Here is a 144,179-nt window from a genome sequence, read left to right on the forward strand (position 1 = left end):
AGAATTTTCCACGGTGCGGAGCCGAGTCTCCAATTCGCCCAGCCTGGCCTCCAAAGCTACAAATAAGATACACTTATTACAAGTACCGTTACTGCTAAAGGAGGCCGAGGAATAACTAAACATTTCACACCCAGAGCAGAAAAATGCGGGAGAGACAGAAGAAGCCGCCATGCTAAATCGGCTAAGAGCTAGTAGCTACGCTAACCTAGCGGATTCCTAAAAACACGCAAAGTGAATAATGTGTAAATAATTTAGAGGTGATTCAGCAGAAGGAGTGCTTTAGTTAAGGCACGTAAAGATTACACTGGGAAACAAATCGTAATCTAGATAACTAGATCAATCTAACTGCGCAGATTAAACAGCTAACAGATACAGAAAAACACCGCTGTGCTCCGGAACAGGAAGTGATACAATACCGCAGTGAGAGCCAACCACCAGTAGAGGCAAGCAAGGGAACAAACTATACGTCCCACCAGAAGCTAGGGCTGCAGTCCTGGACTTCTGTCACGGCTCCAAGCTCTCCTGTCATCCAGGGGTGCGAAGAACCATGGCAGTTGTCCGGCAGCGCTTCTGGTGGGCGTCCCTAGAGGCCGACGTCCGGGATTATATCCAGGCCTGCACCACCTGCGCCAGGGGCAAGGCTGACCATCGCAGGGCATCAGGACTACTCCAGCCGCTGCCTGTGCCTCATCGCCCCTGGTCCCACATCGGCCTGGATTTTGTCACGGGCCTCCTGCCGTCCCAGGGTCACACCACCATCCTCACGATAGTAGACCGATTCTCCAAGGCGGCCCACTTCGTGGCCCTCCCGAAGCTCCCAACAGCCCAGGAGACAGCGGACCTCCTGGTCCACCACGTCGTCCGGCTGCATGGGATTCCAACAGACATCGTCTCCGATCGCGGTCCCCAGTTCTCCTCGCAAGTCTGGAGGAGCTTCTGCCGGGAACTGGGGGCCACGGTGAGTCTCTCGTCCGGGTACCACCCTCAGACCAACGGGCAAGCAGAACGGGTAAACCAGGAGGTGGAACAGGCCTTGCGCTGCGTGACTGCCGCGCACCCGGCGGCCTGGAGTACCCATTTGGCCTGGATCGAGTATGCCCATAACAGCCAGGTGTCTTCAGCCACCGGCCTCTCCCCTTTTGAGGTGTGTCTGGGGTATCAGCCCCCGTTGTTTCTGGTGGTTGAGGGAGAGGTCGGTGTGCCCTCGGTCCAGGCCCACCTACGGAAGTGCCGTCGGGTGTGGCGTGCCGCCCGTTCTGCTTTGCTAAAGGACCGGACGAGGGCAAAAGCCCATGCAGACCGCCGGCGGACCCCGGCCCCTGCGTATCGGCCAGGGCAGGAGGTGTGGTTATCCACAAAGGACATTCCCCTCAAAGTGGACTCCCCCAAGCTACAGTACCGTTATATCGGCCCATTCAAGATCCTTAAGGTCATCAGTCCAGCCGCAGTGAGGCTTCAGCTTCCGGCCTCACTGCGGATCCATCCTGTGTTTCATGTATCCCGTGTCAAACCGCATCACACCTCACCCCTCTGTACTCCGGGTCCGGCACCGCCTCCTGCCCGGATCATTGATGGCGAGCCGGCTTGGACTGTATGCCGGCTCTTGGATGTCCGTAGGATGGGCCGGGGCTTCCAGTATTTGGTGGACTGGGAGGGGTACGGTCCCGAAGAACGCTCCTGGGTGAAGAGGAGCTTCATCCTGGACCCGGCCCTCCTGGCCGATTTCTACCGCCGCCAACCGGACAAGCCTGGTCGGGCGCCAGGAGGCGCCCGTTGAGGGGGGGGTCCTGTTGTGTGGGCCGCCAGAAGAGGAGGTACTGCTGGCCCACCACCAGAGGGCGCCCTGTCTGGAGTGCGGGCTCCAGGCACCAGAGGGCGCAGCCGCCTCACAGGAGCAGCCAGGGTGACAGCTGTCACGCATCACCTGCAACAGCTGTTACCAATCACCTGATCAGCAGGGGTACATCAGCAGGACGACGTCTCCACCTCTTTGCCGAGATATCGTTCTACCTGGAAGGTAACGTTCTCAGCTGACCATGAGATCTTTTCAGTAACCTTTTGTGACTTTTGTGCATTATATAGCAGACTCTTTCCAACGAGAGGTGGAGGTAGTTTTCCTGCCGTGTGGATTGCTGGGTGTAAACGCGCCCACATTTAATTGTTTTTTTTTGTTCCTCGCCAGCAGTACCAGGTCCGACACGCGGAGGCAGTGGCCACCTGGGAGTTCGGGACTTGGCGGCTCCAGTATTCCCGGGGTCTGGTGGCGGAGGAAATCGTGTGGTTCCGGTTCTGCTTTGGACAGACGTCTTCTATCTTCAAGCCTGCCCACACGACACCTTCTGTGATTTGACTTGTTGTCTATTGTTGTAATCTGTTGTGTTTGTTGTGCCCATTCACAACAGTAAAGTGTTGTTATTTGACTTCCTCCATTGTCCGTTCATTTGCGCCCCCTGTTGTGGGTCCGTGTACCTACACTTTCCCAACAGTGGGTGTGACTTGTTTATGAGAAACCCGTATTTATCTGTTTATCTAGCTTTGATTTAGGCTAGAAGCTGATATGTTAGAGGAAATTTACAAACCTGAATGTACTCCAGACAGATTTATCATCCACTATCACACTTGTTTGTATTTGTTAATGATCGTTGAAGCCCAAGACATATTCAGTCAACTGATCATTCCAATGAAGAGTGACGGGCGTGGATGAGGAAGGGTAGGGGATGTTCTGGCACAAGCTGGGGTCCACCCTGGGCAGGACGCCAGTCTATTGCAGAGACAGATAAACAATGCCACGCCCTCACTCGCTTTAAAAGTTTCCAGTTCACTTGACCTGCATGTCTTTGCAAGTGGGAGGAATCCAGAGGACCCTGAGGGAACCCATGTGAAAATGCGGAGAACATTCAAACTCCATATATAGAAAGTTTTCTGACGACCTTGTTGTGAGGCAACAGTAGGGTGACCAGATGTCCCACTTTGCGCCCCAAATTGAGATGGTTTCCAGCATTGTTATTGACAGTCAGGCTTCAGTTTTGAAATGCGTGTCACCGGAAACCATCTCAGTTTGGGACACAAGTTGGGACATCTGGTCACCCTGAGGCAACAATGCTAACCTGTTCTGTGGGCCGCCAGAAGAGGAGGTACTGCTGGCCCACCACCAGAGGGCGCCCTGCCTGAAGTGCGGGCTTCAGGCACGAGAGGGCGTTGCCGCCACGGACACAGCCGGGAGTGACAGCTGTCACTCATTAATTCCTGACAGCTGTCACTCATTCTTCATCATCTCACTCCATAAAACCCAGACGTCATCTCCACCTCATCGCTGAGATATCGTACTTCTTTGGAGGTAATATTCTCAGCCTTAAAACTAACTGTGTCTTAGTCTGAACTCGTTTTACAGCTGTTTTCCTGTGGAGTGCCTTATCTGGGAGATTGGCGTAATCAGCGACGGCTTCGCTTCACACCCTAGCCAGATAAGTGTTTGAGACAGGAGCTGCACGAGTGTGTGTGAGAGGTGGAGGTGGCATTCCCACCGTTGTTGTTACGGGGTGTACACACACCCACACTTGACTGTCTTTGTTCTTCGCCAGCAGTACCAGATCCGACAGTCGGGGACGGTGATCACCTGGGAATTCGGGACTTGGCGGCTCCAGTATTCACCAGGTTCGGTGGCGGCGGAAATCGTGTGGTTCCGGCTCTTCTCAGGACAGACGTCTTCTATCCTCGAGCCTGCCCACACGTCACCTTTGTGGATTGACTGTAATCATCTTCTGAGATTGTCTGTGTATTCGTTGTGCCCCTTCACAACATTAAATTGTTACTTTTTGGCTCATCTATTGACCGTTCATTTGCGCCCCCTGTTGTGGGTCCGTGTCACTACACTTTCACAACATAACCACTATGCTACCAAAACTATTCAAAGGCCTGGAAATGTCCATGTGTCCATCCCCTGACTTGTCTAAAGAAAACTGACTGGAAAAGTGATGATGTGATTGTTATATTTACAATTATGTTCATTTGTCCGATTACAGTGAGGCAAATAAGTATTTGATCCACTGTCCATTTTGCAAGTTTTCCCACCTACAAAGAATGGAGCGGTCTGTAGGTTTTATCATAGGTACACTTCAACTGTGAGAGACAGAATCTAAAAAAAAAAAAAAAAAAAAATCAGAAAATCAAATTGTATGATTTTTAAATTATTCATCTCCATTTTATTGCATGAAATAAGTATTTGATCCACTAGAAAAACAGACCTTAATATTTGGTCCAGAAAGCTTTGTTTGCAATTACAGAGCTCAGATGTTTCCTGTAGTTCTTGACCAAGTTTGCACACTGCAGCAGGGATTTTGGTCCACTCCTTCATACAGATCTTCTCCAGATCTTTCACGTTTGGAGTTTCGGCTCTCTCCCAAGATTTTCTTTGAGTTCAGGTCTGGAGACTGGCTCAGCCACTCCAGGACCTTGAAATGCTTCTTATGGAGCCCCTCCTTAGTTGCCCTCGCTGATGTGTTTGGGGTCACTGTCATGCTGGAAGACCCAGCCATGAGCCATCTTCAATGCTCTTACTGAGGGAAAGAGGTTGTTTGCCAAAATTTGACGATGCATGACCCTATCCATCCTACCTTCAATACGGTGCAGTCGTCCTGTCCCCTTTGCAGAAAAGCACCCCCAAAAACGATGTTTCCACCACGGTGTTCTTGGGGTTGTTTTCATCCTCCAAACACTTCGAGTGGACTTGATGCCAAAAAGATTTATTTTGGTCTCATCTGACCACATGACCTTCTCCCATGTCTCTTCTGTATCATCCAGATGGCCACTGGTGAACTTCAAACGGGCCTGGACATGTCCTGGCGTGAGCAGGGAGACCTTGCTGCCCTGCAGTATTTTAAACCATGACGGCATCGTGTATTACAAATGTAATCTTTGTGACTGTGGTCCCAGCTCTCTTCGGGTCATTGACCAGGTCCTCCTGTGTTGTTCTGGACTTTCTCACAATCATCCTTACCCCACAAAGTGAGATCTTGTATGGAGCACAAAACCTGGGAAGACTGACAGTCATCATGTGTTTCTTCCATTTTCTAAGAATTGCCAGACGAAAAGCGCAGAAACAAAACTCAAGGATGGTGGCTGGGATGGGGTTGGAGCCCATCTCAGCCTTGTGCAGGTCTACAGTTTTGTCCCTGGTGTCCTTAGACAGCTCTTTGGTCTTGGCCATGGTACACAGGTTGGAGTGTGATTAATTGTGTGAACAGGTGTCTTTTTTACAGGTAACGAGTTTAAACAGGTGTCATTAAAACAGGTAAACAGTGCAGAATAGGAGGGCTTCTTAAAGAAAAACTAATAGGTCTGTGAGAGACAGAATTCTTGCTGGTTGGTAGGTGATCAAATACTTATTTCATGCAATGAAATGCAAATTAATTAATTAAAAATTATACAATGTGATTTTCTGAATATTTTTTCTTAGATTCAGTCTCCCATAGTTGAAGTGTACTGACGATAAAAATTACAAACCTCTCCATTCTTTGTAGGTGGGAAAACGTGCAAAATCAACAGTGGATCAAATACTTATTTGCCTCACTGTACTTATGGGCTTTGAAAATGGAAAGACTACATATAAAATTGTCTGTAATTCCTTAATGATAAAAGTGATTTTTTTTGTTAAACCCACTGAATTAAGGCTGAAAGTCTGGACTACAAGAATATCTTATCTGTTTCATATCAGCTCCACTGCAAAAAAAAGTCGCTGTCCAAATACCTATAGACATGACTGTAATAGAGGAAGCTTTTGTTTATTTAAATTTTACACTTATCCCTGTTCAGATTGTGGTAGAATGATGCTGGAGTTGGTAAAAGTTTTGTGTCACATTTAAATAACTTTAAAGGACTTATGGGACTCACAGTCACATACACAGACAATCATCCAGTGTCCATCTTTTGGTTCTAAAAGGTCAACAGTTATTAATTACAAACTCACCTGCTAAAGTTAGCCACAATGGGAAACCTCTGTGTCGCTGAAGGGGATTCTGGTGAGATGGCAGCACACGCCAGAACGTCGGTTCTGTTTTTCAGCAACACATACTTGAGCACAACTGAAAATTTGGACAAATTAATTATTTTAACGTTAAAACAATGACCAAAATTTATTTGTGCCAATATAAAACCATGAACCTATAACTGAAATACTTAGCCTGTGTGTTTCATGTAAGTATACAAAATATTTAAATAGAATTAAATAAAGAAACATACTGTTAAGGCCACATGTTTGCATACAATTTGGCTTTTAAACTTTTACCCAATTCCACACATTCAATTTAAACAATGTCCCAACTTCATTGAAATTGGGATTGTAGCAAAATTGAGTTGATGACTGAATTGCTAATTTTATGATGCCATGAAAGAAAACATAAGCTCAGTAATCTGGCTTTGAAAGTTGATCCATTATTTTGGGGTGCCAAATATTTATGCCTTTATGCCTCCATTCAGAGCTGATATATTGCTTTCTGAATATGCAAATAAAGGTTCAAAACTGGTTCACCCCATGTTATGGTACCCTACTTTGCAATTTTTTTTCCACTATGAAGGCATTTGAGCTTGATAAAAAAAATAAAAAAAATTCTCATAAAGCTGGTATATCAAAATGCTCTCCACAAAAAAAATTCTGAAGTGGCTGAGCACTTCATAATGACAGACTGGAGGCCTATTTTTGACATTCTACAATCATGTTTGATTTCAAGAGTCAATAATTCAAAAACCCTTCAAGTTATGGCCATAATGTTTTACACACATATAACTAGAATCCCAGATCTGTGTATTCTACAATATGAAGATTATCCATTGAATCCCTTCTTTGGTACAGCTCTTTGAAATTTTGTAATTTTTGTGAGAATGGACAAACTGCCAATTTTGTGATCTACAGAATGAAAAATTAGCTTGTTTTTGAAATTTACTGCTGTATCTGGGGTGCCCAAATAGGGTGTATTCCAAATCAGAGCTTTATATCTGCATTTTTATCTGAGATAATGCCTTTTAAAAATGAAAAAAAGCTCAAAATGCGTTTGCGAGTGAAAAATATGATTGTAGATACCCTTATTAAAAAAAGTTATATCACAAAAACTACTTGCGATTAAGCAGAAATATTTTGCATGTGTTCATCAGACATATGTAGGTACTTGCAAAAAAAAAAAAAAAAAATCAAGAGAATTTGAGTCGGTGACCTGGGAGACACCAGATGATTTCACACGGAATGACCCATACTTCATATTAGAATAAAGATTAGATATTACATGACATTTTACACACACACACACACACACACACACACACACACACACACACACACACACACACACACACACACACACACACACACACACACACATTCAAAAACATTGTTGAAGATAATCATGACATATTTTATTAACAAGTTTCCAGGAAGAAGTACTCAGATTACTGTCATCTACTCCTCCCTCTCATACATTTCAGCTTCCATTTTTTGTGAACAGTTTCTGGAAACTTGGGTGCTCCGGTTTCCTCCCACATCCAAAGACATGGAGGTGGATTAGGTGGATTGGACTCTTTAAAATTGTCCGTACGTGTGTGTGTGGGTGTGTCTGTGTTTGTTTGTCTATTTGTGGCCCTGCAACAGACTGGTGTCCTGTCCTGGGTGTACCCCACCTCAGCTCTATGACTGCTGGGATAGGCTGCAGACCCCCATGACCCTTAATTGGACTAAGCGGCAGAAGATGAATGAATGAATATATATATATATATATATATATATATATATATATATATATATATATATATATATATATATATATATATATATATATATATATATATATATATATATATATATATATAGTGTGATTGTTTTGTTGAGAGGGTTTTACATGGTTGTAATTACACTACATTATATTACATATTACATTACATACAACATATTTGAATAAAGATTAGGTATTACATGACAGTTTACACACACATATTCAATAACATTGCTGAAGATAATCATAACATTCATTATTGACAATTTCCAGGAAGAAGAAATCAGATTACTGTCATCTACTCCTCCCTCTCATACCTTTCAGATTCCATTTTTTTGTGAACAGTTTCTGGAAACTTTCAACATGTGTTAGTTACTGAAAAGGTGCGGTTTAATGGCACTTCGCACACAGCTACTGTCAATGTGACTGGCACTGGATCCTGCTCTTCCCTGAATGCTTCCGTCAGTGTGTCATGTACGGTCATTTTCCTCATACCTATTCTGAAGCAGATATCAGCTCTAGTATTCACACCTTCACAGTTAACCCAACCTCAAACGCTGCCATCAGTGTGTCCAGTTTGTTTAACCAAAGGTCAAACCTGACTGACTTGGTCCTGACTATATACACTTGTAATAGCATCTAACTTTCTCCTCTCCATCATATCAGCCAGCTCTCTCCCTTTACCAGTCATACTACCAACGTTCAAAGCCCTCACTCTCACTTCCACCCTTCTAGTTTTCCTCTTCTCTTGTTGTCTGTGGACACGTTCTCCTACTCTTCTTCTTTTTCACCCAGCAGTAGCCCAATTTCCATTGGCACCCTGTTGGGTAACAGCACGGGTGATAGTCATTGGTAACCTGGGCCTCAATCGATCCAGTATGGAAATTCGATTTTTAGTCTGAGATCAGATTTCAAGGTCGTGCTACTGGCATATAAAGTTGTTCATGGACTGGCACCACCCGACTTGGTGGATCTACTTAAGCCCTACGTACTGACCCAGGCTCTGCGCTCGCAGGACGTGCTCTGTGTCCCGAGGGTGAATAAAAAGTCTGTGGGACATAGAGCTTTTTCCTGTCATGCCCGAGTCCTGTGGAATGTATGATCAATATATTGTTCACTATGCTTTTATTCTTTGATTTTTTTTTTTACCTTTTAAATTTTTTTATCATGTTTTTAACCTTTTCATCATGCTCTTTGATTTTTTGTTTTAATTTGTTTTGGTTTTTAGTTGTTTTATGTGAAGCACATTGAGATGACGCTGTTGTGATTTGGCACTCTATAAGTTTAATAAATTGAAATCATTCTTCAAATAATCGCTGACACACCCATGCCTGGCTCATTATTCATGGCTTATTATTCGAGGCTTCCACACTCATTTCCACCCTACTATTTTTCCTCTTCTCTTGCTGTCTCTGGGCACCTTCTCCACCTCTTCTTCACCCAGCAGTAGCCCCATTTCCACTAGCATCCCGTTGGGCAACAGCACCTGTGGCAGACGTTGTTAACCTGGGCCTCAACCGATCCGGTATAGAAATTTGATTCTTCGTCTGCATGGTTGGGTTGGCGTGTTTTACGCCGGATGCCCTTCCTGACACAACCCTCCTCATTTATCCAGGTTTGGGACCAGTACTCAGAATGTACTGGCTGCACACCCCATGTGGCTGAGTTTTACATGGTTGTGATTACTCTACATTATCTATATACATAAAGGGCTACGTCTGTCTGTCTGTCTGTCCGGGATAAACTCCTATACTATAATATGTAGCCCTAAAAACTATATATATTCTGAATCATGACATGGGGAACAGACTGGTACCATTTTTTAAAAAAGTTAAACTGAAAATTACCCCCAAAATAGCCATTTATGTAAGACTATACAGTGTTGTACCATGTGCGATAAACTCCCAAACTATAATATGTAGCCCTAAAAACTATATATAATCTGAATCCTCATGACATGGGGAACAAACTGGTACCATTTTTTTAAAACGTTGAACTGAAAATTACCCCCAAAATTGCCATTTATGTAAGACCATACAGTGTTGTACCATGTGCTTTTCATGCTTCTTCTTCTGTCTGTCTGGGATAAACTCTTTTATTGTGGGCAGTCTAAGGCACACCTGTGCACTAATAATGGTGTCTAATCAGCATCTTGGTACGGCACACCTGTGAGGTGGAATGGATTATCTCAGCAAAGGAGAAGTGCTCACTATCACAGATTTACACTGGTTTATGAACAATATTTGAGGGAAATGGTGATATTGTGTATGTGGAAAAAGTTTTAGATCTTTGAGTTCATCTCATACAAAATGGGAGCAAAACCAAAAGTGTTGCGTTTATATTTTTGTTGAGTGTATATTCTGAATCTTCATGACATGGGGAACAAATTGGTACCTGAAACTGAAACTGAAAATTACCCCAAAATAGCCAGCTGTGGGTATGACAGATTCAAATTTCCAGCTCTGTATATGTGTTGGCCATCTCTTTATTTAAACCCTTCCTTCAGCTACTTTATGTTCTCAACTGTTAAGCACCTGACTGTCCTGTACAACCCAGTTTGCGTTTGGGTCTGAATACATTCAATTTATGTTTGTAAAATTGCAATGTAAAAACAGTGAAATACACCACTTGTTAAGGTTGGGGGTTATGGCTGCTAACTGGAGTTTTTCCTTCCCACTGTAGCCAAGTGCTTGCTCACAGGGGGTCGTTTTGACCATTGGGGTTTTACGTAATTATTGTATGGCCTTGCCTTACAATATAAAGCGCCTTGGGGCAACTGTTTGTTGTGATTTGGCGCTATACAAATAAAATTGATTGATTGATTGATTGATTAACTATTATATTTATAAGACATCAGCATTACAAAAACAAATGTTGGGCAATTGTTTTGATTAAAATGATTGGCATTTGCCTTATGTCTAAAACAGGTTAACCCGGGCAGCGCCAGGTACCCCAGCTAGTATTACATATTACATTACATACAATATGTTAGTATTGCAATAGATATTCTATTCAATTCAATTAAATTTTTTTTTTATATAGCGCCAAATCACAACAGTTGCCCCAAGGTGCTTTATATTGTAAGGCAAGGCCATACAATAATTATGTAAAACCCCAACGGTCAAAACGACCCCCTGTGAGCAAGCACTTGGCTACAGTGGGAAGGAAAAACTCCCTTTTAACAGGAAGAAACCTCCAGCAGAACCAGGCTCAGGGAGGGGCAGTCTTCTGCTGGGACTGGTTGGGGCTGAGGGAGAGAACCAGGAAAAAGACATGCTGTGGAGGGGAGCAGAGATCGATCACTAATGATTAAATGCAGAGTGGTGCATACAGAGCAAAAAGAGAAAGAAACAGTGCATCATGGGAACCCCCCAGCAGTCTACGTCTATAGCAGCATAACTAAGGGATGGTTCAGGGTCACCTGATCCAGCCCTAACTATAAGCTTTAGCAAAAAGGAAAGTTTTAAGCCTAATCTTAAAAGTAGAGAGGGTGTCTGTCTCCCTGATCTGAATTGGGAGCTGGTTCCACAGGAGAGGAGCCTGAAAGCTGAAGGCTCTGCCTCCCATTCTACTCTTACAAACCCTAGGAACTACAAGTAAGCCTGCAGTCTGAGAGCGAAGCGCTCTATTGGGGTGATATGGTACTACGAGGTCCCTAAGATAAGATGGGACCTGATTATTCAAAACCTTATAAGTAAGAAGAAGAATTTTAAATTCTATTCTAGAATTAACAGGAAGCCAATGAAGAGAGGCCAATATGGGTGAGATATGCTCTCTCCTTCTAGTCCCCATTAGCACTCTAGCTGCAGCATTTTGAATTAACTGAAGGCTTTTTAGGGAACTTTTAGGACAACCTGATAATAATGAATTACAATAGTCCAGCCTAGAGGAAATAAATGCATGAATTAGTTTTTCAGCATCACTCTGAGACAAGACCTTTCTAATTTTAGAGATATTGCGTAAATGCAAAAAAGCAGTCATACATATTTGTTTAATATGCGCTTTGAATGACATATGCTGATCAAAAATGACTCCAAGATTTCTCACAGTATTACTAGAGGTCAGGGTAATGCCATCCAGAGTAAGGATCTGGTTAGACACTATGTTTCTAAGATTTGTGGGGCCAAGTACAATAACTTCAGTTTTATCTGAGTTTAAAAGCAGGAAATTAGAGGTCATCCATGTCTTTATGTCTGTAAGACAATCCTGCAGTTTAGCTAATTGGTGTGTGTCCTCTGGCTTCATGGATAGATAAAGCTGGGTATCATCTGCGTAACAATGAAAATTTAAGCAATACCGTCTAATAATACTGCCTAAGGGAAGCATGTATAAAGTGAATAAAATTGGTCCTAGCACAGAACCTTGTGGAACTCCATAATTAACTTTAGTCTGTGAAGAAGATTCCCCATTTACATGAACAAATTGTAATCTATTAGACAAATATGATTCAAACCACCGCAGCACAGTGCCTTTAATACCTATGGCATGCTCTAATTGTTATGTGTCGGACGCAGCCCGGAGAACCGACCAGCGTTTGAAGGACCCAGTATGAAATAAGCAGAGCACGGTACAAAGGATAACTAAATTTAATTACATAACAGTGAAGTGGAAAATACAACAAAAGAGTGCGCGGTCTGGCGTGGTGGTGACACGGTGTGCTCCCAGCAGCACTAACAGTCCGGAGCCAGAAACTGTTCGGACCCAAGGACCCCGCCGACACCCCCCAGGTGGCCGCGACAAACCGAGTCTGTGAAAGAAGAAATCATCATGTGAGTCCACACTCCACACACAGAGAGACCACTCAAAGGTGTTCACAAACAGCAAACACTTCCTGGCTTAATTACTAATCAGCTTCCCACCCTGCAGGCATGGAACACCCTGTTCACAACTCAACTGCAGTGGAAGCTGATTAAACGACTAACATAACAGCTCAATACAATAAGGTGTGAGGGACACCACATTTACTGACTGTATAAATGTTAGTCACAAAACCTAACGTACCTCAGGAAGTGTGCTGACGAGCGTGAGACCTCACCCCCTCCTCTTTCACAGACCATGCATCAAACCTGGACGTTCTCTGCATCCACTGATGATGAGATGGCTCTTGAGATGACGATCTCACCTGTCTGGTCACAAGGTCGAGTCTCTGGCAAATACACACTGTGTACTCCAGACTTAAATGCCACCATGTTCCAATCCGTGTAGATGCACCACAGCTGTGAGTCCTGAACGAGCTGCACTTGATCAGCCTCACGTGATCAGGGTGAGGTCCTGGTAACTCAGCCACACAGCCACTCAGTCCCAAATGCGCACCACCTGGAAGGAAAACCAAAAGACAGAAACAGAAGACAAACAAAAGCCAGCCAGGCACGCCAGCCACAACACTAATCTCTGTAATAAAATTTTATGGTCAACAGTATCAAAAGCAGCACTGAGGTCTAACAGAACAAGCACAGAGATGAGTCCACTGTCCGAGGCCATAAGAAGATCATTTGTAACCTTCACTAATGCTGTTTCTGTACTATGATGAATTCTAAAACCTGACTGAAACTCTTCAAATAGACCATTCCTCTGCAGATGATCAGTTAGCTGTTTTACAACTACCCTTTCAAGAATTTTTGAGAGAAAAGGAAGGTTGGAGATTGGCCTATAATTAGCTAAGATAGCTGGGTCAAGTGATGGCTTTTTAAGTAATGGTTTAATTACTGCCACCTTAAAAGCCTGTGGTACATAGCCAACTAACAAAGATAGATTGATCATATTTAAGATCGAAGCATTAAATAATGGTAGGCTTCCTTGAGCAGCCTGGTAGGAATGGGGTCTAATAAACATGTTGATGGTTTGGATGAAGTAACTAATGAAAATAACTCAGACAGAACAATCGGAGAGAAAGAGTCTAACCAAATACCGGCATCACTGAAAGCAGCCAAAGATAACAATACGTCTTTGGGATGGTTATGAGTAATTTTTTCTCTAATAGTTAAAATTTTGTTAGCAAAGAAAGTCATGAAGTCATTACTAGTTAAAGTTAATGGAATACTCAGCTCAATAGAGCTCTGACTCTTTGTCAGCCTGGCTACAGTGCTGAAAAGAAACCTGGGGTTGTTCTTATTTTCTTCAATTAGTGATGAGTAGAAAGATGTCCTAGCTTTACGGAGGGCTTTTTTATAGAGCAACAGACTCTTTTTCCAGGCTAAGTGAAGATCTTCTAAATTAGTGAGACGCCATTTCCTCTCCAACTTACGGGTTATCTGCTTTAAGCTACGAGTTTGTGAGTTATACCACGGAGTCAGGCACTTCTGATTTAAAGCTCTCTTTTTCAGAGGAGCTACAGCATCCAAAGTTGTCTTCAATGAGGATGTAAAACTATTGACGAGATACTCTATCTCACTTACAGAGTTTAGGTAGCTACTCTGCACTGTGTTGGTATATGGCATTAGAGAACATAAAGAAGGAATCATATCCTTAAACCTAGTTACAGCGCTTTCTGAAAGACTTCTAGTGTAATGAAACTTATTCCCCACTGCTGGGTAGTCCATCAGAGTAAATGTAAATGTTATTAAGAAATGATCAGACAGAAGGGAGTTTTCAGGGAATACTGTTAAGTCTTCAATTTCCATACCATAAGTCAGAACAAGATCTAAGATATGATTAAAGTGGTGGGTGGACTCATTTACATTTTGAGCAAAGCCAATAGAGTCTAATAATAGATTAAATGCAGTGTTGAGGCTGTCATTCTCAGCATCTGTGTGGATGTTAAAATCGCCCACTATAATTATCTTATCTGAGATAAGCACTAAGTCAGACAAAAGGTCTGAAAATTCACAGAGAAACTCACAGTAACGACCAGGTGGACGATAGATAATAACAAATAAAACTGGTTTTTGGGACTTCCAATTTGGATGGACAAGACTAAGAGTCAAACTTTCAAATGAATTAAAGCTCTGTCTGGGTTTTTGATTAATTAATAAGCTGGAATGGAAGATTGCTGCTAATCCTCCACCTCAGCCCGTGCTATGAGCATTCTGACAGTTAGTGTGACTCGGGGGTGTTGACTCATTTAAACTAACATATTCATCCTGCTGTAACCAGGTTTCTGTAAGGCAGAATAAATCAATATGTTGATCAATTATTATATCATTTACCAACAGGGACTTAGAAGAGAGAGACCTAATGTTTAATAGACCACATTTAACTGTTTTAGTCTGTGGTGCAGTTGAAGGTGCTATATTATTTTTTCTTTTTGAATTTTTATGCTTAAATAGATTTTTGCTGGTTATTGGTGGTCTGGGAGCAGACACCGTCTCTACGGGGATGGGGTAATGAGGGGATGGCAGGGGGAGAGAAGCTGCAGAGAGGTGTGTAAGACTACAACTCTGCTTCCTGGTCCCAACCCTGGATAGTCACGGTTTGGAGGATTTAAGAAAATTGGCCAGATTTGTAGAAATGAGAGCTGCTCCATCCAAAGTGGGATGGATGCCGTCTCTCCTAACAAGACCAGGTTTTCCCCAGAAGCTTTGCCAATTATCTATGAAGCCCACCTCATTTTTTGGACACCACTCAGACAGCCAGCAATTCAAGGAGAACATGCGGCTAAACATGTCACTCCCGGTCCGATTGGGGAGGGGCCCAGAGAAAACTACAGAGTCCGACATTGTTTTTGCAAAGTTACACACCGATTCAATGTTAATTTTAGTGACCTCCGATTGGCGTAACCGGGTGTCATTACTGCCGATGTGAATTACAATCTTACCAAATTTACGCTTAGCCTTAGCCAGCAGTTTCAAATTTCCTTCAATGTCGCCTGCTCTGGCCCCCGGAAGACAATTGACTATGGTTGCTGGTGTCGCTAACTTCACATTTCTCAAAACAGAGTCGCCAATAACCAGAGTTTGATCCTCGGCGGGTGTGTCGTCGAGTGGGGAAAAACGGTTAGAAATGTGAACGGGTTGGCGGTGTACACGGGGCTTCTGTTTAGGGCTACGCTTCCTCCTCACAGTCACATAGGCGGCCTGCTTTCCCGGCAGCTCGGGATCTGCCAGAGGGGAACTAATGGCGGCTAAGCTACCTTGGTCCGCACCAACTACAAGGGCCTGGCTAGCTGTAGAATTTTCCACGGTGCGGAGCCGAGTCTCCAATTCGCCCTGCCTGGCCTCCAAAGCTATGAATAAGCTACACTTATTACAAGTACCGTTACTGCTAAAGGAGGCCGAGGAATAACTAAACATTTCACACCCAGAGCAGAAAAGTGCGGGAGAGACAGGAGAAGCCGCCATGCTAAATCGGCTAAGAGCTAGTAGCTGCGCTAAGCTAGCGGATTCCTAAAAACACGCAAAGTGAATAATGTGTAAATAATTTAGAGGTGATTCAGCAGAAGGAGTGCTTTAGTTAAGGCACATGAAGATTACACTGGGAAACAAATCGTTATCTAGATAACTAGATCAATCTAACTGCGCAGATTAAACAGCTAACAGATACAGCAAAACACCGCTGTGCTCCGGAACAGGAAGTGATACAATACCGCAGTGAGAGCCAACCACCAGTAGAGGCTATTACAAACAATTTATTAGTATTACACACATATTACATTACATACTACAGAGTGTTGCAATATGCATTATATTACAATGTATTAGTGTGTATATATATATATATATATATATATATATATATATATGGCAGTGCGGTGGCTTAGTGGTTATCACTGTTGCCTTACAGCGAGAAGGTCGTGGGTTCAATTCCCGTGGCCTTTCTGTGTGGAGTTTGCATGTTCTCCCCATGTTTGCATGGGTTTCCTCCGGGTGCTCCAGTTTACTCCCACATCCAAGACATGGACGTGGATTAGGTGGATTGGACTCTTTAAAATTGTCCGTAGGTGTGTGTGTGGGTGTGTCTGTGTTTGTTTGTCTATTTGTGGCCCTGCAACAGAGTGGCGTCCTGTCCTGGGTGTACCCCACCTCGCGCTCTATGACTGCTGGGATAGGCTGCAGCCCCCCGCGACCCTTAATTGGACTAAGCGGTAGAAGATGAATGAATATATATATATATATATATATATATATATATATATATATATATATATATAGTGTGATTGTTTTGTTGAGAGGGTTTTACATGGTTGTAATTACACTACATTATATTACATATTACATTACATACAACATATTTGAATAAAGATTAGATATTACATGACATTTTACACACACATATTCAATAACATTGCTGAAGATAATCATAACATTCATTATTGACAATTTCCAGGAAGAAGAAATCAGATTACTGTCATCTACTCCTCCCTCTCATACCTTTCAGATTCCATTTTTTGTGAACAGTTTCTGGAAACTTTCAACATGTGTGAGTTACTGGAAAGGTGCGGTTTAATGGCACTTCGCACACAGCTACTGTCAATGTGACTGGCACTGGATCCTGCTCTTCCCTGAATGCTTCCCTCAGTGTGTTCCTTCATTTTCCTGATCACTGTTCTGAAGCAAATATTGGCTCCAGTATTCACACCTTCAAAGTTGACCCAACCTCAAACGCTGCCATCACTGTGTGCAGTTTGTTTACCCAAAGGTCAAACCTGACTGACTTGGTCCTGACTATATACACTTGTAATGGCATCTATGTTTCTCCTCTCCATCATATCAGCCAGCTCTCTCCCTTTACCAGTCATACTACCAACATTCAAAGCCCTCACTCTCACTTCCACCCTTCTAGTTTTCCTCTTCTCTTGTTGTCTGTGGACACGTTCTCCTCCTCTTCTTCTTTTTCACCCAGCAGTAGCCCAGTTTCCATTGGCACCCTGTTGGGTAACAGCACAGGTGGTAGTGATTGGTAACCTGGGCCTCGACTGATCCAGTATGGAAATTCGATTCTTAGTCTGAATTGTTGGGTTGGCTTGTTTTACACCAGATGCTCTTCCTGACCCAGCTCTCCTCATTTATCTGGGCTTGGGACCCACACACAGAGTGTAATGACTGCACACACCATGTGGCTAAGTTCCTGTAGAGCTACTGTACATCACAAAAAACAAGACATCTTATAAACCACAGTTGTTTTTTAAATATGAATTTTGTTCTGTATATCTATCTATCTATCTATCTATCTATCTATCTATCTATCTATATATATATATATCTATCTATCTATATATATATATATATATATATATATATATATATATATATATATATATATATATATATATATATATATATATATATATATATATATACATACATAGCACCCCATTGGGTAACAGCACCAGTGGAGGATGTTGTTAACCCAGGCCTCGACCGATCCGCTATGGAAATTCGACTCTTATATCTCCATCACACATACACCGTTTAAGGCCGAATGGCATCAGAATGACACATCCAGCCACAGTTGGGAAGTCTTGAGGTGCAGTCTGAAGATGGACGGACAGTGGTGTTCGAGCAGTCTGCATATTTGGTCCTATTTGTTCGACTGTCCCGAGTGTGTTACACATGTTCAAAACCCCTTTTTTGCAATGCCAATTGCACCAACTCATCATCAAAGCCTGGACTCAAGAAGTAATTCCAGCAGACCTCAAAGACTCAATGATTGTCACCATCTACAAGCAAAGAGGTGACACGTCTGACAGTGGAAACCATAACAAAATCTCGTTCCTGTCTTCCCAACAAAGGTTCTTGCATGGATTGAAAACAACATTTTGAGATTACTAGCAGAAAACATGCTTTCTGGAACAGAGAGTAGTTTCCGACTATCAAAAGGGACCACAGACAATATCTTCACTTTTGTTGTGAAAGTGTAGGAACACGGACCCACAACAGGGGGCGTAAAAGAACGGGCAATGGATAAGCCAAACAGTAACAATTTAATGTTGTAAATTGTGCACAACGGAATACAGACAACAACCAGTTTGGAATTACAGTCAATTACACGTTGGGTGACGTGTGGGCAGGCTTGAGGATAGGAGACGCCCGTCCAGAACCGAGCCGGATCCCACACGGCCCTCACCGCCAACGGATCTGAAGAACACCGGAGCCGCCAAGTCCTGAGTCCCCAGGTGGTCACCGTCTTCAGCTGTCAGACCTGGCACTGCTGGCAGAGAACAGAAACAGCACAGGTGAGTGTGAGTACGCACACTCAGTAATCCCACAGTCTGTGTTCTTTTGGGAGGGAGCACCTCCACCTCCAGTCACACACTCGTGCAGCTCCTGTCTAACCACTTATCTGGTTGGCGTGTGAAGCGAAGCCGTCGCTGATCACACCAAACGCCAATCCCTCAGATAAGGCACACCACAGGAAAACGGCTGCAAAGAAGTTCAGACTCTAAGTCAGAGTTAAGTGTAGCAGAGAAATTACCTCCAAGGTAGCTGATTTCTCGGCGGGGAGGTGGAGTTGCAGTCCGGCCTTTAAGGTGGTGGTGATGTGGATGAGTGACAGCTGGTGCTGATGATGAGTGACAGCTGTCACTCCCGGTTGCTATGACGCCCTCTCGTGCTTGAAGCCCGCACTTCAAGCAGGGCGCCATCTGGTGGTGGTGGGCCAGCAGTACCTCCTCTTCAGCGGCCCACACAACAACTTTCTTCACTTTGAAAGAAAAGTGTCAAGAGCAACACCAACCATTGTACTTCACCTTCACTGACTTGACAAATGCATTCGACAGCATGCAAGGCCCACTTCTGTGGAAAATTCTGAGCAAAAACGGGCTTTCTGGAGAAATGCATCGAGATTACGAGGCTTCTCTGTAATGACATGTGAGCCAAAGGTGTAGTAAATTGCACAAAAACTAAAACCTTCACTGTTCGATCAGGAATTACCCCTGATTATGCATTATTGCCCACACATTTGTTTTCATCTTTGTGGCAACAATCATACACCTGATCAAGGACAACATGCCGCCATAAATTAACATCATGTGCAGAATGGATGAAAATCTCTTCAACCTGAGCTGACTGAGAACCAAGAAGAAAACCATAACCACTTCACTCCTAGACTTCCAGTTTGCCAACAACAGCAGCATTTGAAGAATATAACTGCATTATCTGCTTGTTAGGATGGATGACAGCTGACTTCCCAAGCAAATCAAGAAGAAACATTGCAAGGACCTCTTGAAGCACAACTACAAGAGCTGCTCCATTGACTGGAAGACCTGAGAAGAACAAGTGAGACGTCCAAGCCAGCTGGTGAGCAATGATCCACACAGGAGTAGAAGTCTTTGAAAAAAAACCTGAGAGATGGTTGCATATGAAAATCCTAGTCAATCATTAGTTTCTGAAATACTCAGACTAGCCCATCTGGCACCACCAACTGTGCCACATTCAAGGTCATTTAAATCCCCTTTGTTCCTCATTCTGCTGCTCAGTTTGAACCTCTGCAAGTTGTCTTTACCACGTCTGGATCATAGACTGTATGCATGTATGTATGTATGTATGTATGCATGGTTCTAGCTACGGTGGGCGGCACGGGGCAGTACCACCCAGCAATGCAAATTTCCTCCAGGTTCTTGGGTTCAAATTTCCTCTCCCGCCCAGCACAGATTTTCAAAAAAATGAACTGAAATGTTGCTGAAAAATTGGCCAGTTTGATCGTATTTCAAGGTTATAGTGTCATACTTTTGTTTGAGTTTGCAATTTTAACCAAATAATTAAATAAGAAATATCAGGGTGCCAATAGATGGCAGTGTTCTATGTATTTTGATCCCGGTTATATCACACGGTTGTCGACCTTAATCACAACTTAACAGACTTTTCAGTTTTGCAAATGTCTTTTTTTTTACAAATGAAAAAATGACATATTTCACAAAAGCACACTTATTTGTAAACACCAACACACATGTTACATTCAGTTGTGTTGGTTTTTACATAGAATGAATTAGTCAACCAATCAGTATGAGCGGAGGCTAAATTTACCCATAATCCCTTCGGGCATCTGTGTGTTAATGTTCAAATCTTCAGAATTAGTACATTATTTTAAAATTAACAGATATGTGTTATATATTCACTTTGTACATTTTTAGAGTTGACAATGTAGTTATTCTGTAGAGATTAATTTGATTTATAAATCAGAACCATTAGTCAAACCTGCTTTCCTTCTCAAGACATCTGCCTCGCGGCCAGGCCACTGTATGCTATCAAGGATAATGACTTTTGTGTTTTTTGTGGCAGTCTGGTGGCCAGGCCCCTTCTGCTGGGGTAGAGTTGAGCTCAGCTCCTCTCAGCTACCTCACTGCTGCAAAATACATAGCAGACAGGAGTCAGCAGGGGTTATAAATGTTTTTCACCATTACTAACTATGTAGAAAAAAGTTAGCGGTCTAAAAGTTATTGGAACTAAATTTACCGGAAGCTCATTAGTTCGTTGATGGTTTTTGAAGTTAGCTGAAAAGCTAATCTCCTCACAAAAATAGCTTTTCTACTTAGCGGTTAGCTGAACTGTGCCCACCACTGATCAAAAGTATAAAATATATCTAAACATTCCTAAGGAATCCCTGAGCACAGCATGAACATGTGATAGGTTTAGCAACAAAGTGAGATCAGTTAATGTAGACCCTAATCGTAGACCCTATTCTTTCTGTATCAGGTGGAAGGACGTGACTCCTGCCAGGTATCCCAACTCACCAAGTACTCACCAAGTAGAGTTTTAACTTTGCATATTTTATATGGGGGCGGTTTGAGGGAATCTTATTTCGCAATAGCGGTATCAATAAATCTGAGACACAGGGCATTATGTCAGTATTTGCATGTAAATAAGATGGACATTCTTTAACAACTGTCTGCCCATTGCCAATCTAATTTAATGTCTTTAACATGGGTTTCAGCCATGTATTCATAAATGAAAAAAGAAACTCCATTAAAATGGAGGACGAGGTGATGGTCTAGTGGTTAAAGACCAGAGGATCATTGGTTCAAATCTCAGCCTGACCGGAAAATCACTAGGGCCCTTGGGCAAGGTCCTTAATCCCATAGTTGCTCCCAGTGTGTAGTGAATACCTTGCATGGCAGCAGCCTGACATCGGGGTGAATGTGAGGCATTGATGTTTAAAGCGCTTTGAGTGCCTGATGCAGATGGAAAAGCGCGATATAATTGCAGTCCATTTACCACAATATTTGAGTATTTATCTATTGTCATCATTACTTATATATGAAAAAAACATAAAATCTCTTACAAGATCTCATAATGTCAGTTAATTTGTCCTTGAATGTCTGATATTGTCTTTCAGTATCAATCATAAATGTAACAAACCGCTTACACAAGCAATTTTTCTTTCTATGTGTGTACAGAACCCCACTGCGATTCATGGTCCATCAATACACAAATGGGCAACATGTATTTTATATATATAGAAAATGAAACAAATAAAATATTCATATATATCTATAATGTCAATATAAATGTCAAACCAGTTGTGACACATTAAGGTCATCCTAAGAAACCTAAATACTATTCTACATAATAAGACTTCCATGAATTATATTCATTATATTAATGTTAATAATAATCAGTAAGTGCATTCTCATGATAGCTGAAACTCTCTTACCAAAATACATACTTACTTACCAATTACTTACTCTTTCTGGGGATAGCTGAACCTTCAGGCTGTTTGTGTTGCTTCCTTAACACCCAGTCTCCTACCTCCACAGGTTCTGGTTGCACATCAATTAGATCCTGCAACAGAAACTGCACAGCCACAGGGTCGGTTCCATCGTATAAAGTTTTATTAAATGATACGCAGTTTTTAATGATATTAGATAGAAACGGACTCTTTTTTTTGGTGAAAAGTACACTCTGCAGACTTTCGATCCAGCGCTCCTCCATCAGTGTTTGCGCCTTTTGGGGGAAGCAAGATGGCCGACAATGGAGCGGCTTGGCTTCGCTCGCTCAGTCGTGACGCTCATTCCACGTAGTGTAGAGTTCAGTGCTCCAATGTGCCAAACACCCTTACGCATATGAATGGAAGTGATCAGCGTAAGAGGGCCTCATACAATCTCACATGGTGGAACAAAGAGTGTCATGAGAAGAGATAATTCACTACTTGGCCCGTGAATATTGTTGAATAAGCCTCTCTCGCTCTTACGCATATAGTACCATTTATGCATATAAATGGAAGGAGGGGGAAGGGGTGTGAGCAGATCCTCAAACTGTGAAGATAGGTTGTTTACAGTGCAGGAACACATTCCAAGAAGAAAAGTTAACTCAGTGGAAGTGTAAAGTTTGTTATGTGGGCCTTTGTGTAATAGCAGACAGAAATTGCTTTGAGATGTGGCATGAAGACCACCAAAACGCATAGACCATTTTCAATCAATCAATCAATCAATTTTTTTATATAGCGCCAAATCACAACAAACAGTTGCCCCAAGGCGCTTTATATTGTAAGGCAAGGCCATACAATAATTATGTAAAACCCCAACGGTCAAAACGACCCCCTGTGAGCAAGCACTTGGCTACAGTGGGAAGGAAAAACTCCCTTTTAACAGGAAGAAACCTCCAGCAGAACCAGGCTCAGGGAGGGGCAGTCTTCTGCTGGGACTGGTTGGGGCTGAGGGAGAGAACCAGGAAAAAGACATGCTGTGGAGGGGAGCAGAGATCGATCACTAATGATTAAATGCAGAGTGGTGCATACAGAGGAGAAAGAAACAGTGCATCATGGGAACCCCCCAGCAGTCTACGTCTATAGCAGCATAACTAAGGGATGGTTCAGGGTCACCTGATCCAGCCCTAACTATAAGCTTTAGCAAAAAGGAAAGTTTTAAGCCTAATCTTAAAAGTAGAGAGGGTGTCTGTCTCCCTGATCTGAATTGGGAGCTGGTTCCACAGGAGAGGAGCCTGAAAGCTGAAGGCTCTGCCTCCCATGTGCATTTGTGTTTATTATTAGAACATTTATTTTGTACATTCTTTTGTTCTGGACTCCAAACTACGTTTATAAAGTGTTTGCTGTGTGTTTTGAATATACGTATGTGAAAATTATTTTCAGCTTTATTTTTTCTTTTTTTATTTCTTTTTTCCCCCTGTCTGCATATATAGTAATGGTAAATGCCACACTGGCAGAACCATTTGTGAACAATACACATATATGCAATTTATTCTTGCAGGACAGAAGGTATGTAGTGCGTGAGTGAATGTGGTGTGCATATGTGACTCCCATCCGCCCTTCCCGATCACCCTACAAAATCCTACTCAAAGCCGACTGACAACTTCTATCAGGAGGGACCGACCACCAAAACAACACGAAGACAGACAAAAATGAAAGACAAGTGGTGAAAGCAATAACTGTGAAGTGAGACACCGAGGAGACGGTGCCCCAGCATAAAACATACCGGAACAAACCACCTCACATGAACAAGCAGTGACAGCGGCAGTCTGTTGTCTAGTTAGTGAGCATTCATTCCCTAATCTAGGACACCAGAGTCTTGATCCCCTTGAGAGCACCCAAAACCGAATTGCGGTGTCGGCCACGAACACGTGACCAGCCACTTTTTCTTATTTCTGATTGTAAACCTTTATTACACTTATAAAACACCACTATAGCATATATATTCTGAAAGAAAAGGTTGTCCTGAAAAAAGAGACATACTAGTTGATTGTGGGATACATCACCCAGATGTCAAGGTGCTGCCATACAAGGCGCTCACTACACCGGGAGCAATAGGGGATTAAGGACCTTGCCCAAGGGCCCTTAGAGATTTTCCAGTCAGGTGGGGATTTGAACCGAGGATCTTCTGGTCTCAAACAACACCTTAACCACTAGGCCATCACCTCCCCTAAGATCATAAGATCACTGTCTTCAAAATCAATGTTGATTAATAATGTAATTATGGAACATCACTTAGATATGATTGGGTTATGTGAAACCTGGCTTAAAGATACAGCTGTCCTTCGCTTAAATGAGGCCTGCCCACCGGCGTATACATTTAGTCACCTCCCTCGGGGTGTTGCTTTTATTTATAAATCTAGGCTTAGTTTATTAGCTGTTGGGGTCACAAAAATAACGCATTCGACCATCTGACTCTCCGCTCTGCCCATGATGCTATGTATTGCCAAGGTCAGAAGAATAAAAATCAGCCATATTACTTTGTCACTGTAAAGCGTATAGGCTGTTGTGTGGGCCGCTGAAGAGGAGGTACTGCTGGCCCACCACCACAAGATGGCGCCCTGCTTGAAGTGCGGGCTTCAAGCACGAGAGGGCGTCGGAGTGACCGGGAGTGACAGCTGTCAATCATCATCAGTACCAGCTGTCACTCATCCACTATTCATCACCATCACCATAAAGGCCGGACTGCAAAATCAGCTACCCTAAAGGTAATTTCTCTGCTGAAGTTAAACTGAACAAGAGTCTGATCTCATTTACAGCCGTTTTCCTGTGACGTGTCCTTATCTACTGTATTGGCGTTTGGTGTGGACTGCGACGGCTTCACCTCACATCCCAACCAGATAAGTGGTTTCACAGGAGCTGTACGAGTGTGTTATTGGAGGTGGAGGTTCTCCCTCCTTACGGTACACAGACTGAAGGATTACTGAGTGTGCGAACTCACACTCACCTGCACTGTTTCTGTTCTCTCTGCCAGCAGTACCAGGTCTGACAGCTGGAGATGGTGGCCACCTGGGGACCCAGGACTTGGCGGCTCCAGTGTTCTTCAGATCCGTTGGTGGTGGAAGCCGTGTGGGATCCGGCTCATTTCTGGACGGACGTCTCCTATCCTCGAGCCTGCCCACACGTCACTCAACGTATAATTGACTGTTTTTCCAAACCTGTTTTGTCTGTATTCCGTTGTGCACATCATAACATTCAATTGTTACTGTTTTGGCTTATCCATTGTCCGTTCATTTACGCCCCCTGTTGTGGGTCCGTGTTCCTACACTTTCACAACAGGATTTCTCGGCCAGCGTCAAGGATCCCGAGGGGCGTCAACCATCGCTTGAACAGCCAATGGAAGAGCGAGGTGCACAGGCGCCAGCAGGAGGCGTGTTAGGTGAGCTGCAGCAAATCTTAACCACTTTTACTGCTCGGTTGGACTTAGTTACCGAGCAAAACGTTATTCTCAATCGGAGGATGGAGGCTCTCACCGCCCAGGTGGGAGCGCATGCTCAGGGCGCTGCTGCAGCACCTCCTCCTGCTGACCGAGTGCCAGAGACAGACATTCTGCTGGTCATTCAACGAACCCCCCCACCATCCCCAGAAGCATACATAAGCCCTCCGGAGCCATACGGAGGCTGTGTCGAGACGTACGCGGACTTCTTGATGCAGTGCTCGCTCGTCTTTTCACAGCGTCCCGTCATGTACGCGTCAGACGCTAGCCGGGTGGCTTATGTAATAAATTTGCTTCGAGGAGAGGCACGTGCCTGGGCTACGGTGCTCTGGGAGCAAAATTCACAGCTTCTAACGACATATACTGGGTTTGTGAGGGAGTTCAAACAGGTTTATGATCACCCCAATAGAGGCGAGACTGCTTCGAACGTGCTGCTGTCAATGAGGCAGGGGCGTCGGAGTGCAGCGGAGTATGCTGTCGACTTCCCCATCGCGGCTGCGAGGTCCGGCTGGAATAACGTTGCACTCCGCGCTGCCTTCGTAAACGGACTGTCTCCGGTCCTGAAGGAGCACCTGCTGGCTAAGGACGACCCGCGTGATTTTTGATGGGCTTGTTGATCTGGTTATATGATTAGATAACCGATTAGAGGAACATCGTCGGGAGTAGGGCGGGGGGCGTGGCCGGGCACGAGCCGTCCCTCTCTCTTCCGGGTCCGAAAGGGTGTCGCCGTCCCCACGGTCCACAGCCAGAGACTCCCGTGTGGCAACAGCTCCCCCTGCTGACGAAGCTATGGACACGAGCAGGGCCAAAGTCAAATCAAATAACAGACAACGGAGGCTGGCCCGCGGGGAGTGTTTTTTCTGTGGCTCGAGTGAGCACCTACAGAGGAACTGCCCCAAGCGGTTAAACAACAACGCACGCCCTTAGAAACTGGGCTAAGGGTGGGCTATAACACGCACGCGGGGAAACCCCGTAAATCCGCACGCATCCCAGTTACGATCCCGAGTGGGGATCTGACCCTTCACGCCCCAGCACTGGTAGACCCGGGGTCGGAAGGGAATCTGCTGGACAGCAGATGGGCAAGGGAGGTCAGGCTCCCTCTAGTGGCTCTACCTTCACCTTTGAAGGTACGGGCACTAGAAGGCACCCTTCTTCCACTAATCACACACCAGACACAGCCCGTGACGTTGGTTGTGTCTGGTAATCACAGGGAGGAAATTGTGTTTTTTGTAACACCGTCCACCTCCCGTGTGATTTTGGGTTATCCTTGGATGATAAAGCACAATCCCCGGATTGATTGGCCGTCTGGGGTTGTGGCTCAGTGGAGCGAAACCTGCCACCGGGAATGTTTAGGATCCTCGGCTGCGCCTGGTGTGACAGCTAATGAGGAGGTCAAAGTCCCCCCCAATCTGACGGCGGTGCCGGAGGAGTACCATGATCTTGCTGACGTCTTCAGCAAAGATCTGGCACTCACTCTTCCCCCGCACCAACCGTACAATTGCGCCATTGATTTGATCCCGGGCGTTGAGTACCCATCCAGTAGGCTGTACAACCTCTCACGTCCGGAACGCGAATCAATGGAGACCTACATCCGGGACTCATTGGCTGCCGGGTTGATCCGGAACTCCACCTCCCCGATGGGAGCAGGTTTCTTTTTTGTGTGTAAGAAGGACGGCAGACTCCGTCCATGCATCGATTACAGAGGGCTGAACGAAATAACGGTTCGCAATCTATACCCATTGCCCCTGTTGGATTCGGTGTTCACGACCCTGCATGGAGCCCAAATATTCACCAAACTCGATCTTAGGAATGCGTACCACCTGGTTCGGATCCGGAAGGGAGATGAATGGAAGACGGCATTTAACACCCCGTTAGGTCACTTTGAGTACCTGGTCATGCCGTTCGGCCTCACCAATGCGCCCGCGACGTTCCAGGCCTTGGTTAATGACGTCTTGCGGGACTTCCTGCATCGGTTTGTCTTCGTATATCTGGATGATATACTCATCTTTTCTCCGGATCCTGAGACCCATGTCCAGCATGTACATCAGGTCCTACAGCGGTTGTTGGAGAACCAGCTGTTTGTGAAGGGCGAGAAGTGCAAGTTCCACCGCTCTTCTTTGTCCTTCCTGGGGTTCATAATCTCCTCCAACTCCGTCGCCCCTGATCCGGCCAAGGTTGCGGCGGTGAGAGACTGGCCCCAACCAACAAACCGTAGGAAACAGCAACAACAGTTCACAACATGCCCCATGGCCCATACTCTGAATTCTTAGCTGAATTTTGTATGTTCATCTCTACTTGTCGATGAGTGCAGATAACATTCTGATTATTGGTGACTTTAACATTCAGCCTTCTGATCCCTTCTGCAAATCATTTATGGAAATTGTGGATGCATTAGGAATTCAGCAATGCATTCGGGATTTGACGCACATTAGTGGAAATACCCTGGATTTGATTCTTGCACGTGGTATTGCTGTCACAAATATGACATCATGCCTCTTGAATCGGTGGTCTCTGATGACTCACTTATTAGGTTTATAGTTTTGCTGCCGTGTTAAATGAAACAACAACCTTATTTATCACTGCAGCGATGCATCAACTGCTCAACTATGACTGAACTAGAAGCTAGACTGCCTGATATCTTAATTTACTTTTGGAAACTGCCTAATCAGTAGACAGTCTTGTGGATAGTTTAAACTCGGTACTCAAAACTACACTAAACATGATTCCGCCACCTTTATTTAAACCACACACCCCCAAAACACAGTCACCTTGGTTCAATGATTACTTGCGTGACCTCAAGCATAAGGCTAGAAGTCTAGAACGGAAATGGCATAGTTCAAAATTAGAAGTATTCCACCTTGCATGGCGTCATGCTATCTTACTAGACTACAAGCATGCACTACTGGCTACAAAGTGGACTTATTACTCTGATTTGATCAATAAAAACAAGCATAACTCAAAGTTCTTGTTCGACATGGTGGCAACACTTATTCATGGACGACCACCTGTAAGTCCCTCTCCTTTTACAGAAGTAAATAGAAGACATTAGGTTGAGCATATCATAGCATTTCTTAACCCAGCCATGACACCCTGCTATTGAGGTGGGTACCATTACTGAGGTATTCCCTAGATTTATAGAATTTGAATAGTATTTCACTGGGAGTGCTGACAAAACACGTAACGTCTACAAAAAGCACAACCTGCTTATTTGATCCCAGCTGCTGCTGCTATTTTTCAGCAAGTGCAGCTCCTAAAACCATTACGGAACATTTATATAAATATTATATTTTTACACAATTATCCTTTATTGACCGAGTTTCATTCATGAAGTCAGTGGTGTGTGTGCACATCTCTGTGTGTGAGTGGTGTGTGTAAGTATCGTCCGTGTCCTCGGATGACACAGGCATGGGCAGGAAACATACACCTGTTTATCAACCAAATGTCACAGATAAAGTGACAAGAATAACCAAAACCACTTACATATGGAAGGAAATATTGTCTCCCTTGTTCCTCCGTTTGTGGCTGTGCCAACATGCGCAGCTTTCCGGCATATTCCACCTGTTTCTTGACATGACAAGTAAAACTTCAATTAGCAAGCTCAATAAACTGCACTTGTCCACAGCAGAGGAGACCCCAATCAGTGACGTCAACCGGAAGTGCCCTCCACTGACTTCAGCCAATGGTGATTTACATGTCAATTTAGTGGCAAATTTGATTCAAATAATATTATCTACACTGCACTCATACACTGCAAGTGTTTGAATAACACTTAATTTTTACCAAGGAATGCACAAACAAATTCTCAAAAAGCGTTTCTGTTCCCCTTTAATATAGATGCGTGCTATTTGTAATTAGTAATATACTTTGTTGTTGTAACTTCCCTACTAATCACATTGGAATGTGTATGAATTGTGCAAATAATATGTAAATGAGGTTCTCATCAGGCACATTCACTGGTTTTCTTCATAGGTCCCCATTCAGCATGATGAAAATCATTACTTCATCAATTCAGACATTTAAGGGGTGTATAATTTAACAAGCTAATGGTTGGGCGACCTGACTTTGGTCCCCACCAGGAATATTAACCAGTATGCATGTGTGTGTGTGTGTGTGTGTGTGTGTGTGTGTGTGTGTGTGTGTGTGTGTGTGAGTGAGTGAGAGAGAGAGAGATTATTCAAGGAAAAGATACAAATATTATTTTTTTATTCACAAACTTTGACAGATATTGACACAAAAGGTGACAAATTGGTATTGTGAATACAGTACATAACAGGGGAAAAAGACACCTGAAACTCTGAAAATAAAGTTCACCCCTTCATTTAACATATATATATACACACACACACACACACACACACACACACACAGTTATATGCAAAGGTTTGGGCACCCCTGAAAATTTTCAAGATTTTCCTTCAAATATATAATATAGCCAAGGTTGGGTAGGATCACTTTGAAATGTAATCCAAAAGTAATCAGATTACAAGTAATTCAAATGTATGTACATACATACATGTAATCCACACGTATTCTTTCAAAGTAATCCTACCCAACCTTGCATATAGCAGACAAACACAATGATATTTGAGAAGTGAAATGAAGTTTCTAGTATTTACAGAGAGTGTGCAATAATTGTTTAAACAAAATTAGGCAGGTGCATAAATTTGGGCACTCTTGTCATTTTATTAATTTGAATACATTTAGCACTAATTGTTGGAACACAAAATTGGTTTGGTAAGCTCACTGACCCTTGACCTCCTTACACAGGTGAATCCAATCATGAGAAAGGGTATTTAAGGTGGCCATTTGCAAATGCTTCCCCTCTTTGCATCTCTTCTAATGAGTGCCAACATGGGAGTCTCTAAACAACTTTCAAATGACCTGAAAACAAAGACTGTTCAACATCTTGGTTTAGGGGAAGAATACAAAAAGCTATCTCAGAAATTTCAGTTGTCAGTTTCCACTGTGAAGAACATAGTGAGGAAATTAAAGACCACAGGCACAGTACTAGTTTAGGCCTGAAGTGGCAGGCCAAGAAAAATCTCAGATAAGCTGAAGCGAAGGATGGTGAGAACAGTCATAGTCAACCCACAGACCTGCTCCAAAGACCTACAACATGATCTTGCTGCAGATAGTGTCTCTGTGCATTGTTTAACTATACAGTGCACTTTGCACAAAGAGATGCTGTATGACGCTGTAATGCAGAGGAAGCCTTTTGTGTATAAACACCACAAACAGAGTCGCTTGAGGTATGCTAAAGCACATTTGGACAAACCAGCTTAATTTTGGAATAAGGTGCTGTGGACTGATGAAACTAAAGTTGAGTTATTTGGACATTACAAGGGGAGGTATGCATGGCTGAAAAAGAACACAGCATTCCAAGAAAAACATTTGCTACCTTCAGTAAAATTTGGAGGTGATTCCATCATGCTGTGGGGCTGTGTGGCCAGTGCAGGTACTGGGAATCTTGTTAAAGTTGAGGGTCACATGGATTAAAGTGAATATCAGCAGATTCTTGACAACAATGTTCATGAATCAGTGACGAAGTTGAAGTTGTGCCACGGCTAGATCTTTCAATAAGACAACGACCCTAAACACTGCTCAAAATCTACTAAGACATTCATGCAGAGGAACAAGTACAATGTTCTTGAATGGCCATGTCATTCCGCAGACCTGACTATTATTGAAAATCTGTGTTTTGATTTTAAGCAGGTTGTCCATGCTCGGAAACCAACAAACGTGAGATGTTTTGTAAAGAAGAATGGTCCAAAATACCTTCAACCAGAATCCAGACTCTCATTGGAAGGTATAGGAAGCATTAAGAGACTGTTATTTCTGCAATAGGAGGATCTACTAAATATTGATGTATTTTTTTTATGTTAGGGTGCCCAAATTTATGCACCTGCCTAATTTTGTTTAAATAATTATTGCACACTTTCTGTAAAACCTATGAACTTCATTTCACTTCTCAAATATCACTGTGTTTGTCTGCTATATGATATATTTAACTGAAATTGCTGATCCAAACAACCAATGATTTATAAAGGAAAATCATGGAAATCATCAGGGGGCAAAAACATTTCCATACAAACATACATACATACATACATATATATATATATATATATATATATATATATATATATATATATATATATATATATATATATATATATATATATATATATATATATATATATATATATATATATATATATATATATATATAAGAAACACTAAATTATTTGTATTACACTTTCAGGCAAGAGATTGCAAAGTGCTCTCTATAGTAAAACATCAAAAGTACAACAGTGAAAACAAAAATTTCAACTGCCAGAAGAAATATTCAACATCAAATACAAACATGTCACACAAACCAAAAACCATGTACTTCAAATGAGGTAAACTCATACCTTAATTATAAGTAACAGTTTTTTTTCAAGATGAGCCTCAAAAGATTCCAAAAAGTAAACTTTGCAATATCATCTGATAAATTGAACATGATAATCAGCTTGACAAATTCTTCTTTACCTCATGAACACAAAGAAAGCCTACATCCTCAAACCACAGGGCAAAGAAAGCACATAAGGCTGAATACATTGTGTAATATTAAGGGATTATTAACTGAGCTAGAGGTGTGTACAGGAAAATATCAGACAAAAAACTGAGGTCTGATATTCCCGTACAGACCAAGCAAGCAAGGTTAATAATTCATTTATTCAATGGCTGTTCTGAGCTGTGTTTTCATCTTGTTGGTCTTCATTTTGCACGTCCACTTCAAGCTCGTTTGCTGTTAATTCCTTCAGTTCAAACTTGTCAGTGTAATAAAATTCGCTCGGAGAATGGCCCGTTGCTCATCATTTCTTTTTTTGCTATTTGTTTTATTTTGCTTTGAAATTTTTTGTTTAATGAAGGAAAATGTCAAATTTTGTTCCATGACAATTGTAAAAGCCGCAAATCTGTTATGCAATCCAGACCATCTGTCACAATATTAAATTCTAGAGAATTACCAGAATTTTGGCATCTGTCATAGATGTCACGTAATCAGTTGAACGTTACACAAATGAAAAACAAGGCAGGCTTGGCTCTAATGTCCAGGTCAAAAAATAATGTCATGTTCTGTCAAGCTATGCTCCCTATCCAGATGTGCTACTTTGTGGTTTTGCGTATGCACAGACCCATATATTCCTGACATCTGTTCCGACACCCATAAATGCATGCACCTTTGCTGAAGTGTCGTTGCAGAACGGTAAGTGCACTCCCTTTAAAATCATATATAAAAACATAATAGCGTATCAAAACATGCCTCCCATGTTCTAACAGTGCACATGGAGAGAGTGCAGGTGTAAAATAAAATGTATGTTTACTGGGAGCATTACCTGATACGCTCAAAATATCAACATACACTCCCTTTAAAAGCAATCATTGTAATTTAAGTAACTAAAACTTGTAATACATTTCAAATTAAATCTTCATGAGACATGGGCTACAAAGCTGGAAGTGATAGCCAAAATTATAGCTCACAATTTTTAATAAGGCACCATGAATCAATGAACTCTACAATCAGTTGGTGCTAGGATATCATTTTTGGATCAGAAATTTCACTGTCGCTGTGGAATGATGAACTGTCAGCATTGATTGCAAAAGCACAAAATGATAATTCTCTGACAAATGGCAAAAAGTTCTTTGTCAACCAACTTTTCCATCACTAAAAAATGCTAAAATTACTGCAAATATGTGTATAGTTTGACAAACAGCAAAAAGGGTTTAATTGTTGACCAGATATCTTCACATTTAGTACCCAAAGTTGAATTGAAGAGACAGTTGTTTAATCATTCCTTGGACAGATAAATGATATTACAAATTTAACCAAAAAAAAAAAAAAAAAAAATTGAAACGCTCAGAAGAGGGTCACTCAGATCTTCCCATGCTACTTTGTTAAAATCTGAAAATTAAGCCTCGTTTCCACCGAGCGCTCTGGATCGGTACAGCACGGAATGGGACGCTCGTGATGCAGCTTTCTGTAAGTACAGTTTCTCAATTCCTGTTTTAATTTTAAAACATATTTCTTTCTAACTGTTAAATCTTTTAAAATAGTCAGAGATTACTTCCAGGTCAGTAACCTGAAGACAGTTTTCTTTCTTTTGAATTTGAATTTTAAATTTGGAATGTTTTTATTTTAACAGTTTCAATCATCACGGTGTCATGCTTTACAACTTATTTTGCTCTAAAACACTATTGCTTGCATTTATGTGGGGAAAGTACTATGCAAATAAAAGATGTTCTTACAATTTCTTATATTTGCCTCAAATCATTCCTGGAGAAAACAAATCTCCAAAAATACAATGAACTTTATGGGTTGGGGGAAAGTTGCAGAAAAGGAGAATTATTTGCTCAATAATTAATCACTGCGGTCTTATGTGGTGGATTAGATTTCTAAAACCATATTTGCAGTTTCACAATAGAAGATGCATGGCTGTGTTGAATTTCTGAGTTACAGTTGAGTAGATGACAGCCAGGAGGTGGCAACAAACAACAAGCCAATGAGAAAACTTCCAGGCATCAGAGCTGAGTTTCCTGAAGACATCAAATCAAAAGATTCCACAGGTTATTTAAGAAAACAATACAGCTTTCTTATAGTAACCTGTAATACAATAACTGTTGTGTGCATAAAACATGCACATTTTTATAGAATATGTCAAAACATTTGTCTTTGGAAAGTCTGGAAGAAAAAAGTGGGAGATATTATGGAACAGCCCGAATACTAGAACGTGGTGGATGCAAACAGACCTGCTACACACGCTTTACTGATTCACAGTGAGTGAAAGAACAAATCACATGAAAAAGAAAGAAGCATGTAGAAGCTTCTATCGGTAAGTTTAGAATTTCACTGCCTGTGTGATTAGCAGGACATGCACAGGATTAATAGACTTACTCAGTCAAAGAGTCATTGAGTCATTGAGTGTGTGGGTTCACAAATTGCAAAACATGTATCTCCATTAAAAACTACTCTGAAATTCTGTGTACAGATACAGATGAGGACCAGCAAACCTTGTATTTTGGGGCATGTTGCCATTTTTTAACATGCCAAATAAAATAAAGATAGACAGGCCTACCAAGGTGCTTGTGAACCCTTGTTGCTAATCAGAGGGTCATGGTGGCCAATAAGGCCACAGTTCATTGTTATGTCAGCCTATACTGTACTTGATGAATGATTGGTATCTCATTTCTCATGGCTAAACGTATGATTGGAATACCAGTTGAATACTAATACAGGAATATTTTGATTCTAATTGAGATTTTAGATGTTTTAATGCTATGGGGGACCACTCGCATTGTTGTTTTTTTTTGGGGGGGGGGGGGGGGGGGCAGGTGTAGTGCGATTTGAATTTAGTCAGTGTCTTCTAAAATATGTGCAGTTTCATGGCTGGAATACAGTTATCCAGTAAAATGGTGTATTTACTACATGGAGCATCAACAGCATGTATACTTTTACAAACATTTCGAAACGTGTCAAAATCAATAAATATGGGAGGATGTACTCTTTTAAACTCAAGTGCACACATTGTGGGTTTTTTTAATCTACTGGAAATGTATAATGTGTGTGGAAAAATAACACCAGATACATGATGATGTTCTGGGCAAGTGGTTTTCGCTAAGTGCAGCATTTACACTTGCACAGCATTTATATTGTTTGTGATACTATAGGCCAGGGGCGGACAGTGAGCGCCAAGATAGTGTAGGTGTTTCTGCACCCAGGCAGCTCAGTAGGTGGGTCTACTGATGAGCTTCTTCCCAGAACGTAAACACCTGATCATCAATGAAATCACCTGCAATATCTTGACCCTTCTTGGCACACTATTGCCCACCCAACCTATATGCTGATCCTTGATTTTATGCATGTATTTTCACACCGACACACATATAATTACATTACATATAATTACACACTTACCGTTACATGATGGGGTCTCTATGAATTCTCCCATTATGGAATTTGTTTTGACTGAGTCCAGCAGCTTTTGGTTGATCTCCCCTTAAAAAAAAAAATGAAGTGATTCTTAATTCCATGCAGGCATGTGACACTCTCAGTCTTAGATATGATACCTGAAAATGACAGCAGTTGAGTCTGTTGTTCATGGACAAAAAATTCTCAGTATAATTGTATAATTAATAATTGTACCTTATGGGACATACTTCGTTTTATCAAGAATGCACTTCAAGTTTGTGTAGTGTGTGTGTGTGTGTGTATATATATATATATACACACCAAAAGGCACGCATGTCTTTTCCACATTTTTTAACAAGCAGGTGCCTCTATTTTTAGACATGCACAAACAGAGATGTCGCAAAAGACATTAAATGCAATACACTTTTCACTCATGGTAACGGCAACATGATGATGTCTTAGATATGATACCTAAAAATGACAGCAGTTGAGTCTTTTGTTCATGGACAAAAAATTCTCAGTATAATTGTATAATTAATAATTGTACCTTATGGGACATACTTCGTTTTTATCAAGAATGCACTTCAAGTTTGTGTAGTGTGTGTGTATATATATATATATATATATATATATATATATATATATATATATATATATATATATATATATATATATATATATATATATATATATATACCAAAAGGCGCGCATGTCTTTTCCACATTTTGTAACAAGCAGGTGCCTCTATTTTTAGACATGCACAAACAGAGATGTTGCAAAAGACATTAAATGCAATACACTTTTCACTCATGGTAATGGCAACATGACACTTAACTAAACTGAATAAACCAATTTAACGACAAAAACACAATAAATCTATCACACTAACAGCACTGTTAAACTAACATGAACCACAACATTTAAAACCCCAAAATCACAAATTCCCATGGTGCATTACAGCACAATGTCGATTGTTTACTGGTAAGCTAAAATTGCTAATTTCTCCCAAGAAATATTAGTCCTATCAACTTTCCATGTTCACAGCATTCATCCTTGACCCAAAATACACAAGTATACCAAACAGCAATTGCCAGGTCTCCTCAGTTTGTACGTGATCAGAGAAAATGGGTAAGATAAGATAAGATAAGATAAGATAAGATAAGGGGTAAATCTTCCACTGTGTCAGGAAGGACAACCGGTGTAGAAAATGCAAATTCAACACACAGATCCACCTCAGATCTGCTGTGGTGGCCTCGTGTGAAAAAACAAAACAAAAAAAAAACAAGGGGGCATCCAAAGGGACTAATTATATATGGGACTAGCTCATTTATTCATTCCATCACTGCATTTTACAGGTTATTAAGGTGCTACATCCTTACATTTGTTTTGCTTGTTATTGGGGTTGTAACAATAAATCGTGAACTGTGATAATCATGTCATGAAACCTGTATTGAATCACATTGCTTATATATTTGTATCGTGTACTATGAAAACTCAACTACTGCACAGAAGAAATAATGGCCTCTTGCAGAAGACTCATAAATGATTCATAAAACATACAAATAGCAGATAACACCAAGAATTATAATTTATACTTTAAATAATTTGTTTCTTTAAACACTTACTATAAATTGCTTTCTACATAATTAGTGGGAACAGTGATGTAATTGTGTTTCTTGATGTGTATTGACAAGTGATAGCTGAATCGTGCATCATATTATGGAGCTCATGCATCCTTACACCCCTAAAGCAGTTTACTTTTGAGTGTTATTACAATATCCATGCTGTTGGAGATGTTGGAAGGTATAAATGTCCATCCTGTGTGAAAACTCTGCACAGAAATGTCTCTGTTTTCTACAGGGGCAGAGGAAGGCACTAAAAACCAGACCCAGACAGGTACAGCATCAGGTTTCTAATTCTGGAGGTTCTCTAAAGATTTTCAATGCCTGTAACTGTTCATTGTTTTGACGAGTACAGTGTGGGAGCTTGCATGAGAAAAACCACACAGAGGAGAATCAACGTGGGCTCTACAGATGAACTTTGGCCCTGTCTTGCCCCGGTACAAAAAGGAATACAGCCCAATGCAGGTGTTATTGGTGGTGCACAGCTGAGGCAATTGTCATTTTCATGCCCAGGTGTCATATTTTTAAAATCACTAATTTACTTGTGTTTATTCGTGCTCTCGTGGGCGTTTTGGTCTAAAAATGAAGTGTAATCAGGTGCACTGCCCATACACTGCAATCATGTGCGGCAGAAAGTGACTGGCCACAGACCACTTGACCACCGAAAATCCCAGTCTAAAGCTGAGTGCACAATTTTTTGTCAATTTGCAATGCTCAATATTCAGATGTGTTCACACAGGCAGACTCACAATGTGCGCATACTGCATTAGTGCACCACTGTAAAATGAACAATGAGATCCAAGTAAGGACTACAGGGAAAAACTAAACTCTGGTTTTTACCATATTTTGACTCTGGTTTGCTTCTTCTCTAGGCTGGTTTCATATATCAAAAGGAAAATTGGTGCAAAAGGCCTCCCCACTATGATGTTGGACAAGTTCATCATTTTAAGTGTTTTGACTGTAATTGTGACTACCAGGGGGCTAACTCTTCGAAACATGACTTTGTATATCAAATGTGAAACTCTGCATATTTGGTAAGTTGGTGCACAAGATCACCTCACTAAGACCTCAGACAAGTTCAGTCGTGGGTGCATTTCAATTCTAATTGCAGCCACCAGTGGAAGTGTCCTGGAAACCTTGTGTATATGATACATAAGGTCCATCAATGTGAAACTTGGTGTGCAAGGTCGCATCACTAAAACCTTGGAGATGCTCAGTGTTGGACACAGTTTGATTGTAATTTTGAGTTTCTGAGACCTAGTGTATACAAGAACTCCACAAGGATTATGATTAAACAGCCCCCCCACCCCTGACTATGCACCCATATCAGTGGATTTGGTTTGATGGTGTTGTCTTGCCAGCCAGCTTGGGGAGAAAGGAAACCAGTGCAAAAACACTGCACTAGCATTAACTTTTATTTTGTTGTTGATTTTTGTTTTCAATTAAAATACAGCATGTACTTGCATCTGGAACCTGCCTATGTGAGGCTTTGAGAGGCTTCTTGTAAATACTACAGAAAAAGTCTGCACTTGACTTCAGACCAGGTTTGTACGGCTCCATGGTGCAATTGCTTTCTGCTTCCACATGACAGTAAAATACGAGCACTGCACCTATCCATACCTCATTTTTAGACCAACACACCCACGGGCACACAGATGGTTTGAGATTTAAAGAATGACCACTGGGCATGAAAATGACAACCATTGACGACTGCACTGACTGCACACTACCAATAACACTGTGCGTTACTTTCCACCAGATGGAAGATGGGGTCAACGATCTTATTGGATGTGTGAGCTTCCGGAACAGTCAGAACTCCTCTAACCTGTCACTGAGTTTTTGTAAAAAGCATCTAATCCTGCAAAACATTCTGACATAATTGAGTGTGATTAAAATGCATCTGCGTTGGTGCTGCAAAACAACATTCATGGAATTGCACAGCACAACCTTCTGCAATGGCACATAATGTTGAAAAATGTAATTACGTTAGCCATGTGATTTTGTAATTTTTGGAGAAAACCTACTACTATGAAGATTGAATGGAAATTAGAAGTACATCATCAGGATTTAAATCTTGTTGGTGTGGTGATGGGTTTTACACGTTTCCTTTATTCATCAGTTGTAGTGGTTCATTTGTAATTGATGGAAAATTAATTAATTTATGAATTTGTTATGGTTTGATGAAAAAATCCAAATCATTCTCTGCTTCTAGCTTCTGAAATGTGAGGAATCATGGTTTTTACAACCATGTAAATTGAATAGCTTTTGAATCGGTTGGAAAAACATCAATCAAATGTGACAACTGGAATTTCTGGGCATTTTAGTGGTTAAACCTTTAAGTGAGAGCTGGGATACATACCAGATACCATGAACCTGACTTCCTGACATCTTTCCATTGATGTACTGAAGGGAGAGTTCGACAGGATGGTAATTCGTGAGATGTGATTCTTCAAGACTTGCGAAACCCTGTCACGAAATTTATACCTGTGGGAAAAAGTTAAACTCAGTTTCAGTAAGACAGTCAAAATGGGTGTTGATGAATTGTACAACTGATAGGTCAACAGAAAACATGAAGCTAATAAGACAAGGCTCTAGCATCTGTTGCTAGAATGTCTTTTGGTGTGGAGTAGTGAGAACCAAATGGCCACTATTAGCCCCATAATTCTACACTTCACATCTGCATTAAATTCTGTTCTGCACTGGACTTAAACTCATGGGAGGTGGATGCTCTAACAAATAGGCTAAAACCTAGTGTCCCTAGTAGTGCACACTGGAATGACTTTTGGGGTCGGGGAGTGAGGTTTACTGCACAGTACCCACTGGCCACTGCTACAAATGTGGATGAGTGAATGGAAATATAACAATAGCTGTATAATGAAGGCCAAAACTGGAACCAAAAGGCAGATATGAAGCACACGGTTGAATAGTGGCAAACAAAAATAATATCTTACCAGTCCAATGACAAGAAACAGCAGGAATCTTATACTGAAAAACCAAATGGGTGGCAACATGAAAGAAGATATGGGAAAACACAGCAGGATAAATACGACTCATAGAAGGGGATAAGAGCAGGTCTGACAAAACCAGATGAACTGGCAAATGTTGAGCGAAAAACTGAGGGAATAAAGTGCACAGTGATGGAACAATGTGACAGGTGTGGTGATTGCGGACCCCACCCGTTTACCTCTTGAACTCTCACCTCAAACAACTTTCCCTTAAAAACCTAAAAGTCCTAAAAAACAAAAAACGTGTACAACTGCGCTGCTCCAAACTGCCGGCGTTGCAGTTTAAATATGGTGTTGTCCTTATTCTATTTATGAAAGTGCAGTGATGTAAAAGCCATTTTTTAATTTCACATGCAAAACTTATTTCAGGAATAGCTCAGGGCAGAGTGGTACATAATGTGGTAATGAATGCGGTACTTTTGCATGTTGGCTCACAGCTCATGCATCTGAGTTATTTTCCTGTTTATTAAGACGTCATGATACTAATCTGGAGAGGAAGACATGAGTGAAACATATCATTTTGTGCGCAACCCAGTTTCTTTTGTGTACTTTTTATTAATTTATTTTTTGCCTACACCTTTGACTCAGATGTGATGTTGTCAGCCTGTCCAAGAACACCATGTCGCTGTAAATTAATGGAGAGAATTATTCAGCTATGGGGATGTGTTTCTGGGTATCTTCTTCTAAAAGGCCAGCAATTTGTTGAGACAAGTTGTTTCTGTTCAAGATTTAAAGGAGATTAGACTTAATGTCATAGTACTGACATAAATGTGTTTTGAATGACAGGGAGGACCAAACTCTGTCCTCACATTTTTTTCAGCTTTTTTTTAATTACAAGCTTTCATTAGTAAAGAGCCTGAAGGAGCCATTTTACTGTCAGAAGTTGTAAATGAACCAGATGATTTGAACAAAACAAAGCAAAAACATTCATGGACAGAGAGCCAGGAGCATTTTTACAGATATTTGTCACAGCAGCAATTTTTATGTTGCAGAACAAAATCATTACTGGTCCAACAGAACACCTGCGTTCCACGTTTGTGTCCAAGTTGACGTTGTGCTGCTTCAGAAGAATTCAGACATCATTTTACATCATAAATGCTTTTGACTGCTGTCATTAAGTGTCATTCGGTTTTTGTGACTTTTTTGTGAATTTGTCGAGTCAATGCATACGCAAAGTGCTAATAATTATGTATGCCTGATTTTTTTTTCCTTAAAGGTCTGTGGAATATACATCTGTGTAGTTAATAAATTTATCTTTTACAATTGTGCAAACAAATTTGCTCAGTCATTTTCCCGTTCAAACTCAGGATTCCCCATAATGTCAATACCCTTATCCTTAACATTGTTGCCACTTTATGACAAAAATCGGTCCACAATCACTCATAATGTTGCCCGAAATGGTGCAGAATCAGTCAATAATGTGGCTATTGTTAACTTTGGATGATTTATTGTGAAAAGTATTGCAATTATTACATGCGAATCTGCAGACCAAAGGCTTTCAGTCAGATGTATAATAATATCTCTTACTTTTGCTATCTACTGAGTCTGCCATGTCCATGCATGGGTGTGGTTCCACCAAAACACACCCAGGATTAATGAACTAACTAAATACAACGTCCTTTTGAGTTTTGCATAATTAGTCTAAACTCTCAAAAAAAAATTCAACAAATAAAATAGTAGTAAAATGTACAAAAAAGCAATTTAAAAATGTTTATGTATTTTTGAGCTAGAATTCATACACGCTCCACCTCTGAGGCAGATGATGCCACATGGTTGACAGCTCATCAACTGTGTGAAAATAAAATTTGGTACGTTGTCTTTTACTTATTATTAATTTTATTCTAACCCTAAACCTAACCCAAGCTTAACTTTAACTAAAATGCAAATCCACATTGCTGAACATTAAATGCAACATGCACATTGCGCAAGAGCAGGATTTTGTAGAAATACACACAAACTAAGAGGTTTAAGTATTTCTTTTATATCATATTAAGCACATCAGGGGAACGTGTTGTTTTTTTCACTGTAGGCAATATGTCATCATGAGCATATAACTAATGCAGTGCCCATAGGAAATTTGTATTCCAACAGAAAATTGGGAGCTTAAGTGCATTTCTCATGGATGGTCGTATGAGGCTGTGTTTGAAGGTGGGATGTACAAAGAGGTGTACATTATACACTCAACAAAAATATAAACGCAACACTTTTGGTTTTGCTCCCATTTTGTATGAGATGAACTCAAAGATCTAAAACTTTTTCCACATACACAATATCACCATTTCCCTCAAATATTGTTCACAAACCAGTCTAAATCTGTGATAGTGAGCATTTCTTTGCTGAGATAATCCATCCCACCTCACAGGTGTGCCATATCAAGATGCTGATTAGACACCATGATTAGTGCACAGTTGTGCCTTAGACTGCCCACAATAAAAGGCCACTCTGAAAGGTGCAGTTTTATCACACAGCACAATGCCACAGATGTCGCAAGATTTGAGGGACCGTGCAATTGGCATGCTGACAGCAGGAATGTCAACCAGAGCTGTTGCTCGTGTATTGAATGTTCATTTCTCTACCATAAGCCGTCTCCAAAGGCGTTTCAGAGAATTTGGCAGTACATCCAACCAGCCTCACAACCGCAAACCACGTGTAACCACACCAGCCCAGGACCTCCACATCCAGCATGTTCACCTCCAAGATCGTCTGAGACCAGACCAGAATGGGAGCAAAACCAAAAGTGTTGCGTTTATGTTTTTGTTGAGTATATTATTTGAATATAATATTTCATATTGTTTTAAAAATCTGTTTTATTATCAATTATATGAAAATAATAGGATTCCTATTAAACAGGTTATTTGAAGAGAGTCAGACAAAATTAAACAGAACATTTAGAATATTTAAAACAGCAAATCTCAGTACCACATCTCCTGAACATGGTTAATTAAAATTTGAACTACCAGCAAATATAAGATTTTATTCAGCTTATGTACATATTGAAACGTTGTACACATTGTGGGAAAATATAAGATTTTATTCAATTTATGTACTTACTGAAGCATTGTACAAATAGTGGGAAATTTGTTTTTTGTTGTTGTTGTTGTTTGTTTGTTTTTTATTTATTTTTTAATTAAAGTTTAACAATTACACATAGTACAAAGGTATGCCAGGGGTCAACGAATAGAGATAAACATAAAATAAATAAATATAAAACAGATAATCTGTCAGTACTTAAAATAATTTAGAATATCAAGAGTCTTCACAGCTTTAGGGTTTGATGATGACTGAATTGAGACTTTTTAATGTTGTAATTCAAGCAAGTAGAGTTTGAACAGGGGCTTTTTTCCTGAAAATTTACATATATGAATATAAAAGGGAAATTTGTTGTGTTTGCAAAAAACGGATTTTGCTAACGTCTCCTCAATGTTGTCAAGGTAAACTCAGTCGCAAGGAACACTGACAGCATAAGTCTCACAATAAAAGTATTTAATGGGATGCTGCATTAAACGTTTTATTGTGAAATGGTGTGAGCAACGTGAACTATCTGATGTTGTTTGTCCGATTACAGTGAGGCAAATAAGTATTTGATCCACTGTCCATTTTCCAAGTTTTCCCACCTACAAAGAATGGAGCGGTCTGTAGGTTTTATCATAGGTACACTTCAACTGTGAGAGACAGAATCTAAAAAAAAAAAAAAATCAGAGGTCCACTCCTCCATACAGATCTTCTCCAGATCTTTCACGTTTGGAGTTTTAGCTCTCTCCCAAGATTTTCTTTGAGTTCAGGTCTGGAGACTGGCTCAGCCACTCCAGGACCTTGAAATGCTTCTTATGGAGCCCCTCCTTAGTTGCCCTCGCCGATGTGTTTGGGGTCACTGTCATGCTGGAAGACCCAGCCATGAGCCATCTTCAATGCTCTTACTGAAGGAAGGAGGTTGTTTGCCAAAATTTGACGATACATGACCCCATCCATCCTCCCTTCAATACGGTGCAGTCGTCCTGTCCCCTTTGCAGAAAAGCACCCCTGCAGGATTTTAAACCATGAGGGCATCGTGTGTTACAAATGTAATCTTTGTAACTGTGGTCCCAGCTCTCTTCAGGTCATTGTGTTGTGTGGGCCGCTGAAGAGGAGGTACTGCTGGCCCACCACCACTAGAGGGCGCCCTGCCTGGAGTGCGGGCTCCAGGCACCGGAGGGCGCTGCCGCCTTACGGGAGCAGCCAGGATGACAGCTGTCATCTATCACTGGAGACAGCTGATCCCAATCACTGAGGAGGTATATCAGCAGGACGGCATCTCCACCTCATTTGCCGAGATATCGCTCTACCAAGGAGGTAACGAACTCAGCCAGCCCTTCATCATTTGTGAAAGGAACGTATTTGATAAGTATCCTAGTTACTAGACAGTGTTGTTTCTGATTAGAGGTGGAGGTGGTGTTTTCCACCCCACGTGTTGTTGGGTGCAGCCGCACCCACGTCTGACTGTGTCTGTTCCTCGCCAGCAGTACCGGATCCGACGAGCGGAGGCAGAGACCACCTGGGAGTTCGGGACTTGGCGGTTCCAGTATTCCCGGGGTTCGGTGGCAGAGGAAATCGGGTGGTTCCGGTTCGTCTTGGACAGACGTCTCCTATCGTCGAGCCTGCCCACACGACACCGTTGGAATTTAACTTGAGACCGAAATTGTGATTTGTTGTATTTGTTGTGCGTGTTCACAACAGTAAAGCCTTGTTATTTGACTTTCTTCATTGTCCGTTCATTTGCGCCCCCTGTTGTGGGTCCGTGTACTGACACTTTCCCAACACATTGACCAGGTAGCAGGTAGGAGGGCTTCTTAAAGAAAAACGAACAGGTCTGTGAGAGACAGAATTCTTGCTGGTTGGTAGGTAATCAAATACTTATTTCATGCAATGAAATGCAAATTAATTAATTAACAATCATACAATGTGATTTTCTGAATATTTGATCTTAGATTCAGTCTCCCACAGTTGAAGTGTACCTACAATAAAAATTACAAACCTCTCCATTGTTTGTAGGTGGGAAAACTTGCAAAATCAACAGTGGATCAAATACTTATTTGCCTCACTGTACTTATGGGCTTTGAAAATGGAAAGACTACATATAAAATTGTCTGTAATTCCTTAATGATAAAAGTGATTTTTTTGTTAAACCCACTGAATTAAGGCTGAAAGTCTGGACTACAATAATATCTTATCTGTTTCATATCAGTTCCACTGCAAAAAAAGTCACTGTCCAAGTACCTATAGACATGACTGCATTTGTAGATAAATCAAAGTACATCAATGCAATAGAGGAAGTTTTTGTTTATTTAAATTTTACACTTATCCCTGTTCGGATTGTGGTAGAATGATGCTGGAGTTGGTAAAAGTTTTGTGTCACATTTAAATAACTTTAAAGGACTTATGGGACACACAGTCACATACACAGACAATCATCCAGTGTCCATCTTTTGGTTCTAAAAGGTCAACAGTTATTAATTACAAACTCACCTGCTAAAGTTAGCCACAATGGGAAACCTCTGTGTCGCTGAAGGGGATTCTGGTGAGATGGCAGCACACGCCAGAACGTCAGTTCTGTTTTTCAGCAAGACGTACTTGAGCACAACTGAAAATTTGGACAAATTAATTATTTTAAAGGTTAAAACGATGACCAAAATTTATTTGTGCCAATATAAAACCATGAACCTATAACTGAAGTACTTGGCCTGTGTGTTTCATGTAAGTATACAAAATATTTAAATAGAATTATACATACTGTTAAGGCCACATGTTTGCATACAATTTGGCTTTTAAACTTTTACCCAATTCCACACATTCAGTGGTGACAGACAATTCCCATGTTTAATCAATTACAATATATATTTTTTTTCCATTGCCAATTCAATTTTTAAAAAGAAGATAAGAAACATTTATTGATCAAATTATGTTAATGGCTGAAACATTTTGTTGGTATTTGAAGGACTTTGTATTTTTATTACTAAAGATGAATCAAATGGTCAGGACAGTCTTCCACAAGCTTTTATTATTTTTGGCCCATTCCTCTTGACCAAAGTGGTGTTTTAGAGTCTCCTTTGCTCAGACACATTTTTTCTCCAGTTCAGTCCACAAATTTTCTCTGGGGTTCAAGTCAGGGCTGTGGAATAGCAACCCATTCTCACAGCAGTTTGTGAAGGCATCATGAAATGGGATTTAATTTATTAGTTCTGGATAACGTCACAATATGTGTATCACAAAATCTGGGTGATGTGGGGGGATGGGGGTGTTATGATTATGTTTCGGGTTAGGGGTAAGGTTAAAAATACTGAACTGAACATCACGAAAATGTGACGCATTTCATGACAGTATCATGGAAAAAAAAAGCCACTGTATCTCAGTTTAGGAAGTATGTCTGGGACGGTTCCCTTATCATCCTGTGATGTGGGGCAGGTTTGAAACTGAGTGTGAAACTGCTGGGATTAGGATCGGGACCTCTGAATCTGAGACCGCCATCCTCTGTCGGAAAACGTATGATTGTCTTCTCTAGGTCAGGGGAGCTTTATTGCCCAAAGTAGAGGAGTTCCAAGTATCTCGGAGTCTTTTTCATGAGTGGGGGTAAGATGGAGATTGATGTCAACAGATGGATTGGGGCTGCGACTAATATCCTTCAGACAGTATCAGGCCGTCAAGGTGAGGAAAGAGCTAAGTCGGAAAGCTAGGCTCTTGATTTTGCTAGTTGCTTTACGCTCCTATCCTCACCTACGCTCATGAGCTTTGAACAGTGACTGAAAGAACAAGTCTGCAGACACAAGCAGTAGAAAAGAGGTTCCTTATGTGTGTTTACACTCAGGGACAGGGTGGGAAGCTCACATATCCTGGAGCAAGACCCGCTGTTTCTTCACACTGGAAGGAGCCAGCTCAGATGGTTCAGATATCTGGTGAGAATACCCTCTGTTTGTCTCCCTAGGGTGGACTTCCAGGCACATTCAACTTACCTAAGTCACCCAACCAGGTAGAGATAAAGATAAAGGCATTGCAATGCACAGAACTGTCAGTTAAAGTCTACTGGGCTATTGCGGCTATTTGTAATGTGTTGATTTCTTTGTCTGTATGTTGTTTAAATTTGTAACAGACAGCTTATGAAATTAAATTGTTACATGTGCTACAGGTTATATTAGCTATATTATATTTATTAATATGTATTAACAGGTTAGATTATATTATATTAGGTGTTTTGTGATGATACTACTTGTTGCTGAATTAATGCAGGGTTTTGTTTTGTTTTTTTTTGTTTTTTTTGTTTGTTTTTTTGCAAGTGTTTTCTGCATTTGCTCATGTTCCCCCAGTTTGCAATGCAACAAAAAAGGCAAATAATACAAACAGCAAAAGTACAATATTACATTTTTCATATTTCAGTGTTAGGGCTTTTCTCAACCACCGTAATTAGCAGAATAATGAGCACTATAAAATCATTTTGTTTTTTGTTTTGTTAATTACCATTTTATATGTGTTGACCTGCTTCAAACTGATATTTGCATGAGAGGAAACCGAGATTTATTTATTTATGCATTTATAGTCACAGGACCAACATGTGCAGACTGATCTGAGTAATTTTGAAAATGCGGAAATGAGCACTTGTGGTACCTGTGCTGTCGCCTCCCAGCTGGATGATGCTGTCGGTGAATAGCTGCCGCTGTCCCAGGGTCATGTTACCAAACCTATGGCTTACCTCTCCAACCACACAGCTCAGAGGGGTTTGACGTGAACAGCTGGAGCTCTGAAGACAGAACATAAATAAGGAAATTAAATTCACTTGCAACACAAGAGAGCAAATACGTATCTATGATCAGACAATAGTTTTTTTATTGTTCACAAATAAATGCTCTGCAGTCCTACATTAACTCCTGTCTGAGTTAAGAGAAAGTCGATTTTTAAACAAGCAATTTTGTCCTGAAAAAACATAATGGCACAGACGGAGACCAGTTCTAGTGTCATTAAGTGTCATTTTTCTGTCACTATGTTTAGTCAACTCATTAAAATCAAACAACATGCAACACAAAGGAATTTGAGTTTTCTGTAAGATGAGATCATAGAACATGATCATCACCAGACTGGTTTTTCTCATTGTATTAAAGGGTGTAGTGTTATTATTAAAATGTTTTCATCTACCTATGAGTTTGCAACAACGGCCAGTTTGCTGAGAAGGAGAATTGAGAAATGCAGCGATTGTTCACGTCATTATCCTCTGCTGGCTTTAAGACCAGAAGGACGACATAGAATTGAAGGGTTCAGATGAAAAACTCAGTATCTCCAAAACCACAATTTTTTTTTTTTTGTTAAGGCCAATGTGCACTTTGCTACTTACATAATTATCAGTGTCCAAAATAATAAAGAATTTGAAAACACCATTTTCATTTTGTTTGTCGACATCTGTGCATTTAGTTCATGCATTTTTATTTACAGTAAATCTCCATTTTAAATATATTTTTTTTCTCCATTAAAAAAATTACTGAATAGATTTGCATCTGAACCCTTCAACTGCACTCCATCTATGCGTCAGTCAAAGTGGGCATCCTAAATAAGTGTATCTCAGAGAAGTTTGAATTTGTGCATGGTTGGGTTTCACCAAGACTCTCTCAGAATAGAATTATTTATAACTGGCATGGGGGGGTGGAGTTGCCAGTATCAACTGACTCTTTTTCATATTGCTACTGTAACCAGTCACACACCCCCGCCCCCCCAACACACACACACATTCTAAAAAATAAACCGCTGTCTCAAGGAGAAAATGTGATGTAAGAATTTCCATAGATTTTGTAAAAAAGTTGTTTCAACTTAACTAAAGTTATTTCAAATTACTAGAAAAGACTTGTGGCATTAACTCAGTTGAAAGTTGAAATAACTAAGTTAAAGTAACTTAAAAAAGTGGATGCAAATTGTTAACATCAATTTTTCTCATTGAGACAGCAGTTTCTTTTTAGAGTACACTAAAAAAGCACGTAAATATTCAGCATACATAAATGATAAAGCTTTCATTTTAAAATTTTGAATGCAGAATGACCAGTGTTGTAGTTACCCAAATCCAAATGGTGACAGTGTGGTTCAGTCGTCAACTCACCTGTTTGTTTTTATTACTACGTATTACAGAACACAAGAACATTGGATTGTCAGAACACAAAAGATATGCTTCAGTGAACATTTTCTTTTATCTACCAACCAGCTGAACATCACAGTACAAATTCCTAACAAGGATGCCCATAACTTATCATATTATGTGTCAGGAATATTACTCAAAAACAAATTGTGTGTTGCAGAAATAGTCCATTTTTAGGCTCGGTATGGTGGAAGAGACACGTTTTCTTTTGTGAGAGATCACATTTCTGTGCTTGGCAGAGATAGCAACTTTTGTGAGTGTGCTTCAAATTTAGATGAGTTCTTCCTTTCCAGTGAAAGATCAAAATAGGAACTGCACAAAACCTTTACAAAAGTCTTTGAGGAAGCTTATGGTGAAGTTACTTCTTCATTACATTCTCCTTCAATTACTGAAACCAAAAATAAAACAAAAGAGACAGAAGTTTAAGTGAACAAGTGATACCCTGATTGATCAGTCAGAATTGATAAGTGGTAACACTTTAATATTTCCAATGTGAGCTGTTGTACAAACGTTAAATTGTTGATAGCGGGTAAAAGGTGACCTAATGTTCATCTGAAAAAAGATTTGGCCATCAAAACATGCGTATTGTTCTTCCACAGTTCTTGTATAAAGTAACAACAAAACAAAAAAGACAAATAATGCTAACAGCAAAAGTACAATATTAAATTTTGTCATGTCTAGGCTATGCTCAAAATGCTGTGCCATCACGGATCATGTGTGGTAAATAGAAACAACAGTTGCATAATCATTGTGAGTGTAAGTCAAGTCAATTGCAGCATTTTGCCACATCCACACCACCACGGAACCGCCTTGAGCCTTGGTCTTGGTCCAGTCACTTGGTCCTCATTCCTAGATTGGTGTTTATCCTGTTATATCTCTCTAACAGGAGTTTCTCAGTTGCTGCAGCTAAATATGCATCCTCTACTGCCACTCTATCCCATGGTGTGCCCCAAGGTTCTGTTCTGGGACCTATTCTATTTACATTGTACTTGCTTCCACTTAGACACATTTTGAATTATTTTAATGATGTCTCATATCACTGTTATGTAGATGACATACAGCTGTACATCTCCTTTACTCCACAAAATGTTTCTAGGGTATCTGTTCTTCAAAAGTGTATTAATGTAAAAAAAATAAAAAATAAAAAAACTGGATGGCTGTTAACTATTTGTCATTTAATACAGCAAAAACTGAAGTTCTTGTTTGTGCCCCTGAGGAGTTTGTTCCCTCAGTGATTGAGAACCATGGCTCTCTGTTTGCTTTTGTTCACTTAGCAGTCAGAAATCTGGGTGTTACTTTTGACCAGGCTCTCACATTTCATGCACACATTACCCGTCTTGTGCAATCATGCCTGTTTCACTTATGGAACATTGCCCACCTTAGAAACACTGTGTCTCAAGCTGAGATGGAACAGATTATTCATGCCTTTATTTCTTCAAGTCTTGATTACTGTAATTTGCTGTTCCCTAGCCTTAGTAAGTCTTCACTGGACTGCCTACAAATGGTCTAGAATGCGGCTGCAAGGCTCCTTACAAAGTCATCTAAGTGGCGTCATGTAACACCCATTCTGTCCTCTTTGAATTGGCTCCCAATTTGATTCAGACTGCAATTTCAAGTATTGGTGATGACCTAAAAGTCATCACCAATATTTGAAATATACCAATATAAAGGTCAAATGCATTGGTATAAATATACCAATATAAAGGTCAAATGCATTGGTATAAATATACCAATATAAAGGTCAAATACAACTATATTTAGTGGCAAAATTGCATTAGTGTACTTTTGCACCCTTATGTGACAAGCAGGTCTCTGAGGTTCTCGGAGCAGAACCTGTAGGTTGTACCTTGGTCAAGGCTGAAGACCAAAGGAGACTGTGCATTTGAGGTTGTGACTCCTAAACTGTGGAATGCAGTGCCACTGTTCCTACATTTCGTGGACTCTGTTGGAACTTTTAAGGTGAAGCTCAAGACCCATTTGTACAGGCTTGCTTTCAACTAGTTTTATGTTATTGCTGTTTTTAGTTTGTTCATTTTTTTATTTCTGTATTTCTTAAATTATTGTAAAGCACTTTGTGATTTTATCTTGAAAAGTGCTATAACAAATAAATTTTACTTACTTACACTAAAGTGCTATGTGCTGGATCATGCACAGCGAAACACACCACTTGTAAAAATGTCAAAGCCAAAATGTCAAAGCTGGAGTTCCCTCATAATGCAAGTGATACTCCTCACCTTCCTCCTCATATTAGTTTGATATAAAACGTGACTTCTCTTCCACTTTCAAAGTGATTCATGACGCCTACAGCAATATGTTGGCATTCTGATTCTGATTTTACTGTAAATCAGAGCCACTTTTCCCTGTTGGCAATAAAAAGACCTATTTCACAAGCAGTCTAACTCTATATGTCTGCACTGAAAATAAAAAGAGGATGAGTGGACAGTCAGAACAAATGCTGTGTTGACTCACCATCGGTATAATTTTGTAAGGATTGAATGGCGTTTCTGGACAGGTAATGTTGTTGAGGTTTGCAGTGTTGTTTGTGATGAACAGAGATATCTCAGTCGTCTGCAACAAGGAATAAAACACAAATCTAAGAATTTGAGATTTTCCAGACAAGGATTAAAAACACAAAAGAACGGCCATGCTGGAAAACAAACATATCTGGGATCTTTGTTGTGGAAAATATCACTTTTGGGTTTTCAGGTTTTATTTTCAGGTTTTCTGAAGAATTAAGGCTGTTCAGGGAGGATTTCATTTCGCGATGGATTGAATTTTGAGACATGTTATTCAAAATGTTTTATTTTTCATGTATCTTTTCCTTTGAAATCTTTTGCAGGATTTTTGGAACCAGCCTTATGACATCACAAAGCTCTACACAGCTTCACAAAGACAACATACTAAAGGATAAAAACCACTCTCCTGTCAGTTTGTTGGGACAGTCACGGTTGACCATGATTTCCCTGGCAGAGGGGTATGTGCTCTGAGTGCACTTTTTCTTTTTCCATTTAAATATTTTAAATACTCATGAATATATGTGTTTGTGGATGCATCAGCATAGACCTGTATACTTACTCTCTCAGCGGTTTGAACATCAACCTCCAATATGGCATCACGGCTACTCCCATCAGGAAATACCAGCTGATGCTAAAAACAAATGAAAATGTTCATCATTAGTGGACTTTTATTGACTTGAAAGGGGCATTTATGTGCAAAATCTCTTTGTTTGACATTTCAATTACATAAGACTGGAGTTTCGTGTTTAAAATATCTGGAAGGTGATACGTTTCTACCATTGTGCATGTAGAAATTGTAATGCTACAAGTGGAATTTGGGTGTAAAACAGCTTATTTTAGATTTCTGTTACATAAACTCTGGGAGAGAGGCAAATGTTTTTAGGATAAATCAATTAAAATTATTTGTGGGTTATTGTATACAAATAATGAATGTTTATGAGTGCAATGGCATGAATATTTCATGAGATGAAAGACGGAACACTCCATCTTTCGCCTCATGAAATATTCGTACCATTGAACAAAAGAAAAAACATTCATTATTTGTTTTATATAACACTCAATTTATAAACAAGAGGAAAGGGACTCACATTTTGGTGTGTGCCACTGTTCATTTGATGTCAATAGGTTCCAAACAGTCCAACGCAAATTTTAAATCCAATCCAAAATTGTTTTCAGTCAATGCAAAAACAGTCATAATTCAAAAACAATCCTGATGTAGCCAATAGCTGATGCCATGCACTGACTTCTTTGTGTACTCAACTACCATCTGCTTTTCTCAGTCCAGCAAAAATTTGTGACAGAAATTTGTCAAGCTCTTCATTCGACAGCGGTTCTACTTTACCTAGATGCGTCCCAGTGATAAAGCAAATGCGTCCAGATGGCTTACAGCATACTGGATTTGTTTTTCATTTTGTGTTTTGTGTGAAGAATGAGCAGCATCAATCAATCAATCAATCAATTTTTTTTTATATAGCGCCAAATCACAACAAACAGTTGCCCCAAGGCGCTTTATATTGTAAGGCAAGGCCATACAATAATTATGTAAAACCCCAACGGTCAAAACGACCCCCTGTGAGCAAGCACTTGGCTACAGTGGGAAGGAAAAACTCCCTTTTAACAGGAAGAAACCTCCAGCAGAACCAGGCTCAGGGAGGGGCAGTCTTCTGCTGGGACTGGTTGGGGCTGAGGGAGAGAACCAGGAAAAAGACATGCTGTGGAGGGGAGCAGAGATCGATCACTAATGATTAAATGCAGAGTGGTGCATACAGAGCAAAAAGAGAAAGAAACAGTGCATCATGGGAACCCCCCAGAAGTCTACGTCTATAGCAGCATAACTAAGGGATGGTTCAGGGTCACCTGATCCAGCCCTAACTATAAGCTTTAGCAAAAAGGAAAGTTTTAAGCCTAATCTTAAAAGTAGAGAGGGTGTCTGTCTCCCTGATCTGAATTGGGAGCTGGTTCCACAGGAGAGGAGCCTGAAAGCTTAAGGCTCTGCCTCCCATTCTACTCTTACAAACCCTAGGAACTACAAGAAGCCTGCAGTCTGAGAGCAAAGCGCTCTATTGGGGTGATATGGTACTACGAGGTCCCTAAGATAAGATGGGACCTGATTATTCAAAACCATATAAGTAAGAAGAATAATTTTCAATTCTATTCTAGAATTAACAGGAAGCCAATGAAGAGAGGCCAATATGGGTGAGATATGCTCTCTCCTTCTAGTCCCCGTTAGTACTCTAGCTGCAGCATTTTGAATTAACTGAAGGCTTTTTAGGGAACTTTTAGGACAACCTGATAATAATGAATTACAATAGTCCAGCCTAGAGGAAATAAATGCATGAATTAGTTTTTCAGCATCACTCTGAGACAAGACCTTTCTAATTTTAGAGATATTGCGTAAATGCAAAAAAGCAGTCCTACATATTTGTTTAATATGCACTTTGAATGACATATCCTGATCAAAAATGACTCCAAGATTTCTCACAGTATTACTAGAGGTCAGGGTAATGCCATCCAGAGTAAGGATCTGGTTAGACACCATGTTTCTAAGATTTGTGGGGCCAAGTACAATAACTTCAGTTTTATCTGAGTTTAAAAGCAGGAAATTAGAGGTCATCCATGTCTTTATGTCTGTAAGACAATCCTGCAGTTTAGCTAATTGGTGTGTGTCCTCTGGCTTCATGGATAGATAAAGCTGGGTATCATCTGCGTAACAATTAATATTTAAGCAATACCGTCTAATAATACTGCCTAAGGAAAGCATGTATAAAGTGAATAAAATTGGTCCTAGCACAGAACCTTGTGGAACTCCATAATTAATTTTAGTCTGTGAAGAAGATTCCCCATTTACATGAACAAATTGTAATCTATTAGACAAATATGATTCAAACCACCGCAGCGCAGTGCCTTTAATACCTATGGCATGCTCTAATCTCTGTAATAAAATTTTATGGTCAGCAGTATCAAAAGCAGCACTGAGGTCTAACAGAACAAGCACAGAGATGAGTCCACTGTCCAAGGCCATAAGAAGATCATTTGTAACCTTCACTAATGCTGTTTCTGTACTATGATGAATTCTAAAACCTGACTGAAACTCTTCAAATAGACCATTCCTCTGCAGATGATCAGTTAGCTGTTTTACAACTACCCTTTCAAGAATTTTTGAGAGAAAAGGAAGGTTGGAGATTGGCCTATAATTAGCTAAGATAGCTGGGTCAAGTGATGGCTTTTTAAGTAATGGTTTAATTACTGCCACCTTAAAAGCCTGTGGTACATAGCCAACTAACAAAGATAGATTGATCATATTTAAGATCAAAGCATTAAATAATGGTAGGGCATCCTTGAGCAGCCTGGTAGGAATGGGGTCTAATAGACATGTTGATAGTTTGGATAAAGTAACTAATGAAAATAACTCAGACAGAACAATCGGAGAGAAAGAGTCTAACCAAATACCGGCATCACTGAAAGCAGCCAAAGATAACGATACGTCTTTGGGATGGTTATGAGTAATTTTTTCTCTAATAGTTAAAATTTTGTTGGCAAAGAAAGTCATGAAGTCATTACTAGTTAAAGTTAATGGAATACTCAGCTCAATAGAGCTCTGACTCTTTGTCAGCCTGGCTACAGTGCTGAAAAGAAACCTGGGGTTGTTCTTATTTTCTTCAATTAGTGATGAGTAGAAAGATGTCCTAGCTTTACGGAGGGCTTTTTTTATAGAGCAACAGACTCTTTTTCCAGGCTAAGTGAAGATCTTCTAAATTAGTGAGACGCCATTTCCTCTCCAACTTACGGGTTATCTGCTTTAAGCTACGAGTTTGTGAGTTATACCATGGAGTCAGGCACTTCTGATTTAAAGCTCTCTTTTTCAGAGGAGCTACAGCATCCAAAGTTGTCTTCAATGAGGATGTAAAACTATTGACGAGATACTCTATCTCACTTACAGAGTTTAGGTAGCTACTCTGCACTGCGTTGCCATATGGCACTAGAGAACACAAAGAAGGAACCATATCCTTAAACCTAGTTACAGCGCTTTCTGAAAGACTTCTAGTGTAATGAAACTTATTCCCCACTGCTGGGTAGTCCATCAGAGTAAATGTAAATGTTATTAAGAAATGATCAGACAGAAGGGAGTTTTCAGGGAATACTGTTAAGTCTTCTATTTCCATACCATAAGTCAGAACAAGATCTAAGATATGATTAAAGTGGTGGGTGGACTCATTTACATTTTGAGCAAAGCCAATAAAGTCTAATAATAGATTAAATGCAGTGTTGAGGCTGTCATTCTCAGCATCTGTGTGGATGTTAAAATCACCCACTATAATTATCTTATCTGAGCTAAGCACTAAGTCAGACAAAAGGTCTGAAAATTCACAGAGAAACTCACAGTAACGACCAGGTGGACAATAGATAATAACAAATAAAACTGGTTTTTGGGACTTCCAATTTGGATGGACAAGACTAAGAGTCAAGCTTTCAAATGAATTAAAGCTCTGTCTGGGTTTTTGATTAATTAATAAGCTGGAATGGAAGATTGCTGCTAATCCTCCGCCTCGGCCCGTGCTACGAGCATTCTGACAGTTAGTGTGACTCGGGGGTGTTGACTCATTTAAACTAACATATTCATCCTGCTGTAACAGGTTTCTGTAAGGCAGAATAAATCAATATGTTGATCAATTATTATATCATTTACCAACAGGGACTTAGAAGAGAGAGACCTAATGTTTAATAGACCACATTTAACTGTTTTAGTCTGTGGTGCAGTTGAAGGTGCTATATATTTTTTTTTTGAATTTTTATGCTTAAATAGATTTTTGCTGGTTATTGGTGGTCTGGGAGCAGACACCGTCTCTACGGGGATGGGGTAATGAGGGGATGGCAGGGGGAGAGAAGCTGCAGAGAGGTGTGTAAGACTACAACTCTGCTTCCTGGTCCCAACCCTGGATAGTCACGGTTTGGAGGATTTAAGAAAATTGGCCAGATTTCTAGAAATGAGAGCTGCTCCATCCAAAGTGGGATGGATGCCGTCTCTCCTAACAAGACCAGGTTTTCCCCAGAAGCTTTGCCAATTATCTATGAAGCCCACCTCATTTTTTGGACACCACTCAGACAGCCAGCAATTCAAGGAGAACATGCGGCTAAACATGTCACTCCCGGTCCGATTGGGGAGGGGCCCAGAGAAAACTACAGAGTCCGACATTGTTTTTGCAAAGTTACACACCGATTCAATGTTAATTTTAGTGACCTCCGATTGGCGTAACCGGGTGTCATTACTGCCGACGTGAATTACAATCTTACCAAATTTACGCTTAGCCTTAGCCAGCAGTTTCAAATTTCCTTCAATGTCGCCTGCTCTGGCCCCCGGAAGACAATTGACTATGGTTGCTGGTGTCGCTAACTTCACATTTCTCAAAACAGAGTCACCAATAACCAGAGTTTGATCCTCGGCGGGTGTGTCGTCGAGTGGGGAAAAACGGTTAGAAATGTGAACGGGTTGGCGGGGCTTCTGTTTAGAACTACGCTTCCTCCTCACAGTCACCCAGTCGGCCTGCTTTCCCGGCTGCTCGGGATCTGCCAGAGGGGAACTAACGGCGGCTAAGCTACCTTGGTCCGCACCGACTACAGGGGCCTGGCTAGCTGTAGAATTTTCCACGGTGCGGAGCCGAGTCTCCAATTCACCCAGCCTGGCCTCCAAAGCTACGAATATGCTACACTTATTACAAGTACCATTACTGCTAAAGGAGGCCGAGGAATAACTAAACATTTCACACCCAGAGCAGAAAAGTGCGGGAGAGACAGGAGAAGCCGCCATGCTAAATCGGCTAAGAGCTAGTAGCTGCACTAAGCTAGCGGATTCCTAAAAACACGCAAAGTGAATAATGTGTAAATAATTTAGAGGTGAGAAGAAGGAGTGCTTTAGTTAAGGCACGTGAAGATTACACTGGGAAACAAATCGTTATCTAGATAACTAGATCAATCTAACTGTGCAGATTAAACAGCTAACAGATACAGCAAAACACCGCTGTCCTCCGGAACAGGAAGTGATACAATACCGCAGTGAGAGCCAACCACCAGTAGAGACCATCACTAAGCTGCTAAGCGCTGATGCCGCTAGTGTGCGGTGGTCACAGCGTGCAATGGTATAAAACATATGGAACCAAATTTGCATGCTCAATGGGACCAAAATTGCATATAAAATGGAGCACAATGGCAAATGGGATGAATGATCAATATCACGTGACATACAAAGCACCAAGCAAAGGACAAGGATCTATTCCTATAATATAATGTAATATAATATAATATAATATAATATTTAATAGAAACTTTAATATCTATTTTTGGACACTAATGTTAGCTTGATGAAATAGAGCAAAATCAACTTCTATTATTTAATTTCACAGTAAATCAAACAGAGCTGGACAGTAATTCTTGCATAAAGTCAAAATGGATTTGAGTGGAAATAAGTGGCTATTAAACATTTGGACGTTTTTGCTCTGCTAAGTGCTAACTTTGAAGGAAAATGCTTGTTTTTTTTTTTTTTTTTTTGTTTGTTTGTTTGTTTGTTTGCCTTAATAATACTGTCTGCATGCTGCATGAGGAGACAGTGTGAGCGGAGACAGAGCTCGGTATGGGGCCTGTGGACTCAGGCTGACACTGACAGCTGTTGTGGGGGCCCAAAAGTAACTGGACAAACTAAATGTAAGGATTATTGTTAATTAGCAATAATCCTTGGAAAGTCTCTTTTACATATAGTTTTCTTGACAAGTCATTGAACATGTCTTGTGTTGTGTGGGCCGCTGAAGAGGAGGTACTGCTGGCCCACCACCACCAGTGGGCGCCCTGCCTGGAGTGCGGGCTCCAGGCACCAGAGGGCGCCGCCGCCTCACAGGAGCAGCCAAGGTGACAGCTGTCACCCATCACCTGAGACAGCTGACAGCAATCATCAGTGGGGTATATCAGCAGGACGGCATCTCCACCTCATTGCCGAGATATCGTTTCTACCTGAGAGGTAACGTATCAAAGCTGACGGAGTGTATCCTTTTGGATTTGTGCTTAGTTTGTGGATTACTGTTCCAACGAGAGGTGGAGGTAACTTCCCTGCTGTTCGGAGTCTTGGGTGCAAACGCGCCCCCATCTAACTGTTCTTTGTTCCTCGCCAGCAGTACCAGGTCCGACACGCGGAGGCAGTGGCCACCTGGGAGTTCGGGACTTGGCGGCTCCAGTATTCCCGGGGTCCTGTGGCGGAGGAAGCCGTGTGGTTCCGGTCTTACCTTGGAGGGGCGTCTCCTATCTTCGAGCCTGCCCACACGACACTTTTGTGAATTGACTGTTGTCCATTTCCGTGATTGGTTGTATTCGTTGTGCACATTCACAACAGTAAAGCGTTGTTATTTGACTTACTCCATTGTCCGTTCATTTGCGCCCCCTGTTGTGGGTCCGTGTTCCTACACTTTCACAACAGGATATCTCGGCCAGCGTCATGGATCCCGAGGGGCGTCAACCGGCTGTTGAACGGCCAATGGAAGAACAGGGCGCACAGGCGTCCGCAGGAGGGGTAATCGGTGAGTTGCAGCGGATCCTCACCGCTTTCACGACTCGGTTGGATTTGATGACCGAGCAGAACGTCCTCCTGAACCGCAGGGTGGAGGCTCTCGCCGCGCGGGTGGAAGCGCGCCCTCTGGGCGCCGCTGCGGCTCTCCCTCCCATCGACCCTGTGCGTAACAGCTACGTTCCACTGGTCGTTCAACGACCCCTCCCACCTTCCCCTGAAGCATACATAAGCCCCCCAGAGCCGTACGGAGGCTGTGTGGAGACGTGCGCGGATTTTCTTATGCAGTGTTCGCTCGTCTTCGCACAGCGTCCCGTCATGTACGCGACCGACGCTAGCAAAGTAGCTTATGTGATAAATCTGCTTCGTGGTGAGGCACGCGCTTGGGCTACAGCGCTCTGGGAGCAAAGTTCACGGCTCCTTCTGACATATGATGGGTTTGTGAGGGAGCTCAGAACAGTGTTCGATCACCCTAATAGAGGAGAGACAGCTTCAGCCGTGCTGCTGTCAATGAGACAGGGGCGCCGGAGCGCAGCTGCCTATGCAGTTGACTTCCGCATCGCGGCTGCGAGGTCCGGCTGGAATAGCGCTGCCCTCCGCGCCGCCTTCGTAAACGGACTGTCGTTGGTCCTCAAGGAGCACCTGGTGGCTAAGGACGAACCGCGGGATTTAGATGGGCTTATCGATCTGGTTATACGATTAGACAATCGGTTAGATGAGCGCCGTCGGGAACGAGACGAAGGGCGTGGCCGGGCACGCGTCATCCCTCTCCCTTCCGGTTCCGACCGCGTTCCGCCCTCCCCACGCTCCACGGCCTCTGCGCTCCGTGCGGCTACAGCCCCCCCTGCTGACGAAGCTATGGACACGAGTAGGGCAACATTTAGGGCACCGGTTACACAAAGCAGGCTGGCCCGCGGGGCGTGTTTTGTTTGTGGCTCGATTGAGCATCAATTAAGAGACTGCCCCGAGCGGTTAAACACCAACGCCCGCCCCTAGGAACTGGGCTAGGGGTGGGCCGAGACATTCACGTGGGACACACCCACATCGCCACACGACTCCCAGTTACAATCCTTTATGAGGATTTAACCCTGAAGGCCCCAGCACTGGTGGACACGGGCTCAGAAGGGAATTTGCTAGACAGCAAATGGGCCAGGGAGATAGGGTTCCCTCTGGTGGCGCTTACCTCGCCTGTGCAGGTACGGGCACTAGATGGCTCCCTACTCCCTCCAATCACTCACAAGACACCACCAGTAACACTGGTGGTGTCAGGGAATCACCGGGAGGAGATCGAGTTTTTCGTGACTCCGGCCACCTCCCGTGTGATTTTAGGTTTCCCCTGGATGTTGAAACACAATCCCCGGATCGATTGGCCGTCCGGGGTAGTGGTTCAGTGGAGCGAAACCTGCCATCGGGTATGTTTAGGTTCCTCTGTTCCTCCCGGTTCCCAGGCCAGGGAGGAGGTCAGAGCCCCGCCCAATCTAGGGACGGTGCCGATGGAGTACCATGACCTTGCGGAGGTGTTTAGCAAGGATCTGGCGCTCACCCTTCCCCCGCACCGCCTGTATGATTGTGCCATTGATTTGGTTCCAGGCGTTGAGTTCCCGTCCAGTAGGCTGTACAACCTCTCACGACCTGAACGCGAATCAATGGAGACCTACATCTGGGACTCTTTGGCTGCCGGGTTGATCCGGAATTCCACCTCCCCGATGGGTGCGGGTTTCTTTTTTGTGGGGAAAAAGGATGGCGGATTACATCCATGCATTGATTACAGGGGGCTGAATGAAATCACGGTTTGTAACCGATACCCCTTACCCTTGTTGGATTCGGTGTTCACGCCCCTGCATGGAGCCAAGATATTCACCAAGCTTGATCTTAGGAATGCGTATCACCTGGTTCGGATCCGGAAGGGAGACGAGTGGAAGACGGCATTTAACACCCCGTTAGGACATTTTGAGTACCTGGTCATGCCGTTCGGTCTTACAAACGCTCCCGCGACGTTCCAAGCATTGGTTAATGATGTCTTGCGGGACTTCCTGCACCGATTCGTCTTCGTATATCTGGACGATATACTCATCTTTTCTCCGGATCCTGAGACCCATGTCCGACATGTACGTCAGGTCCTGTAGCGGTTATTGGAGAACCGGCTGTTTGTTAAGGGCGAGAAGTGTGAGTTTCACCGCACCTCTTTGTCCTTCCTGGGGTTCATCATCTCCCCCAACTCCGTCGCTCCTGATCCGGCCAAGGTTGCGGCGGTGAGAGACTGGCCCCAACTCACAAGCCGTAGGAAGCTGCAACAGTTCCTCGGCTTTGCGAATTTCTACAGGAGGTTCATTAAGGGCTACAGTCAGGTTGTTAGCCCCCTGACAGCCCTGACCTCACCAAAAGTCCCCTTCACCTGGTCGGATCGTTGCGATGCCGCGTTCAAGGAGTTGAAACGGCGCTTCTCGTCTGCACCCGTTCTGGTGCAGCCCGATCCTAGTCGCCAGTTAGTGGTTGAAGTGGACGCCTCGGACTCAGGGATAGGAGCTGTGCTGTCCCAGAGTGGGAAGACCGATAAGGTCCTTCATCCGTGTGCCTATTTTTCCCGCAGGTTGACCCCGGCTGAACGGAACTATGACGTCGGCAACCGAGAGCTCCTTGCGGTGAAAGAGGCTCTTGAAGAGTGGAGACACCTGTTGGAGGGAACGTCTGTGCCATTCACAGTTTTCACTGACCACCGGAACCTGGAATATATCAGGACCACCAAGCGGCTGAATCCCAGGCAAGCCCGCTGGTCACTGTTCTTCGGCCGTTTTGACTTCCGCATCACCTACCGGCCCGGGACCAAGAACCAGAAATCGGATGCCTTGTCCCGGGTACACGAAGACGAGGTCAAAACGGAGTTGTCGGATCCACCGGAACCCATCATCCCGGAGTCCACTATCGTGGCCACCCTCACCTGGGACGTAGAGAGAACCGTCCGGGAGGCCCTGGCACGAAGCCCGGACCCCGGAACTGGACCGAAGAACAGACTTTACGTCCCACCAGAAGCACGGGCTGCAATCCTGGACTTCTGTCACGGCTCTAAGCTCTCCTGTCATCCAGGGGTGCGAAGAACCGTGGCAGTTGTCCGGCAGCGCTTCTGGTGGGCGTCCCTGGAGGCCGACGTCTGGGACTATATCCAGGCCTGTACCACCTGTGCCAGGGGCAAGGCCGACCATCGCAAGGCTCCGGGACTGCTACAGCCGCTGCCCGTGCCTCATCGCCCCTGGTCCCACATCGGCCTGGATTTTGTCACGGGCCTCCCGCCGTCCCAGGGAAACACCGTCATCCTCACGATAGTGGACCGATTCTCCAAGGCGGCCCACTTCGTGGCCCTCCCGAAGCTCCCAACGGCCCAGGAGACAGCGGACCTCCTGGTCCACCACCTCGTCCGCCTGCATGGGATACCATCAGACATCATCTCCGATCGCGGTCCCCAGTTCTCCTCGCACGTCTGGAGGAGCTTCTGCCGGGAACTGGGGGCCACGGTCAGTCTCTCATCCGGGTATCACCCCCAGACCAACGGGCAAGCAGAGCGGGCTAATCAAGAAATGGAGCAAACACTACGTTGTGTGACAGCCGCGCACCCGGCGGCCTGGAGTACTCATCTGGCCTGGATCGAGTACGCCCACAACAGTCAAGTGTCATCAGCCACCGGCCTCTCCCCCTTTGAGGTGTGTTTGGGGTATCAGCCCCCATTATTCCCGGTGGTTGAGGGAGAGGTCGGTGTGCCCTCGGTCCAGGCCCACCTGCGGAAGTGCCGTCGGGTGTGGCGTGCCGCCCGTTCTGCTTTGTTGAAGGCCCGGATGAGGGCGAAGACCCATGCAGACCGGCGGCGGACCCCGGCCCCTACGTATCGCCCCGGGCAGGAAGTGTGGTTGTCCACCAAGGACATTCCACTGCAAGTGGCCTCCCCAAAACTGCAAGACAGATACATAGGTCAGTTTAAGATTCTCAAGGTCATCAATCCCGCCGCAGTGAGGCTTCGGCTTCCAGCCTCACTGCGGATCCATCCAGTATTTCATGTGTCAAAGATCAAGCCCCATCACACCTCGCCCCTCTGTGCACCCGGTCCGGCACCACCTCCTGCCCGGATCATCGATGGCGAGCCGGCTTGGACAGTGCGCCGGCTGTTGGACGTCCGACGGATGGGCCGGGGCTTTCAATATCTGGTGGACTGGGAGGGGTACGGTCCCGAAGAATGCTCCTGGGTGAAGAGGAGCTTCATCCTGGACCTGGCCCTCCTGGCCGACTTCTACCGTCGCCACCCGGACAAACCCGGTCGGGTGCCAGGAGGCGCCCGTTGGGGGGGGGTCCTGTTGTGTGGGCCGCTGAAGAGGTGGTACTGCTGGCCCACCACCACCAGTGGGCGCCCTGCCTGGAGTGCGGGCTCCAGGCACCAGAGGGCGCCGCCGCCTCACAGGAGCAGCCAAGGTGACAGCTGTCACCCATCACCTGAGACAGCTGACAGCAATCATCAGTGGGGTATATCAGCAGGACGGCATCTCCACCTCATTGCCGAGATATCGTTTCTACCTGAGAGGTAACGTATCAAAGCTGACGGAGTGTATCCTTTTGGATTTGTGCTTAGTTTGTGGATTACTGTTCCAACGAGAGGTGGAGGTAACTTCCCTGCTGTTCGGAGTCTTGGGTGCAAACGCGCCCCCATCTAACTGTTCTTTGTTCCTCGCCAGCAGTACCAGGTCCGACACGCGGAGGCAGTGGCCACCTGGGAGTTCGGGACTTGGTGGCTCCAGTATTCCCGGGGTCCTGTGGCGGAGGAAGCCGTGTGGTTCCGGTCTTACCTTGGAGAGGCGTCTCCTATCTTCGAGCCTGCCCACACGACACTTTTATGAATTGACTGTTGTCCATTTCCGTGATTGGTTGTATTCGTTGTGCACATTCACAACAGTAAAGCGTTGTTATTTGACTTATTCCATTGTCCGTTCATTTGCGCCCCCTGTTGTGGGTCCGTGTTCCTACACTTTCACAACATCTTGGACTTCATTTACACCAATCATATAGAAATACTTGAATACTGTGTGGTAAATGCAAGAAAGAGATGAGGGAAACCACCAAGACATGCATGCTACAGGCTTCTGTGGCTGTGATGAGAAAAACCGGGCAATAACAATATTTGTATATAAGTCAGTAGGCCATGTAGTCTTATTGTGTGTGTGCGTGATACCATAATTGGTTTTAGAAATAAAATTCATGATAATTTGCAAAATATTATTAGAAAAATGCCTAAACATCGTGTTCTTCTCATGGTATTGTCCCAATTTTCTGAAAATTAATTAATTCTGATGGCTATTTCAGTTGATAATATTCATGTACAATGGCTTTTATAAAAGCTGGGCACTTCCCATTTTGACCATTTTGTCCAATCAGGATGCAGCGTTTTCAGGCTCATTCCAAGCACCAGAAAGTGTGCTTGAAATGACATTCTGCATGTGCAAGCAATCAAAGTGCAAGCCAGTGGATACTTTATGGCACATTCATGTATACAGGACAATTTGATTCACCAATCAGATAGAATTCCCATGTAACGTGGCTAGTGTACAGTCCTGTGCCAATGCAAAAACTGTGACAACATGGAATCTATACTAGTAGATGCAGATGAAGATGCAAGAATCTAATTGATGATTATGATAATGAGGAGGCAGGGGAGGAAGATTTTGATGAAGAGGAGAAGTAAATAATGGATTGGGCTTAACTGTGCCTTGCTCAGTGTTTGCATATTCCATTCTAAATCTAAGAAGAGCTACAGGTACATTGTATTGTAGTCTGTTATTACGAATTTGTGTTCTTCCAGATATCAATTGTGTAGCAAAACATGTATGTTAATTGAACTGTATATTTATATCTGTAAATGTGGTGCATGCACAGCTTTGCATACAAAGTATATGAACATAATGCATGCAGTGCCATGCGTGGTCAGTTGATAAACTATACTTATTAAATTAATTTTTTATTTCATACTGGTCAGTACTGCAAGAGCAGAACAGGCTCTGATGACATCTGGCATAGAAGTCTGAAAATTCCAGAAAATACATAGTTTGTATTCCGATCAAAATTTATATTAACATATTAACATCATATGAGATTACTTTAAATATATCACAATATTATAACAACATTTATAACAATTAGACTACAGAAGTATAGACCACCTGGAATAGAAGCACTTCGATTTTCATGACAAAAGGCAATCGTCAGACAACAAATTCCTGTGTCACTTGACGATTGCCTTTTGGCATGAAATGTAGAATAATGGCTTCTCTTCCAGAAGGTCTATACTTGAAATTATACTCAACAAAAATATAAACGCAACACTTTTGGTTTTGCTCCCATTTTGTATGAGATGAACTCAAAGATCTAAAACTTTTTCCACATACACAATATCACCATTTCCCTCAAATATTGTTCACAAACCAGTCTAAATCTGTGATAGTGAGCACTTCTCCTTTGCTGAGATAATCCATCCCACCTCACAGGTGTGCCATACCAAGATGCTGATTAGACACCATGATTAGTGCACAGGTGTGCCTTAGACTGTCCACAATAAAAGGCCACTCTGAAAGGTGCAGTTTTGTTTTATTGGGGGGGGATACCAGTCGGTATCTGGTGTGACCACCATTTGCCTCATGCAGTGCAACACATCTCCTTCGCATAGAGTTGATCAGGTTGTCAATTGTGGCCTGTGGAATGTTGGTCCACTCCTCTTCAATGGCTGTGTGAAGTTGCTGGATATTGGTAGGAACTGGTACACGCTGTCGTATACGCCGGTCCAGAGCATCCCAAACATGCTTAATGGGTGACATGTCCGGTGAGTATGCCGGCCATGCAAGAACTGGGACATTTTCAGCTTCCAAGAATTGTGTACAGATCCTTGCAACATGGGGCCGTGCATTATCCTGCTACAACATGAGGTGATGTTCTTGGATGTTGGCACAACAATGGGCCTCAGGATCTCGTCACGGTATCTCTGTGCATTCAAAATGCCATCAATAAAATGCACCTGTGTTCTTCGTCCATAACAGACGCCTGCCCATACCATAACCCCACCGCCACCATGGGCCACTCGATCCACAACATTAACATCAGAAAACCGCTCACCCACACGACGCCACACACACTGTCTGCCATCTGCCCTGAACAGTGTGAACCGGGATTCATCCGTGAAGAGAACACCTCTCCAACGTGCCAAACGCCAACGAATGTGAGCATTTGCCCACTCAAGTCGGTTACGACGACGAACTGGAGTCAGGTCGAGACCACGATGAGGACGACGAGCATGCAGATGAGCTTCCCTGAGACGGTTTCTGACAGTTTGTGCAGAAATTCTTTGGTTATGCAAACCGATTGTTTCAGCAGCTGTCAGAGTGGCTGGTCTCAGATGATCTTGGAGGTGAACAGGCTGGATGTGGAGGTCCTGGGCTGGTGTGGTTACACGTGGTCTGCGGTTGTGAGGCTGGTTGGATGTACTGCCAAATTCTCTGAAACGCCTTTGGAGACGGCTTATGGTAGAGAAATGAACATTCAATACACGAGCAACAGCTCTGGTTGACATTCCTGCTGTCAGCATGCCAATTGCACGCTCCCTCAAATCTTGCAACATCTGTGGCATTGTGCTGTGTGATAAAACTGCACCTTTCAGAGTGGCCTTTTATTGTGGGCAGTCTAAGGCACACCTGTGCACTAATCATGGTGTCTAATCAGCATCTTGGTATGGCACACCTGTGAGGTGGGATGGATTATCTCAGCAAAGGAGAAGTGCTCACTATCACAGATTTAGACTGGTTTGTGAACAATATTTGAGGGAAATGGTGATATTGTGTATGTGGAAAAAGTTTTAGATCTTTGAGTTCATCTCATACAAAATGGGAGCAAAACCAAAAGTGTTGCGTTTATATTTTTGTTGAGTGTATTATATATTACAATTGTAAAAGGTAATTGTAGAATATGTCACTTAGGAAGTGGCAGTAGTATGTTTAATCAATTGAAGTGACAAATTATATAAATGAAAAGAAAAAAATGTTCAGCTGAAAGGTGTCACAGCATAAACCACATCCATGTGTTCTATTTTGGACATATTAAACATCATATCAATTTGTGTGAACCCTCAGCTTTAATAATTATGGTTGAGTTGATAGTAGATTGATGCACATGGAATGTTTTTTAAGACAAGGTTTCTTATGAAATGCTATCACAGTTTTGCATACTTTCAGGAGTAAAAGCTTACAAATATGAGAATTAGTTCATTTCAGCTGTCTAGTATCAATGAATAAAGGCCCATTAAAGAAAAGTCCAATTTAGAATAACATTAATTGATGCCCCACCCATCCCCAGCATTCGTAAATTTAGGCTTGAAGTTTGAACTGATCTTATGGAACTGATATCTTGCTTGGCTTCTTGGGGGCTTGGGGCTTGACAAATCATGGTGCTATCATTGTTGTGAAAGTGTAGTGACACGGACCCACAACAGGGGGCGCAAATGAACGGCCAATAGATGAGCCAAAAGGTAACAATTTAATGTTGTGAAATGTGCACAACGAACATACAGACAATCTCAGAATATAATTACAGTCAATCCACAAAGGTGACGTGTGGGCAGGCTCGAGGATAGAAGACATCTGTCCTGAGAAGAGCCGGACCACACGATTTCCGCTGCCACAGAACTTGGTGAATACTGGAGCCGCCAAGTCCCGAATTCCCAGGTGATCACCGTCCCCGACTGTCGGATCTGGTACTGCTGGCGAGAACAAAGACAGTCAAGTGTGGGTGTGTGTACACCCAGTAACAACAGCGGTGGGAATGCCACCTCCACCTCTCACTCAATAACTGCAGAGTACTGTAGCTTCCTCAGGGGAAAAGAGTGCCTTCAACGCTCTCTCAGCTTTCACCGACGGAGGTACCAGTACTCCTGCAAACACTCACAATATACAAATACTGCAATCACAAATGGCTGAGGATATTACCTCCAATGATGTATGATATCTCGGCAACGAGGTGGAGATGACGTCTGGTCTTTATGGAGTGAGAGGACGTTGAGTAGATGGGTGACAGCTGTCAAGAGGAAATGAGTGACAGCTGTCACCCCCGGCTGTGTCCATGGCGGCAGCGCCCTCTCGTGCCTGAAGCCCGCACTTCAGGCAGGGCGCCCTCTGATGGTGGGCCAGCAGTACCTCCTCTTCTGGCGGCCCACACACAACAGGACCCCCCCCTCAACGGGCGCCTCCTGGTGCCCGACCCGGCTTGTTGGGGTATCGACGGTAGAAGTCGGCCAGGAGGGCCGGATCCAGGATGAAGCTCCTCTTCACCCAGGAGCGTTCTTCGGGTCCATACCCCTCCCAGTCCACCAAGTACTGGAACCCCCGGCCCATCCGACGGACGTCCAGGAGCCGGCGCACCGTCCAAGCCGGCTCCCCGTCGATGATCCGAGCAGGAGGTGGCGCCGGTCCGGGAGCACAGAGGGGTGAGGTGTGGTGAGGTTTGATGCGTGACACGTGGAAAACCGGATGGATCCGCAGTGAAGCCGGGAGTTGGAGCTTCACTGCGGCAGGACTGAGGACTTTGAGGATCTTGAAGGGGCTAATGTACCTGCCCTGAAGTTTCGGGGAGTCCACCTGGAGGGGGATGTCCTTCGTGGAAAGCCACACCTCCTGCCCGGGCTGGTAAGCAGGGGCCGGGGATCGCCGGCGGTCTGCATGGGTCTTCGCCCTCGTCCGGGCCTTCAACAAGGCAGAACGGGCGGAGCGCCACACCCGACGGCACTTCCGCAGGTGGGCCTGGACCGAGGGCACACCGACCTCTCCCTCCACCACGGGAAACAACGGGGGCTGATACCCCAAACACACCTCAAATGGGGAGAGGCCGGTGGCAGAAGACACCTGGCTGTTATGCGCATACTCGATCCAGGCCAGATGGTTACTCCAGGCCGTCGGGTGTGCAGATGTGACGCAGCGGAGGGTCTGTTCCAGTTCCTGGTTGGCCCACTCTGCCTGTCCGTTCATCTGTGGATGGTACCCGGACGAGAGGCTCACGGTGGCCCCCAGTTCCCTGCAGAAGCTCCTCCAGACGTGTGAGGAGAACTGGGGACCACGATCAGAGACGATGTCGGAGGGTATCCCATGCAGACGGACGACGTGGTGGACCAGGAGGTCTGCTGTCTCCTGGGCTGTTGGGAGCTTCGGGAGGGCCACGAAGTGGGCCGCCTTGGAGAATTGGTCCACTATCGTGAAGATGGTGGTGTTGCCCTGGGACGGCAGGAGGCCCGTGACGAAATCCAGGCCGATGTGGGACCAGGGGCGATGAGGCACCGGCAGCAGCTGGAGGAGTCCTTGGGCCTTCTTATGTACTGCCTTGCCCCTGGCACAGGTGGTGCAGGCCTGGATATATTCCCGGACGTCGGCCTCCATAGACGCCCACCAGAAGTGCTGCCGGACAACTGCCACGGTCCTTCGCACCCCTGGATGACAGGAGAGCTGAGAGCCAAGACTGCAGCTCTGGCCTCTGGTGGGACGTACAGACGGTTCTTCGGACCGGTTCCGGGGTCCGGGCTCCGTGCCAGGGCCTCCCGGACGGTCTTCTCCACGTCCCAGATGAGGGTGGCGGTCCTGATATACTCCAGGTTCCGATGGTCAGTGAAAACCGTGAATGGCACAGACGCTCCCTCCAACAGGTGTCTCCACTCCTCAAAAGCCTCTTTCACCGCAAGGAGTTCTCGATTGCCGACGTCATAGTTCCGTTCAGCCGGGGTCAACCTGCGTGAAAGGTAGGCACACGGGTGAAGAACCTTATTGGTCTCTCCGCTCTGGGATAGCACGGCTCCTATCCCTGAGTCAGAGGCGTCCACTTCAACCACGAACTGGCGGCTAGGGTCGGGCTGCACCAAAACTGGCGCAGTAGTGAACCGTCATTTCAACTCCTTGAACGCGGCTTCGCACCGATCCGACCAGGTGAAGGGGACTTTTGGAGAGGTCAGGGCTGTCAGGGGGCTAACTACCTGACTGTAGCCCTTAATGAACCTCCTATAGAAATTAGCAAAGCCGAGGAACTGTTGCAGCTTTCTACGGCTTGTTGGTTGGGGCCAATCTCTCACCGCCGCAACCTTGGCCGGATCAGGGGCGACGGAGTTAGAGGAGATGATAAACCCCAGGAAGGACAAAGAGGTGCGGTGAAACTCGCACTTCTCGCCCTTCACAAACAGTCAGTTCTCTAATAACCGCTGCAGGACCTGATGTACATGCTGGACATGGGTCTCAGGATCCGGAGAAAAGATGAGAATATCGTCCAGATATACAAAGACGAATTGGTGCAGGAAGTCCCGCAAGACGTCATTAACCAAGGCTTGGAACGTCGCGGGGGCGTTGGTGAGGCCGAACGGCATGACCAGGTACTCAAAGTGACCTAACGGGGTGTTAAATGCCGTCTTCCATTCGTCTCCCTTCCGGATCCGAACCAGGTGATACGCATTTCTAAGATCCAGTTTAGTAAAGATTTTGGCTCCATGCAGGGGGGTGAACACGGAATCCAACAATGGCAACGGGTATCGGTTGCGAACCGCAATCTCATTCAGCCCCCTGTAATCAATGCATGGACGGAGTCCGCCATCTTTCTTGCCCACAAAAAAGAAACCTGCCCCCATCGGGGAGGAGGAGTTCCGGATCAGCCCGGCAGCTAATGAGTCCCGGATGTAGGTCTCCATTGATTCGCGCTCAGGTCGTGAGAGGTTGTACAGCCTGCTGGACGGGAACTCAGCGCCTGGAACCAAATCAATGGCACAATCGTACGAACGGTGCGGCGGAAGGGTGAGTGCCAGATCCTTGCTGAAGACGTCAGCAAGACCGTGGTACTCAACCGGCACTGCCGTCAGATTGGGAGGGACTTTGACCTCCTCCTTAGCCTGTAAACTGGGAGGAACCGAGGATCCTAAACACACCCGATGGCAGGTCTCGCTCCACTGAACCACCACCCCAGACGGCCAATCAATCCGGGGATTGTGCTTCAACATCCATGGGAAGCCCAAAATCACGCGGGAGGTAGAAGGAGTTACAAAAAACTCAATCTCCTCCCGATGGTTTCCAGACACCACCAGAGTTACTGGTTGTGTCTTGTGTGTGATTAAAGGGAGGAGGGTGGCATCTAGTGCCCGCACCTGCAATGGCAAAGGAAGCGCCACCAGAGGGAGCCCTACCTCCCTTGCCCATCTGCTGTCTAGCAGACTCCCTTCTGACCCCGTGTCCACCAGTGCTGGGGCTTGAAGGGTTAAATCCCCGCTCAGGATTGTAACTGGGAGTCGTGTGACAATCTGTGTGTGTCTCACGTGAATGTTTTGACCCCCCCTTAGCCCAGTCTCTGAGGTCGGTTGTTGTTTTGGCCGTTTGGGGCAGTTTTTCTGTGTGTGCTCCTTTGAGCTGCAGAGAAAACACTCCCCGCGGATCAGCCTCCTCATTTTGGCCCTGTGCATTTCCCTAACAACGTCAGCAGGGGGAGCTGTTGCCCCACAGAGCGTTGCGGCTGTGGAGCGTGGGGAGGGCGGCCCCTTTTCGAACCCGGAAGGGAGAGGGGCGGCGCGTATCCGGTCACGTCCTTCGCCTCGCTCCCGACGGCGTTCCTCCAACCGATTGTCTAACCGTATAACAAGATCGATAAGCCCATCTAAATCCCGCGGTTCCTCCTTAGCTACCAGCTGCTCCTTCAGGACCAACGACAGTCCGATTATGAAGGCGGCGCGGAGCGCAAAGTTATTCCAGCCGGACCTCGCAGCCGCGATGCGGAAGTTGACTGCATAAGCGGCTGCGCTCTCGCGTCCCTGTCTCATTGACAGCAGCACAGTTGAAGCGGTCTCTCCTCTGTTAGGGTGATCAAACACTGTTCTGAACTCCCCCACAAACCCAGTGTATGCTGATAACAACCGTGAGTTCTGTTCCCAGAGCGCTGTAGCCCAGGCGCGTGCCTTACCCCGAAGCAGAGCAATCACATAAGCTATTTTACTAGCATCTGACGCGTACATGACGGGACGTTGTGCGAAGACGAGCGAACACTGCATGAGAAAGTCCGCGCACGTCTCCACACAACCTCCGTACGGCTCAGGAGGGCTTATGTATGCTTCAGGGGATGGTGGGAGGGGTTGTTGAACCACCACTGGGACGTTCATATCCTGCACAGGGTCGGCAGGAGGAGGAGCTGCAGCAGCGCCCTGAGTGATCGCCGCCATCTGTGCGGAGAGAGCCTCCACCCTGCGGTTCAGGAGGATGTTTTGCTCGGTCATCTGATCCAACCGAGCCGTAAAGGCGGTGAGAATGTGCTGCAGCTCACCAATCACGCCTCCTGCAGACGCCTGCGCTCCCTGCTCTCCCATTGGTCGTTCAACAGCCGGGTGACGCCCCTCGGAGTCCATGACGCTGGCCGAGATATCCTGTTGTGAAAGTGTAGTGACACGGACCCACAACAGGGGGCGTAAATGAACGGCCAATAGATGAGCCAAAAGGTAACAATTTAATGTTGTGAAATGTGCACAACGAACATACAGACAATCTCAGAATATAATTACAGTCAATCTACAAAGGTGACGTGTGGGCAGGCTCGAGGATAGAAGACGTCTGTCCTGAGAAGAGCCGGAACCACACAATTTCCGCCGCCACAGAACCTGGTGAATACTGGAGCCGCCAAGTCCCGAATTCCCAGGTGATCACCGTCCCCGACTGTCGGATCTGGTACTGCTGGCGAGAACAAAGACAATCAAGTGTGGGTGTGTGTACACCCAGTAACAACAGCGGTGGGAATGCCACCTCCACCTCTCACTCAATAACTGCAGAGTACTGTAGCTTCCTCAGGGGAAAAGAGTGCCTTCAACGCTCTCTCAGCTTTCACCGACGGAGGTACCAGTACTCCTGCAAACACTCACAATATACAAATATTGCAATCACAAATGGCTGAGGATATTACCTCCAATGAAGTATGATATCTCGGCAACGAGGTGGAGATGACGTCTGGTCTTTATGGAGTGAGAGGACGTTGAGTAGATGGGTGACAGCTGTCAAGAGGAAATGAATGACAGCTGTCACCCCCGGCTGTGTCCATGGCGGCAGCGCCCTCTCGTGCCTGAAGCCCGCACTTCAGGCAGGGCGCCCTCTGATGGTGAGCCAGCAGTACCTCCTCTTCTGGCGGCCCACACACAACAATCATGCTGGAACCAAAAGCACAAAGAACTCCAAAGATTATTAAGATCTGAAAAATGTTTTCACCGAGCATATTTCATATTTCCTTGGTCCACTGGAAATGTGTGTGTACAGGTTTTTGAGCATCTGTAGTAAGTGTGTGAAATTAACTTAGTTTTTAAGCAATCATTCATTGGTGTGTGTAAGAAATGGTAGCTATGATTAATGTACAAAACAAATCATAATATCCAATAATATACACTCCATCCAAATTACACAATTATTTGTTTGTGAACAACAATAAACAAGTATTTTCACAACTGGTTATATGAAATTCCTGGTATTTTGAAGTAATGTACATCAAGTACATGTTATAAAATTCAAACAACCCCTCGACAACATGCTTTAGTAAAAACAATTTAATATCATTTTGATATCATTTAATTTAATTTAATATCATTTCAAACTTGTCTGTAGTACACGCTGTTCCTTCCCTTTTAAAGGAATTCTTGTTGAAATGGTATTTTATTCATTACTGGATTATCTCATTAGTGGGACAGAAGATTTTGGAGAACAATGCTGTTTTTTCTTAAGTATTAACCATATGATCAAATAATAATGTTAGTGTGTAAAACCAATCAGAGGACTGCACTATTTTCTAAATGAAGCCAAAACACTTCCATGGCCTGCTGTCTATTTGTAGTTAAACCTTTCACTACAATTCCATTATCATAGCGCACAAAAGCAAAATGGCAAAATAATATCACTGTCCAAATATTTATAGTCCTGGCGGTATATCTTATTTCAGTTTGTTATGTAACAAAGTACCAAAGAAGAAACATTTTTCTACATTATGTCCAGTCTGCTTGGAGTGAATACTTCTTTTGTAACTCTATCTCTTCGACATGAACATGCTGCAACATAATGTACCTCATATAATCATTTTCACATTGAGCTTGTGCAAGAAAAACCAGGGAGCTGAGTTAAAATGACATCAGCCGCTGTTATGAGCTGCTATTTTAATTAAGTGTATCGTGGTGTATGTGATGAAGAACATTTTGTTTCTGAAGGCACAAACTGAGAGTCAGAGTTAAGTGTCTTTGAACATCAGTAATTAAATGGGCCCTCTTCATAACTGCTATCATTTTGAATATATCTCCAGTCACAAACATAATGCTGTGGAGAAAACTAGAAATTGCTTGTGGTGATTTGCACTTGAATAATAAGGAAGTGAGTAAAACACTCAAAAGATATTGGTTTACTTCTCTGATACAGCATATTTCTGCTTGGAAAAGTATCCACTAACCACACAGCAGGGGCAGACATGTACACAGGATGTTACATGGGCAAAACAAAGATTTTTTTAATTAAACTTGTAGATCAAAATTTATCAGATGTGAACTCATTAAATGTCATTTTAATATGTTGACTTACAAGAAAGTATTTATTATTTGTCATTAATCATGTTGACAGCCTGGAGGGGATGGGCCACACCAACAACCTTGACTGCTGAAAACTAAGCCAGTGCAGAAGTGTGAAAACGTGCCATTCCTTTAAGAGCCACTTGAACCTGGCCCATAGAAACCCATGTTAAACTTACTGAATTTACAGCAAATGTTTACAGCCTGCTACAAAAAATGCTGATGGTGTCATCAGCTAGTTTCTCATTAATGGCAGCTGTGGAAAAAAAATTTTAGAACTCAAGTTTAAGCCACTAATGTATGAATATTTAAGAACGTGTGGTATATATATATATATATATATATATATATATATATATATATATATATATATATATATATATATATATATATATATATATATATATATATATATATGTGTGTGTGTGTGTGTGTGTGTGTGTGTGTGTAGGATGGCCTCATTCTTTTACGTATCTGTTCTCTCATTCAGAGTTATACATGCCGGTGATTTTGTAATTTTCAATGCTTATGAGACAATCAGAAAAATCTTATCTCACCAGTCTTACTTCCCCATTTACTGTATCAGTGAAGACAGCCTTCGCTGATATCCACTGACCATCTGTGCCATTGTCAGATGTGATGTTTGCACACCGTATTCTGTAAAGAAAACAAACAGACATGTACACTTGAACAGAACCACAAATACACACACAACATGAATCCTACACAGTAAAATCACCAGTGTAAAACTAACACTGATCATGTTAAATTAACACTGCCAGTGTATATATGGTCATACTCTGGTCAGAGTGGGACCATATGTTCGCTGTCAGTGTTAATTTAACACTGGTGATTTTACTGTGTATCCGACACAGTTTTCATATAGGATTTTTTAATTTACAGTATTTTGTTGAGTCATTCTCTGTGAATGAGTGGATTGTCTAACTTTTATAACACAAAACCTCAAAAGGATTTGTGCCACTAAGACCCAAATTGAACTCAGTGTGTTCGCCAATTCTTTTTTGTGCCAGTGATATTTTTGCATGTTAAGTCCATTTTGTTTGCTGGTGTACATAAAGTGTTAAACTACAGTTTGTGGCTGCAACATAGTATTTACGGTATACATAGTTGGTGTTCTGACTATAAGAAACTGTCACTCTTATGTTTTATGTAACTTTTTTCTACGTATTACATGTCTTACATACATACAAAAATAGTAATTCAGGTACTCACCTGGATCCGTTGGTATGGTGGAGCACCATTGACCTTCCCACTATGCTATATGGCCCTGCCAATGGCAAGTTGGCATCCATGAACACATCCTGAAGCATTGTGAGGTTAGTTAGCAATCCAAACTTCCCACTGATGTCTCCAACCTCATACTCATCCACAGTTCCAGTTCCAGGCAATGGGGAATTTGATATGGCAATGCCCAGTGGGTTGTAGTGGCCCATAATGTTTGCATTGGAGCATGGATCTGAGCTGCTATTCTTGATGGGCAACATGTGAACATGATAGCCACCAGCCTCGTTCAGGTTCATCAGAGACACATCTATCTTAGTGGGACCTTGTAGGACAGATTCAGAAAACTTCAGCTCCCCAGTCACCATCGAAGGACCTAACCAGGAACCTGTATTTGCTTTGGGAAATCGCACCATGGTAATGTTTGCACAATCAATTCTTGGTCCACCTCGTTCCGGTGCATGAATGACTACAGAACGGCCAATCACTCCTGGCTGTAACCAGGAATTAACATCAGTAAAGAAGTATTTTGCTTCCACTCCACCCACATTACTGTTAAGGTTGATGGTGCTGTGTTTTCCGGTGAGGTCTCCCACCTCGCAGGATAGTGGGGTGAATCGGCCACAGTTCATGGCATAGCTGATGTCTGTTGTGTTAATGTTAAATGGGTTCCAGTGACCCCCTGTTGTGCTGCAGCGCCGATCATCATCATCCCTCTCTGAGCTGATAGGGTACATGTGAACATGCCAGTTGTGGTTTTTTGTGGCAGCTGTATTGGGATTTCCATATGCCAAATCCATAAAGATAGATACATCAGACAGAGGGTTGTTCATCAGCTGGGTGAACCAAATTTCACCAACTACAAGGCTCTGAAATCGGGCTCTGGCTGTTACCACTTCACCAGGATAGCCAATGTTGGCGCACACATAATTTGTGCCATTTAAAAGATGAATGATAACTGGTCGGCCTACAATGCTGTTCCATCCAAAGAGAGGAAGGTTGAAGTCAGTGAACATCATGTTTGTCTCATTTTTACCCATAAGGGAAGCATGCTTGGTGCTGAGGTCACCAACCTCATACATGTCATGCGTTGACCCTGGTCCATTTGGATATGTAGAGTCCATCCGATTGAGCATGAATGGATTCCAATGCCCACCAACATTATCCACTGAACAAACCGCAGAACGAGGCAACCAACTGTACTGTATGGGAAAATGGTGGACATGATATGACCCTACTTTTCCCTGTAAGTTGGTCAGATTTATCCTCACTTCTGTCACATCAAGTTGAGAAGCCTGACGGAATTGGAAATATCCTTTGATTCCTCTCATGTTCACAGGTGCACTCACTTGTTTCTCTTTGACAGTATAGACCTGAGCACAACGATAACCTGAGCTTATATTAAGGACAAGGAACAAAGTGGAATTGTTGAATGATGACAGGTCCAGTCGGGATTTTGCAGGTTGCAGAGGTGTGCCAACCCTCACAACACCTAGCACAATCAAAGTTGATGGATTTAAGTTTGCTAGAAGGCTGTCACAGCTCGTGGCAGAGGTTGCAGATCCATGAAGAGTGATATTAGTTTGTGTGGCCTGACTATTTGTAACTAGATCTGTAAGAAGCCTGGTGTTGGTCACTCCTGTGTTAAACCGGATGTAAATGTTTCCTGCAATGAGACCGTTGAATCTGGCCTGACTTGTCATGACAGTTTTTTCTTGACTCACAACTGCACACACTTTGGTGCCATTACAAGTGTATATAGTCAGTGACAAGTCAGCCAGGTTTGACCTTTGGTTAAACAAGCTGGACACATTGATGGCAGCGTTTGAGGTTGGGTCAACTGTGAAGGTGTGGATACTAGAGCCGATATTTGCTTCAGAACAGGGATCAGGAAAATGGCCGTACATGACAGGGAACACACTGAGGGAAGCATTCAGGGAAGAGCAGGATCCGGTGCCAGTCACATTGACAGTAGCTGTCTGCGAAGTGCCATTAAACCACACCTTTCCAGTAACTCCACCCATGTTGAAAGTTGCCAGAAACTGTTCACAAAAAATGGAATCTGAAATTGATGAGAGGGAGGAGCAGATGACAGTAATCTGAGTACTTCTTCCTGGAAACTTGTTAATAAAATATAATTATCTTAAGCAATGTTTTTGAATGTGTGTGTGTGTGTGTGTGTGTGTGTGTGTGTGTGTGTGTGTGTGTGTGTGTGTGTGTGTGTGTGTGTGTGTGTGTGTGTGTGTGAATGTATTGTAATATGTAATGTTCATTCTAATATGTAGTATGTAATGTAATATTGCTGTAATACTAATACATTATTGGGCAGCACGGTAGATTAGTGGTTAGCACTGTTGCCTCACAACAAAAAGGTCATGGGTTCGATTCCCACCTGTCTCCTTTCTGTGTGGAGTTTGCATGTTCTCCCCATGTTTGTGTGGGTTTCCTCCGGGTGCTCCGGCTTCCTCCCACATCCAAAGACATGCAGGTTAGGTGAACTGGAAATTTTAATTGTCCGTAGGTGTGCATGTGGGTGTGAATGTGTTTGTCTACATGTGGCCCTGCGACAGACTGGCATCAGTGTCCAGGGTGTACCGCACCTTGCACTCTATGACTGCTGGAATAGGTTCGTATATATGTGCAATGACAATAAAGGTTCTATTCTATTCTATTCAGTAGTGAGACCAGCTATGTTGTATGGCTTAGAGACGGTGGCACTAATAAAAAGACAGGAGGCAGAGATGGAGGTGGCAGAGCTGAAGATGTTGCGATTGTCTTTGGGAGTGATGAGGACGGACAGGATTAGGAATGAACATATCAGAGGGACAACTCAGGTGGAATGGTTTGGAGACAAAGTCAGACAGGTGAGACTGAGATGGTTTGGACATGTGCAGAGGAGGGACCTAGGTTATATAGGGAGAAGGATGCTGAGGATGGAGCCACCAGGCAGGAGGAGAAGAGGGAGGTTTATGAATGTGTTGAGGGAGGACATGCAGGTGGTTTTTATGACAGATGAAGATACAGAGGACAGGGTGAGAAACATCTAAAAAGCTGTTAACAAAACAGGAACATTAACTTTGTTTGTAACTAACTTTACAAAGTAAAAACAAAATAAACATTCAGAAATGTATCCATTTAAACTTTACTTTTGGCTCACACAAACCTTTATACTAGCACAGAGTATCCACTCAGCTAAAAGCTTTGTCAACATTTGTCTTTTTGCCTTGTCAACTAGTGTTGCTGGGAATGCTGTCGGGTTGTTTCAGTGACATCACGCTAAGAAAATAACAAGGAATGGCTTTGCAATTAATTTAAATGGTTTAACTATGATTATCTTGATCTGATGTTGACATCCTGTGCACGCAATGGGCCTCATTCATCAATATGTGCACACAAATGTTCTTGCTCCATGCATAAAATAAGTGCATCCACAAAATCACCCCCAGATCTATGAAATTTATGTCTACCAGCCAATTTTCTTCTCACCACCATGTGTATATTTGTGAATCAGAATCATTTTAAACTGACATGCAAGATTCAGACTGCATGCTGCATGCCTCTGTGTGTCTGTACGAGGATCTGTCTGTCCTCGTACAGACAAAAAAAAAAGAAGAAGCCTGAAGTGTAATAAGTGACTTTATGAGTGTTGAACACTCTGTCCCCTGAGGCACAAGTGTAAAGACAAATGTTCAATGAATGACAAAGAAAGTGACCCGTCATCCAGAGGTGATTAATTTCATTTCATAATAATTGTGTCATTTGTCCTTTATGAGTAAGACTCAATCAAAACAACATTTCATCTAAAAAAAAAATAGCATATTGCTTGTTGCTTGTTGTAAAAGGAAATTAACTGGGCTTGCTCGGAGGTAAAAAGCAAGCCTAATTAATTTACTTCTACACACACACACACACACACACACACACACACATATATATATATATATATATATATATATATATATATATATATATATATATATATATATATATATACATATAAATACAGTAGTGTTCAGAATAATAGTAGTGCTATGTAACTAAAAAGATTAATCCAGGTTTATATTTATTTACGAGATCTGTTAGAAAACTATCCGACATTATTTTTTTCAAAAACCATATGGATTTGAATCACGTGTGATTGCGTCAGCCAAGCTTGAACCCTCATGCGCATGCATGTGTTGTGTGGGCCACTGAAGAGGAGGTACTGCTGGCCCACCACCACAAGATGGCTCCCTGCTTGAAGTGCGGGCTTCAAGCACGAGAGGGCGTCGGAGCGACCGGGAGTGACAGCTGTCACTCATCATCCGTACCAGCTGTCACTCATCCACTACTCAACACCATCACCATAAAGGCCGGACTGCAACTCCACCTCCCCGCCGAGAAATCAGCTACCTTGGAGGTAATTTCTCTGCTGAACTTAACACTGACTTATAGTCTGAACTTCTTTTGCAGCCGTTTTCCTGTGGTGTTGCCTTATCTGTGGGATTGGCGTTTGGTGTGATCAGCGACGGCTTCGCTTCACACCCCAACCAGATAAGTGGTTAGACAGGAGCTGCACGAGTGTGTGATTGGAGGTGGAGGTGCTCCCTCCTTACTGAACACAGACTGTGGGATTACTGAGTGTGCGTACTCACACTCACCTGTGCTGTTTCTATTCTCTGCCAGCAGTACCAGGTCTGACAGCTGAAGACGGTGACCACCTGGGGACCCAGGACATGGCGGCTCCGGTGTTCTTCAGGTCCGTTGGCGGTGAGGGCCGTGTGGGATCCGGCTCGGTTCTGGATGGGCGTCTCCTATCCTCAAGCCTGCCCACACGTCACCCAACGTGTAATTGACTGTAGTCCCAAACTGATTGTTCTCTGTATTCCGTTGTGCACAATTTACAACATTAAATTGTTACTGTTTGGCTTATCCATTGCCCGTTCTTTTACGCCCCCTGTTGTGGGTCCGTGTTCCTACACTTTCACAACAGTGTGAGTTTTTTCATGCCTGTCAGTTGCTTCATTCACCTGTGAGCAGGCTTTGAGTGAGGTGTGGTCCACCCCTCTCGTCTATTTTTTATTGCGAATAAATGAACGATTTGGATCTTTGCTGCATCAATTTTTTTCCAGAAACTGTAAGAGACCTCCAGGTGGACACTGTTCGAAAAATTAATATGGCTTTCAGGGACAATTTTATGGGGTGTTTAATCACCATAAAATTGTCCCTGAAAGCCATATTAATTTTTAAGGATGGCCCACAACTGCTGAGAGCGCAGCGCGCTCCCAGCGCCGATGGACAGGCTGACACCCCGCACAAACAACCAGATCATTTCCAACGTGAAAGCTTTGTTGATCTGGGATCTTGTCTGACTTTCACAAAAAGGCAGAAGATGTGGACATCAGCACTTTTTCCGGCACATTCCACTGTTACAGGAGTTTTTTTTTCATGGATTAAGAAGCCGAGGGACGCGCCACGGAGCCGTTCATTACGCGGGACAAAACCACCGGTGTTGGTCTTACAGGACGACTTAAAGGTGGATTTCAGACGGATTCCGGTTGCTTTCCAGTCGTGTGAATATCCGATTGTGATTGTGCATGAGCTGAACATGTCAGAACATGTCCTGTGAGGCTTCATCACGGCGTTTCTTTTCGCCATGCAGCTCCGTCGCGACGCGTGGAATTCCTCCGCCTTTGTTCCTCTTTCCATGACAAAAACTCCTGTAACAGTGAAATGTGCCGTTCATTTCTAAACTGGACGCTGTCTTGATCCGGTATGTCCTCTGACTAGCACAGGAATTGTGAAAAGACGTGGACATCAGCACTTTTTCCGGCACATTAAGACAGACGTGCGGAGCAGTTCGGCATGTCGTGGCGCAGCCGGTCGATGCAAAGAAACGCTGTGATGAAGCCTCATGGGACATGTTGGGGCTTGTCCAGCTCAAGCTCAATTTCTCGGATATTCACACGACAGAAAAGCAACTGGAATCCGTCTGAAAGCCGTCCTGAGAGACCAACACCGAGGTGGTTTTGTGCCGCGTCAAGAGCGGCACAGTGGCGCGTCCCTCGGCTTCTTTTTCGATGAAAAAAAAACTCCTGTAATGGTGGAATGTGCCAGGAAAAGTGCTGATGTCCACGTCTTTTCACAATTCCTGTGCTAGTCAGATGACATACCGGATCAAGACAGCGTCCAGAATGCTTGGTCTTGTTGGATTTGTGAGAATCTACCGAATCTACTGGTACCTTGTTTCCCATGTAACAATAGGAAATATACAACCCCTGGCAAAAATTATGGAATCACCGGCCTCGGAGGATGTTCATTCAGTTGTTTAATTTTGTAGAAAAAAAGCAGATCACAGACATGACACAAAACTAAAGTCATTTCAAATGGCAACTTTCTGGCTTTAAGAAACACTATAAGAAATCAAGAAAAAAAGATTGTGGTAGTCAGTAACGGTTACTTTTTTAGACAAAGCAGAGGAAAAAATATGGACTTACTCAATTCTGAGGAATAAATTATGGAATCACCCTGTAAATTTTCATCCCCAAAACTAACACCTGCATCAAATCACATCTGCTTGTTAGTCTGCATCTAAAAAGGAGTGATCACACCTTGGAGAGCTGTTGCACCAAGTGGACTGACATGAATCATGGCTCCAACACGAGAGATGTCAATTGAAACAAAGGAGAGGATTATCAAACTCTTAAAAGAGGGTAAATCATCACGCAATGTTGCAAAAGATGTTGGTTGTTCACAGTCAGCTGTGTCTAAACTCTGGACCAAATACAAACAACATGGGAAGGTTGTTAAAGGCAGACATACTGGTAGACCAAGGAAGACATCAAAGCGTCAAGACAGAAAACTTAAAGCAGTATGTCTCAAAAATCGAAAATGCACAACAAAACAAATGAGGAACGAATGGGAGGAAACTGGAGTCAACGTCTGTGACCGAACTGTAAGAAACCGCCTAAAGGAAATGGGATTTACATACAGAAAAGCTAAATGAAAGCCATCATTAACACCTAAACAGAAAAAAACAAGGTTACAATGGGCTAAGGAAAAGCAATCGTGGACTGTGGATGACTGGATGAAAGTCATATTCAGTGATGAATCTCAAATCTGCATTGGGCAAGGTGATGATGCTGGAACTTTTGTTTGGTGCCATTCCAATGAGATTTATAAAGATGACTGCCTGAAGAGAACATGTAAATTTCCACAGTCATTGATGATATGGGGCTGCATGTCAGGTAAAGGCACTGGGGAGATGGCTGTCATTACATCATCAATAAATGCACAAGTTTACGTTGATATTTTGGACACTTTTCTTATCCCATCAATTGAAAGGATGTTTGAGGATGATGAAATCATTTTTCAAGATGATAATGCATCTTGCCATAGAGCAAAAACTGTGAAAACATTCCTTGCAAAAAGACACATAGGGTCAATGTCATGGCCTGCAAATAGTCCGGATCTTAATCCAATTGAAAATCTTTGGTGGAAGTTGAAGAAAATGGTCCATGACAAGGCTCCAACCTGCAAAGCTGATCTGGCAACAGCAATCAGAGAAAGTTGGAGCCAGATTGATGAAGAGTACTGTTTGTCACTCATTAAGTCCATGTCTCAGAGACTGTAAGCTGTTATAAAAGCCAGAGGTGGTGCAACAAAATACTAGTGATGTGTTGGAGCGTTCTTTTGTTTTTCATGATTCCATAATTTTTTCCTCAGAATTGAGTGATTCCATATTTTTTTCCTCTGCTTGGTCTAAAAAAGTAACCGTTACTACCTGCCACAATTTTTTTTCCTGATTTCTTATAGTGTTTCTTAAAGCCAGAAAGTTGCCATTTGAAATGACTTTAGTCTAGTGTCATGTCTGTGATCTGGTTTTTTTCTACAAAATTAAACAACTGAATGAACATCCTCCGAGGCCGGTGATTCTATAATTTTTGCCGGGGGTTGTATTATTGTGAACACCACCTTTTCTACTTTTCTTTTACTAATAGCCCAATTTTATAGCCTTAAGAGTGTGCATATCATGAATGCTTGGTCTTGTTGGATTTGTGAGAATCTATTGAATCTACTGGTACCTTGTTTCCCATGTAACAATAAGAAATATACTCAAAACCTGGATTAATCTTTTTAGTCACATAGCACTACTATATATATATATATATATATATATATATATATATATATATATATATATATATATATATACATATATATATTTATACATGGCTATTTGTATGCAAGTCAATCATCAGAGGTAGTTTAATTTGACTGTGTGATACTGAATGTTTTTTAAGCAAACTGCACCTGCTTAAGTCTTCAGATTGTGTGTCTGCTTAGCTTCTGTTGGATGTAAAATGCTAAATACGAGGTCGGTTAGAAAAGTATCCAACCTTATTATTTTTTTTTAAAAACCATATGGATTTGAATCACGTGTGATTACATCAGCCAAGCTTGAACCCTCGTGGGCATGCGTGAGTTTTTTCACGCCTGTCGGTGACGTCATTCGCCTGTGAGCACGTCTTGTGGAAGGAGTGGTCCAGCCCCCTCGTCGGAATTCCTTTGTCTGAGAAGTTGCTGAGAGACTGGCGCTGTGCTTGATCAAACTTTTTTCAAAAACTGTGAGGCACATCCGAGTGGACACCATTTGAGAAATTCAGCTGGTTTTCTGTGAAAATTTTAACGGCTGATGAGAGATTTTGGATTGTTTCTATTGCTGTAAGGACTTCCCACAGAGCAAGACGGCGCACAGCGCTCCGAGGCGACGTCGTCATCCTGTTTCAAGCTGAAAACCTCCAAATTTAAGCCTCTGTAGACCCAGGACGTCGTGAGAGAACAGAGAACTTTCAGAAGAGGTCAGAATCAGCAGTTTATCCGGACATTCCACTGTTAAAGGAGATTTTTTTAATGAAAGACGTGCGGACGGATTGGTGCGTCGGCTCGCAGCCGGCGCGGCGCGCCCACCACAGGAAAAACACCTCCGTTGGAAGCCTTAAGGACAAGATGGAACATGCCCTGCTGTTAAACAATTTCTCAGATACTCAACTGAAAGCCACTAAAAGCCGCCTGGATTTTACAAATGGTTATCAACACGGAGGTGTTTTCACAGAGGTGTTTTCAGTGATTCAAATCCATATAGTTTTTTAAAAAATAAAACTGTCGGTTTCTTTTCTAATAGACCTCATATAGTGATCACAACTTTCATTTCTTTAATTTGGTCCCTGTGTGTCTCTGGAATTGAGAGTTCCTCTAAATAATGTTAACTCAAAGTCACTACACCCATTGTATCAAACACATTTTACAACTTAAATTTGCTTTTGGACAATAAAAAAGTAATGTACCTGCTTGTACAACTTTTTCATTCAACGTTTTTTTTTTTCATTTTGTGCTAAGTTTGAACTTTTTTTATGAGAGAAAACACTGCGATCTCAATTCGTTGACTTGTGTTATGTTATGTTTCAACACCAGAGGGTCTAAATCAACTGGAATGTTTCAATAGATTTACTTCAAAACAGTTGGTAACGTACTGATGCCGCACTTAGCGCAGAATGTGATGTGTTCTTTTTGATATGACCTTTGGAACCCAAGACACGGGTTTTGAAGCATTCCGCAACAGTGTTTCAAGTTTGCCAACAATAATTTACAGTACCGACAAAAAGATTGTGGTATCATCCCCAGTGACATGTTCTAAACCAGGGGTGCTCAAGTTTGGTCATCGAGAGCTACCTTCCTGATACTCTTAGTTGTCTCCCTGCTCCAACACACCTGAATCCAATGAAAGACTCATTAAAAGCCTGCTAACGAGTCTTTCATTGGATTCAGGTGTGTTGGAGCAGGGAGACAACTAAGAGTATCAGGAAGATAACTCTCAAGGACCGAACTTGAGCACCCCTGTTCTAAACCATCGTTAATTCGGATTTTACAGAAAAATAACTGCACACATAGTGCATGTCAATTTTTTTCCCCACAGATCATATCACATGAAGACAGGCCCCTTCACTAACCATCCAGCAGGGGGAAGACATGTCTGTGGAATATTACATAGACAAAATAAAATTATTATTATTTAAATATATATATATATAGAGAGAGAGAGAGAGAGAGAGAGAGAGAGAGAGAGAGAGAGAGATCTAGTTAGTTAACCAGTCAGTTAGATCTGGTTAATTGAACCACTTCGTTATGAGCTCTTTTAATTCCATGAGTTACAACATGTTAGCATTTATCGATTTCGAGTTCATGCTTACACAAGCTGGGACGGACAAACCAACCCGCTGACCAACATTTTTCCTGTAAAAGCTTTACGCATTTACCAGGGCAAAGAATATACAAGAAAACTAATTACACAACAATAAGATGAGCTAAAATGTACCAAATTTAATTCATCACTTTAAATTGAGACAATCATGCTTTGATCTCCTTTTCCTTTTTTGTCATAAATATTGATTTGTGGCATAAATCCATTTATACCTAAGAAATGCATTTTGGGATTTGGCACACGTTTTACAGTGAATGCATTTCCTGACATAATTCCATTTTTACATGAACATGAAATTTTCGCATATATATATGTAATTAGTTAATTATTGCAAATCTGAATGCAAGCTGGGTTCCTGTGAAGTCAGAAGGTTGTAACACGAGCTGAGCAGCATTAAAGCTTTCAAATGTATTTGGAGAGGTTACTTTCTGTTCATGTGTAATAACTGAAAAGAGAATGTGTGGATTTTCCAGATTCCCCATTAAGTTCGCAAAATTAGACATGTTTGAGAGATTTGCTCACATTTTTTTTTTTTTTGTTTTCGTGCTCTTGTGACGAAATTAGTCAAATTTTCATGACGGAGCTTTTTTTAACTCACTATTCCTAACCCTACTCCCACCCCCAATCCTAACCTTAACCATAACCTAATCTTACTCCTTCCCCCCACCCTAACCATAACCACCCCAACCCCCACCGCTTCACTTTTAATTTTGTGCAGCCATCACAGAATGAATGAGAATGAATTTGTGCTGCTGTGACGAAAATGAGGCGCTTTTCGTCACAAAATCACGAACCAATAGATTAATGTATATTTTGTGCTGCTGAAGCACGACTTGCCGTGAGACCAGGTTGTATAATAGCCAAGTGGCCTCTGTGTGTGTGTGTGTGTGGAGGGGGGGGGGGCTTCAATCATTCAAAACCCAAGAAGAGCTGACATTTTCTGTTTATGTATTTTCAGTCAAGGATGAACGCTGCAAAAACGGAAAGTTAATTGGTTCAAATATTTGGCAATTTTAGCGAACCAGTGAACGATGCATGTTGTGTTGCAATGCACCATGGGAGTTTGGGGTTTTAAATGTTATTATTGTAGTTATTGTAGTTTAATAGTGCTGTTAGTGTTATAGATTTATTGCAATTTTGATGTGTAACTGGTTTAGTCCCTTTAGTTAAGTTATGTGGCCGTTACCATGAGTGAGTTCAGTCTCATGTTGCTGACACCATGAGTGAAATATGTTTTCCGTTTAATCCCCACCCTGTTTGTGTTTAAAATTAGAAACATTCGCATGCATTAAATACAAGCAGCTGTGCATGCGTGCAACTTCGATCAGGGGCAAATAAATCACAGCTGACATTTGCTGTTTGGTATGCTGTTTGGTACTTCTTGGCTTTAAACTTCATCTTGACTGTTGGGCCAGGATGAAGTTTAAAGCCAAGAAATCGAGAAGCCTGGCTATTCACAAAGGGAAGCAAAAGCAACAGAAGTTCACAATTGCAGGAGAACAGATACCCACAGTAAAAGATGAACCTGTGGAAAGTTTGGGGCGGTGGTATGCAGGAACTCTGTCTGACAGAAGTTGAGGTGTGGCGATCATGAAGCAGGTGGAAGATGGGCTGAAAGTGAGTGACCAGACAAAGCTGCCATGAAAGTATAAGATATAGTGTCTACAGTTTGCCCTCTACCCTCAACTGTCATGGCCGCTGACAATGTACGACAATGTACGAAGTCGTCCTGTCGAGAGTTGAGATGATTGAGAGAACATGTAACACCTACATCAGGAAGTGGCTTGGGCTATCATGGACAATTAACACGTCATCCCTGTACAGGCAGAAAGGCATGCTACAGTTACCATTACACATCCATCGTGGAGATCTACAAGGCAGGAAAGGTCAAGACAGTGATGATGCTGAGGGGGTCGAGGGACCAAGAAATCAGTGGCAAGCCACCGGATGTCAGAACAGCGAGAAAGTGGAAGGTGGAAGAGGCAACTGATGAGATCATCTATTTGTTGGAGCGAGGAGACATTGCCGGCCCAGTACAGACTGCCAAGTTGGGACTAGGCTACGGCGACTTCAGACCTTTCAGGAAAATGTCTCAATGGGACAGGAGAACATCTGCAGCAGGGCAGGTGCGAAAGATGAAGAATGAGAGGTGAAAGGCTCATCTCATCCAGTGTGCCCAGCAAGGACAGGTGACCGGGTGGGAAGAAAGACTGGATGGAGCAAGATCTGGAAGTGGAACACATCAAGACTAAGCTTTCCTCTCCGGTCCACCTACGAAGTTCTGCCTTCACCAGTGAATCTAGTCAGATGGAAGGTCCAGGAAGATGACAAGTGTAAATGCAGCAAATTAGGAACCATGAAGCATAGCCTCTCTAACTGCCACCTGGCTCTGAACAGAACAGTGAAGGAAAATAAGTATTTGAACACCCTGCGATTTTGCAAGTTCTCCCACTTACAAATCATGGAGGGGTCTGAAATTTTCATCTTAGGTGCATGTCCACTGTGAGAGACATAATCTAAAAAAAAAAAAAAAAAAAAATCCAGAAATCACAATGTATCATTTTTTAATAATTTATTTGTATGTTACTGCTGCAAATAAGTATTTCAACACCTGTGAAAATCAATGTTAATATTTGGTACAGCAGCCTTTGTTTGTGATTACAGAGGTCAAACATTTCCTGTAGTTTTTCACCAGGTTTGCACACACTGCAGCAGGGATTTTGGTCCACTCCTCCATACAGATCTTCTCCAAATCTTTCAGGTTTGGAGTTTCAGCTCCCTCCAAAGATTCTGGCCAGGCCACTCCAGGACCTTGAAATGCTTCTTACGGAGTCCCTCCTTAGTTGCCCTGGCTGTGTGTTTGGGGTCATTGTCATGCTGGAAGACCCAGCCATGACCTATCTTCAATGCTCTTACTGAGGGAAGGAGGTTGTTTGCCAAAATCTTGCAATACATGACCCCATCCATCCTCCCTTCAATACTGTCCCCTTTGCAGAAGAGCACCCCCAGAGTATGATGTTTCCACCTCCATGCTTCACGGTTGGGATGGTTTTCTTGGTGTTGTTCACATTCTCTAAACATGGTAAGTGGAGTTGATTCCAAAAAGCTCTATTCTGGTCTCATCTGACCACATGACCTTTTCCCATGCCTCCTCTGGATCATCCAGATGGTCACTGGTGAACTTCAAATGCGCCTGGACATGTGCTGGCTTGAGCAGGGGGACCTTGCTGCCCTGCAGGATTTTAAACAATGACAGCATCATGTGTTACTAATGTAATCTTTGTGACTGTGGTCCCAGCTCTCTTCATGTCATTGACCAGGTCCTCCTGTGTAGTTCTCAGCTTTCTCAGAATCATCCTTACCCCACAAAGTGAGATCTTGCATGGAATCCCAGACCAAGGGAGACTGACAGTCATCTTGTGTTTCTTCCACTTTCTAATAAATAATCATAACAGTTATTGTCTTCTATCAAGCTGCTTGCCTGTTGTCCTGTAGTCCATCCCTGCCTTGTGCAGGTCTACAGTTTTGTCCCTGGTGTCCTTAGACAGCTCTTTGGTCTTGGCTATGGTGGACAGGTTGGAGTGTGATAGACTGAGTGTGTGAACAGGTGTCTTTTATACAGGTAACAAGTTCAAACAGGTGCAATTAATACAGGTAAAGAGTGCAGAATAAGAGGGCTTCTTAAAGAAAAATTAACAGGTCTGTGTGAGCCAGAATTCTTGCTGGTTGGTAGGTGTTCAAATACTTATTTGCAGTAGTAACATGCAAATAAATTATTAAAAAATCATACATTGTGATTTCCGGATTTTTTTTTTTTTTAGATTATGTCTCTCACAGTGGACATGCACCTAAGATGAAAATTTCAGACCCCTCCATGATTTCTAAGTGGGAGAACTTGCAAAATCGCAGGGTGTTCAAATATTTATTTCCCTCACTGTACACCTGGAGACAGAATCAGGTGCTCAAAGTGTTCACCAAGGTGGCAAAGGAGCAGGTGGAAGAGGGGAAAATATGCTCCTGAGCCGCAGAAACATGGTCTGGGCAAGATTGGGTTTGTACTGCAAGGAGGCAAGGTTCCTGAAAGAAAGAAGGTGAGCCAAGCCACAGAAGGCCAGAGTGGTGGTCAGTGGGCGGTAGCTGAAGAGTGAGAGAGCTGCAAGAGATTCTTCCCCATCCAAACAATGAAAAAGCCAGACCTGGTGAGATGAAGGGAGGAAGAGAAAGAGATGCACCTGGTGGAACTCACTGTGCCAAACAAAGATAATATCAGCGCGGCACATGAGCAGAAATTGTTATGAGGCCCTTGCCGAAGAATGCAAAGAGGCGGGATAGAAGATAATGCATTTCCCGGTTGAAGTCGACTGCAGAGGTTTCATCGCGGCTAGCATCAGAAAATGAATGAGAGTGGCTGGACTAGGTCAGAGAAAGGGAATCCCATGACAAAAGCTCTACAGGAGACTGTTGAGAAAGCAAGTCACTGGATTTGGTTGAAGAGAGAGGACACCAGCTGGAGCGAGTCCTGATGGTTGACAGTAAAGGCATACAGTCCAACTGGCACGGAGACCTCACATCGGTGAGGGGCTTCAGTGCGTCATTAAAGCTTATTAAAGCAAAAAAGTCCAAAACAGTGACACATTCTCTCCTGATGATCGCCATGCCAGATTTCGGTCTGGGGAGCTTTCAACTATCATGCAGCGCAGGAAGCTGTTTTCAACAAACGTACCATTTGGTGTATGTATTTTGGGTCAAAGATGAACCGTGCCAAAATGGAATGCTGATAAGACTAATAGTTTTGGAGAAGCTATGAATATTAACTAACATTGCTAATTGCATTTTGGAGTCACACACCTTTCCAGCAGGGGGCAGTAAATCATCTTTATAGTAAAAGTGTGAACGTAAGTGCATATAATTGTAAATACGAGGTCTATTAGAAAAGTATCTGACCTTATTATTTTTTTCAAAAACCATATAGATTTGAATCACATGTGATTACATCAGACATGCTTGAACCCTCGTGGGCATGCGAGAGTTTTTTCACGCCTGTCGGTTACGTCATTCGCCTGTGGGCAGTCTTTGAGTGAGGAGTGGCCCACCCTCTCGTCGTTTTTTTCATTGTTTATGAATGGCTCAGAGACTGCTGCTTTGTTTGATCAAACTTTTTTCAAAACTGTAAGGCACAACTGAGTGGACACCATTCGATAAATTCAGCTGGTTTTCGGTAAAAATTTTAACGGCTGATGAGAGATTTTGGTCTGGTAGTGTCGCCGTAAGGACGGCCCACGGCGCCTGACGGCGATCTGCGCTTCGAGGCGGCAGCGTCTTGCCGTTTCAAGTTGAAAACTTCCACATTTCAGGCTCTGTTGACCCAGTAAGTCGTCAGAGAACAGAGAACTTTCAGAAGAAGTCGGCACGAGGAGTTTATTCGGACATTCCATTGTTAACGGACATTTTGTAATGAAAGAACATGCGGGCGGAGTCGCATGTCGGGTCGGACCCGACCGCGGGGGGTCGCGACAGGAAAACACCTCCGTTGGAAACCTTAACGGGCAAGTTGGAACATGCCCAAGCTGTTAAACAATTTCTCAGTTACTCACTTGTTGAAAGCCATCAAAAGCCGCCTGAATTTTACAAATGGTTTTCAACATGGAGGTGTTTTTCCAGTCGCAGCGCACACAGATTTGCCGAGTCGTCACAGAAACGACTTGGCGAATTTGCGCGCACGTCTTTCATTAAAAAATGTCCTTAAACAGTGGAATGTCCGCATAAAGTCCTCATGCCGGCCTCTTCTGAATCTTTTCTGTTCTCTCACGATGTCCTGGGTGAATTAAGCCTTAAATTAGGATGTTTTCAGGTCGAAATAGGCCGACGACGGCGCCTGGAAGCGCTGCAGGACGTCCCGCTGTGTGGGAAGTCCTTACACAGACAGAAACACCCCATAATCTCTCATCAGCCGTTAAACTTTTCACCGAAAACCAGCTTAATTTCTCGAATAGTATCCACTCGGATATTCCTCACAGGTCCAGAAAAAATTTTGATAAAGCAACGCGCGCCGTCTCGAGCAGCGTGTGAAACAAAGGAATTCAGCTGAGAGGGCGGGACCACATCTCACTCAAGGCCTGCCCACAGGGAAATGACGTCACCGACACGCGTGAAAAAACTCACACATGCGCACAAGGGTTCAAGCATGGTTGGTGTAATCGCACGTCATTCAAATCCATATAGTTAAAAAAATAAATAAAAGGGCCGGTTTATTATCTAAGAGACCTCGTATGTTAAAAATACATGGATGACCAGCCCAGTCTCACTTTTTTTTTCGTGCGCCTGCCACGAAATGAATCAAATTTTCATGACAGGGTTTTTCTAACCTTACTCCTATCCCCAACCCTAACTTTAACCATAACTTAATCCTACTCCTTCCCCCCCACCCTAGCCATAACCACCCCTCCCCCCCGCTTCACTTTTAATTTCGTGCAGCCATCACAGAATGAATTAGAATGACTTTGTGCTGCCGTGAAGAAAATGAGGCGCTTTTCGTCACAATATCACGAACCAATAGATTAATGTATATTTCGTGCTGCTGAATCACGACTTGCGGTGAGACCAGGTTGGGATGACACAGGAAAATAAGAACACTTATTTCCAATGTGGTCCATTTAAAAATCAAATGACAAAATAAAAGTAATAATATAATAATAATAATAATGATTGAAATAATAGAGTGTATGATAACAACAACCTAAACAACTTATAAATACATTCAGACAGGAAATTAACATTACAAATTACATATTAACCGGAAATAAAAGGGTTGAGTTCTTCTAAAAATTGTTGAGGTCAAAGGTTTTAAAAACATTCTGGACTCACTCCATTCCAACTCATTGCTTAATTTATTACCACCCTTGAAAGATGTCAGCTACCTATTGTATAAACACTACTCAGTCTAGAGCCCATAGATCCCCACAGGCATTTCTATTTTAATCAGCCCTTCCTTCACGATAACGATGCCGTTCATTGGAGGTGCAACATTAATTAGTCACATATTGCTTGTTTCCTTTCTGTGCTCCTAATATAACTCCATAACCAGTCTCACAAGATATCATCATAAAGTAAAATAATAAAACATCAGGTGCCTTTCATTCACCTGTTGTTAATAGTAACCAGACACTAACCCATTTACAAAAACCTCCAGACTGTCCTCTGAGTAAAACTGGCATGACCGGTGGTACCCTGAACACATCACCTGTCTTATAAACCCCATTCTATTCTTCAGTCAATAATCATATGTAGCAAAGTACTCACCAAGAAAGGTCAAGAGAACAACAGCAGCCAGAAGGCCCATGTTGGCAGATGTGGAATGAAGAAAAATGATTTTAAATTCAATTTCAACTACAATGAAAACTGAATTACAAAGTGTCACTGAGCGAATGGAAGTCCTCACTGAATGTGTTGGTGAGGAAGAGAGCAAAATGAATAAAACTGAGGAACAGCCAGGGCCACAGCATGCGTGTGTGTTTTCTAAGTGTCATGCATGTGCCTTTATTGAGTGTGCAGCCTCCTGCTGCGCCGCCACAGACAGGCGGGCCCGTCTGCCTCAGCCTGTGATTGGTCCCCGGGATGACTCTGTGTCTTGGATGCAGGTCATAGAGGGAGGGAGAATACGTGGCAAATTAAATCAGTGGTGGTAGCCTGTTCCTGATTTTAATAAACAAATAAATACATTTTAAAAAAGAAGAGAGAGAAATAGAGGTGATGGCACTTTGATCAAAGTGTTCATCAAGCCTTATACTCACACTGCTCAATATAATAAAGTGGTACATGTTGTAGATTATGTAGGACTAATGTACAGTGAAAACTGTTTTCAGATCCTAAGAATTTTGATTAAATCAAGGGACATATCTATGTAAATCATCAGTCAAGTCCAGAGTATTTGGACAGTCACTATTTCTGTAATTTTACCTACAGTGCCCTCCAGAAATATTTCACACATTTTAATTTATTCATGCCATTTCAAATACAAAAAGTAAATCAGGCTTCTCAATATAAAAATTTCTCAATTTATTTTCCTTAAACTCAAACTCAAAGCAAATCTCTACAACTTGATATAAATTAATTAAAAATATAAAAGCCAAGATGATGGGTTGCATAAGTACTGTAGTATAGTATAATACCTGTAAATAATCAGTTTTATTGCCAGTTTTCTTCAGACAAGTCAGGGGATAGATACAGGAACATTTCCAAGTCACCGAATATGTCTTGGACTTTATTTACATCAGTTATGAAGAAATACAAACAGTATGGCACTCTATGTTAAATCTGTGTGGAGTAGACAGTTCTCAAAAACTGAGTGACTGTGCAAGAAGGAGATGAGTGAGGAAAGCCACCAAGACACCCAGACAATACAGAAGAAGTTACAGGCTTATGTGCCTGTGATTGGAGAAATTGTGCATATTGCGTGTTTTGCATTTTTTTATCACCAGTTATACAGCGTCATGTTTAAGTGGTATAGAGAAGGATTTTCTTTCACCAAAACATCAAATCTAGGCTTGCATCTCAAATGTACCTTCTGGCAAGGCCTCATTTTTGAGAATATCCTCCTCTATACTACTTCATCATGAAGCTGTATAAATGGGGATACAAAATAACACAAAACCATCAAGATGTGCTTATAGTGCAGTCATTCATACACACAAACAGATTAAATCTAAGCTCAAGCTTCCCATGTGTGTACCGGCAAAGTGTAGCTAAACTTTTTGGATCTTCATTTAAAGAAAACCACTATCTGTACCACTCCATTATTTTGCTGTATAACTAGTGATGCAACAGAGAATCCAATCACAGCCACAGAAGTCCATCAGGGTTGGCATGGGTGTCATGGCGGCTTCCCTCACAGACAGAATTATGGATACATGAACATTTGTAATTCACAGATGATGTCTTAATTTACATCAGTCAGTAGGAACAGTACAGTACTACATGGTAAATCTGTCTGGATTAGGCAGTTCTCAAAAACTGAGTGACCCTACAACAAGCTGAAGACTGTAGTGAGGGAAGCCACCAAGACAACATGAATGTTTTCAAGTCCCTAACTGGGTTTCCACTGCAGAGCTGTGCAAAAGTTAAGAGATATTATCAGAAAGTTAAGTGAAATGACAACATCTCATTGAATGATGGCTTGCAACAACTGGGTTTTGTCCTCGCATCATAACCTCTCATTCTAGCAAGGCTTTTGTGAGAATTTCCAGTGGTAATGGCAACATAAAAGTCACACTAAATACTGCCATTTTGTTGTTATTGTTTTTAATTCAGTATTGCAGTAACATTATCTCTTATAATGTTTAACAAGCTCTCTGTCTCTTCCTCTGTCCACACATATGGTGGCATGTATTTTTAAAATGTCCCGTCTCTCTTTCTGTACGTCTTGTGACCTGTAATAGTGGAAAATGTGTTTCCATGGCAGATTTGGGAAGTATGGCTTTTTCAAATTGCCTAAAAAAAAACACCTCATGTGAGTGTTAAAACCTTTTTGTGATATCTGTTTTCAAAATATACATTTCCATTAAGTATTTTTTCAGTCTATTAGTTCAAATTGCATAATTTCAAGGGCAATGGAAACCTGAGCACTAACTATGTTCTGGACTTTATTTATATCAAGAAGAAATACAAACTTTGTGGTACTATATGGTAAATCTGTATGGATTAGGTACCAAAAACTGAAAAGGAGACTACTGAGGGAAGCCACCAAGGCACCTGTGACATTTCTGGAAGGAGTTATAGGCTATTGTGGATATGAACCAGAGAAACTATGCAAGGTGTAACGTATCTGTGTGATCACTAGTTATATGATTAGCCCAGAGATTAATTTTAATACATAAAAACAGTGTCACTCTAGGCTCAGGTTTCTCTTTAGGCAAGTTGTGGCTGAAATTTTACATTGTCTTTTTAAGAAAATCTTTCTCAGTTTCACTTCACCTGTTGAATCAGCAGACAAAGAATTGCCTTCCAGAGAGGATAGGCTGAGGCCTGCAGGGAATATCATCATACACCTTTTCAGGTCCTTCAACACACTACATTTGGCACAGTACTGGAAAATTAAGATTCAATGAAGCACAAAGATATTCTCAGTAATATTGCTTTACAACATGCAACAATACTAGAGTACACTGCACAGGACTAAAGGATGGCCCCGTTGTTCGTCAAGTCTCATCTTGAGTACATTATGGAGCAGGCAGGTCAACAGATAAAGAATTGGGCTAGCAATAAATAGACCTGTGTTTGATTCCCACTCCTGCTACCTGTCTGTATCCTTGGACACTTCATCTGCCTTGTCCCAGGCCACTCAGCTGTAAATGGATATAAGCCTTGGGTGAGAAAGTGACCGGTGTCAGAATGGTGTCTCGCCCAAGGAGAATTGAAGACTCATCTGCTTCCTGTTACTAAATGTAGGAATAAGAAGAGGCACTAATGGGACTCAGGGCCTATATTGGACTACTTCTCGAGTTACTACAAGCTTAAAATGTATTTGTGGAGTTGCTGGATGAAAAAAAAAAGAATAATCAGACATTTCATTCATAACATAACATTGTTGTGTAATTTGAGGTGGTTACTTGGCTTTTTGAAAATGTCCCCATGAGGCAGTTTTTCCTTTTCTGTTTTTTGTTTGTTTGTTTGTTTGTTACCCCATTTGTGCTTCCTCTTTTTTCATAAGGCCTTTGAATGTCCTTGTAACAGGATTCAGGAAATAGATGTAAAATAGTAACATATCCTAAGAATAGCAGCCCACAGGCCCATCATCATGAGTAGTTTGAGGCGGCAAGCATGCACATTTTTGGAGGGCCTGTGAAGAGGCACATGTCCTTCACTTGGCTTGTTGAGTTGGCTGATTGGAGTAGGAGCTTAAATTACAAATGTGTTTGTGTTCCTGAGTTTATAACCGTATTCCACAGCGCGCCGTTCCTTCCCGTGTCATCCAGAATAGCAAATTGGGGCACGTTTTGAAATATCGCCCTGAGGGCCCTGTCACACCTTGATGATTTAGACAGTGTATGCAGGCGTATTAAAAGTAAGTGGAATACGGTGGACACATCGGATAAGTTCTGCAGCTGTTACACCATGATGATTTAGCCAGCGCATGATGACAACCCCATTTCCACCAATATTTGTAACAGTCTGAACTGTTCACATGAGGACTCCAACTTTCAGCCAATCATTGGGCAGCATCAGTGGACGTATTGAGTAACTGACAAGAAACATGTGTCAACAATCGCATAACTTACCTAAATTTATGGTCCACATATACAGGACATATGAGACATACACTGACATTCGTCAAAAATATTGTGTGTGACCAAAGTTTTTTCACATACTCGCCGAATTATGATGTATATCAGTGTGCGTCAATGTGCTCTTAACTTATACAAAACTTACCCATAACTTATTAGATGTACACCAGCATTTTTAATACAGTCGGCATGCACTGGCTAAATCATCAAGGCATGACAGGGATGTAACTTGATCCATCTTTTGTCAATCTTGAACAGTCTTGGTATATGCAATAGTTATGGCTATCATCTGCACCACTTTTGAAATCCAGGGTTGCCAACTTTGGGATTTTGGCTGGAGTGGACTCTGCACATCTGCAAAATTTTTTGGTAACCCTAACCCTAATTGAAAGAAAAAAAAATATTCCTCATTTCCACAAGGGAAACTCTGCTTCATTCTTCTCCTGTCCACATCCATCTGCCTTACTTTTTCTGAAATACAACCCCAGTTCCAATTAAGTTGCGACGTTGTGTAAAATGTAAATAAAAACAATACAATTATTTGCAAATCCTCTTCAACCTTTATTCAGTTCAATACACCACAAAGACAAGATATTTAATTTGCAAACCAATAGACTTTTTTTGTTTTCGTGCAAATATTGGCTCATTTTGAAATGGATGCCTGCAACATGTTTCAAAAAAGTTGGGACAGTGGCAACAAAAGACTGGGAAAGTTGATGAATGCTCAAAGAACACCTGTTTGGAACATTCCACAGGTGAACAGGTTAACTGGAAACAGCTGAGGGTATAAAAGGAGCATCTCCAAAAGGCTCAGCCGTTCACAAGCAAGATGAGGTGAGGATCACCACTTTGTGAAAATAGTCCAACAGTTTAAGAACAATGTTTCTCAATGTTCAATCGCAAGGAATTTAGGGATTCCATCATCTACAGTCCATAATATAATCAGAAAATTCAGAGAATCTGGAGAACTTTCTACACATAAGCAGCAAGGCCGAAAACCAACACTGAATGCCCGTGACCTTTGATCCCTCAGGCGGCACTGCATTAAAAGCCGACATCATTGCGTAAAAGATCTTACCGCGTGGGCTCAGGGACACTTCAGGAAACCATTGTCAGTTAACACAGTTCGTCACTACATCTACAAGTGCAAGTTAAACCTCCACCATGCAAAGTGAAAGCCATACATCAATAACATCCAGAAATGCCGCCGTCTTCTCTGGGCCCGAGCTCATTTGAAATGAACAGATGTAAAGTGAAAAATTGTGCTGTGGTCTGATGAGTCCACATTTCAAATTGTTTTTGGAAGTCATGGACGTCGTGTCCTCCAGACAAAAGAGGAAAAAGACCATCCAGATTGTTACCAGCGCAAAGTTCAAAAGCCAGCATCTGTGATGGTATGGGGTGGGGGGGGGGGTGTTAGTGCATATGGCATGGACAACTTACACATGGCACCATCAATGCTGAAAGGTACATCCAGGTTTTAGAGCAACACATGCTGCAATCCAAGCCATGTCTTTTTCAGGGACGTCCCTGCTTATTTCAGCAAGACAATGTCAAGCCACATTCTGCACGTGTTACAACAGTGTGGCTTCGTAGTAAAAGAGTGCTGGTACTAGACTGGCCTGCCTGCAGTCCAGACCTGTCGCCCATTGAAAATGTGTGGCGCATTATGAAGTGCAAAATACAACAACAGAGTCCCCGGACTGTTGAACAACTGAAGTTGTACATCAAGCAAGAATGGGAAAGAATTCCACCTACAAAGCTTCAACAGTTAGTGTCCTCAGTTCCCAAATGCTTATTGAGTGTTGTTAGAAGGAAAGGTGATGTAACACAGTGGTAAACATACTACTGTCCCAGCTTTTTTGAAATGTGCTGCAGGCATCCATTTCAAAATGAGCAAATAGTTGCACAAAACCAATAAAGTTTATCAGTTTGAACATTAAATATCTTGTCTTTGTGGTGTATTCAATTGAATATAGTTTGGAGAGGATTTACAAATCATTGTATTCTGTTTTTATTTACATTTTACAAAACGTCCCAACTTCATTGGAATTGGGGTTGTATTTCAGCAAGCTCATCTGCAGGCATGTGAGAGGCAAATAAAGAAAAATGCTCCAAACCAATACAAACTGAAAGCTGATATGGCCACATCCGTACACAGAGCCTTGAATCAATCTAAATGTAGCAATAGCCAGTTGTAGGATGAGCAGAGTGTCTCTCGAATCCCGTCAGTTAAAAAGGCGGCGGGTAGAGCCCCTTCCCTGTGGCAGACATCGGGGTGGTGCAAAATAACTTCTTTCTCTGTTCCACTTCATCATGAAGCTGTACAACTGGGAATACAAAATTCAAAACATGCACTATGCACAATTTCTCCAATTAAAGCCACAGAAACCTGTAACTTTGTCTTGGTGGCTTTCCTCACTCTTCTCCTTGTTGCAGTTGCTTAGTATTTGAGAACTGTCCACTTCACTTCGATTTACCATAGAGTGCCATACTTGTTTGTATTTCTTCATAATTTAAATAAATAAAATCCAAGGCATATTCAGTGACTTGGAAATGTTCATGTATCCATTCCTGACTTGTCTGAAGAAAACTGGCAATAAAACTGATTATTTACAGGTATTATACCAAATGGGCCCATTACTTATGCAACCAATCATCTTGGCCTTTATATTTTTAATTATTTTATATCAAGTTGTACAGATTTGCTTTGAGTTAGACTTTAAGGAAGATAATTCAGAAGGCTCTGAGGTAGAAGGCCATGCGGTAGAAGGCCATGAGGTAGAGCTTACAATAGCTGTTGAGCTTGAGGCTAGAGTGGGTGCTGTCTGTCCTGTCTGATAGACTTCCTGCATTTCAGAGAGGAGATGTTTTTTCTTTACTTCCCCATTGTCTTGGTCTCCAAAAACAAGATGGTTAAACCTAACATTCAGAAAGGTACTGGCAGATAGACCGTGAATGCTCTCAATGGGCCTCATGTATCAACGTTGCGTATGGCGATATTTGAGCGTATATGGGGTGTATGCCAAAATGGCTGCGCTACTTGGCATTTATCAATGTGGTCGTTGGCGTACGTTGCGCTGAAAATATACAAGTCAAGAGGTGGTGTAAATTATACACCAAAATGAACCAGCACTGGAATCCACATAAAAATGAAAATGATCAACATGATAAACAGTGCCATTATACAAATCAATGCATATGTTAAATAAATAACACTTTCTTGATTATACTACATAATAATTAATACAAATTCCGCTTTTGCGGGATTGTTGGTCTCGAGCACGATCCGTGGCCACAGCGCTGACCGCAAAGAAAGGGCTGCTCGCCTTTTTCTCCAGACTTCGAGCCTGGAGCCAGAGCAGCGCTGAGCTTAACTTTATGTGGTGTGATCATTTTAGACAATGGAATTGATAATTACAACTGTAGTGTTCTCATTCCCTTCGCCTGTGCTGCAATCAGGTTTTGTCTTCTCCATTTGTTTGTTACAATAAAATAAATAAAGAAATACATTTTACAAATAAAGAAATCTGAAAAATTAGGCGTGTCTTATTAACTGAGTGAGCAAATATCCACATGTCAAGAATTATTGACATGTGAAAAGAGAATACAGTGGTCCCTCGCTATAACGCGGTTCACCTTTCGCAGCCTCGCAGTTTCGCGGATTTTTTTAGTCCAATTTTGCATGCTTTTTTTTTACAGTGCATTGTGGTCTGCGTTTCTGTTTATAAGAATCTTCTCGCCCAGAAGAAAAAAGAGCACCAACAACTACTCATAACTGTGTTCTTCACTCGGAAAATGACACCTGCAGCGAGGTTTGACTCAGTGGAAAAAGGCGCGACAGCGGCGCAAGGATGAAGAGGCGCGATCAGAGGAACTGTGAAATACTGGTCAGTCACTATTAATAATTTCTTGTGTCCAACCTCATAGGTTGATCGTTAAAATTAAATTCGTTAGTTCTAAAAGCCATCATAATTATTTATAGGAAAGCGTTCTATTTTTATTTCTCAAACAAATGTTTGGGCCTGAAAACAGGTTGGTCTTATTTCTCTACAAAGGTTTGAACTTTGAGAGTGTTTACACACGAGAGAAAAGTGAGAAAATGTTCATGCCTGATTGAGAAAAGTGTATAAAGTGGTTTTACAGGGGTTTTACAGCTTTAAAACGTCTATAATAATTGTAAAAAATAACGCTGACTACTTCGTGGACTTCGCTTATTGCGGACTATTTTTAGAACATAACTCCCATCATAAACGAGGGACCACTGTAACACTTTTTTGATTATACTACAAAACAATTAATACGACGGCTGCTTTTGACGCTCTATTGGCACGCGTCGTGATTGGTGGAGTTCTTTTTCTTTGCCATCTTCCTGGCTTCCATGTCGTAAAATGAGGGTGTGTCTGAAGCGGAGTCTGAATATTTATGGGCGTGTTCATTATAATTACGATTATTTTCACCTGCCGCATTTATCAAGGTCACGTCGGGCGTACGCCGGAAATGGGCAGGTGCGCACTGCTTGATACATGTCACAGCAACTTTGGTGTACTTCATATTTACACCGTAAATTTACGCCACAAGTGCGCAACGTTGATACATGAGGCCCAATACCCCTGAATCTGCGCTGACTTTGTTGTGCGAGTTGCGTGCCAAGTGAGCTGCCTTGACGTTCACAGGCTGCTACAGTCCTGTGAATGAGTGACACAAGCAGAATCACTTTGAGACATAATAGGGTGATTCTTAGACTACGGGCACTTATTATGTCCCTTGATCATATTTTATGAAAAAAAGAAAAAAGGGGAAATTTCACACTTTTATAGTTATCTTTACAATGAAAGTGTTTTAAGAAATTTGTCCTAGTAGTCTATGATGACTTTTTCACCTTTTTTCAGCATCATTATATGCAAATATTGCCGTTTTGTGCTTGTCCCACACCCAGACTTATGATCTTCAATGATAAAAATGAATAGTAAACAAACGTTTTTCTAATGTTTTAAAATATCTCTGAATAAAATATCAGTAAAACAGTCAAAACATAATTAGGGTATTCAATGTCATACAACTGTTGTGATTTTTTTAAACGAAATGTAGTTGTCCCACACTATTGCCGTAATTTCCACCACAACAATAATGTCCCTTTAAAAAGTTTGTATGAAAGGTTGTGTGGGTAGTTTCTATGGAGATAAACAGTAACATCAGAGCACATGTATATAGTGCCAAATCACAACAAACAGTTGTTGTAAGGCAATGGTGTGGTGGAAATTACATTTACAAGGCCAATAGTGCCCGTAGTTAAAGAATCACCCAATAATCACTGAGACATAATACTTTTCAGTTGAAACTTACTGTGTCACTTCTTCAAATGGCCGTGGTGCATCAACTGTTTGCTTAATGATGGATAATTCTCCCTCATTTAAGCACAATGCATTCCTCCCTAAATGACAGGGCTGTGGTCACAGTTTCATCTTTCTTACAGAGCCTCTCCAGCATGTAAAAAACTGAATTGCAGCATATCTGCTGACTGGATTAGCTTGTGTTCTGCCACTTTAACACTAGAATTACCAGCCTTTTCTCACTACTCCTTTTTCTACCAGAGAGTGCCAAATGTTTTGTGTTTACTCAGCTTTGTCTACATGGATCATGTTGCAAAAAGACTGGAAATTAACTGAACTTATTTCATTGAGCACATTTAAGTCCAGACTGAGAGCACTTGAGAGGACCTCTTTAAATTGTAACTGTTTTTGTTAATCTTTTTTTAATTTGTGTGAATTTAATTGGAATTGTAGTGTAACTTTTTCTGCCTCTTGGCCAGGACTCCCTTGCAAAAGAAATTTTTAATCTCAGTGAGACTTTCCTAGTTAAATAAATGTAAATAATAATAATAATAATAATTGACTTTGATGTCCACGAATGTATGAAGCTAACTGCTTTTTAATATATACAAGTGCACCTTACACAATTATAATATTGTGAAAAAGTTCAATACTTTTTCTCAGATATTTTAGAAAGTGACATATAAACATTACATATAAACTAAAATGTTTCTGGAAGGGTTGTGAGTGGGAGCCCAAAGCAGGAACAAGGTTGGTGGTGAAAAAACAGCAAAAAACACACCGGTTTATTGTGCAAAACAACACACTGGAAATTAAAAAAAAAGGATCCAAAAAACAGTCAACAAAAGCACAAACAAAACAAAATGGCAGGCTGGATCAAGGTCAACTGTTGTGTGGGCCGCCAGAAGAGGAGGTACTGCTGGCCCACCACCAGAGGGCGCACTGCCTGAAGTGCGGGCTTCAGGCACGAGAGGGCGCTGCCGCCTACAGGAACAGCCGAGGTGACAGCTGTCACTCATCAACTATGACAGCTGTCACCGATCATCTGCATCTCACCCGGGATAAAAGCAGGATGACACCTCCACCACATCGCCGAGATATCGACTTCTGTGAGAGATAATATTCTCTGCCAGCATTCAGTGTTTCAAGAGCTCTTGTGTTGCAGCTGTCAACCAGAGGACCGGCGTGGGTCGCGACTGTTTCGTCCTTCGTCTCGTCAGATAAGTGGTTAAACAGACGCTGCACGAGTGTGTGTTAAAGGTGGAGGTGGAATTCCCACCATTATTGTTACGGGGTGTACACACACCCACACTTGACTGTCTTTGTTCTCCACCTGTTGTGTGGGCCGCTGAAGAGGAGGTACTGCTGGCCCACCACCACCAGAGGGCGCCCTGCCTGGAGTGCGGGCTCCAGGCACCAGAGGGCGCTGCCGCCTCACAGGAGCAGCCGGGGTGACAGCTGTCACTTATCACCTCGGGGCTTGGTGGCAGAGGAAATCGTGTGGTTCCGGTTCTGCTTTGGACAGACGTCTCTTATCTTCGAGCCTGCCCATGTGTCACATTTTGTGAATTGACTTCTTGTCTATTATTGTAATCTGCTGTGTTTGTTGTGCTTATTCACAACAGTAAAGTGTTGTTATTTGACTTCCTCCATTGTCCGTTCATTTGCGCCCCCTGTTGTGGGTCCGTGTTCCTACACTTTCACAACAGGATATCTCGGCCAACGTCATGGACCCCGAGGGGCGTCAACCGGCTGTTGAACGGCCAATGGAAGAGCAGGGCGCACAGGCGTCTGCAGGAGGAATGATCAGTGAGTTGCAGCGAATCCTCACCGCTTTTACGGCTCGGTTGGATCTAATGACCGAGCAGAACGTCCTCCTTAACCGCAGGGTGGAGGCTCTCGCCACGCAGGTGGAAGCGCGCCCTCAGGGCGCTGCTGCGACTCCCCCTCCTGTCGATCCTGTGCGCAACAGTGACGTTCCACAGGTCGTTCAACGACCCCTCCCACCTTCCCCTGAAGCTTACATAAGCCCTCCAGAGCCGTACGGGGGTTGTGTGGAGACGTGCGCGGACTTTCTTATGCAGTGTACGCTCGTCTTCGCACAACGTCCCGTCATGTACGCGACTGATGCTAGTAAGATAGCTTATGTGATTAATCTGCTTTGCGGTGAGGCACGCGCTTGGGCTACAGCGCTCTGGGAGCAAAATTCACAGCTCCTTCTGACATATGATGGGTTTGTGAGGGAGTTCAGAACAGTGTTCGATCACCCAAATAGAGGAGAGACCGCTTCAGCCGTGCTGCTGTCAATGAGACAGGGGCGCCGGAGCGCAGCTGCTTATGCAGTCGACTTCCGCATCGCGGCTGCGAGGTCCGGCTGGAATAGCACTGCCCTCTGTGCCGCCTTCGTAAATGGACTGTCGTTGGTCCTGAAGGAGCACCTGGTGGCCAAGGATGAACCGCGGGATTTAGACGGGCTTATTGATCTTGTTATACGATTAGACAATCGGTTAGAAGAACGCCGTCGGGAACGAGACGAAGGGCATGGCCGGGCACGCGCCGTCCCTCTCCCTTCCGGTTCCGACCGAGTTCCGCCCTCCCCACGCTCCACGGCCTCTACACTCCGTGTGGTTACAGCTCCCCCTGCTGATGAAGCTATGGACACGAGCAGGGCCACATTTAGGCCACCAGATAGACAGAGGAGGCTGGTCCGCGGAGCGTGCTTTGTTTGTGGCTCAATAGAGCATCAAGTGAGGGACTGCCCCGAGCTGTTAAACACCAACGCCCGCCCCTAGAAACCGGGCTAGGGGTGGGCCAAGACATTCACGTGGGACATACCCATATTGCCACACGACTCCCAGTTACAATCCTTTATGAGGATTTAACCCTGCAGGCCCCAGCACTGGTGGACACGGGCTCTGAAGGGAATCTGCTAGACAACAGATGGGCCAGGGAGGCAGGGCTCCCTCTGGTGGCGCTTACTTCACCTGTGCAGGTGCGGGCACTAGATGGCTCCCTACTCCCTCTAATCACACATAGGACACCACCAGTAACTCTGGTGGTGTCAGGGAACCACCGGGAGGAGATCGACTTTTTTGTGACTCCTGCCACCTCCCGTGTAATTCTCGGGTTCCCCTGGATGTTAAAACACAATCCCCGGATCGATTGGCCATCCGGGGTAGTGGTTCAGTGGAGCGAGACCTGCCATCGGGTATGTTTAGGTTCCTCGGTTCCTCCCGGTTCCCAGGCTAGGGAGGAGGTCAGAGTCCCGCCCAATCTTGGGACGGTGCCGGTGGAGTACCATGACCTTGTGGATGTGTTCAGTAAGGATCTGGCACTCACCCTTCCCCCGCACCGTCCGTACGATTGTGCCATTGATTTGGTTCCAGGCGTTGAGTTCCCGTCCAGCAGGCTGTACAACCTCTCACGACCTGAGCGCGAATCAATGGAGACCTACATCCGGGACTCTTTAGCTGCCGGGTTGATCCGGAATTCCACCTCCCCGATGGGTGCAGGTTTTCTTTTTTGTGGGTAAAAAAGACGGCGGACTTCGACCATGCATTGATTATAGGGGGCTGAACGAAATCACGGTTCGTAATCAATACCCGTTGCCCTTGTTGGATTCAGTGTTCACGCCCCTGCATGGAGCCCAGATATTCACTAAACTAGATCTTAGAAATGCGTATCACCTGGTTCGGATCCGGAAGGGAGACGAGTGGAAGACGGCATTTAACACCCCCTTAGGTCACTTTGAGTACCTGGTCATGCCGTTCGGCCTTACAAATGCCCCCGCGACGTTCCAAGCATTAGTTAATGATGTCTTGCGGGATTTCCTGCACCGATTCGTCTTCGTATATCTAGACGATATACTCATCTTTTCTCCGGATCCTGAGACTCATGTCCGGCATGTACATCAGGTCCTGCAGCGGTTGTTGGAGAACCGGCTGTTTGTGAAGGGCGAGAAGTGTGAGTTTCACCGCACCTCTTTGTCCTTCCTGGGGTTTATCATCTCCCCCAACTCCGTCGCTCCTGATCCGGCCAAGGTTGCGGCGGTGAGAGACTGGCCCCAACCCACCAGCCGTAGGAAGCTGCAACAGTTCCTCGGCTTTGCAAATTTCTACAGGAGGTTCATTAAGGGCTACAGTCAGGTAGTTAGCCCCCTGACAGCCCTGACCTCTCCAAAAGTCCCCTTCACCTGGTCGGATGGGTGCGATGCCGCGTTCAAGGAGTTGAAACGGCGCTTCTTGTCTGCACCTGTTCTGGTGCAGCCCGATCCTAGTCGCCAGTTTGTGGTTGAAGTGGACGCCTCGGACTCAGGGATAGGAGCTGTGCTTTCCCAGAGCGGAGGGCCGATAAGGTCCTTCACCCGTGTGCCTATTTTTCCCGCAGGTTGACCCCGGCCGAACGGAACTATGACGTCGGCAATCGAGAACGCCTTGCGGTGAAAGAGGCTCTTGAAGAGTGGAGACATCTGTTGGAGGGAACGTCCGTGCCATTCACGGTTTTCACTGACCACCGGAACCTGGAGTATATCAGGACCGCCAAGCGGCTGAACCCCAGGCAAGCCCGCTGGTCACTGTTCTTCGGCCGTTTTGACTTCCGGATCACCTACCGCCCCGGGACCAAAAACCAGAGATCGGATGCCTTGTCCCGGGTGCATGAAGACGAAGTCAAAACGGAGTTGTCGGATCCACCGGAACCCATCATCCCAGAGTCCGCTATCGTGGCCACCCTCACCTGGGACGTAGAGAAAACCGTCCGGGAGGCCCTGGCACGGAGCCCGGATCCCGGAACTGGGCCGAAGAACAAACTTTACATCCCACCAGAGGCCAGGGCTGCAGTCCTGGACTTCTGTCACGGCTCCAAGTTCTCCTGTCATCCGGGGGTGCGTAGAACCGTGGCAGTTGTTCGGCAGCGCTTCTGGTGGGCGTCCCTGGAGGCCGACGTCCGGGATTATATCCAGGCCTGCACCACCTGCGCCAGGGGCAAGGCTGACCACCGCAGGGCATCGGGACTGCTCCAGCCGCTGCCTGTGCCTCATTGCCCCTGGTCCCACGTCGGCCTGGATTTTGTCACGGGCCTCCCGCCGTCCCAGGGCAACACCACCATCCTCACGACAGTGGACCGATTCTCCAAGGCAGCCCACTTCGTGGCCCTCCCGAAGCTCCCGACTGCCCAGGAGACAGCGGACCTCCTGGTCCACCACGTCGTCCGGCTGCATGGGATTCCAACAGACATCGTCTCCGATCGCGGTCCCCAGTTCTCCTCGCAAGTCTGGAGGAGCTTCTGCAAGGAACTGGGGGCCACGGTGAGTCTCTCATCCGTGTATCATCCTCAGACCAACGGGCAAGCAGAATGGGTCAATCAGGAGGTGGAACAGGCCCTGCGCTGCGTGACGGCCGCGCACCCGGCGGCCTGGAGTACCCATTTGGCCTGGATCGAGTATGCCCATAACAGCCAGGTGTCTTCAGCCACCGGCCTCTCCCCTTTTGAGGTGTGTCTGGGGTACCAGCCCCCGTTGTTTCCGGTGGTTGAGGGAGAGGTCGGTGTGCCCTCGGTCCAGGCCCACCTGCGGAAGTGCCGTCGGGTGTGGCGCGCCGCCCGTTCTGCTTTGCTAAAGGCCCGGACGAGGGCAAAAGCCCATGCAGACCGTCGGCGGACCCCGGCCCCTGCGTATCGGCCAGGGCAGGAGGTGTGGTTGTCAACAAAGGACATCCCCCTAAAAGTGGACTCCCCTAAACTGCAGGATCGTTACATCGGTCCCTTCAAGATCCTCAAGATCATCAGTCCAGCCGCAGTGAGGCTTCAGCTTCCGGCCTCACTGCGGATCCATCCTGTTTTCCATGTGTCCCGGATAAAGCCGCATCACACCTCACCCCTCTGTGCTCCGGGTCCGGCACCGTCTCCTGCCCGGATCATCGATGGCGAGCCGGCTTGGACTGTGCGCCGGCTCTTGGATGTCCGTAGGATGGGCCGGGGCTTCCAGTATTTGGTGGACTGGGAGGGGTACGGACCCGAAGAACGCTCCTGGGTGAAGAGGAGCTTCATCCTGGACCCGGCCCTCCTGGCCGATTTCTACCGCTGCCACCCGGACAAGCCTGGTCGGGCGCCAGGAGGCGCCCGTTGAGGGGGGGGGTCCTGTTGTGTGGGCCGCTGAAGAGGAGGTACTGCTGGCCCACCACCACCAGAGGGCGCCCTGCCTGGAGTGCGGGCTCCAGGCACCAGAGGGCGCTGCCGCCTCACAGGAGCAGCCGGGGTGACAGCTGTCACTTATCACCTACGACAGCTGTCACCAGTCATCTGATCTGCAGTGGTATATCAGCAAGATGACATCTCCACCTCTTTGCCGAGATATCGCTCTACCAAGGAGGTAAAGTACTCAGCCGACTGTGTTGTCTTTCTGACATTAATACGTTGTTACCTTGTGCGTTGGATAGCAGACATTTCTTCCGACGAGAGGTGGAGGTGGTTTTCCCACCATACGTGTGCTGGGTGCAAACGCACCCACATTTAACTGTTTTTGTTCCTCGCCAGCAGTACCAGATCCGACAAGCGGAGGCAGTGGCCACCTGGGAGTTCGGGACTTGGCGGCTCCAGTATTCCCAGGGCTCGGTGGCAGAGGAAATCGTGTGGTTCCGGTTCTGCTTTGGACAGACGTCTCTTATCTTCGAGCCTGCCCACGTGACACATTTTGTGAATTGACTTCTTTGTCTATTATTGTAATCTGCTGTGTTTGTTGTGCTTATTCACAACAGTAAAGTGTTGTTATTTGACTTCCTCCATTGTCCGTTCATTTGCGCCCCCTGTTGTGGGTCTGTGTTCCTACACTTTCACAACACCACCAGCAGTACCAGATCCGACACGCTGAGACGGTGGCCACCTGAGGACTTCGGGACTTGGCGGCTCCAGTGTCCTTCGGGTTCGGTGGCGGTGGAAATCGTGTGGTTCCGGTTCATCTCCAGACGGGCGTCTCCTATCGTCGAGCCTGCCCACACGACACCTTCATTAATTGACTTGTATTCATTCTGTATTCTGCTGTGTGTGGTTGTGACATTCACAACAGTAAAGTGTTCTAATTTAACTCCCTCTATTGTCCGTTCATTTACGCCCCCTGTTGTGGGTCCGTGTCACTACACTTTCCCAACAGTCAAGAGCAAAAGCAAATGCAAGGTCAGTACACTTGAGAACAGTCCATAGAGCAACAGTCTTTTTGGAGGGGAAAGCAAAAGTGTGATCCAAATAACAAACACAGATCAAGCACAAAAAACGGTAGTCGTGCCATACAACAATTATACAACTCAGGAGAAATGTGGGGCTCAAAAAGCAGCATGAAGTTCACCGACAAGGATGCAGTATCGAGATCAGACAGGAGCTAATATACGTATCTCTGGAAATTTAATTTTTTGGCTTGCTAAAAATTAAATTCAACTGTCTGGACAAATAATAAAATTCTGTTCTGCGTCTGACCAAACACAGCTTGGCTGTAGGTTGCTCATTCACAACAAAATTTATGTAGTATGTTGTCAAAGTAATTTAAAAAAGTAAACGTAAACACCATGACTTCAAATTACCACTGCTCCTGTCGTGGTTCATGCTTCTGGTGCTTAATTTATGATATCTGGATTTATATTACTAGTGTCGTCTCCTGTGTATTGTATTCTTGTGTAGTGTTTATATTATCTGCCATTTCTCTTCCATGTTAAGTTAAGTTTTCCTGTTTATTATTTCACTCATCACTCACTCATTTTCAACTGCTTACTCCAAATAAGGGTCGTGCGAAAGTACACTGTACGTTCAGGAACACGGCGTTGGCCAGTCGCTGTGTTTTACAACCTGATTGACTCCCTAACCCCCACTGAGTAGAGTGTAACAGCCTCATTTACATAACACTGGTGACAAACTGGGCTGTTCACAGCCACCATTTGGCACCACCTTGGGATTTAAAGGAAGAAGTGCCATTTGGCACCACTCTGGTAGTTCTAATCTGTTGTTGAATACCCCTGAGCTTCTGTGTGGCCTGTGTGCCATGGTGACAAAAGGACACGATTGCACTGCATTTCTCCAGCACTTTCACCACTTCTGGGAAAGTTTACAATTAAATTCAGTGTATGTACAAAAACATGGATGATGCCTCCATCCGACCTTGTGCACTGCAGCCACCATATTTGCACCACTGTCTGTCACAACTACAACAACCTTGTCAGTTATGCCTCATTCATCTGTGATGCGTTTAAGCACTAAACTGATATTATCTGCTGTCTGCTGCCCATGGAACATGTGGCTTTCCAAAACAAATTCCCTCATTTGTTTTCAATGAGATGACATGTCACAGTCAAATATGACTCTGTGGATACTTGAAGTCCACATATCAGTACAACACTCGAAGCCTTTTGCAGAGATGGTCTTACTTTGCCTTTGCATTCATCAAACATCTTTATAGGTTGAGTCTCTGTCAGATTTTTTTCTTCCTGGAAGTTTATATTTTGGTCAAGAATGTTCACAAATCCTTGGAAACCTTCATCTTCCACTATGGACAGAGGCCGGAGATCCTTCACAATCATCTCTCCCATCTTGTGAGTGTTGCTGCTCTTGGGGAATCATCTTCAAACTATATAAGATCACAGGGCCAAAGAAATGTTGGAGCTACTCTGCACTGAATGCTTAATCTTATTTAGATTCAACTGTGTGTAATCTCTCCAAATTGCCTTCAGTAAGGGGATGCAAACACTTGCTGTTTTATCATTCTGGATGACTCAAATTGAAATTGCCAGTAAAATATTTAATTAAATACATAAATGCCACAGTAATTGTATAAGTTTGTCAATGCCTACATTTTAAAATATTCATTTTACACCTAAGTTATAACATTCTTTTGCTGTTGTTAACTTGTTTATTATGACGTGTGCTGCTGCTGCTTTCTTGGCCAGGTGACCCTTGTAAAAGAGGTTTCAAACTCAGTGGGCTTTTTATCTGGTTAACTAAAGGTTATAATTTATATAAAATATTACACACTGTTGGCATACTGTACAGTGTTGTTCCCCATGTCTTTGGAAAGTACGATGGGAACAAGTGGTTAGCTTGCTTGCCAACCAAACAGAACGCTACAGGTCGAGGGCACCTGTGCCCGTGGAGCAGACAATGGAAAAAAATCATACAAAAGTAATATTCAGTAGGTCATGTTAGTGGTCATCTTGGAAAATGGCCACTATTTAGGATTTTCAAGTAGCCAGTTGACAGGTATGCTCAGTAATAATACAACAACATGCTTTTGGAGGGCGCTATGCATTCGGGCGAATATCTATCATTTTGGGTGACTGGGCATGGACGTCGGACCTCCGCAAATGCATACCGCATGACAACAGGCATACTGGTCAATTTGGCATGTTGCATATTTGAGTCAAATATTGTAGCATATATGCGACAATAGGCGTTAAGGGGTTAATGCCATTTCAAAACGCACAACACCCAGCAAACACGGACATAAAAAGTTGGCTCACTTTAACTTTTGTCATGTTGGCTGGCACTGCTCTCCAAATTCGCAAGTGCGTCCTCATCAAGATGGCCGCTTTGGCTGCTGTTCATTGTCATACTATCCATGAGAAAATCATCCGGAAAATCTATATTGGGACCAACACACACTTCTCTCCTTTTCATCTTTTCCTCTGCGGACAGTTGTTGGGCTGCGCGCGCTATGATGTCATTTGTTTACGCACAGCAGGCGGATATGCTGATGATCGTTCGCTACTGCAGGCAGCTATAACCAGGTAGCATCGACGTAAATCTACGCTACCAGGCTAGCAACGCCTCGGTAAAGTGATAATAATAAGTAATATCATTAGAATCTCTATGCCATATTTGGTGCTTCTGCCACCAAACTTGATGGTATCTATTCAAATAAATCATTAAAAACCCAAAAAAACCATGACCATATTCATACCAAATTGCCAATGATCTGTGTTTAACTTCTGATGACAACTGTTAGTGTTGTATGCTATGTCACCAAAACAGCTCCCGTAGGATTTTTATGCTAAAATTGATTTTTTTTTTTTTTTTGCTCTATTGGGTTGATTTGGGACTGGCAGTGATGCCGGTAACGCGTTACTTAGTAACGCGTTACTAAGTAACGCGTTACTCAAATCTGACCACTTTTTTTAGTAACGAGTAATCTAACGCGTTAATCTTTCCAAATCAGTAATCAGATTAAAGTTACTTCTCCATGTCACTGTGCGTTACTATTATTTTTCATTGTGGGTCGATAGCAGCATTAAACTTGGTCTGTGGGCAGGAGGTCGGGGTTCGACTGAACTGCCCACTTTCAGTGAGCTGTGAGCTTTTCATCCGCGTTTTTTTGCAGCTGCTCGACTCGTCCTCACCTCTTAAAGCGCGGTGATCAGCACACCTGCACTGAGCTTTACAAAGACATTTTTATACTTTTTTCCCTCCTTGATTTAGAATTCTGAGCTGAGCTGCTCCGTATCGTCTCGTTAAAAACAGCTGATCCTCCGCGACGCATCAACAACTAACACTGTTTTCCACTCAAATGCACCTAAACTCTCTTTCTGAGGACCACATGATGTGAAAACGCAATAAAACTTTCTTACCTGTAAATCTGGTCCTGTTTTCTGTATAAATAAATGTTATCCATTCTTTGTGCTCAAACGCCAAAGCAGGGGCGAATCCAGATGGAATGGGGGCGTGGGGCAAGGATGTGAACCCCTCCCCCACAACACCCCTAGATTAAAGATCCAGTTTTGAAGCCGTTTTTTACTACAACTACTAATACTGCTTAAAATAATAATAATTTCGACAAGTAAAATGTTTAGAGAATTTAAATGTTAGAAAAATGTTAGAATTTAATAGTTACATTTATAAACAATGTAGGCTTGAAATTGCAAGTTTTACTGTTACAGTGCTGTCAACAGTTAAATATGAGGTCAAGAAAGAGGTCTTTATTTTATTTTTTATAAAACAAGTATTTGTTTTCATTGAAGTCAAGAAAGGGTGACTATAAAGTGAGTTTTGGCAAAACAGGTATCATTGTCATGTTGACGTGGGTTGTTGTCGGCAGCTGGGGAAAGTAACTAAAAAAGTAACTAGTAATCTAACTTAGTTACTTTTACAATTGAGTAATCAGTAAAGTAACTAAGTTACTTTTTCAAGGAGTAATCAGTAATTGGATTACTTTTTCAAAGTAACTGTGGCAACACTGGGGACCGGCCTATCCAAAAATGGTGGGGAGCAAATTTTCTCAACCCTCGACCCCCCTTTGGGGGTGCTTTTTGGTGCAGGGGTGTCCCCCGGACTGCCTCGGCATCTATCTTCGGTAATAATGATGGGATTTTCATGATTTTAAGGTCATTTTAGAGGTTTTGGGAGAAAAAGATTCCATTTATAATACTGTAGTAGCGACCGGAAGTACTTTTAATGCATTTCGGTAATAATTATCAATTTCTAGTGTCCCGTAACGCCAAAATTTAAGGTCACTATCAAGTTAGAGAGAACCTAGTCATGCAGTACCACTTTTTAGGGGTTTTCAAGTATGACAAAATGTTTGGTGCAGTCGGTTTTGTGACTGGACGTTCTACCATGACATTCAAAGCAAAACATTAAATGTTTCAGGTGTTTAATACACGTAATACACAAGAATATCAATACAAATAGTTATAACACAAGTCCAAACTTGGAACCAAATATATTGATTGTCTAAATGTACATCACACTAGTCATCATCTTCATCATCAGGTACATCCTTGGCTGTATTTGTACCATATCCCAGAGCATATTAGTGTAATGGTTAATACATACCTGGGGGGAATCAAACTTCACTTTAAGACAAAGGACTACATCACTCAGTGGCAGCACCTTGGACGAGGGATTGTCACAGGGTGCACAGTCTCTCCAATCCTGTCATGGGCATGAACCTCATCATCAAGGCAGGGGGAAAAGAAACCAGAGGTCCAATAATGGATTCTGGGATTCGCCAACCAGCTATCAGAGGTTACATGGATGACCTTACAATCACTACATCCTCCCATGTCCAGGCTCAGTGGGTCTTAGTAAAGCTTGAAGAGATGGCAACATGGGCCAAAATGACATTCAAGCCAAAGAAATCCAGGAGCTTGATTATCAGAAAAGGGAATATCACCTTCAAGTACAATCTGGCCATTCAAGGGGAGACTATTCCTACCATCAAAGATAACCCTATCAAGTATCTTGGGAAATGGTATGATGAGTCATTAAAGGACCACAATCATGTCCATACCACTGAGAAGCAAGTATAATTGTGGCTGGAGAAAATAGACGCATGTGGACTACCAGGGAAATTTAAAGCATGGCTATATCAACAAAGCCTGCTCCACACAATGATGTGGTATCTGATGGTGTTATGATGCCCCACTTACTGCTGTAGAGGGGGTTGAGCGGAAGATCAACTCCCATCTGAGAAAGTGGTTAGGTATTCCACCAAACTTTACATCAGTGGGGCTGTACATCAGGTCAGGGCAATTGCAATTACCACTTTCTTCCCTGGTAGAGGAGTTTCAAGTAGCCAAATGTAGAGTGGCCATGATTTACAAAGAATCTAGAGACAGCAAGGTCAGAGAAGCAGGAATAAAAACAAGGTCAGGACGTAAGTGGGAGCCCTTTGCCTCTCTGGCCTTAGCGGAAGGAAATCTGATGCTCAAAGATATTACTTTCAAACTTGGGGGAAAGCCAATCCAGCAGAAAAAAGAGCCATGATCCAGGCGGAAGTAAGGGACCTGGAAGAGGAACGAAGGAAAGCAAAAGCAGTTGAGCTTGGTTCCCAAGGCGCTTGGACACGGTGGGATCTCCCTAAGCAGAAAGTGTCATGGAGGGAGCTCTGGAGGCTGGAGCCATACCGAATCTCCTTTATGCTGAGGTCCGTTTACGACACTCTTCCATCCCCTGTCAACCTCCATAGGTGGGGGTTGAGAGATGACCCACTATGTAAGCTTTGTGGGCAGAAAGGAACAATGGCTCAAATTCTGTCAGGGTGTCATACAGCTCTCACCCAGGGCAGGTATAGATGGCTCCACGACAAAGTGTTGACAGTCCTTGCTGACATTTTGGAGCAGGAGAGAACAAGCAAACGTCAATACAAGGGGAAGGCAGCCCCGGCTTTGTTAAGGAGGGGTCAAAGCTATCAGGACCTAGTATGTCCAGCTCCAGCTTATTGCAGTCTGCCCAGGCATGGGAGCTTAGGGTAGACTTAAAGAAAAGACTTCAGTTTCCGGATTTTGTCCACACAACCTTGAGACCAGATGTAGTCCTTTACTCTGTTACAGGAAAGAAAATCATCCTGGTGGAGCTTACTGTGCCATGGGAGGAGGGGTGTGAAGAGGCATGTGAAAGGAAATCTGAACATTATAGAGAGCTCGTGCAGGATTGCAGGGACAAAGGCTGGCAATCGTGGTTGTACCCTGTTGAGGTGGGATGCAGGGGATTCCCAGCCCAGTCAGTCTGGAAACTGTTGACAGCCATTGGACTAAGAGGAGCAGAGAGGTGTAAGGCAGTGAGAAGACTCGGAGAGGCAGCAGAGAGAGCCTCCTGTTGGATTTGGAATAGGAGGGAGGAGTTGAGCTGGCAGCCAGGAGGGAGTGAGTAGTGGCTGGCCACCACTGCTGACCCACCAACAGGAGAGTGTTATGGTTAAGGGTCGAAACACTCAATGATTGTTGGTAACCATCTGAGGACACAACCTCCTGACTGAGAGCTCCAGTCATTGTAAGATGACTCGAAGAGTTGCATCTTTGGATATATGTTATCGCTGTGGCAAAACACTTGCAGACTTTTGCGGCAGCTGCACCTGCTGGTACAACCTGCCTTGCACGCACATTTGGTGAGCCCGATCACAGCACGACGGGCAGGCATTGTGAGGCATCGCACTGGCATGAAGACACCTTTGTCCAACTGCCAACCATTATCTTCAATTGCAGGAAGATCTGGGCAGTTGGTTATATATGACTTGTCACGTATGGCCATATAATTTGACCTCGGGATATGGGGTAGCAGCGCAGTGCGAGTTGGGGGCAACATCTCTCCTTCTAAGTTTTTTGAGCGGAACAATTGCCATCTGAGAGCTGGTAGGATGAATGGTCCTGACAAGGAATATACCTGGCATACAAATCTCTCCAAAGCCTTGACCTGTTCTGGAAGATCACCATTCACCAACTCAGTTGGCAGAACACCTTTGCCAAGCTCTCAGAAGCAGTCAACAATGGGGTCGTCGCCGTTGAGTTTCATGTACGCACTGACCCAAGTTTTCTTTGTGATGTCCACAAACTTGCCTCCCCAATCAGCACCAGAGAAGTTGTGGAGTCCAATCAGACCTTGGCACGTCTGATGACCAATCACTCGTACTCACTATTTCTCTGTATTTTGTGGCTTTTCCGGTTAGAAATTTTATTTGAGTGCGACTTCCAAGGTATCCACAAGAGGCCAGATCGAGCAGCATTTCAACACATCGGTATCTGGTGACCAAACATACACATCCTGCCAGTCAGTCTCAGCTATAGAGGCAAGGACTTGGTGGGGTATCAGTGTGTCAGCCTCTTCATGTGAATGTTTTTCTTCAAAGTTGTTGCTCTTGATCTTAGAATCATACACAACAACCAGTTTGAATGTGTCCCAACTTGAGAAATACTGCAACAAGGCTTGAGCAAACATATATGTAAGACTGGCCTTGGTCTTTGAGGAAGACAGAAGCTCCTTGAGAGATATCGTTAGTTTCATTTCTGCATGGATTCGAAATTCTGTGGATGTCACTGCTCTCTTTTAACGTGTCTTGTTTTTTAGAGACTGCTCCTGGTAACGATCAAACACCACTCGTCCCTCAGTGAAACCGACCATCATGACCACAATACTCTTGATGAATGCCTCTACTGGTGGTTGGCTCTCACTGCGGTATTGTATCACTTCCTGTTCCGGAGCACAGCAGTGTTTTTCTGTATCTGTTAGCTGTTTAATCTGTGCAGTTAGATTGATCTAGTTATCTAGATAACGATTTGTTTCCCAGTGTAATCTTCACGTGCCTTAACTAAAGCACTCCTTCTGCTGAATCACCTCTAAATTATTTACACATTATTCACTTTGCGTGTTTTTAGGAATCCGCTAGCTTAGCGCAGCTACTAGCTCTTAGCCGATTTAGCATGGCGGCTTCTCCTGTCTCTCCCGCACTTTTCTGCTCTGGGTGTGAAATATTTAGTTATTCCTCGGCCTCCTTTAGCAGTAACGGTACTTGTAATAAGTGTAGCTTATTCATAGCTTTGGAGGCCAGGCTGGGCGAATTGGAGACTCGGCTCCGCACCGTGGAAAATTCTACAACGTAGCTTAGCCGCCGTTAGTTCCCCTCTGGCAGATCCCGAGCAGCCGGGAAAGCAGGCCGACTGGGTGACTGTGAGGAGGAAGCGTAGCCCTAAACAGAAGCCCCGTGTACACCGCCAACCCGTTCACATTTCTAACCGTTTTTCCCCACTCGACGACACACCCGCCGAGGATCAAACAAAGCGACACCAGCAACCATAGTCAATTGTCTTCCGGGGGCCAGAGCAGGCGACATTGAAGGAAATTTGAAACTGCTGGCTAAGGCTAAGCGTAAATTTGGTAAGATTGTAATTCACGTCGGCAGTAATGACACCCGGTTACGCCAATCGGAGGTCACTAAAATTAACATTGAATCGGTGTGTAACTTTGCAAAAACAATGTCGGACTCTGTAGTTTTCTCTGGGCCCCTCCCCAATCGGACCGGGAGTGACATGTTTAGCCGCATGTTCTCCTTGAATTGCTGGCTGTCTGAGTGGTGTCCAAAAAATGAGGCGGGCTTCATAGATAATTGGCAAAGCTTCTGGGGAAAACCTGGTCTTGTTAGGAGAGACGGCATCCATCCCACTTTGGATGGAGCAGCTCTCATTTCTAGAAATCTGGCCAATTTTCTTAAATCCTCCAAACCGTGACTATCCAGGGTTGGGACCAGGAAGCAGAGTTGTAGTCTTACACACCTCTCTGCAGCTTCTCTCCCCCTGCCATCCCCTCATTACCCCATCCCCGTAGAGACGGTGTCTGCTCCCAGACCACCAATAACCAGCAAAAATCTATTTAAGCATAAAAATTCAAAAAGAAAAAATAATATGGCACCTTCAACTGCACCACAGACTAAAACAGTTAAATGTGGTCTATTAAACATTAGGTCTCTCTCTTCTAAGTCCCTGTTGGTAAATGATATAATAATTGATCAACATATTGATTTATTCTGCCTTACAGAAACCTGGTTACAGCAGGATGAATATGTTAGTTTAAATGAGTCAACACCCCCGAGTCACACTAACTGTCAGAATGCTCGTAGCACGGGCCGAGGCGGAGGATTAGCAGCAATCTTCCATTCCATCTTATTAATTAATCAAAAACCCAGACAGAGCTTTAATTCATTTGAAAGCTTGACTCTTAGTCTTGTCCATCCAAATTGGAAGTCCCAAAAACCAGTTTTATTTGTTATTATCTATCGTCCACCTGGTCGTTACTGTGAGTTTCTCTGTGAATTTTCAGACCTTTTGTCTGACTTAGTGCTTAGCTCAGATAAGATAATTATAGTGGGCGATTTTAACATCCACACAGATTTTCTCCCTCAGCCCCAACCAGTCCCAGCAGAAGACTGCCCCTCCCAGAGCCTGGTTCTGCTGGAGGTTTCTTCCTGTTAAAAGGGAGTTTTTCCTTCCCACTGTAGCCAAGTGCTTGCTCACAGGGGGTCGTTTTGACCGTTGGGGTTTTACATAATTATTGTATGGCCTTGCCTTACAATATAAAGCGCCTTGGGGCAACTGTTTCTTGTGATTTGGCGCTATATAAAAAAATTGATTGATTGATTGATTGACAGATGCTGAGAATGACAGCCTCAACACTGCAATTAATCTATTATTAAACTCTATTGGCTTTGCTCAAAAAGTAAATGAGTCCACCCACCACTTTAATCATATCTTAGATCTTGTTCTGACTTATGGTATGGAAATAGAAGACTTAACAGTATTCCCTGAAAACTCCCTTCTGTCTGATCATTTCTTAATAACATTTACATTTACTCTGATGGACTACCCAGCAGTGGGGAATAAGTTTCATTACACTAGAAGTCTTTCAGAAAGCGCTGTAACTAGGTTTAAGGATATGATTCCTTCTTTATGTTCTCTAATGCCATATACCAACACAGTGCAGAGTAGCTACCTAAACTCTGTAAGTGAGATAGAGTATCTCGTCAATAGTTTTACATCCTCATTGAAGACAACTTTGGATGCTGTAGCTCCTCTGAAAAAGAGAGCTTTAAATCAGAAGTGCCTGACTCCGTGGTATAACTCACAAACTCGTAGCTTAAAGCAGATAACCCGTAAGTTGGAGAGGAAATGGCGTCTCACTAATTTAGAAGATCTTCACTTAGCCTGGAAAAAGAGTCTGTTGCTCTATAAAAAAGCCCTCCGTAAAGCTAGGACATCTTTCTACTCATCACTAATTGAAGAAAATAAGAACAACCCCAGGTTTCTTTTCAGCACTGTAGCCAGGCTGACAAAGAGTCAGAGCTCTATTGAGCTGAGTATTCCATTAACTTTAACTAGTAATGACTTCATGACTTTCTTTGCTAACAAAATTTTAACTATTAGAGAAAAAATTACTCATAACCATCCCAAAGACGTATCGTTATCTTTGGCTGCTTTCAGTGATGCCGGTATTTGGTTAGACTCTTTCTCTCCGATTGTTCTGTCTGAGTTATTTTCATTAGTTACTTCATCCAAACCATCAACATGTCTATTAGACCCCATTCCTACCAGGCTGCTCAAGGAAGCCCTACCATTATTTAATGCTTCGATCTTAAATATGATCAATCTATCTTTGTTAGTTGGCTATGTACCACAGGCTTTTAAGTGGCAGTAATTAAACCATTACTTAAAAAGCCATCACTTGACCCAGCTATCTTAGCTAATTATAGGCCAATCTCCAACCTTCCTTTTCTCTCAAAAATTCTTGAAAGGGTAGTTGTAAAACAGCTAACTGATCATCTGCAGAGGAATGGTCTATTTGAAGAGTTTCAGTCAGGTTTTAGAATTCATCATAGTACAGAAACAGCATTAGTGAAGGTTACAAATGATCTTCTTATGGCCTCGGACAGTGGACTCATCTCTGTGCTTGTTCTGTTAGACCTCAGTGCTGCTTTTGATACTGTTGACCATAAAATTTTATTACAGAGATTAGAGCATGCCATAGGTATTAAAGGCACTGCGCTGCGGTGGTTTGAATCATATTTGTCTAATAGATTACAATTTGTTCATGTAAATGCGGAATCTTCTTCACAGACTAAAGTTAATTATGGAGTTCCACAAGGTTCTGTGCTAGGACCAATTTTATTCACTTTATACATGCTTCCCTTAGGCAGTATTATTAGACGGTATTGCTTAAATTTCATTGTTACGCAGATGATACCCAGCTTTATCTATCCATGAAGCCAGAGGACACACACCAATTAGCTAAACTGCAGGATTGTCTTACAGACATAAAGACATGGATGACCTCTAATTTCCTGCTTTTAAACTCAGATAAAACTGAAGTTATTGTACTTGGCCCCACAAATCTTAGAAACATGGTGTCTAACCAGATCCTTACTCTGGATGGCATTACCCTGACCTCTAGTAATACTGTGAGAAATCTTGGAGTCATTTTTGATCAGGATATGTCATTCAAAGCGCATATTAAACAAATATGTAGGACTGCTTTTTTGCATTTACGCAATATCTCTAAAATTAGAAAGGTCTTGTCTCAGAGTGATGCTGAAAAACTAATTCATGCATTTATTTCCTCTAGGCTGGACTATTGTAATTCATTATTATCAGGTTGTCCTAAAAGTTCCCTAAAAAGCCTTCAGTTAATTCAAAATGCTGCAGCTAGAGTATTAACGGGGACTAGAAGGAGAGAGCATATCTCACCCATATTGGCCTCTCTTCATTGGCTTCCTGTTAATTCTAGAATAGAATTTAAAATTCTCCTTCTTACTTATAAGGTTTTGAATCTCTGCTCCCCTCCACAGCATGTCTTTTTCCTGGTTCTCTCCCTCAGCCCCAACCAGTCCCAGCAGAAGACTGCCCCTCCCTGAGCCTGGTTCTGCTGGAGGTTTCTTCCTGTTAAAAGGGAGTTTTTCCTTCCCACTGTAGCCAAGTGCTTGCTCACAGGGGGTCGTTTTGACCGTTGGGGTTTTACATAATTATTGTATGGCCTTGCCTTACAATATAAAGTGCCTTGGGGCAACTGTTTGTTGTGATTTGGCGCTATATAAAAAAAAAAATTGATTGATTGATTGATTGAATGCCTCTTGGAGGTCGCTGAGCTTCAGCATCACTGGTGTTTTCTTCATGGTCTGAAGTACAGTCATTGTGTCAACAATGAGAACTTTGGGTGGTGCAACATAGGCCTGAGTATCTGTCTGACTGGCTGATGAAACTGGATCCGTTTCATGCATGGTTTCAGAAGTAGCTCCTTCAACGGCATGCATCAGGCTAGACTTGTCAGCTGGGATGTAAAGAGAGCCGTCAGCAGAACAAAGAGAACATGGCACGACAGACATCTCGAATTCGCCAATCGTTTCCTGGAGTTTTGGTACCAGCTCAGGTCGGCTAGCTTGGATAATGAGAAATCTGCCTAGAAGGTCACGCTCCTCACGCAGCTTGATGACCTTATCACCTACACGGCCTTTAGTTTTGTCCATCCAATTTGAAAACATCTTTATCTTGAGCTGTTGCATTGGTTCCCAAATGGAGAGAGTTGAGTTTGGAAGCAATCTGTCATTGATGAACTGCTCAAACTGCTCATAAACATGGTAACAGGAATGTTTGATCATCAAAACAACTGCACCAAATGATTTGTCATACTTGAAAACCCCTAAAAAGTGATACTGCATGACTAGGTTCTCTCTAACCTGATAGTGACCTCGAATTTTGGCGTTACAGGACACTCTAAATTGACCATTTTCACCGAAATGCATTAAAACTACTTTCAGTCGATACTACAGTATTATAAATGGAATCAGTGTCCCCCAAAACCCCTAAAATGACCTTAAAATCATGAAAATCCCATCATTATTACCGCAGATAGGTGACGAGGCAGTCCGAGGGGCATCCCGGGACCAAAAGAGGTGGTTAAGAGTTGGGAAAATTTGCTCCCCGCCATTTTTGGATAGTCTGATCCCAAATCAACCAATGGAGTAAAAAAAAAAAATCAATTTCAGCAAACAAATCCTACGGGAAGACATATCATACCACACTGTGTAGCCCTCTGCTATCTTCTCTTTATAGTTAAAGGTTCTATTTTCACAGCTGCATTCACATTAGAGAAGAGCTCTTGCTTGCCTCTACTGGTGGTTGGCTCTCCCTGCGGTATTGTATCACTTCCTGTTCCGGAGCACAGCGGTGTTTTGCTGTATCTGTTAGCTGTTTAATCTGCACAGTTAGACTGATCTAGTTACCTAGATAACGATTTGTTTCACAGTGGAATCGTCACGTGCCTTAACTAAAGCACTCCCTCTGCTGAATCACCTCTAAATTATTTACACATTATTCACTTTGTGAGTTTTTACGAATCTGCTAGCTTAGCACAGCTACTAGCTCTTAGCCGGTTTAGCATGGTGGCTTCTCCTGTCTCTCCCGCACTTTTCTGCTCTGGGTGTGAAATGTTTAGTTATTCCTCGGCCTCCTTTAGCAGTAATGGTACTTGTAATAAGTGTAGCTTATTCGTAGCTTTGGAGGCCAGGCTGGGCGAATTGGAGACTCGGCTCCGCACCGTGGAAAATTCTACAGCTAGCCAGGCCCCTGTAGTCGGTGTGGACCAAGGTAGCTTAGCCGCCATTAGTTTCCCTCTGGCAGATCCCGAGCAGCCGGGAAAGCAAGCCGACTGGGTGACTGTGAGGAGGAAGCGTAGTTCTAAACAGAAGCCCCGTGTACACCGCCAACCCGTTCACATTTCTAACCGTTTTTCCCCACTCGACGACACACCCGCCGAGGATCAAACTCTGGTTATTGGTGACTCTGTTTTGAGAAATGTGAAGTTAGCGACACCAGCAACCATAGTCAATTGTCTTCCGGGGGCCAGAGCAGGCGACACTGAAGGAAATTTGAAACTGCTGGCTAAGGCTAAGCGTAAATTTGGTAAGATTGTAATTCACGTCGGCAGTAATGACACCCGGTTACGCCAATCGGAGGTCACTAAAATTGACATTGAATCGGTGTGTAACTTTGCAAAAACAATGTCGTACTCTGTAGTTTTCTCTGGGCCCCTCCCCAGTCGGACCAGGAGTGACATGTTTAGCCGCATGTTCTCCTTGAATTGCTGGCTGTCTGAGTGGTGTCCAAAAAATTAGGTGGGCTTCATAGATAATTGGCAAAGCTTCTGGGGAAAACCTGGTCTTGTTAGGAGAGACAGCATCCATCCCACTTTGGATGGAGCAGCGCTCATTTCTAGAAATCTGGCCAATTTTCTTAAATCCTCCAAACCGTGACTATCCAGGGTTGGGACCAGGAAGCAGAGTTGTAGTCTTACACACCTCTCTGCAGCTTCTCTCCCCCTGCCATCCCCTCATTACCCCATCCCCGTAGAGACGGTGCCTGCTCCCAGACCACCAATAACCAGCAAAAATCTATTTAAGCATAAAAATTCAAAAAGAAAAAAATAATATAGCACCTTCAACTGCACCACAGACTAAAACAGTTAAATGTGGTCTATTAAACATTAGGTCTCTCTCTTCTAAGTCCCTGTTAGTAAATGATATAATAATTGATCAACATATTGATTTATTCTGCCTTACAGAAACCTGGTTACAGCAGGATGAATATGTTAGTTTAAATGAGTCAACACCCTCGACTCACACTAACTGCCAGAATGCTCGAAGCACAGGCCGAGGCGGAGGATTAGCAGCAATCTTCCATTCCAGCTTATTAATTAATCAAAAACCCAGATAGAGCTTTAATTCATTTGAAAGCTCGACTCTTAGTCTTGTCCATCCAAATTGGAAGTCCCAAAAACCAGTTTTATTTGTTATTATCTATCGTCCACCTGGTCGTTACTGTGAGTTTCTCTGTGAATTTTCAGACCTTTTGTCTGACTTAGTGCTTAGCTCAGATAAGATAGTTATAGTGGGCGATTTTAACATCCACACAGATGCTGAGAATGACAGCCTCAACACTGCATTTAATCTATTATTAGACTCAATTGGCTTTGCTCAAAATGTAAATGAGTCCACCCACCACTTTAGTCATATCTTAGATCTTGTTCTGACTTATGGTATGGAAATTGAAGACTTAACAGTATTCCCTGAAAACTCCCTTCTGTCTGATCATTTCTTAATAGCATTTACATTTACTCTGATGGACTACCCAGCAGTGGGGAATAAGTTTCATTACACTAGAAGTCTTTCAGAAAGCGCTGTAACTAGGTTTAAGGATATGATTGTTGGGGAAAGTGTAGTGACACGGACCCACAACAGGGGGTGCAAATGAACGGTCAATAGATGAGCCAAAAGGTAACAATTTAATGTTGTGAATGTGCACAACGACTATACAGACAATCTCAGAATATGATAGCAGTCAATAAACAAAGGTGACGTGTGGGCAGGCTCGAGGATAGAAGACGTCTGTCCTGAGAAGAGCCGGAACCACACGATTTCCGCCGCCACCAAACCTGGTGAATACTGGAGCCGCCAAGTCCCGAATTCCCAGGTGATCACCGTCCCCGACTGTCGGATCTGGTACTGCTGGTGAGGAGCACAAACAGTGAGATGTGGGTGTGTGCACACCCAGTAACAAAAACAGTCAGAAGGTGGAAAGTCACCTCCACCTCTAATCACACACTCGTGCAGCTCCTGTTAACCACTTATCTGGTTGGAGTGTGAAGCGAAGCCGTCACTGATCACAACAAATGCCAATCCCACAGATAAGGAAACACTTACAGGAAAACAGCTGCAAAGAAGTTCAGACTATTAGTCAGTGTTTTCAGTTTAGCAGAGAATTACCTTCACAGGTAGATGATATCTCGGCAATGAGGTGGAGATGACGTCCGGGTTTTATGGAGTAGTATGATGAAGCGTAGAAGGGTGACAGCTGTCATGAGATAATGAATGACAGCTGTCACCCCCGGCTGTGTCCGTGGCGGCAGCGCCCTCTCGTGCCTGAAGCCCGCACTTCAGGCAGGGCACCCTCTGGTGGTGGGCCAGCAGTACCTCCTCTTCTGGCGGCCCACACAACAGGACCCCCTCAACGGGCGCCTCCTGGCGCCCGACCAGGTTTATCCGGGTGTCGGCGGTAGAAATCAGCCAGGAGGGCCGGGTCCAGGATGAAGCTCCTCTTCACCCAGGAGCGTTCTTCGGGTCCATACCCCTCCCAGTCCACCAAATACTGAAACTCCCGGCCCATTCGACGGACGTCCAGGAGCCGGTGCACTGTCCAAGCCGGCTCCCCGTCAATGATCCGGGCAGGAGGCGGCGCCGGACCGGGAGCACAGAGGGGTGAGGTGAGGTGTGGTTTAATCCAGGAGACATGAAAAACAGGGTGGATCCGCAGTGAAGCCGGGAGCTGGAGCTTCACTGCAGCAGGACTGAGGATTTTGACGATCTTGAATGGTCCAATGAACCTGTCCATCAGTTTGGGGGAGTCCACCTGCAGGGGAATGTCCTTGGTTGATAACCACACCTCCTGCCCGGGCTGGTATGCAGGGGCCGGGGACCGCCGGCAGTCTGCATGGGCCTTAGCCCTCGTCCGGGCCTTTAACAAGGCAGAACGGGCGGTGCGCCACACCCGACGGCACCTCCGCAGGTGGGCCTGGGCCGAGGGTACACCGACCTCTCCCTCCACCACGGGAAACAATGGGGGCTGGTACCCCAGACACACCTCAAATGGGAAGAGGCCGGTGGCAGAAGACACCTGGCTGTTATGTGCATACTCAGTCTAGGCCAGATGGTTACTCCAGGCCGTCGGGCGCGCGGATGTCACACAGCGGAGGGTCTGTTCCAACTCTTGGTTGGCCCGTTCTGCCTGTCCGTTCGTCTGTGGGTGGTACCCGGACGAGAGGCTCACGGTGGCCCCCAGTTCTCTGCAGAAACTCCTCCAGACTTGAGAGGAAAACTGGGGACCACGATCCGAGACTATGTCAGTTGGTATCCCATGCAGATGGACGACGTGGTGGACCAGGAGGTCTGCTGTCTCCTGGGCCGTTGGGAGCTTCGGGAGGGCCACGAAGTGGGCCACCTTGGAGAATCGGTCCACTATCGTGAGGATGGTGGTGTTGCCCTGGGACGGCGGGAGGCCCGTGATGAAATCCAGGCCGATATGGGACCAGGGGTGATGAGGCACAGGAAGCGGCTGGAGAAGTCCTTGGGACCTTTTGTGGTCTGCCTTGCCCCTGGCACAGGTGGTGCAGGCCTGGATATACTCCTGGACGTCGGCCTCCATAGACGCCCACCAGAAACGCTGCCGGAAAACTGCCACGGTCCTTCGCACCCCTGGATGACAGGAGAGCTTGGAACCGTGACAGAAATCCAAGACTGCAGCTCTGGCTTCTGGTGGGATGTACATGCGATTCTTTGGACCAGTTCTGGGGTCCGGGCTCCGTGCCAGGGCCTCCCGGACGGTCTTCTCCATGTCCCAGGTGAGGGTGGCCATGATAGTGGACTCTGGAATGATGGTGTCCGGTGGATCCGACAGCACAGTTTTGACTTCGTCTTCGTGTACCCGGGACAAGGAATCCGATCTCTGGTTCTTGGTCCCGGGGCGATAGGTGATCCGGAAGTCAAAACGTCCGAAGAACAGTGACCAGCGGGCTTGCCTGGGGTTCAGCCGCTTGGCGGTCCTGATATACTCCAGGTTCCGATAGTCAGTGAAAACCGTGAACGGCACAGATGCTCCCTCCAACAGGTGTCTCCATTCCTCAAGAGCCTCTTTCACCGCAAGGAGTTCTCGATTGCCGACGTCATAGTTTCGTTCAGCGGGGGTCAACCTGCGAGAAAAATAGGCACACGGGTGAAGAACCTTATCTGTCTCCCCGCTCTGGGATAGCACGGCTCCTATCCCTGAGTCAGAGGCGTCCACTTCAACCACAAACTGGCGGCTAGGGTCGGGCTGCACCAGAACTGGTGCAGACGTGAACCGGCGTTTCAACTCCTTGAACGTGGCTTCGCACCGATCCGACCAGGTGAAGGGGACTTTTGGAGAGGTCAGGGCTGTCAGGGGGCTAACTACCTGACTGTAGTCCTTAATGAACCTCCTGTAGAAATTTGCAAAGCCGAGGAACTGTTGCAGCTTCCTACAGCTTGTTGGTTGGGGCCAATCTCTCACCGCCGCAACCTTGGCCGGATCAGGGGCGACGGAGTTGGAGGAGATGATGAACCCCAGGAAGGACAAAGAGGTTCGGTGAAACTCACACTTCTCGCCCTTCACAAACAGCCGGTTCTCCAACAACCACTGCAGGGCCTGACGTACATGCTGGACATGAGTCTCAGGATCCGGGGAAAAGATGAGTATGTCATTCAGATACATGAAGACGAATCGGTGCAGGAAGTCCCGCAAGATGTCATTTACCAAAGCTTGGAACGTCGCGGGGGCGTTGGTGAGGCCGAACGGCATGACCAGGTACTCAAAATGACCTAATGGGGTGTTAAATGCCGTCTTCCATTCGTCTCCCTTCCGGATCCGAACCAGGTGATATGCATTCCTAAGGTCCAGTTTGGTGAAAATTTGGGCTCCATGCAGGGGCGTGAACACTGAATCCAACAGGGGTAAAGGGTATCGTTTGCGAACCGTTTTGTCATTCAGCCCCCTGTAATCAATGCATGGACAGAGTCCGCCGTCTTTCTTGCCCACAAAAAGAAACCTGCACCCATCGGGGAGGTGGAATTCCGCATCAGCCCGGCAGCTAATGAGTCCCGGATGTAGGTCTCCATTGATTCGCGCTCAGGACGTGAGAGGTTGTACAGCCTGCTGGACGGGTACTCAGCGCCCGGGACCAAATCAATGGCACAATCGTACGGACAGTGCGGGGGACGGTGAGCGCCAGATCCTTGCTGAAGACGTCAGCAAGGTCGTGGTACTCAACCGGCACCGCCGTCAGATTGGGAGGGACTTTAACCTCCTCATTAGCATTTACACCGGGAGGAACCGAGGATCCTAAACAATTCCGGTGGCAGGTTTCGCTCCACTGAGTCACTACCCCAGACAGCCAATCAATCCGGGGATTGTGATTAATCATCCATGGGAAGCCCAAAATCACGCGGGAGGTTGAAGGAGTTACAAAAAACTCAATCTCCTCCCGGTGATTCCCAGACACTACCAGGGTTACAGGTAGTGTCTTGTGTGTGATAAAAGGGAGAAGAGTGCCATCTAGTGCTCGCACCTTCACTGGCGAAGAAAGCTCCAACCTACCTCCCTTGCCCATCTGCTATCCAGCAGATTCCCTTCTGACCACGTGTCCACCAGTGCTGGGGCTTAAAGGGTTAAATCCCTGCTCAGGATTTTAACTGGGAGTCGTGTAGACAGATGTGTATGACCCACGTGAATGTTTTGACCCCCCTCAGCCCAGTCTCTAAGGGTGGGCGTTTGTGTTTTGACCGTTTGGGGCAGTCTCTCTGGTGATGCTCACTCGAGCCGCAGACAAAGCACTCCCCACGGACCAGCCTCCTCTGTCTGAATGTCCCTAGCACCGTAAGCAGGGGGAGCTGTAGCCACACGGAGCGCTGTGGCTGTGGAGCGGGGGGAAGACGGCTCCCTTTCAGACCTGGGAGGAAGAGGGACGGCTTGTACCTGACCACGCCCTTCGCCTCACTCCCGTCGGCATTCTTCTAACCGGTTGTCCAACCGTATAACCAAATCAATAAGCTCAGCCAAATCCCGCGGTTCCTCCTTAGCCACCAGGTGCTCCTTCAGGACCGACAACAGTCCGTTCATGAAGGCGGCGCGGAGCGCAGTCATATTCCAGCCGGACCTCGCAGCCGTGATGCAGAAGTCGACTGCATATTCGGCTGCGCTCCGACGCCCCTATCTCATTGACAGCAGCACGGTAGATGCGGTTTCGCCTCTGTTAGGGTGATCAAAAACGGTCCTGAGCTCCTTCACAAACCCAGTATAAGTGGTAAGGAGCCGTGAACCTTGCTCCCAAAGCGCTGTAGCCCAAGCGCGTGCCTCACCCTGAAGCAAATTAATCACGTAAGCCACCTTGCTGGCATCAGACGCGTACATCACGGGACATTGTGCAAAGACGAGCGAACACTGCATAAGAAAGTCCGCGCACGTCTCCACACAACCTCCGTACGGCTCTGGGGGGCTTATGTATGCTTTAGGGGATGGTGGGGGGGGGTCGTTGAATGACCAGTGGAATGTCTGTATTCGGCACCGGGTCGGCAGGAGGAGGAGCTGCAGCAGCGCCCTGACCGCACGCTTCCACCTGCGCGGTGAGAGCCTCCATCCTGCGATTAAGGATGACGCTTTGCTCGGTCATCAGGTCCATCCGAGCGGTAAAGGCGGTGAGGATATGCTGCAACTCACCAATCACGCCTCCAGCCGACGCCTGTGCACCCTGCTCTTCCATTGGCTGTCCAACAGATGGTTGACGCCCCTCGGGATCCATGATATTGGCCGAGATATCCTGTTGGGGAAAGTGTAGTGACACGGACCCACAACAGGGGGCGCAAATGAACGGTCAATAGATGAACCAAAAGGTAACAATTTAATGTTGTGAATGTGCACAACGACTATACAGACAATCTCAGAATATGATAGCAGTCAATACACAAAGGTGACGTGTGGGCAGGCTCGAGGATAGAAGACGTCTGTCCTGAGAAGAGCCGGAACCACACGATTTCCGCCGCCACCGAACCTGGTGAATACTGGAGCCGCCAAGTCCCGAATTCCCAGGTGATCACCGTCCCCGACTGTCGGATCTGGTACTGCTGGTGAGGAGCACAAACAGTGAGATGTGGGTGTGTGCACACCCAGTAACAAAAACAGTCAGAAGGTGGAAAGTCACCTCCACCTCTAATCACACACTCGTGCAGCTCCTGTTAACCACTTATCTGGTTGCAGTGTGAAGCGAAGCTGTCGCTGATCACACCAAACGCCAATCCCACAGATAAGGAAACACTTACAGGAAAACAGCTGCAAAGAAGTTCAGACTATTAGTCAGTGTTTTCAGTTTAGCAGAGAATTACCTTCACAGGTAGATGATATCTCGGCAATGAGGTGGAGATGACGTCCGGGTTTTATGGAGTAGTATGATGAAGTGTAGATGGGTGACAGCTGTCATGAGATAATGAGTGACAGCTGTCACCCCCGGCTGTGTCCGTGGCGGCAGCGCCCTCTCGTGCCTGAAGCCAGCACTTCAGGCAGGGCGCCCTCTGGTGGTGGGCCAGCAGTACCTCCTCTTCTGGCGGCCCACACAACAATGATTCCTTCTTTATGTTCTCTAATGCCATATATCAACACAGTGCAGAGTAGCTACCTAAACTCTGTAAGTGAGATAGAGTATCTCGTCAATAGTTTTACATCCTCATTGAAGACAACTTTGGATGCTGTAGCTCCTCTGAAAAAGAGAGCTTTAAATCAGAAGTGCCTGACTCCGTGGTATAACTCACAAACTCGCAGCTTAAAGCAGATAACCCGTAAGTTGGAGAGGAAATGGCGTCTCACTAATTTAGAAGATCTTCACTTAGCCTGGAAAAAGAGTCTGTTGCTCTATAAAAAAGCCCTCCGTAAAGCTAGGACATCTTACTACTCATCACTAATTGAAGAAAATAAGAACAATCCCAGGTTTCTTTTCAGCACTGTAGCCAGGCTGACAAAGAGTCAGAGCTCTATTGAGCCGAGTATTCCTTTAACTTTAACTAGTAATGACTTCATGACTTTCTTTGCTAATAAAATTTTAACTATTAGAGAAAAAAATTACTCATAACCATCCCAAAGACGTATCGTTATCTTTGGCTGCTTTCAGTGATGCTGGTATTTGGTTAGACTCTTTCTCTCCGATTGTTCTGTCTGAGTTATTTTCATTAGTTACTTCATCCAAACCATCAACATGTCTATTAGACCCCATTCCTACCAGGCTGCTCAAGGAAGCCCTACCATTATTTAATGCTTCGATCTTAAATATGATCTATCTATCTTTATTAGTTGGCTATGTACCACAGGCTTTTAAGTGGCAGTAATTAAACCATTACTTAAAAAGCCATCACTTGACCCAGCTATCTTAGCTAATTATAGGCCAATCTCCAACCTTCCTTTTCTCTCAAAAATTCTTGAAAGGGTAGTTGTAAAACAGCTAACTGATCATCTGCAGAGGAATGGTCTATTTGAAGAGTTTCAGTCAGGTTTTAGAATTCATCATAGTACAGAAACAGCATTAGTGAAGGTTACAAATGATCTTCTTATGGCCTCAGACAGTGGACTCATCTCTGTGCTTGTTCTGTTAGACCTCAGTGCTGCTTTTGATACTGTTGACCATAAAATTTTATTAGAGATTAGAGCATGCCATAGGTATTAAAGGCACTGCGCTGTGGTGGTTTGAATCATATTTATCTAATAGATTACAATTTGTTCATGTAAATGGGGAATCTTCTTCACAGACTAAGGTTAATTATGGAGTTCCACAAGGTTCTGTGCTAGGACCAATTTTATTCACTTTATACATGCTTCCCTTAGGCAGTATTATTAGACGGCATTGCTTAAATTTTCATTGTTACGCAGATGATACCCAGCTTTATCTATCCATGAAGCCAGAGGACACACACCAATTAGCTAAACTGCAGGATTGTCTTACAGACATAAAGACATGGATGACCTCTAATTTCCTGCTTTTAAACTCAGATAAAACTGAAGTTATTGTACTTGGCCCCACAAATCTTAGAAACATGGTGTCTAACCAGATCCTTACTCTGAATGGCATTACCCTGACCTCTAGTAATACTGTGAGAAATCTTGGAGTCATTTTTGATCAGGATATGTCATTCAATGCGCATATTAAACAAATATGTAGGACTGCTTTTTTGCATTTACGCAATATCTCTAAAATTAGAAAGGTCTTGTCTCAGAGTAATGCTGAAAAACTAATTCATGCATTTATTTCCTCTAGGCTGGACTATTGTAATTCATTATTATGAGGTTGTCCTAAAAGTTCCCTGAAAAGCCTTCCTTTAATTCAAAATGCTGCAGCTAGAGTACTAACGGGGACTAGAAGGCGAGAGCATATCTCACCCATATTGGCCTCTCTTCATTGGCTTTCTGTTAATTCTAGAATAGAATTTAAATTTCTTCTTCTTACTTATAAGGTTTTGAATAATCAGGTCCCATCTTATCTTAGGGACCTCATAGTACCATATCACCCCAATAGAGCGCTTCGCTCTCAGACTGCAGGCTTACTTGTAGTTCCTAGGGTTTGTAAGAGTAGAATGGGAGGCAGAGCCTTCAGCTTTCAGGCTCCTCTCCTGTGGAACCAGCTCCCAATTCAGATCAGGGAGACAGACACCCTCTCTGCTTTTAAGATTAGGCTTAAAACTTTCCTTTTTGCTAAAGCTTATAGTTAGGGCTTGATCAGGTGACCCTGAACCATCCCTTAGTTATGCTGCTATAGACTTAGACTGCTGGGGGATTCCCATGATGCACTGAGTGTTTCTTTCTCTTTTTGCTCTGTATGCACCATTCTGCATTTAATCATTAGTGATTGATCTCTGCTCCCCTCCACAGCATGTCTTTTTCCTGGTTCTCTCCCTCAGCCCCAACCAGTCCCAGCAGAAGACTGCCCCTCCCTGAGCCTGGTTCTGCTGGAGGTTTCTTCCTGTTAAAAGGGAGTTTTTCCTTCCCACTGTCGCCAACTGCTTGCTCACAGGGGGTCGTTTTGACCGTTGCGGTTTTTAAGTAATTATTGTATGGCCTTGCCTTACAATATAAAGGGCCTTGGGGCAACTGTTTGTTGTGATTTGGCGCTATATAAATAAAACTGATTGATTGATTGATTGATATTTTCAGATAAGTAGACTACCCAAGACATTTTCTGTTAAAAGCAGACACCAGGCTGATTCTTATGTATTTTGACCTGCTGAGTTCAAAAATTGCTGTTGGCATGCTGTATCTTTACTCGTTCACCTTCTAATTTGCATAAAACAAAATGGCCGCCCATTCTGTCAAATTTCCCATAGGTTTACTTGCATTTGCATTAGAAACAGAAATAAAAGTTCTATTCTTATGTATTTTGACCTGCAGAATTCAACTACGACGTCTGTCAATAAAGTAACGGTCCTTTTTATTTTTTTCAAAAACTATATGGATTTCATTCATATGTTTTTACGTCAGACATGATTGAACCCTCGTGCACATGCGTGAGTTTTTCCACGCCTGTCGGTTACGTCATTCGCCTGTGAGCACGCCTTGGGAAGGAGTGGTCCCGCCCCCTCGTCGGATTTTCATTGTCTGGAAATGGCGGAATGAAAAGGACTTTTTTTCCATCAGAATTTTTTCAGAAGCTGTTAGAGACTGGCACCTGGAAAGTATTCGAAAAATGTATCTGGCTTTCAGTGAAAATTTTACGGGCTTCACAGAGAATAAGGACTGTTACTATAGCTTTAAGGACTGCTTTAAGGATGGTCGGCGCGCCGCGCTCCGAGCTGCGACGACGAGGCACAAACCACCGGATCATTTCTAAACGGATGGCTCTGTGGATATGAGACCGTCGTGTGCTCTTTCTCTGGTTATCACAAGAGCTGGACATCAGCCATTTTCCGGCAGATTTCACTTTTAACAAGAGATTTTGTCATGGAAAGCCAAGCGGAGGCTTCGTGCGTAACGACCGATTCGCTGATGAAGCGAGACAAAGGAACACCTCCGTTTCAGAGTGCAAGGGGACAAGTTGGGACATGCCTATCTCGGCTTTCAGTGCTTACCAGTCGAGTGAGTATAAGAGAAATTGTGGAGAGCTGGACATGTCCCAACTTGTCCTTTGTCTCACTTCATCAGCAAATCGGTCATGACGCGCGAAGACTCCACTTGGTTTTCCATGACAAAATCTCTTGTTAAAAGTGAAATCTGCCGGAAAATGGCTGATGTCCAGCTTTTGTGATAACCAGAGAAAGAGCACACAATGGTCTCGTATCCACAGAGCCATCCGTTTAGAAATGATGTGGTGGTTTGTGCCTCGTCGTCGCAGCTTGGAGCGCGGCGCACCGAGCGTCCTTACAGCAGTCCTTAAAGCTGTAGTAACAGTCCTTATTCTCTGTGAAGCCCATAAAATTTTCACCGAAAGCCAGATAAATTTTTCGAATAGTTTCCAGGTGCTAGTCTCTAACAGCTTCTGAAAAAATTCTGATGGGAAAAAAGTCCTTTTCATTCCGCCATTTCCAGACAATGAAAATCCGACGAGGGGGCGGGACCACTCCTTCCCAAGGCGTGCTCACAGGCGAATGACGTAACCGACAGGCGTGGAAAAACTCACGCATGTGCACGAGGGTTCAAGCATGTCTGACGTAAAAACATATGAATGAAATACATATAGTTTTTGAAAAAAATTAAAAGGACCGTTACTTTATTGACAGACCTTGTATTTTTGTTAGCATGCTATATCTCTACTCCTTCACTGTCTAATTTGCATAAACAAAATGGCTGCCTGGTTTTTCACATTTGTTTTTGCTCAAGAGAGGCAATGAAAACTCATCTTTGTGTTATTTAAACTGCTGAGCTCATAGTTTCTTATTTGCAAGCTGTATCTTATCTCCTTCATCGCTAATATGCATGAAACAACATGGCCGCCTGCTATTTTCATACGTTGTAGAAGCTTGTTCTACAAAAGAAATTGATAACAAAACCAATATATTCCCATGCCTCTGCTGCACACTCAGGCCTACAAATGCATGTATCTGCCAATCTTACTTATACTGGCCTGCTGAAAAACGTCTCCTGTGGATTTAAAAATCACAATTCTCATTATATTAATTTCTTGATGGCATGTGAATGACGTGTATTTTTTTCATCACAAATGCTGAACAATATAATAATAATACTATGTGAAAACCTATGTAATTGGCTCAGTACAGCACAGATAATGTATGCAGCTTCAACACCAGAGGGCTACTGCTTTTGACACCAGAGGGCAGGCCTCACTGGCCAGGCACATGGTGCCACAGTTACTCAACAGCAGCAGCAGCAGCCACAGCATAGACATGGTCAATCAAACTGCATTGTTCCCTGATATTCACACTCAGGTTAAGGAGACTCTCAGATACTTCGTTCATCTATATCTGTGCATGTTCATGTTCTAGTGTGTTGGTTTGTGTGGATAAGTTCCAGTATATTATACTTTGTAGCATTAGATAAGATTTGTGTCATGTCTTGTCTGCTGATTCTCTTTATACACACTGTGTTAGGTTGCCAGTGTCCCTTGTCACTAGATTGATTTACATATAATCTTGAAAGTTTTAAGTAATAAGATAATATAGTCGAATCTCTGTGTTCTCCAGCATGTAGGTTTAGTTGCGGTCATCACTTCAATTGTGGAGCAACATCCTCTTGTTAGCACTTTCTCTTGTTGCATAGTTCAGTGATCAAAACATTTTGACTGTAATACTTAGGTAACAATCTCTGTTGTCTTGAATTGAAAAATGGAGGACTTAGGCAGCATGAAATGAGATTCTGCAGTGGATGGTGATGTCTGCATCATTTGGCAGGACTGCACTAAAGAAAATCTTGTTCAGGGTAGTGACAAAGGAAGGACTACATTGCAGGATACTGCAAGAGTCCGTCACAATCTCAAAGATATGGAAAACAAACTCACAACTGAGATTATATTGCGTTATGATGAGACATCTCTCAAATGGCATAGATCCTGTTACAGGTGGTTCACCAACAAGACAAATATTAGGAGACTAGACAAAAGGTCAATGTATCAAGACACAGAGGAACCCATTGCAGGTCCCTCCACTGGTCCAGCTGCAAGACTCAGAAGTGCCTCCAGTACTTTCAAATGGGCCGTTTGCATATTCTGCCAGGAGGAGAAGACTGACAAGCCTCTGCACAATGTTGAGACCTTCAAGATGAATGAAAAGATAGAGTTTGATCGTGATCACATTGCTCTTGCTGGTTGTGGTGATCTCTTGGCAGCAGACACAAAATATTAGAAAAGTTTTACCCACATTTGACCTTTAGAGACATGCATATTTATCCAAGAAACATGTTTCATTTCAAATTATCATATTTTTTTACTTCATTTTGCTCATCTGCTTGCCTTGGTCAAATCATAGATGAGCTACTTTTTACCGATAACAATACCAGGTGGTCACAAAATTAATTAATTTTATTTAATTCAGTAGGTCAAATTACATAGAAATATAAGCTGTATTTTCTCATCCAAAGCAAACAGCACCACATTTCTGACAAATTTGATGAAGCGGGCACCCATTTTTGTTTTATGCAAATTAGGGTGAAGGAGTAAAGATACAGCTTGCCAACAACAATAATTTAACTTAGCATGTCAAAATACATAAAAATAGAAGTTTTATTTTCTCTTCTAATGCAAGCACAAGCAGACTTTTGAAAAGCTTCATGAAATGAGTAGCCATTTTGTTTTATGCAAATTACAGGTGAAGATACAGCTTGCCAACAACAATATTTGAATTCATCAGGTCAAAATACATATGAAGGGATGTTTAGTTTGTGTTTATAATACATATAAAACCAAAATTGTGGTCATTTTGATGTATTTGGTGGCCATTTTGCTTTATGCAAATTAGGGGGTGAAGGAGTAAAGAGCATACCAACAGCAGTTTTTAAACTTGGCAGGTCAAAATGCATAGGAATCAGTCTGTTGTATGCTTTTAACAGAAAATGCCTCGGGCACTTTAGAGGAGCTTCTTTTCTGAAAATGGAACCTAACTATTTTACATAGCTCCTCTTAAACAGATACTGTGATGCTATGGAATTACTTTTCACTGACTGCTATGCTGATGGTATTCAGTTTCACACATCACATAATGCAGATAATCTCTCTCACAGACAAACAAATAGTCTCTCTCCAAACAATCATTGAAAAACTGGATGTCCAGCCACCTTCTTTCTCTTAAATTCTGACAAGACCGAGATGATGGTCCTACAACACACAAACATTGGGTACATATGGTGACTGTTGGGAAAGTGTCGTGACACGGACCCACAACAGGGGGCGTAAATGAACGGACAATGAAAGAGTCAAATATGAACACTTTTACTGTTGTGAATGAGCACAACCAAGTACAGCAGATTACAGAATGTCAGAGAATAGTCAATCAACAAAGGGGACGTGTGGGCAGGCTCGAGGATAGAAGACGTCTGTCCTGAGAAGAACCGGAACCACACAATTTCCTCCGCCACCGAACCAGGAGAATACTGGAGCCGCCAAGTCCCGAATCCCCAGGTGCCCACCGTCTCCGAGCGTCGGATCTGGTACTGCTGGCGAGGAGCAGAAACAATCAGAGGTGGGTGTGTGTACACCCAGTAACAACAATGGTGGAGATCCCACCTCCACCTCCTATCCAGAAAACAGGTACATGCAGCAGTTGAGAGTACTTATCACAGACAGAATAGCGTGGGGAGCGAAGACGTCAGCTCTCCACGTCTCTCACACTCAGCCTCTGGCTGCGAGCACTCACGGAACTGACTGCAAACACTGTGTAACAAACACTTGTCAGAAAAGACAAACGCAACGGCTGAGCGTTTTACCTTTACTGGTAGATGATATCTCAGCAACGAGGTGGAGATGACGTCCGGTATTTATGGTGTGGACTGATGAAGTGTAGATGGGTGACAGCTGTCCTGAGATAATGAGTGACAGCTGTCACCCCGGCTGTGTCCTTGGCGGCAGCGCCCTCTGGTGCCTGAAGCCCGCACTTCAGGCAGGGCGCCCTCTGGTGGTGGGCCAGCAGTACCTCCTCTTCTGGCGGCCCACACAACAGTGACCTTTGGTCCCGTCTGTGTGCATGGCATGCACGGCTGTCTGATGAGGTTAGTGATGGTTTGGACAAGTTTAGCACTTTCATCACATACACATACTCTTCTGATGACCAAGTCCAGGAAGTCATTGAAAGCCTGGACTGAAAGATCTGTCTGAAAGCACCTTGCATGGAACATTTTAGTATAGAAGAAGAGAATAAATATAGGTACATTAAGTTCCTGGAAACTTACTTGTCCTTTTCCATCATTTGGCATCCAGAGTTCCAGAGTTTGTCACAGAGCTCTGTTGATGCTATTCCAATGCAGTATCTGATCCTCTTTTTGCTCTTACATCTTGTGGTGATCTCCAATTTCGTTTGGCTCATGTAGGCGTGGCTTATTTGGTTCTCTATGATGTGATGGGGTGACATGCAAGTGCCTTTGTCAACTTGAATATGTGTGAAGATGCTTCCTTAGCTTCCACGACTCTTGAGGGCAGAGTATTGTGCAAAATTCTCTGTTTTTGTTGCCCCAAACCATGTTTTCCCATGATGCTTTTGATGCTTTTGTAATGTGAGTTGCCATGTCCAATCTTTGTGTAGCGGGATGAAAGTCCCGGGTCCCAATTGAAAAGACGTTCCTGCTAGCTTGGCTAACGGGGAGTTCCCCTTTGGCTGACCTGGTAGAGGAACGGTCTTTTGGTGTGAGCGGCGTGGGTTCGATCCCCCACCGTTGTCCCGGCCACGAAGGTCCTGCTGCTTCAATCTGGCGTCACGAACAGGATGTGGGTCACAGAGTATGCTAACATGCACCTGTGACTTCGGGACGAAGTCAAAAATGGTGGGGAGATGTGTAGCAGGATGAAAGTCCCGGGTCCCAATTGAAAAGACGTTCCCGCTAGCTTGGCTAACGGGGAGTTCCCCTTTGGCTGACCTGGTAGAGGAACAGTCTTTTGGTGCCAGCCACGTGGGTTCAATCCCCCACCGTCGTCCTGGCCACAAAGGTCCTGCTGCTTCATTTGCATTGAAGTCTCCTATCATGAAAATTATGCATTTCTTTACACATACATGTTGTAGGTTTTCATAGAATTGGTCATTAGCTTATTATTCTTCTCCATTTCTTGGAGCATAGCATTGGAGGACTATCTTATTGTGGAAATCTTATGGCTTCCCTTTCTAGAAGAGCCTGAATAGCGTCTTTTGACATCATGATTCCAGCTATTTGTCTGTGGGTTCCTCAGTCTTTAACATGTTTTGAATACATCAGGGTGTCTTCATGCAGGAGAAGTATTTTTCTTGTGCGGGTTTATCTTGTTTAGCTGACACCAGAAGCATGCCACTGAATTTTTACTTTGCCATTTCTACAAATGTGGCATTTCCAGTGTCAGAAAGGGTATAGGCCTTTCAGGTGGACATTTCATTATGCCCTCTTTTTAATTTGGTGAGGTACATGATGATAGCATTTATTGTTTTTGACCTACTGTCTACATATTGTAGCTGGGAAGGACTAAAATCATGCACTCATAAATCTACAGTACAAGTACAACCCCTGGCAAAAATTATGGAATCACCGGCCTCACAGGATGTTCATTCAGTTGTTTAATTTTGTAGAAAAAAAGCAGATCACAGACATGACACAAAACTAAAGTCATTTCTGAATCACCCTGTAAATTTTCATCCCCAAAACTAACACCTGCATCATATCAGATCTGCTCGTTAGTCTGCATCTAAAAAGGAGTGAACACACCTTGGAGAGCTGTTGCACCAAGTGGACTGACATGAATCATGGCTCCAACACGAGAGATGTCAATTGAAACAAAGGAGAGGATTATCAAACTCTTAAAAGAGAGTAAATCATCACGCAATGTTGCAAAAGATGTTGGTTGTTCACAGTCAGCTGTGTCTAAACTCTGGACCAAATACAAACAACATGGGAAGGTTGTTAAAGGCAAACATACTGATAGACCAAGGAAGACGTCAAAGCGTCAAGACAGAAAACTTAAAGCAATATGTCTCAAAAATCGAAAAATGTACAACAAAACAAATGAGGAACGAATGGGAGGAAACTGGAGTCAACGTCTGTGACCGAACTGTAAGAAACCGCCTAAAGGAAATGGGATTTACATACAGAAAAGCTAAACGAAAGGCATCATTAACACCTAAACAGAAAAAAACAAGGTTACAATGGGCTAAGGAAAAGCAATTGTGGACTGTGGATGACTGGATGAAAGTCATATTCAGTGATGAATCTCGAATCTGCATTGGGCAAGGTGATGATGCTGGAACATTTGTTTCGTGCCTTTCCAATGAGATTTATAAAGATGACTGCCTGAAGAGAACATGTAAATTTCCACAGTCATTGATGATATGGGGCTGCATGTCAGGTAAAGGCACTGGGGAGATGGCTGTCATTACATCTTCAATAAATGCACAAGTTTATGTTGATATTTTGGACAATTGAAAGGATGTTTGGGGATGATGAAATCATTTTTCAAGATGATAATGCATCTTGCCATAGAGCAAAAACTGCAAAAACATTCCTTGCAAAAAGACACATAGGGTCAATGTCATGGCATAGGGTCAATGTCAATGAGCAGATCTGATTTGATGCAGGTGTTAATTTGGGGGATGAAAATTTACAGGGTGATTCCATAATTTATTCCTCAGAATTGAGTGATTCCATATTTTTTTCCTCTGCTTGGTCTAAAAAAGTAACCGTTACTGACTGCCACAATCTTTTTTTCTTGATTTCTTATAGTGTTTCTTAAAGCCAGAAAGTTGCCATTTGAAATGACTTTAGTTTTGTGTCATGTCTGTGATCTGCTTTTTTTCTACAAAATTAAACAACTGAATGAACATCCTCTGAGGCCAGTGATTCCATAATTTTTGCCAGGGGTTGTATGCTCTCCAAGACAGCTCTACACTTTTATGAAGCCAGGGAATACTAAACATGCAGTTTAACAAACAATAAACTAAACTAAGTATGCAGGTACAACAAAAGTATGTCTGCTACACTAGCCAAAGCAGCTGGGGTAGGAGTGGTGATGAAATGGCTAGTGTTGTTGTGAAAGTGTAGGTACACGGACCCACAACAGGGGGCGTAATGAACGGACAATGGAGAAAGGTGAATAACAAGTTTTACTGTTGTGAAACGAGCACAACGAATACAACAATTAACGATTTGGGGTCGAATCCGCTGGTGTCGTGTGGGCAGGCTCGAAGGTAGGAGACATCCGTCTCAGTCGAACCGGAACCACCCAGATCTCCTCTGCCACCGAACCCTGGAAATACTGGAACCGCCAAGTCCCGAATTCCCAGGTGGCCACTGCCTCCGCTCGTCGGATCCGGTACTGCTGGCGGGAGAGAGCAACAACACACAGGTGTGGATGCGACAGCACCCAGTAACGGAGAGGGGAGAAGCCGCCTCCACCTCTTGTCAATATATAGCAGGAAGGTGAGTACTTATCCAAGCAATGTAGCTATCAGTAGTCAGCTGTCCTGAAAAGGTTTAACAAGTTTTAGCTGGTTATTCAGAATATGAATGCAGAGAACGTTACCTCAGTCTTAAGGCGATATCTCGGCACTGAGGTGGAGACGCCGTCCTGATGATATACCCCCGTGCTGAGTGGAGTCAGCTGTGTCCAGTAATGAGTGACAGCTGTCACCCTGACTGCTCTCGTAAGGCGGCGGCGCCCTCTGGTGCCTGGAGCCCGCACTCCAGGCAGGGCGCCCTCTGGTGGTGGTGGGCCAGCAGTACCTCCTCTTCAGCGGCCCACACAACAGCACCCCCCCCTCAACGGGCGCCTCCTGGCGCACGACCGGGCTTGTCCGGATGGTGACGGTAGAAGTCGGCCAGGAGGGCCGGGTCCAGGATGAAGCCCTTCTTCACCCAGGAGCGTTCCTCGGGGCCGTACCCCTCCCAGTCCACCAGGTACTGAAAACCCCGGCCCATTCGACGGACATCGAGGAGCCGGCGCATGGTCCAAGCCGGTTCCCCGTCGATGAGCCGGGCAGGAGGTGGTGCCGGACCCGGGGTGCAGAGGGGTGAGGTGTGATGGGGTTTTATCCGGGAGACATGAAAAACTGGATGAATCCGCAGCGAGGCCGGAAGCTGGAGCCTCACTGCGGCGGGATTGATGACTTTGAGGATTTTGAAGGGACCAATGTATCGTTCTTGGAGTTTGGGGGAGTCCACTTGAAGGGGAATGTCCTTGGTGGACAACCACACCTCCTGCCCAGGACAATACTTGGGGGCCGGGGCCCGCCGCCGGTCTGCATGGTTCTTCGCCCTCGTCCGGGCCTTCAACAAAGCAGAGCGGGCGGCACGCCACACCCGACGGCACTTCCGCAGGTGGGCCTGGACCGAGGGCACACCGACCTCTCCCTCGACCACCGGAAACAAGGGGGGCTGATACCCCAAGCACACCTCAAACGGGGAGAGGCCGGTGGCTGATGACACTTGGCTGTTGTGGGCGTACTCGATCCAGGCCAGGTGGGTACTCCAGGCCGTCAGGTGCGCAGCTGTCACACAGCGTAGAGTCTGCTCCAGTTCTTGGTTGGCCCGCTCTGCTTGCCCGTTGGTCTGGGGGTGATACCCGGACGAAAGGCTGACCGTGGCCCCCAGTTCCCGGCAGAAGCTCCTCCAGACGTGCGAGGTAAACTGGGGACCGCGATCGGAGACGATGTCTGATGGTATTCCATGCAGACGGACGACGTGGTGGACCAGGAGGTCCGCTGTCTCCTGGGCCGTTGGGAGCTTCGGGAGGGCCACGAAGTGGGCCGCCTTGGAGAAACGGTCCACTATCGTGAAGACGACGGTGTTTCCCTGGGACGGCGGGAGACCCGTGACAAAGTCCAGGCCGATGTGGGACCAGGGGCGATGAGGCACGGGCAGTGGCTGTAGCTGCCCTGAGGTTTTTCTATGGTCGGCCTTGCCCCTGGCGCAGGTGGTACAGGCCTGGACGTAGTCCCG

The 144,179-nt window shown here is 43.9% G+C and overlaps 2 protein-coding genes across 2 annotated transcripts; both read right to left on the bottom strand.

Annotated features, from left to right (window-relative positions):
- Positions 1-33,917: 33,917 nt before the first annotated feature.
- LOC117526587 lies at positions 33,918-52,246 on the bottom strand. Its single transcript, XM_034188646.1, has 7 exons — positions 52,181-52,246; positions 51,958-52,056; positions 47,979-48,111; positions 45,849-45,963; positions 39,701-39,825; positions 35,726-35,806; positions 33,918-34,347 (listed from the first exon to the last, which is right to left on the bottom strand). The coding sequence occupies exons 1-7, from the start codon at positions 52,244-52,246 to the stop codon at positions 34,265-34,267; spliced, it is 702 nt and encodes a 233-aa protein (XP_034044537.1). The 3' UTR covers positions 33,918-34,264.
- Positions 52,247-52,382: 136 nt separating this feature from the next.
- Positions 52,383-94,190, bottom strand: LOC117526853. The gene is made up of 4 exons (XM_034188930.1): positions 93,939-94,190; positions 76,391-78,461; positions 75,715-75,814; positions 52,383-52,635 (listed from the first exon to the last, which is right to left on the bottom strand). Exons 1-4 carry the CDS (start codon positions 93,976-93,978, stop codon positions 52,414-52,416), a joined length of 2,433 nt encoding a protein of 810 aa, XP_034044821.1. The 5' UTR covers positions 93,979-94,190; the 3' UTR covers positions 52,383-52,413.
- Between the last annotated feature and the right edge of the window lie 49,989 nt (positions 94,191-144,179).

This window comes from Thalassophryne amazonica, chromosome 15 (genome assembly GCF_902500255.1).
Source record: "Thalassophryne amazonica chromosome 15, fThaAma1.1, whole genome shotgun sequence".
Taxonomy (NCBI): Eukaryota; Metazoa; Chordata; class Actinopteri; order Batrachoidiformes; family Batrachoididae; genus Thalassophryne; species Thalassophryne amazonica.

Bases quoted from the DNA above. Each gene is read 5' to 3' on its own strand.
- LOC117526587 (XM_034188646.1), bottom strand. From the start codon at position 52,246: ATGAAATCCTCCCTGAACAGCCTTAATTCTTCAGAAAACCTGAAAATA. The intron at 45,964-47,978 runs GTACCACAAGTG...CCAAATTTTCAG, and splicing joins GCTGGGAGGCGACAGCACAG to TTGTGCTCAAGTACGTCTTG. The intron at 39,826-45,848 runs GTGAGTTTGTAA...TTTTTCCCACAG, and splicing joins ATTGTGGCTAACTTTAGCAG to GTATAAATTTCGTGACAGGG.
- LOC117526853 (XM_034188930.1), bottom strand. From the start codon at position 93,978: ATGGGCCTTCTGGCTGCTGTTGTTCTCTTGACCTTTCTTG. The intron at 78,462-93,938 runs GTGAGTACTTTG...CATCAATTTCAG, and splicing joins TGTTCTCTTGACCTTTCTTG to ATTCCATTTTTTGTGAACAG. The intron at 75,815-76,390 runs GTGAGTACCTGA...TTTTCTTTACAG, and splicing joins CACCATACCAACGGATCCAG to AATACGGTGTGCAAACATCA.